General features: G+C 45.6%; 3 protein-coding genes and 17 non-coding genes across 23 annotated transcripts; 2 read left to right on the top strand and 18 right to left on the bottom strand.

Moving 5' to 3' along the window:
* Positions 1–10,614: 10,614 nt before the first annotated feature.
* On the top strand, positions 10,615–48,251 carry kdm6ba (lysine (K)-specific demethylase 6B, a). 3 transcript variants are annotated; one of them, XM_056300143.1, is made up of 23 exons: positions 10,615–10,901; positions 22,727–22,816; positions 24,929–25,057; positions 25,907–26,030; positions 26,404–26,499; positions 26,836–27,130; positions 27,714–27,791; positions 28,058–28,225; positions 28,593–28,775; positions 30,312–30,878; positions 31,318–35,135; positions 35,470–35,596; positions 36,615–36,720; positions 36,969–37,174; positions 37,302–37,414; positions 37,519–37,587; positions 38,444–38,592; positions 39,595–39,709; positions 42,875–43,062; positions 43,455–43,596; positions 43,950–44,076; positions 44,730–44,900; positions 46,527–48,251. In XM_056300143.1, exons 4-23 carry the CDS (start codon positions 25,912–25,914, stop codon positions 46,548–46,550), a joined length of 6,861 nt encoding a protein of 2,286 aa, XP_056156118.1. In that variant the 5' UTR covers positions 10,615–10,901; positions 22,727–22,816; positions 24,929–25,057; positions 25,907–25,911; the 3' UTR covers positions 46,551–48,251. The 3 variants fall into 3 exon arrangements, with proteins under 3 accessions (XP_056156118.1, XP_056156119.1, XP_056156120.1); XM_056300144.1 differs by lacking the exon at positions 22,727–22,816; XM_056300145.1 differs by lacking the exon at positions 27,714–27,791.
* A 4,239-nt stretch (positions 48,252–52,490) lies between these two features.
* tmem88b (transmembrane protein 88 b) lies at positions 52,491–62,361 on the top strand. The gene is made up of 3 exons (XM_056300629.1): positions 52,491–52,935; positions 55,718–56,128; positions 61,766–62,361. Exons 2-3 carry the CDS (start codon positions 55,724–55,726, stop codon positions 62,051–62,053), a joined length of 693 nt encoding a protein of 230 aa, XP_056156604.1. The 5' UTR covers positions 52,491–52,935; positions 55,718–55,723; the 3' UTR covers positions 62,054–62,361.
* A 3,171-nt stretch (positions 62,362–65,532) lies between these two features.
* LOC130131040 (U1 spliceosomal RNA) lies at positions 65,533–65,696 on the bottom strand. The gene has a single exon (XR_008812211.1). It is a non-coding gene; the product is annotated as a U1 spliceosomal RNA (small nuclear RNA).
* A 3,051-nt stretch (positions 65,697–68,747) lies between these two features.
* Positions 68,748–68,911, bottom strand: LOC130131043 (U1 spliceosomal RNA). Its single transcript, XR_008812214.1, has one exon. It is a non-coding gene; the product is annotated as a U1 spliceosomal RNA (small nuclear RNA).
* Positions 68,912–70,462: 1,551 nt separating this feature from the next.
* LOC130131185 (small nucleolar RNA U3) lies at positions 70,463–70,677 on the bottom strand. Its single transcript, XR_008812345.1, has one exon. It is a non-coding gene; the product is annotated as a small nucleolar RNA U3 (small nucleolar RNA).
* A 1,053-nt stretch (positions 70,678–71,730) lies between these two features.
* On the bottom strand, positions 71,731–71,894 carry LOC130131039 (U1 spliceosomal RNA). Its single transcript, XR_008812210.1, has one exon. It is a non-coding gene; the product is annotated as a U1 spliceosomal RNA (small nuclear RNA).
* Positions 71,895–72,768: 874 nt separating this feature from the next.
* Positions 72,769–72,932, bottom strand: LOC130131038 (U1 spliceosomal RNA). The gene has a single exon (XR_008812209.1). It is a non-coding gene; the product is annotated as a U1 spliceosomal RNA (small nuclear RNA).
* A 1,294-nt stretch (positions 72,933–74,226) lies between these two features.
* LOC130131184 (small nucleolar RNA U3) lies at positions 74,227–74,441 on the bottom strand. The gene has a single exon (XR_008812344.1). It is a non-coding gene; the product is annotated as a small nucleolar RNA U3 (small nucleolar RNA).
* Positions 74,442–76,120: 1,679 nt separating this feature from the next.
* LOC130131037 (U1 spliceosomal RNA) lies at positions 76,121–76,284 on the bottom strand. The gene has a single exon (XR_008812208.1). It is a non-coding gene; the product is annotated as a U1 spliceosomal RNA (small nuclear RNA).
* Positions 76,285–84,064: 7,780 nt separating this feature from the next.
* LOC130131036 (U1 spliceosomal RNA) lies at positions 84,065–84,228 on the bottom strand. The gene has a single exon (XR_008812207.1). It is a non-coding gene; the product is annotated as a U1 spliceosomal RNA (small nuclear RNA).
* Positions 84,229–90,401: 6,173 nt separating this feature from the next.
* On the bottom strand, positions 90,402–90,565 carry LOC130131035 (U1 spliceosomal RNA). The gene has a single exon (XR_008812206.1). It is a non-coding gene; the product is annotated as a U1 spliceosomal RNA (small nuclear RNA).
* Positions 90,566–91,396: 831 nt separating this feature from the next.
* On the bottom strand, positions 91,397–91,611 carry LOC130131182 (small nucleolar RNA U3). Its single transcript, XR_008812342.1, has one exon. It is a non-coding gene; the product is annotated as a small nucleolar RNA U3 (small nucleolar RNA).
* Positions 91,612–92,280: 669 nt separating this feature from the next.
* LOC130131042 (U1 spliceosomal RNA) lies at positions 92,281–92,444 on the bottom strand. Its single transcript, XR_008812213.1, has one exon. It is a non-coding gene; the product is annotated as a U1 spliceosomal RNA (small nuclear RNA).
* Positions 92,445–109,441: 16,997 nt separating this feature from the next.
* LOC130131033 (U1 spliceosomal RNA) lies at positions 109,442–109,605 on the bottom strand. Its single transcript, XR_008812205.1, has one exon. It is a non-coding gene; the product is annotated as a U1 spliceosomal RNA (small nuclear RNA).
* Positions 109,606–114,104: 4,499 nt separating this feature from the next.
* Positions 114,105–114,268, bottom strand: LOC130131032 (U1 spliceosomal RNA). The gene has a single exon (XR_008812204.1). It is a non-coding gene; the product is annotated as a U1 spliceosomal RNA (small nuclear RNA).
* Positions 114,269–118,939: 4,671 nt separating this feature from the next.
* Positions 118,940–119,103, bottom strand: LOC130131031 (U1 spliceosomal RNA). Its single transcript, XR_008812203.1, has one exon. It is a non-coding gene; the product is annotated as a U1 spliceosomal RNA (small nuclear RNA).
* Positions 119,104–121,368: 2,265 nt separating this feature from the next.
* LOC130131041 (U1 spliceosomal RNA) lies at positions 121,369–121,532 on the bottom strand. The gene has a single exon (XR_008812212.1). It is a non-coding gene; the product is annotated as a U1 spliceosomal RNA (small nuclear RNA).
* Positions 121,533–122,375: 843 nt separating this feature from the next.
* On the bottom strand, positions 122,376–122,539 carry LOC130131030 (U1 spliceosomal RNA). Its single transcript, XR_008812202.1, has one exon. It is a non-coding gene; the product is annotated as a U1 spliceosomal RNA (small nuclear RNA).
* A 6,822-nt stretch (positions 122,540–129,361) lies between these two features.
* On the bottom strand, positions 129,362–129,528 carry LOC130131172 (U1 spliceosomal RNA). The gene has a single exon (XR_008812335.1). It is a non-coding gene; the product is annotated as a U1 spliceosomal RNA (small nuclear RNA).
* A 1,614-nt stretch (positions 129,529–131,142) lies between these two features.
* slc3a2a (solute carrier family 3 member 2a) lies at positions 131,143–139,959 on the bottom strand. 2 transcript variants are annotated; one of them, XM_056300021.1, is made up of 11 exons: positions 139,811–139,959; positions 137,811–138,028; positions 137,335–137,522; positions 135,860–136,033; positions 135,226–135,320; positions 134,873–135,009; positions 134,130–134,239; positions 133,571–133,767; positions 133,271–133,345; positions 132,887–133,100; positions 131,143–132,580 (listed from the first exon to the last, which is right to left on the bottom strand). In XM_056300021.1, the coding sequence occupies exons 2-11, from the start codon at positions 138,005–138,007 to the stop codon at positions 132,441–132,443; spliced, it is 1,527 nt and encodes a 508-aa protein (XP_056155996.1). In that variant the 5' UTR covers positions 138,008–138,028; positions 139,811–139,959; the 3' UTR covers positions 131,143–132,440. The 2 variants fall into 2 exon arrangements, with proteins under 2 accessions (XP_056155996.1, XP_056155997.1); XM_056300022.1 differs by having other exon boundaries at positions 137,811–138,025; positions 139,811–139,913.
* Between the last annotated feature and the right edge of the window lie 2,619 nt (positions 139,960–142,578).

Below are 142,578 nucleotides of genomic sequence, written 5' to 3'. Positions count from 1 at the left end.
CACTTCTGCCAGTCTGTACAGTGCTGCCAGTCTGCACACTGCTGCCAGTCAGTACACTGCTGTCAGTCTGCACACTTCTGCCAGTCTGCACACTTCTGCCAGTCTGCACACTGCTGTCAGTCTGCACACTGCTGTCAGTCTGCACACTGCTGCCAGTCTGCACACTGCTGTCAGTCTGCACACTGCTGTCAGTCTGCACACTTCTGCCAGTCTGTACACTTCTGCCAGTCTGTACAGTGCTGTCAGTCTGCACACTGCTGCCAGTCTGCACACTGCTGCCAGTCTGCACACTGCTGTCAGTCTGCACACTTCTGCCAGTCTGTACAGTGCTGTCAGTCTGCACACTGCTGCCAGTCTGCACACTGCTGCCAGTCTGCACACTGCTGTCAGTCTGCACACTTCTGCCAGTCTGTACAGTGCTGCCAGTCTGCAGCCCATGTTATCAGCTGTATGACAGCACTGCTGTGAAAAGCAACACAGGTGTCAAATTAGCAGCCTTGGAAAGAGAGACACAAAGGGAGGGACAGAGAGAGAGAGAGAGAGAGAGACAAAAGAGGGACAGAGAGAGAGAGAGAGAGAGACAAAAGAGGGACAGAGAGAGAGACAAAGAAATGGAGATGGACAGAGAGCGTGTGTGTATGTTTGATGTTTGTCGTTGCTTCAAGTGTGTGCACAGCATTGTATTTTCATGTCTGCATAGTTGTGTTAACTTTATATCTTGTCTTTTATGTGTTTGTGTGTGTGTGTGTGTGTGTGTATGTGTGAGGGGTTCTGTGTCGTGTATAGTGTACATATACAGTACACTATAATATCAATATATGGACCCGTGTGTGTGTGTGTGTGTTTTACTTGGTGGTCTTGCATGTTTGTTTAACAGATTTGTGTGTCTGTGTTCTACATGCTTGAGTGTGTATTTCAACTGAGTGTTTTCGGGTGATAATGGTTCAACACACACACACACACACACAGTCGTGTTTCACTATCCTTGTGCGGACCCCTCATTGACTACATTCATTTCGTAGCCCTTAACCCTAACGTTTCCCACGCAAACTACATGCCTTACCCTAACCTTAACCCTTGCCCTAACCTTACCCTAACCCTAACCCAACCCTAACCCTTACCCTTAACCTAACCCTAACCTTACCCTTAACCTAACCTTAACCCTTACCCTAACCCTTAACCTAACCCTTAACCTAACCCTAACCCTAACCCTTAACCCAACCCTAACCCTTAACCTAACCCTAACCCTAATTCTAACCGTGATCCTAAAACCAACTCCTAACCCTAAAATAGATCCTTTTCCTTGTGTGGACCTCTGAAATGTCTGCACAAGGATAGCTAAACATGTACACACACACACACACACACACACACACACACACACACGGGTCCATGCACTCTTGTACGCATGACACAGGACCCCCCCCCCACACACACACACACACAGTGAGACACAGACCTGCATCAACACAACACAACACCACACAGCAGCTGGTGTAAGGCAAGTCACATGCTGCTGTGCTGTCACAAGACCATAGAAACTGCATTGTGTCTTCTTTGTCATTCCTTAAACCTTCATACTCTTTCCTCCATTCTCTCCCCTCCATAAACCTCCCCCCTCTGTCTTCTCTCCCCTCAAAATTCTCTCCTCTCTCCCCCTCAATATTCTCTCCTCTCTCCCCCTCTGTCTTCTCTCCCCTCAAAATTCTCTCCTCTCTCCCCCTCAATATTCTCTCCTCTCTCCCCCTCTGTCTTCTCTCCCCCTCCTTAAAGTTCTCACCCCCTCCCCTCGTCTTCTTCTTCTTCCTGTGCTCTCAATCTTTCGTTGAGTCTTCCCTGGTGTTTCTTTCCACCCTTTATCATCTTGCTCAAGGCCCACTCCTCTCCTCTCACGTTCCTCCTCTTCCTGCTCCGCATACCACACACACACACACACACACACACACACACACACACACACGTGGACCCCTGTACCACTATCTCCTGTGCTCTTCACCACTCAGCATATTTTTAATCTACCCATCTACTCTCTCTCTCTCTCTCTCTCTCTCTCTCTCTCTCTTGTGAATAATTTTTAATGTCAAAAGAGGACGCTCCCACTGTTTAACCGTTACAAACAAGATAAAAGACTACAGCAATCATTTCTCATATCTCTTCCACTCTTTCTCAACCCTGTCTCTCCCTCCCTTCATCTCTCACTCTGTCTCTCTACCTTCATCTCTCACTGTCTCTCTACCTTCATCTCTCACTGTCTCTCTACCTTCATCTCTCACTCTGTCTCTACCTTCATCTCTCACTGTCTCTCTACCTTCATCTCTCATTGTCTCTCTACCTTCATCTCTCACTGTCTCTCTACCTTCATCTCTCACTCTGTCTCTACCTTCATCTCTCACTCTGTCTCTCTACCTTCATCTCTCACTGTCTCTCTACCTTCATCTCTCACTGTCTCTCTACCTTCATCTCTCACTCTGTCTCTACCTTCATCTCACTCTGTTTCTCTACCTTCATCTCTCACTCTGTCTCTCTACCTTCATCTCTCACTGTCTCTCTACCTTCATCTCTCACTCTGTCTCTACCCTCATCTCACTCTGTTTCTCTACCTTCATCTCTCACTGTCTCTCTACCTTCATCTCTCACTCTGTCTCTACCTTCATCTCTCACTCTGTCTCTACCTTCATCTCTCACTCTGTCTCTACCTTCATCTCACTCTGTTTCTCTACCTTCATCTCTCACTGTCTCTCTACCTTCATCTCTCACTCTGTCTCTACCTTCATCTCTCACTCTGTCTCCCTGCCTTCATCTCTCACTCTGTCTCTCTACCTTCATCTCTCACTGTCTCTCTACCTTCATCTCTCACTGTCTCTCTACCTTCATCTCTTACTGTCTCTCTACCTTCATCTCTCACTGTCTCTCTACCTTCATCTCTCACTCTGTCTCTCTACCTTCATCTCTCACTCTGTCTCTCTACCTTCATCTCTCACTGTCTCTCTACCTTCATCTCACACTCTGTCTCTCTACCTTCATCTCTCACTCTGTCTCTCTACCTTCATCTCTCACTGTCTCTCTACCTTCATCTCTCACTGTCTCTCTACTTCATCTCACTCTGTCTCTCTACCTTTATCTCTTCACTCTGTCTCTCTACCTTCATCTCTCACTGTCTCGCTACCTTCATCTCTCACTCTGTCTCTCTACCTTTATCTCTCACTCTGTCTCTCTACCTTCATCTCTCACTGTCTCGCTACCTTCATCTCACTCTGTCTCTCTACCTTCATCTCTCACTCTCTACCTTCGTCTCTCACTCTCTCTACCTTCATCTCACTCTGTCTCTCTACCTTCATCTCTCACTCTCTACCTTCATCTCTCACTCTCTCTACCTTCATCTCACTCTGTCTCTCTACCTTCATCTCTCACTCTGTCTCTACCTTCATCTTTCACTCTGTCTCTACCTTTATCTCATACTCGTGTCTCTCTCTCTCTCTCTCCATCCCTTCATATCTCTCTCTCCCTTCATCTGTGTTTCTCTCCCTCTCTCTTCTGCCTTTCTGTCCTTCCCTTCATATCTCTCTCTCACTCTCTCTCTCCCTTCATCCCTCTCCCTCACTCTGTCTCTATCCTGTCTGTCTCTCTCTCCTTACCTTCATATCTCTCTCTGTCTCTCTCCCTGTATCTCCCTCACTCTGTCTCTCTCTTCTGTCTGTCTCTCTCGCTCTCCTTCCCTTCATATCTCTCAGTCTGTCTCTGTCTCGATGTCTTTATCTCTGCCCCCTCTCTCCTTGTGGGCTGATATTGATCAAGGTCAAATGATTATGCCGCGGCTCCTGACATTTATTCAATCCGTCTGCGGTAGAATACCTCACTCTCGCAGAACACAACCTCCAGCACACCCCTCACTTAAGGTGGCACCGCTCAGTTCACGGCCTCACCCGGAAACACAAGTGGTCCACCTTTACAGTGGGAGCCCACCGGGCCGTCCATACCAGCTGTGGCCCTTTAGGGGGTCTGAACTTTAACCCCTGAGTTCAAAGGTGGCGAGCCTTTACCACCAGTCTGCAAGATCAATACAGGCTCAGCCAGCTATACCTGCCGTTTATTGACACAACTGTTACACTCATGTACGTGCACTCACTCACAAACACACACACACACACACACACACACATGTGCACATACTGCCTTCGGCGCTGTGTGGTGTTTTGTCACGGCGCTGTGTGGATGTCCAACAGACAAGCGTGTGTAGCGGTGTTTCTGTGGCCTCTTAGCCAGTATATGAGAGAGGGAGAGGCAGATGAGAAAAGGATGGTGCGAAAGAAAGGTGGAGACAGACAGAGGAGGAACGACAGGATGAGAGGGGATGGGAACAAGAGGGTCCACCGACCCGGAGGTTCCCAGCCTTACCCGGGGACCCGAGTGGACAGGTTAGGAAAAGGTGAACGCCCCTCGTCCTCTGCAGACTAAAGGTCACACAGATGTGGTTTTCAGAGAGAGAGGAGGAGGTGGGGGGGGGGGGGTTTAGAGGTGAAGAGTGGGGAGGAGGGAGGAGAAGAAGAGCTGACATTTAGGTGCTAACCAGTGTCAACCACAACCATTTCAGAAAAGGGCATGCATCCTTTGTGTGTTGCTCCGTCTCTCTGCAACCTCCTCCATATTTATGAGTTGCATGTGTTGCTGATATCTGCTCACATGCCTGCTCCACTTAGAGGCACTGCAGCTTGTGTGTGTGTGTGTGTGTGTGTGTGTGTGTGTGTGTGTGTGTGTGTGTGTGTGTGTGTGCGCGTGCGCGTGCGCGTGCACGTGCGAGGAGGTGTACCAAAGTGACACCTGTTCTCAGTCACGTGGTCCGGCAGTGACACCATGACTCACTCTGAAGAGGCGACACATGAGGAACACACACACAAACGCACAAACGCACAGATGGCCACAGCACTAGTCCAGGCCCTGCTGTGCATTTTGGACACACACACACACACACACACACACACACACAGATTGGGATTTCATGCAGCACATCAGGTGACATGTTTGCAGCATCACAGGTGGATGGTTGCGTGAGTGAGCTGGAGGTAGTTGTGTTAGCCGTGTTGTCAGCCTGGTGGCGTGTGGGTCTTTTTAAACCGGACTTGAGAAGTGTACCGATGGACTGGTGACCGCTGCTTAACCCCAGCGTGGAATGTAAGAAACGTGCTCGCCCTGGTCTTGACCACAGGCCGCAGTAGGACGCAGCCTCTGTCCGTCCTACCAACTCAAAGAAATAACGACTTGTCTTCACGCGGAGATACAGCCGATTAATATTTTCCAATTCCTTCATTTCTTTGTGTTGTTGTGGCACAGCTGCTGGACCGTATTGCCACAGGAAGTGCCTGGCCTGACACTTAACTGGTGTGATGTGTGTTTGTGTGGATGGGAAGCTTTGATAGAAGAGAGTAGCATGTTTGAACGTTGGTCCTGTCTTCACCTTGTTTTGTTTTGTTTGGTGACAAGTGATGTTTAAGTGGAAGACCTTCAGCTGTTTCCAGGTCGTCTCCTCTCGCAAGCTGACCTTGTTTGACCCACACAGTGACCCCTGTCCCTCTCTCGTTATGTTTCAGGATATCAGAGGTGTCATGGTGGCCCACTGAGACAAAAACACCACGTCACCCACACACACCAGGTCAGTCTGTTACAGTACACCTCCCTCTCTCTCTCTCTCTCTCTCTCTCTCTCTCTCTGTCTTTCTCTGTCTCTCTGTCTGTCTCTCTGTGTCCGTCTGTCTGTCTCTCTCTCTGTGTCTGTCTGTCTCTCTCCCTCTCTCATTCTCTGTCTGTCTCTCCCTCTCTCTGTGTGTGTGTGTGTGTGTGTGTCTCTCTCTCTCTTTGTGTGTGTGTCTCTGTGTCTCTCCCTCTGTCTTGCTCTCTCACGCTCTTTGTCGCTTTCTCTCTCTGTCTGTCTGTCTCTCTCTCTCTCTCTCTCTCTCTCTCTCTCTCTCTCTGTCTGTCTCATCATTTATTTTCTATCACACATATACACAGTACATTACAGAGCATAGAGTGTCAGCATGCACACATTCACTGTAAATGATGTAACACACACACACACACACACACCACACAGAGACCTGTGTATGTGTGCGTGTGTGTGCGTGTGTGTTGAGTGAAGTCCAGTAGAAGATTGTAGAGGTGGTGAAGCAGCGGCTCTCTGAAGAGGGTGAGTAAGAGAGAAGTGGGAGGTAGAGAAAAGGGAGAGGGTTGAGAAACCCACATTCATTAGAGTGAGATTGGAGGTTGTGAAATGAAGGGTGTGAGTGGACCGCCGCTCCTTTCGCATTCGTCCGCACACGCACTTAGCCGTGTGTGTGTGTCTGTGTGTCTGTGTGTGTGATGTGTCACCCTGTTTAATGCTTAGTCAGACATGCTGGACATGCAGTAGTAGTACTGGCTCTGAGTCAGGTTAACTTTAACTCTACGCTCGCCACCTTCACACCGCAGGAGGACACAGTCAGTCGTCCACGTGTAGCCGAGCCTGAGTCACAGACAGGCGGTCTTCAGAGCCTGACCTTCAGTCCCTCCCAGCACAGCCTACGCTCCAGTGTCTCCCTTATGGGATGGCGAGCGTGTTAAACACGACTTGAGGGCCGGCCTCGTCGGAGCTGGAAAGCGCTGTGATGTTTTCAAGAGGCTGGGCTCTCTATCGCCCCCTCTCCCCACGCAGACGGCGGAGGAGAAGCCCTCATTATCAGGGACGTAGCCGCCCTCCTCCCAGCTAAATGAGTACTGTATGTGGGCGTGCTAAGCCAGCACGTCTCCCGGTCTGTGTGTCAGTCTGTCGGCCGGCCTGTGTGGCTCGTGCAGTCTTTCTGTGACCCGTGTGTGGGTTGTGTGTGTGTGTGTGTGTGTGCGGCGATGATTATTATGTCTGTCGATGTCTCAGTGTACCCAGAAGGCTGACTCACATTGTGCCACATGTGCATGCCCACACACACACACACACATCCACAAAACAGAGGTGGAGAAGTAACATCCACACCACTGGCACATTGACCTACAACTCAGACACACACACTTGCAAGCACCAACACACACATGCTGACTGTCTCTCTCTCTCGGCCCTGTGGAGACTCTGCTTCATAAGCATTATGAACTGTTTATTTTTTGAACGTGTAACCCATACTTAACTCTGTGTGTGTGTGTGTGTGTGTGTGTGTGTGTGTGTGTGTGTGTGTGTGTGTGTGTGTGTGTTTGCTCGGCTGGTATGAGTGGAATTCTTTGGGCCTCTACCCATCAGAGAGCTGCTATATATAAATCTGGGGTGTGAGAACTGATCTTAGTGCTCCAGCTTCACTTTTGCCCCACTGCTTTTCTATTTTCAATCACTTAATTACACACACACACACACACACACACACACACACACGCACACACACACACACAGATACGCACGCACCTCCCCCCTTCCGTAGAGATATGCACACATAATCCCTTATGGATATGCTTGAGAACCTAACCCGCCACCCAAATTGTCCCTTCCTGCCACACACACAATTACAGACACCAGACCACCTTCTTTCATAGGGAAGGACAAATGGCAGCAGAACTCATTGGGGAAACATATACTTCATATTCCAACTCACACACACACACACACACACACACACACACACACACACACACACACCGTCCTCCAGCTGTTCCCCTCATTGATGTATTGTGTTAAAATTGTGCGTGTGTGTGTGTGTGCACGAGTGTGTGTGTGTGGTATCATAACGTCCCACCCTGGCCACATCAATCAGCCAGCTTCTTCCTGTACATTTCACAAACCTAATGAGTCCCACCACACACTCACAGAACAGCCTCTCTCCCTCCCTGTCCTCTGTCTGTCTCTCTCTCCCTCCCTCTCCTTTTCTCTCTCTCTCCCGCTCTCTCTCTTTTTCTGTCTGCCTCTCTCTGTCTCCTTTTCTCTGTCTCTCTGTCTTTCTTTCTGTCTGCCTCTCTCTCTCCTTTTCTCTCTGTCTCTCTGTCTCTCTCTCTCCCTCTCTCTCTGTCTCTTTCTTTGTCTGCCTCTCTCTCCTCTCTCTCATCAATCAATCAAGCGCAAATGCCCATTAGTACCTGTACACGTGATATGTAATACACAGACCTGTTATGCAGAAGCAGTTAAAAACCCTGTGGCTGTTCATACCTTCATGTTTTTCGTGACTTAGAAAAAATTTAGACCCCCCCCCCCTTTTCTCCCCTACTGTACCCAGCCAATTACCTCACTCTTCCGAGCCGTCCCGGTCGCTGCTCCACCCCCTCTGCCGATCCGGGGAGGGCAGCAGACTACCACATGTCTCCTCCGATACATGTGGCGTCGCCAGCCGCTTCTTTTCACCTGACAGTGAGGAGTTTCCCCAGGGGGACGTAGCGCGTGGGAGGATCACGACCAGAGGAGGCGCTAGTGCAGTGACCAGGACACATCCGGCTTCCCACCCGCAGACACGGCCAGTTGTGTCTGTAGGGACGCCCGACAATTGAGAATTTTTGATTTTGTTTTATCCTCAACCCTCTCATCACGGCATGACACCATTACACACTCTTGTTATAGCAGAACCAGCCAACAATATATGTCTGTGTCTCTCATAATGTCACACACACAAATGTACACACACGTACACAGTTCCAACACACACAATATATTCTCTATAAGCTCCTTTTTCGCTAGCGGGCATAATGAAACATGGCATGTAAAAATGTGTAACAATGTCATGCTGTGGGTACAGTTTGAGATTATAACGCAGTACAATAACGCTCATTGTTGCCAAGGAAAACCAATTTCTTGGCCCAGCACAGAAAACATAGCTGACTTTATACACAACAGAGTGAGAAATGCAAAATAAAGTTATGTGCAGAAGTTGACAATACTTTGCTCTGACATTATAGACCAGTTTTTTTGTTTTTGTTGTTGTTGTTTTTTGCATACAGAGTCAAACAAAGTAAATATAATGGATACCATGCACATCAGTGAGTGGCAAATAAAAAAGCGATCATAAATGTACGGTGTTGGATGTGTTGGGTAATGGGTCAGAGTCCGGTGGGTCACTTCTCAGTGTGTCTCAGGTGAGAGTGAAGCTAACAAGTTGCTTTTTGGAATTGACTCTCACGGCCAGTTCAGCTGTACACAACATGGTCACTACATTTGCTCCTTTTCACCCCTTTTCTGTGCACGCAAGCGTCATCAGCGTGCACATCTCCGCTTTAATCCGACCAACATTGTCCCTTACAAAGGTTCCCCTGCATGGGCTTACGCACACACACACCCGCAAATGCAAAAACACACACATAGACTAAGTCTTTACAGGCACATGCCTTCTAGCATCATAAAGGGTCCTACTATACTGCCCTCCATTCTTCATTTAGAGAGCAGCACAAAACACGTTATTGAACATTGATTCTCATTTTACAATAGACACTGTACAAGGCCTTGTTGCTGAAGTACATACCATTCACTACAATGCGGGTCTAAGTCTAGCTGATGCTAATGTGTGCAACTTGCAAGGTAGCAAAAGATACACAATTAATAGTAAGTAACCAAGTTAGAGGCCTGGACAGTGAGCGATACTGACTCTGTGTGTGTGTGTGTGTGTGTGTGTGTGTGTGTGTGTGTGTGTGTGTGAGAGAGAGATTTTGTCATCAAAATCATCTATAGCACACACTCGAGTCCTCCTGGGTGGGCTAATTTTGCCTCCTATTGTCCCGCTGAAGCGGTGCTTCTAAATGTATAAACTGTGTGTGTGTTAATGTGATATGCAGTCGGTTCTGTCAAACTGGCTATATGGCATTTCACAGAGTGCAGGATGAGTACTTTGTAACGGTAAACTTGAAACAAAATGAATGTGTTTGGCCCAAGAGAGAACAGCGGTGTACTATGTAATGCAAGCAGACCCGTAGCTTATATTTACTCGTTCGTTGTTTAGCTGTTGTAAAACGATTAAAAGTCACAGCAAGATCTTCATTGAGTGTATAACCCCCCCGTTCATATTGTTCATAGGCATAAGTGGCGTTTGTTTTGGTGATAAGTGGTCATAAATAAGCCATTAGGGGGGGTTGTTGCTCGGCCTTTTAAGGGCTCCCGGTATGTTGTGGCGTCAGTAAAACCCGGTTGAATGAACAGCCGGTGCTTCACACGGTGCCGCCGCCAGCCGCCAGGGGCCGGGGAGAAGCGCCAGCGGCCGGGGAGAAGCGCCAGGAGCGGGCCGCCGCGTCAGGGCTCACGCGCTTCCTCGTCAGAAAATAGCCCTCCGGGCGGAAACGCGCTCTTATGGTTGAGCGAGCGCAGCCGTGGTCACGAGTCCGCCGGTTAAAAAAAAGAAATAAAAGAAAAGAAAAGAAAAGAAGGACGGAGGCTGAGAAGCCGGCTCCGGTACCGGGGCGGCGTGACTGTGTGTGTGTGTGTGTGGGGTGGACTCGGTGCCAGTTTGCGCTGTCAGGGAATTCCGGGGCCGTGGGATGACGTCAGTACGCGTTTGCGTGTAGGCTTGCGTCGGTGCGTGACTGTCCCTTTAAAACACGCTGCTGCGTGTGTGTGTGGGGGGGGGGAGGAGGAGGTCGCTTTAAAGAGAGAGAGAGAGAGAGGAAAAAAAAAAAAAGAAAGGCAAAGAAAAAGCCGAAAAGGGGGCCGACGAGAGCCGCGCAACTGCTCCGCTCCACCGGTCGCCGTCGGGAGACGCGTTGGACTCTCCGCGGTCGTCAGCGTGACATAAACGGTTACGGGCGGTTGGAGAGGACGCGGGTGAGACGGGCTTGAAAGCGCCGCTGAATCCTGCCGGCTGCCGAGGGACTTTAATCCGCCGACGGAGCTCCGGACTCGGCGGACGCCGCCTCCGCGGCAGGCGGGTCGGGTCAAGTCGCCGTCGTCTCCTTCGGGGACTCCCGAGGGGGTCTCCCGCCACGGTGAGTGAGGACCCGCTTCTCCGCGACACGGCTCGAGCCCCAACACTTTTGAGTGACGGATGCCGGGTTGCGCTCGAGCCTGCCGGAGACGCGCTCTACAACGTTCGGCGTCCGCGTTTTCAGAAGTAGCCTTCGCCTCGTTAGTGAAGCACGCTTTTACTTTTGGGTTTTTGTTTGTTTTGGTTTTTTTTTTTGTTCGCTCACATTTGCGACCGAGAACATGAAGCCGGTCTGGGGGGTGGGGTGGGGTGGGGGGGTTGTGGGGGGGGGGGGCAGCCGGTCTTTTTGACTCGGAGCGTGGTAAGTTGATCTCGCTCGCCCGGTGTTGATCTGGTCCTCAGTGACGGGGTGTCCGGCCGGGGGGGCTCGCGACACCCCCCCCCTCTCTCACGCCTGCCGGCGATCAAAACGAGGATCCGGTTCATTAGAAAGCCCCCATCAGCGTCTCCGATGTGTTGAGGTGGGGGAATTTCGAGGTGCATTTTCATAACCGCAGCGGGAACTTAATTCTATATGGCAGATATCTATCAGCTCGGTGGATTGGGGGGGGGGGTTGTGGGGGGGGGCAGAGAGAGAGAGATAACTTCACTGCTGTAATGGTTTTTATGCGGGGTGGTGGAAGTAATATCGGCACATAGGCAGCCCATGTGTGTATGTAGGTATGTAGGTGGGTGTGTATGTATGTGGGTAGGTGGGTGTGCATGTATGTATGTAATATGTAGGTGGGTCCCGTGGGATAAACCAGTAAAGGGGAAAGCAAAGGTAGCGGGTCAGGACGGCGTGAGGAGAGAAATCTGCTTGTGTAAGGAGATCTCACGCCATTGTGCGTACAAGAGTGGGGAGCGGGGGGTGGGCAGCGGCATTTAGGTCGGCAGCCTTATAAAGCGAATGGATGGCCCGTGGTCGCTCCTTACGCACACAAAGGGCCGAACTGAAAGGAAGTGATTTGCATCGCTCTACCTCCCTCTGTTTGGGGGAGGGGTGGCGTCGCGGTGCCGTCTCCTCGGTTGGTCTTTTCTGCTCAGTGCGCCTGTGCGCTTTCCAAGCAAGGTGAAAAAAAAATCCGCCCCCGATCTTCTGTGGCCACCGACAGCTACGTCACCGACCGGGAGGGTTACCCCCTCGGCCGTTCCAGGTGACCCAACGCGGTCCTCTGTGCACGGAGGCGGGCACAAATGTTTTCTTTTTCTCCTCCTTACAAGTTTTCGGCGGAGCCATTCATTTTATGGCCCCCAGTAAACAACCGAGGTAGTAAGAAAGAGCGGAGTGTGCTGGCATGGGGTCGGGGAAACCCCTTTGAACGTCCGCTTCCGATCAATCAAATCGATTGACGTGGAAACTAGTGGCGTGTTTGTGTCCCCGTTTGAAGCCGAGGGTTGTAAAGGGGAGGCCGGGCAACTGTCGAGGAGCCGTCCGTCCGTCCTGTCGTCTGTTCCAAGGTCCGAACCCCGGCGGTCTGAGCGGTCGGTCGGTAACCGCTGCCTCGCTCCCCCCCCCCCGCGCCCCGCCCCCTTTGGTCCCGTGATGCGTGCGCGCGCGCGCGCGTGCGCGCGTGAATGAACAATCGCCGCCCATTCTACTATGTGTGATGACGAACACGTCGCCATATTAAAAGCGACTCTCAAACCGCAGGAGTTCAGGTCAAAAATAGACGTGCTAACTCAGGGCGTCAGAGACTGTTTGATAGTGACTCACGCTGCCTCACGTTGAGTAACTGACTGACCCAGATAGGCAAGCTGTAGTATTGTCAGATGTTTCCAACAAGGTTCGTGTCCTGAGCCGTCTTGTCTCGCTTTAAGTCTGACACAAGGATGGGTTTAAGCTGCACGTTAGCGGATGGGTTTAGGGGGACTAAGGTGTGTGTGTGGGGGGGTATTTGGTTGGCATGGGAAATGGGTCAATAGACCCGTTTAAACTGCTTAGTCACTTAAACACTAATCGTTGACAGTAATGAAACAGGACGTGTGTGTGTGTGTGTGTGTGTGTGTGTGTGTGTGTGTGTGTGTGTGTGTGTGTGTGTGTGTGTGTGTGTGTGTGTGTGTGTGTGTGTACTGGTGATGTGAAATTCTGATACCATTTTCAGTTTTCATGCCTCAGCTTTTTCCTTTTTCTTTTTTTTTTGCATTTATAAGGAAACACACAATCGTGTGTAAGTCTGAGAGGGGAAGTGATTTTTATCGGATGAAACCGTCGTTACCGTCTTTCCAGTAAAGGGCGTCGCAGCTTCTCCGTGGGTGAAGAAAGAGAGCGTGAGGGACAGGGATGGAGAGAAGTGGCATGAAAGAAGTGTAGTACATCTGCTCTGCCAACAAGTTTTTTTTTTCTCACCCCACAAAAACATTCCCAACAGGTCAGGTGTTAAAACACAAGTTTCGGGGCATCCCGGTGTCTCACCCAGCTGACACAACCATGTAGTCGCAAGCTAGAAATGCTCAAACATCTGCACATATCTGGGGGCGTATAACTGGAGTGCAGTTGCGCTTTTCTAGATGCAACAACCACACCAAGTGCGTTATAATTAAAATGTAATGCATTGTTACTGACCTGTGCACAGGTATGGACTAGAGCACAAAAACCCAGGGTATGCATCCACTCTCTGTGTTGTAGTGTTTTGTCTTTGGTACTGTGTTGTGTCTGTGTGTGTGTGCATCGTGTCAGCTCCTCTGTCCCCACCACTGTTTTGGTTTTATTTTGATGTGTTACTACCAGATGTCTTTCTTTATACACAACCAGCCAGCACACAGAGCCATAGTCACAACTGGCATGCTGTTGAGACTTTGGGGGGGTGTATGGTGGTGTCTCTGCAAGCCTCCGTCACCTAGAAAACCCTTCTGTGTGTCACTCTGCAGAGATGTTCATGTTTACCTCTGCTGAAGCACGGCCTGCAGACCCTGAGCACAAGACACTCGCTCCCCAATCGGCCCCACCACCTTTATTGTACGTCTTCCATGCACATAGCAGATTTTGTACATACAATGCTATGCGGAGCCTTTTACATGTCAACAAGTAAAAGAAAATATCAAAATATTTGTAGAATAACTGCAATATAGAAACTTTTTTTTTTAAAAAGATGTGGGGAAAAAGTATTTGTTTCACCCATTCTTACCATATTTTCATTGTACTGTCAATTTCCTGTGAAACAACAAGGATTCCTATTAGTTTGAACGGATGGAAACTAGTCAAGAAATGCAAAGTTGTTTCTTGTCAGTGCCACAAAAGAGAGGGGGAAATGATTCATTTCATAACACTACAGTTAATTGTAAGACGGGGTTGTGTGGTTTGCCAACAGTGTCACCTTGAGGTGTCTCGTTTCCATTTTATAACTTTTTTTCCCTCCTATATGGATGCTAATGCTGCATGCCGGTGCTTTAGCATGTGAGCAGTAGCATTGGGGGGTGGGGGGGTGAGAGCTCAGTCAACCCAGTGTGGAATTCCACCATGTGGTGTGAGGCCGCCAGCTGCTCACCCAAAATATGGGGTGGGGCCCCAAAACCGAGCGCAGGTCTGCAACTACCAGGTCAGCTGATGTAGAGAAAACGGTTTTTAACTTTTTTTTTTCTGAAACAGTTGCATCATACTCGGTGATGTACAGTAAGATAGAAATATAATTTGGGACCTCGAGTAATTCTTGGCCGTGACATTACAGGGCGTGTAGACAGTTGGTCCGGCGGTACACTGTCAAAGAAGTTTCTAGTTTTTGATGCTTTCAAGGCCCGGGATGAAAGACTGATAGTAACGACTCGGGTCTCTAGATAGTGACTTTGCTGCAGCCCATGGTAGAGCTTTAAAATTATGCTTATTGGATCAGAACTACAATTACTGATTAGGCTTGCATTTAAGATGAGACAAATTTCATCCGTGCAAGAAAAAGTGTGTTGTGCAGGACCAGTCAGACTCAAAAAGAGTGCAACAACAGTACACTGCAGCAGTACAACGACTGCTTGTGTGGCACATGTAGCTTTCATTGGACAGGACAGTAGCAACAAACAGAAAGTTCAGGGTAAGGAGGGAATGGGAGGGAGGCATGCAGAAATGGTCCCAAGCATTTGAGCTCAGGATGCCACTATCAAGCCTGGGCCAATATGTCTACCAGCTTTAGCCAACCACACTCCACAAAAATGGCACGCTGTGTGTTGCAATGGTGCAAAACACAATATATTTACACATTGCACAAAGTTTAATTATCATTCAGCGTACTGTGATACCTTTCGATAATAGATTCTTCCCTCAGTCGTACGTAAACCATATATATATTTATATTACTCTTACATTTATTACGTCTTAACTGCCAAAATGATCAATACATCAAGTCAAACTCCTGGTTTGTGAAAGTGTACTCGTCACATACATTCTGCCTCTAATTCTTTCGGCTTGTTCCTTGTTTCCCAGGGGCCACCTCAGCGGGTTTGATAGTTTCCTGTGAGGGCACAGCACCGACGGCGGTCATTGTTAAGCCAGGCCTCGACCCGACCCGGTATGGCCTTGTCAGTCTGCGTAACGGCAAATAAATTAACTGATTCTAAAACTGCCGAGGCGTAGATTTTGGACTAGGTGGGTTTAATCTCATTTCACCAGGCGTGATGGAGAGGGAGAGGGGGCTGGAGTGGGGGCAGCAACGAGCTAAACAAAGAGCGTCGTATTACGTTATAACAAGCCGGAGGAGCGTCGGCCAGAACGGCAGTAGATGGTGGTATGCCGTCACTTGCGAGAGCTGGCTGTGTTTGGTAATCGTTTGTCTGTGTGACGGCGTGAGCGAAAGAAAAGGGAGAGTTTTCCTCCTGAGTCAGTTTTCTTCCTGTTGTTTTTTTTGGCCTCGTGCCACCGGTGATGCTATCAGGAGGTGTACAAACCTACGAGTGTGAGGTGACGCACAAACACTCTTGGAAAGAGTTTTTTTTGTTTCCCGCTTTGGTTTTACTCCTGTTAACCAGATGATTACTCCCCCCTACACACACACACACACACACACACACACACACACACGTTAGACGTCTGTCTCCAGCTGATGATGGGTAATGCTGGCAGATTGGTGAGGAAGAGGAGGAAGATGGCATGCGAGGTCAACCTGCCCTGTGTTTCTGTAAACAACCTGATTGGAGGAGGGCTCTTACAAACTGTGCTCTGAATTTGTCACCCTCATCTTTACCTACTCCCTCTGAAACCCCCCCCCCCGTCTCTCTGTCCATGTCCTCTCCCTCCCCAGCTTAACAACAGTTGAGGATGCAGCCGGTTCCCCAGCAACTGTTGCTGAGGGAACCGTCTCTTATTATTTTTCTTTTCTGTTGTGTTGCAGTTGAGTGTGTGCGTGTGTCTGGGAGGTAGAATACAGACATATATAAAGAGGGAGAGAGAAGGAGTTTTGATTTTCAGTTTGTGGCGATGTTAAGGCATGTTGTTTTCATCTGCAAAGCTGCTGGCTTGTGAAAGCCATGATACGGGAAAACAAAAAAGAGAGCGACTTGGGGGTTTTGATGTAATTGAAAAGTGGAAAGTGAGAGTGACTGTAATCACAAGGGTGTCAGTTGTTGATTGGAAATGGACACATGAGACACACACACACACACACACACGTCTGATCCAAACGTGCACAGTAATTCTGCCTGTTGGGAAATGAAATTTGTCACATCTGCTCGAAAGTCAACTTCTGTGAAAGGCAAATTGGGGAGTACAAGTGAGTAGGAAAAATAACTTGCTCAACACTCACACACGCTCTCTCTCTCTCTCGCTGTCATCCGTTCATCATCCATTTGTCATTCGTTCCCTGACTTTACCATAATCAAGAGAAAGTGGAGAAAATGCGTTTCTCTTAGCGTGGTTGCTCATGGCGCAGCGTGGTTGTTCACTTAGTTGACTATCTTGTTGTTGTTGTTGTTGTTGTTGAAGGCCTCCATGAGGGATGGGCTAACACACGCGGCTCTCTCACAAGATGACTGCATGTCTCAGGTGGACCTCACGAGGTCCAGGCGAAACCGGCCCAGAAGTTTTTGTACTGGGTCACTCTCACTTTTGCAAATTCAGCAGCACTTTCCCGTGTCAATGTGACCTCTTTTTCTTTCTTTTTTACACTTTCACCACAGTCACATGTGCCCCCCACCCAATTCTCATGGCTCACGTGTAAAATTCATATCTGTTCCACAGGAAGCCCCCAGCCTCCTCTCTGTCTCTGTCTCTCACACACACACACCCACACCCCTTGGGGAGGCCTACTTCCTTTGACTCTGACACCAGCTTCCTGTCTTTTCTGAGCCAAGCCTCACTGTTCTCCTTCTAACGAAAGACATGAGTGCATCTGGGGTGTGTGTGCGTGTGGGTGGGGGGGGTGCAGATACACCGCACACACCCAGATGTGTGGTGTCAATCAAAGGCCCAGATGTCACTTTTCTGCACCACCCCCCCGCCCCTCGGTTTCTCCCTACAAAGACAAATGAAGGCTACAAGTTTCTTTTTGAAAGTACCTTAACCAGTAACGTAGAAATAGCTTCTTTTTTTAACCGCCTATCAAGTGCTTAAAGAATCTTGCAACCCGTTCTCCGTTATGGGACATCCAGTTTTGTTTTGAAACGCCAATCGGAGAAGCTCGCTGAACAGAATGACCCGCAGACTTGTCGAAGTGCCCACCGTCAGACCGAACCACTGTTTGGTGTGCGTGGCTTGTGCCGGTTGCAGTTTATGGTATCCTGATGAACGGTTTCAGCCAGGTTTTTAGTGGTTCAGGCTTGTCCTCACAAATGTGTGGCCTCCAGCTGAATGCTTCTGTTGGAGGTAAAGGTTGAGTTTCAGTGCTGGTATCAGAGTCCTTCTTCACTTGCCAAGCAATTTACTTTGCATACTAGAAATATGCCTTGATGGGTCGCCCACTGTGAGGGGTAGAAACGGGGGGGGGGTCAAACAAATAACATAAACGGGTGAAGTCAAAAGTAATATTAAGGGTAGAAAATAATATGGTTGATAGTTTATGTACGTGAAGAATGCCAGACTTCCACGCAAATACGAGACAACATCAGCCAAACAGATTCTACATCTATACATGTTGACGCTGTGATATGTCGAGAAAGTACGAAATACCTACAAGGGGAAACACAACTGACCTCTGTTGACACACTTCACAGCCTCGGCCTCTGTTTTAGTCGGCTTTCTCCAAGTCCAGGCCCTCAAGTGTGGCGCAGATATATGTGAGAGACTAACTGGGAACAGATGGAGGAAAAACAAGTCGTGCTTTATCAGGCTGTTGTGTCTGGTCCAAATGCCACTGATGAACACTGACCGGCTACAGCAGGGTGAGGGGGCTGGGTCAGCCCTGTGTCCTCGCGTGGCTCGGATAGGAGGCGGTGTTGCTGAGAGAATTGAGAGGTGTGTGTATGTGTGTTGGCTGTATCTTTGTTTATTCCAGAGTGCAGATCTGTGTGGATATGGGGGGGGGGGGGGGCGGGCAGATCACAGAAAGTTGAATCCATTCATGTGGCCACAGTTTTTATTGAGAGAAATGTGTCATCACTCATCTAAGTGACTTCTTCAGTCTCAACTGACTGCAGGTATCCCCACCCTTATAAACGATACAGTGGCATAACGACTGAAAACCACGATTGGTTTCATATGCAAATTACCAACCGTTAACTAGAGTTACAATGGCCATTGTGTCCTGGTAACAGAGGATTGGAGAATGTTTGTTCACAGCATTGTAAGATGGTGACAGATGTACTCTTAACCCACCCCACCCCCCCACCCCGCCCAGTTCAGGGATGGTCGTTCCCTCTTCACAAAGACGGTCTCTTTGACTCCCCGTTAAAAGCCAGTGTTCCTCCTTATCAAGGATGTGCACATCCCCATCTTTGAAGGAGTGGCCACTGGTCTGTATATAGGTGTAGACTGTGGAGTGCTGGCCTGACGTGTCAGCTCTCCTGTGTGGTGCCATCCTCTTGGCCAGCGTCTGTTTGGTTTCCCGGATGTACAAGTCATGGCGAGCCTCCTGGCAAACGGCGTACACTATATTCAAGGCTGTGTTTTCGGTTTTTACCGATTCTCACCGAAAGATACGCAGATTTTTCACCCGGATTTTATGTTTCCATGGATCCAAAAGTTGTTCCTGTTCGTGTGAGGTTATGTAACAATGTCTTCTTGTGGCGAAATTTGGCACGCCGGATGGCTTTGAAAAATAAAAACTGAAAACACTGAGCCTTTGTGTCAGGGGACCCGAGGTCCTCAGGGTGGACCAACTTCTGGCACAGTTTGTTTTGGGGTTTGAAAGCGGCCGAGATGCGTGCGGCGTTTGGAAAATACGCGTCTCACCTGTTCTGACACTCCCGCCACATACGGAGTCATCACCGGTTCACCCTCAGGCAGCTGTTGTCCTGCTCTCTTCCACGGGCTGGTGCTCTGTTTGGGCGTCTTCCTGGCTTTGACAAACGCCCAGTTAGGACGTTTCATCACTCATCTAAGTGCCATCTTTAGTCTAAACTGAGTGAGTTGAGACTGAAGAGGTCACTTAGATGAGTGATGACACGTTTCTCTCAATAAACGTTGTGTCCAGATGAACTGATTCACCTTTCTTTTGATATTTTTACCTGGATTATTGCGCATGGATAAAGACAGCTTGGACCAGAGTGCACTAAGGGTGTCACACACACAGACACACACACACAAAGGGAGGCTGCCAACAAAACGGGGCGGGTGGACGCAGAGGCTGATGTATATTTGTGTGAGTGGTACTTCTGGTACTTCCTCCAGCAGTATTTTTTTTATCCCGACCCAGTTACATAACAGCTGAGAGAGCGAGATATCGCCCTCCTCTGCCAGAATACCAAGGCTACCGAGCCTTCTTTCTCTCAAACTGATAAGAAACCAGATAAACCAGAGGATGCAACAACAGATAAAGGAGAAGACTAAGACTACCATGACTCAATAAGACTCTTGAGTCACCTCCTCCACACACTACGCTTCACACCCCCCTCTCTGTGCGCTGGCCTCACTGTCATTCTTCCTGGAGTTTAGCGCTACCCCCCCCCCCCCCTCTCTCTCGGCAGTCTACTTCCATACTTCCAGGTTCGGTGTAGTTGTCTGGCCACAGACCAGGCGCGTGTGTGTGTGTGTGCACGTGCGAGATGAGGCGGCTTGTTGCTCATTTCTGTGAAGACAACGTCATCTTGGCATCTGTTGTCAACCTGTTTTTCTTTTCTTGGGTCAGTGAGTCACCTGAAATTATAGTGGACGTTTTCTATAAATGTGCCTGCCTGCCTTTTTAAACATCAGTGGCGTTAAAATGAAAGGAGAGAGAACTTCCTGTTTTGTGTTGTTGTTTGCTGGCAACAACAGACATGGCAGCGCCCATAGCCAAGTTCCCTTCTCGTTCGCTCCTCCCAGTTGGTGTCGGCGTAAGCGAGACAATAAATTGTGTAACTAAAAATGACGAGGGTGTAGACAGGAAGGGCCCTGTGATGTCTGGTGTAATGGGGATTTTGGTAATATAGGGCACACGGGCTGGGGGGGCTGCGAATAGGGGATTTCGGATAGAATTGTGAATTTAATGAGCTGTGTCATCCGTTCGGGGGAATAGAGACGAACATATCTTGCCACTGGCCTTAAACGGTAGTGTGACTGTTATGGACAAATCTACAGGGCTGTCCGGAGTCACCGTGAAGGAGATTATGCGCATGCTTGTTTTTACAGGGGCTTGTTTTCCACCCCAGATGTTAGCGGGCTATTCTGCAAATGTCTTCAGCTGACTCGTCTGCGGTTTCAGCGGCACAAAAAATCATCCACACACACCGAGCAATGTCTCTCACAACTATCTTGTTCTGTCTAGATGCTCGGGTTGTGCAGCTAACTGTCCCGATCACAAGAAACTCATTAAGCAAGTGAGAAAGAAAAACAAAAATCGAAAGCATAAAAACCAAGGCCTCTGGATTACATTCAGCAGGCTGTCAAAAACATAATTACTGGCAGCTGATATTTGCCTCTTTCAGTAGCTCACTATGGGAAGCTTGATACTTCCTTTTGTGCTACCAGCACAACTACACGAAGCTTGCCAGAAAGTGATTAATATTTGCATGACCTCATGTGCTGACTAGATCGGCATTTCTCCTGTAGTTGAGGTTTCGTGGGTTGATTCTTCTCCCTGGCCTTAAAAGCCCCGGCAGTCATCACATCCTGTTTAGCTAAGACACGACGCGCACGACACGCTTGATGTCACCGGCACAAATGACATCACAAGGGCCGAGAAATTCCCGCCGTCATCTCGTCGGGCGGCGATAAACACGCCCCCGGTCACCTGACCGTAAGCACGGTCCCAAGAGGCGGAATCAGAGGGCGGTTCGGGGTAAGCCCTTTTTTCGATGAGCTGGCGCTGACTCACGGGGGGGTTCCCCCAAAAGCTGAGATATAGTCTGTGTTATGCATACACACTCTCTCGCTCTCTCTACTCTCTCTCACATGCTGGCTCATAGGGCAGACAACCACATTTCATCACTTCTGTATCAGTTGATGGAACCCGAGCGCTAAGTAACTCTGCCTGCCGTTCACACACTATCCGGTTGCTGAGCACGTCTTTCTCACACCGTGTCGTTCGGGTTGCCATAAGCAATCTGATAGCCGGGTCAAGCTACGGGAATAGATAGACGGCTGTTTGGTCACAACAGACATAAACACACACCCTCTATAAATGTGGTAATTACAATCCCCACCGCCGTGTCCCCGTTTGCACTGTTGCCCCACTACATAGTGGGGCAACAATTTGTGTGTGTGTCTCTCTGTCTCTCTGCTGTTTGTCCTATATGTAACTTATATGTCCATTATGGTATTTCTTTCATGTCCCTTCCCTCTCACTTTATCAGCTTCTTTCTTTTTTTCCTCCTATGCTGCCATGCTCCGTCTTTCATTCCTCTCCCGGTCTCTCTTTTCATCCATCTGTTCCAAAGTTCCTGTTCATGTCCCCTTTTGTTTCTCTGTGCTCTCCCTTGGTCTCTCTCCGCTCGCTCTCTCTTCTCCCTCCATTTTCTCCCCTCTCTCCTCTGAGTCCCTTGCTTTATTTTTCCTGTGCCTTTCCTGTGCCACTGTTTCACGTGTGAGAGCTGACATAGTGTGACTGTTTCTTCCTGTGAGGATAGGGTATCTGCCTTGTTTACACAGCGACTCGACTGTTAAGCCACCACAGTTAGCTTTCACAATTTTGTGTGTGTGTATGTGTGGGCCAGGGAGAGGAGGAGAGACACACACCCCTACCCCTCCTCGCTCCCATTGTGTAAGAGTCCCCCTGCAGATTTAACCTTTGACCCCTTGGCCACCCTCTGGTTTTCCACATACAATCCCAGAACTATGCGTTTCACCTCTGAAAGCAGGAAGAGGGGGGCAGGGGGACAGGCAAGGATGCCTCCTACACCCCTCAGGAAAGTCCCTCCATGTGCAACATGCAGGAGAACTATCAGAATACGAAATACTTTATTCGATGTGCTTTGAAAAACCAGGTTCAGGATTCAAACCAAGAGGACTGTTTCTGGGGCCTCATGTTAAGTTCCCTCAGTCTTATAAATAATGTATATTGTATATAACCTGAATTTATAACAACTTAATCTGCGTAGCACATTTTGTACTGGAAGCTGTGATGCGATGTCCTTCAAGTGAGAACCAGTACAAAATAAACTGTACACAATTCCCATAATATGAAATACAGAGACAATATAAATACAAATGACACCCTGTTTGATTTCTGCACCATCACAGACTTGGTTAAAAGCCCTGGCTGTCGTATGAGTGCAGGATTGTGTGTTCAGGCTGATGTGATATTTGGCTGTTATGACAGCGTGACCTGAACATCTCTTGTCTCTGTGCTGCAGGGTTGAAGAGGCCCCTGAGAGATGACTGGCAGCCGATGCTGAGGCCTCTCTACACGACTGTGAATCAATAACTTGGTACTACTCTGAAAGGTACAGGCAGTTTGCGAATGTGTTCTTTTTTGTGTGTCTTTTTCAAACTATAAGAATCACAGAAAGTTGAGTCAGTTCATCTATTGAGAGAAACGTCATCACTCATCTAAGTGACCTCTTCGGTCTCAACTGACTGCAGGTATCCCCCACCCTTATAAACAATACAGTGGCATAACAACCCAAACCAACGATCGGTTTCATATGCAAATTGCCGTGACTGTTAACTAGAGTTACAGTGGCCATGAGTACTAGTCACGGGGGACTGTGAATGTAAGAATGGTTCTCCCTAAAAGGTAAGCTTTGTATGTGTGTACGTCCCGTGTCTGCGTGGGTTTCCTCCCACAGTCCAAAGACACGTGGGTCAGGTGAATTGGCCGCACTTAATTGTCCCTAGGTGTGAATGTGTGTGTCGGCCCTGTGAGCGGCCTGTCCAGGGTGTCTCCCCGCCTGCCGCCCAGTGACTGCTGGGATGATGGATGGATGGATGTGTGTGGGTGTGAGTGTTAGAGAGAGAGAGAGAGAGAGAGAGACAGGGAGAGTGGTGTTGCACTGCATATTTGTCTCCCCCGCAAGTTTAAAGCAACGGAGTGCTTGAAATATGCCCTCCATGGCTTTAAATAGAGAGAAAGAGAGAGAGAGATCCATAGTGAGTGGGAAAGAGAGAGGAACAAGTGAGAGGAGGGCCTGTGAGCTAACGGCTAATTTAGGAACACTGATGGTGGAGGGCTGTGTTGCGCTAGATGGGATATCACATCCTGTGTGTGTGTGTTCATATTGTGTTCTCCTCAGGTTTAGACTGGGTTTTCTTTTGTGCTTAGGTCTTTTCTTTGTCTTTTGAAACAGACTTTTTGTTCATCTGACACCTGTGTGTGTGTGTGTGTGTTTGTGTTTCAGGTGCTTAGGAAAGGGGGAAAAGGGTGGGTTCTGTCAGGTTCTTTCATGCCTCCCCTTCCCTGCTCCTTTGTGTCTCTCTGTGGTGTGTGTGGGCGTTTAATATGGCACTGTTCCTGCTATCCACCCTCCCCCGCCCCCACTATCACCCCAACCCCCACTTACCCTCCTGTCCATCCTTCCCTGCTCCTCTCTCTCTCTAGCCCCATCCCTTCTCCTTAATCTATCCTTCCATCCTGTTCAGACCGTCTGTCACTCCGGCCCCCTCTCCCTCTCCATCACGCCTGGCGAAATGAGATTAAACCCAGTGTATCCAGAGCCACTCGCACACACACGAGACATGCACGCCGTGTACACATATGCAGACGCACACCCTCGGCAAGACCGTAGTGAACAAACATCCGTGCTACATATACATTCACAGACACAGCACACACCTTCTTGCATGCACATTCACAGCACACAAAGCGGCCGCACAGCTTGCACACTTGGCAGTGCTTACACACACACACACACACACACACACTTACCTTTGGCAGATGTCCCAGGCCTCTCTCAGCCTCTCCCTCTGTCTCTTGTTATCAGGAGACTCGTGGTAAGGATTACAGTAACCTCAGCTCTGTCCTCCTATAGGTGAGCTCCCCACTGAGCCATCTGGGCCCGGCCAATAATCCTACTCCCCAACAGGCTGGCCCACTGCTGCCCTCTACTGGATAGCAAACAAATCAGCTACACATCAGACCCAGAGCATCCAGCTACACATAAAAACACTCAGCTGCGACTTAGAACGGAATTGTGTTTTCCCAGATCGTCAGTTAATGGGAAATGAATGTCCTCACTAGTATGAAGGAAGGACAAAAGGACCGTATGGAGTAGAGGACTGGACCTAAATACAGCAAGGGTTTTTCATTTGTTGACCAGTTGACCATCGCTCTCTCTCTGTCTCTCTCTCACACCAACTAGCCCATATAACAGCGGTACCACCAACATTTATTGACCTTTCTACATTGATGTCTCGCACAGTCCCCTACGATCGCATCATCTCTCGCTCTCTCTCTTTGAGCAGCTGTCATGTCTCACACTCTCATGTCTCTCCCTTTCACATTGAGGCTGTCCTTCATGTTTCTCTTGTCATCTCTACCTTAAAAATCTCTGTTTAATACCTCGCTCTCGCTCGTAGTTGCCGTCTTATTTAATCTCTCTCTCTCTTTCTCTCTGCAGCTGACTGGCTTTGTGATTCCTTGGTGCTGAAGACAGAGGAGTCGGACAGTGTAGGAAGTCAGTCAAACAGTGTTGGAGTGAGGCCTTCTCTGTGCTACAGTGGAGGGCTTCACAGACGCAGCTAGTCTGGTGAGTAGGAGCTCTTTCACCCCCTCTGTCTGTCTGTCTTTCTCCGTCTCTCGTGTTCATGATGCATGTGCTGGGTCTCTGAAAGAGTGTGGTTTAAAGAATGAGGCACACATCAACCAAACAGAATGAATAACCATTGGCTCCCCCAAAAAAACTTGTCATTAAATTAAAAGAAACAAATAGTACTTTGTAAAGGACAACGGGTAACTGATAATGATAACTTTTCAAAAATCTCGATTCTCTGTTAGAGATGGTAAATGATGATACACAGGTTTTGGTTTATTCTAAACAGGGATAGCTTGCATTATGGAATAAAACTCTTTTGGTACACAGCTGCTGTCACAGATATTCTTCTGTACTGTTTTTAAATTCCTAATTTATGGCGTCCAGGTAGCGTGGCAGTCTCTTCTGTTGCCTACCAACACGGGGATCGCCAGTTCAAATCCTTGTATTACTATACAAATAAAATTGAGTTGATCTGGTTGGGCATTCCTACAGACACAATTGGCCGTGTCTGTGGGTGGGAAGCCGGATGTGGATATTCTGCACTAGCACCTCCTTTGGTCAGTTGGGGCAGTCTGCAGCCCTCCCTGGATCAGCAGAGGGGGTGGAGCAGCGACCGGGACGGCTGGAAGAGTGGAGTAATTGGCCAAGTACAATTGGGGAGAAAAAAGGGGGAAAAGCCACTGTGGTTTAAAAAAAAACAAAAACAAACAAACTCTTCTTGCCATCTACTTGTGTGTATTGTGTGAAAGGGTGAAAGGGAGAGAAGCATATGGGGATACCTCCATTTCCCTGGCATCTGTATGTCACACTCCTCCCATTTACCATATGATTGTCATTCCCCAGGCTGGATGCATCACGCAGTAGAGCAGTTCGGCGGCCGCAACACACGGGATTCCTTCCCTCTGGACGGGCTCAACCGGGGACCATGGGCTCCTGTGGGCGGCCGTGCCTGGCCACCACCTGCCAGGTCTGTCGCCATGACATCACCACACACACACCTGGTGCAACAGAAGCTCTACTATACTGTACTGCCCTGCAGGAAAAATCATGTTAGTGTGATTTGGAAAAATTCTGCACTCTCAACCAGTGGTACTCAAACTCCAGTCCTCAGTCCTCCCCAGTGTTGCTGTTTTATTAGTTTTCCAGGTATTCCAGTCATCCAGTCAGGAGTCTTTAAAACTGGTGAACATAATAAACTACCTGGAAGACTGGAAAACCAGCAGTACCTTGGGCCTCAAAGACCAGAGTTGGTCTAAACTTGTGATTTTCTGGTGTGAATATGTCATCTGACTGTGTGTTTTGTGTGTGTCCATATGTCTACTCTCACACTGCTCCTCCAGGTGTTCACCCGGAATGAACCAACACCAGGTCCTTCCCCATCTACCTCCTGGTCCTATGGGCGGACTGAACCATTCCAGTAAATTCTTCAATAATGTGTGAGTATCACACACATGAAATGTCTGTCCCTTCAAAATGTAGAGCAGGATTCAAATATGTATGAACAATGTGGTAGAAATGCACCTGATGTTTGACTTTTCTTGGGCAACATCTATTTTTTATTTTTTTTAAAGATGGCTGTTTTGGGCCATGGCTGGTATTTTGCCTTTGTTGCATTAGGGAGCACCAAGTACCAGAGGATAGGGTAGAGAGAGAGGACAAAATGCTACAGTGGTCTTAGGTTGGATTTGAGCCATAGATGTCATGCTGAATACACACTTTACTAGATGAGCCGCCGTCCGTTTAAATCTTTGAATCTTTCTCTGACTGTCCAGGTCCATGCTGGTGCGAGGAAGCGAGAAGCAGGATCTCCCCCAGGTCACACTATCAGGTTTGCAGAGGGAGCAGCAGAGGCCTCCTCTTCATCCCCCTCCTCACCACCAACATCCTCCACCTCCCCACAGAGCGTGGGAGCAGCTGTACGAGTGCCACCTTCCTCTGCAGGGACATGCACCACCACTGCCCCTCCCCAGTGAACACGCACTCCGTCTCCATAATGGTGGTTATGCTGACGGTGGACCTCCCATCAACCCCCACCTGCCTCCTGGAAGGCAAAACCAACTGCTCAAGGTGAGGGGGGGATCCAGTCACCATCGCTGTGTTCACATTTGTGCAGAGCAAATTTTGAATAAACTTCTTAAAAAAGGTCTAAGGGATTAAAACTGACCCGTGTGCGTCCCCTTTCACTGGTTTTAAGCCATTAAACCTGCAGAATGCTAAAAAAAAAAAAAAAAAAACTGCCATCAAAAATATTCCAAAAGAACGGAAGGACTGACAAATTTAACCTGTCATCAGAATAATTCTGAAACTCCATTTTTAGCATTCCCCATCACATAATCCAGTGATGATAAACCATCTGCCATCAGGGGCAATGAGTCGGTTTTCTTCCCAACCCAACATTACACCATCTGATTTGCCTAATAACCAGACAGTGGTTGGCATATGATTCAGTATCACCGGTACACTTTTCTACCTTAACTTGGTGTTAAAAACCTTTCTGCGAGCTTCAGTGCTGAGACAGTTCCAGCGGAGAGTCAGACCGATGAGCTGCAGAACTCTGTGAATAACTGGCTTAGTCACAACAGGAAAATGTTCCCGTCATTCACTGTGTGTCTGTTCTTTCCTCATCTCCATTGTTGCTTGTCTGGTGAAGTTCGGGGGTCCTCAGGAGCAGCACGTCTCCCGGGCTCCTCCATCGCTGGGGGAGGAAATGTGGGCTCAGGTGCAGCAGGTAGGAGCTAGCTAATTGGCTACGGCTGTGTTTCATCACTCATACGAACACACACAATCCTATCCTGACTGTCATTTATGCCATGGCTGTCAGGATAAAAGGCATACACCTGCCATCTACACCTGTCTCACTTCGATTTTACTGACTTTTTCAGTGAGAAAATGGTCATTTACTACCCTTTTTACATTTATAGCTTTTTATCTTGACAACAAATGTTTTGCACCTGTTCAAATTTTTAACTGTCCACCATTTTCTGTTAACAACAGAGGGGCTACCCGGGGAAGATGCTTGGGGGACAACTGAAGAGACCAGCGCCTCCATTGGGAGAGCACTCTGTTATCCAGCACACTCCTCCACCCTCCCTGCATCCTTCCTCCCGCCCAGGGTCTGAGGACTGCCCCAGCCCAAGCAAGCGGAAAAAGAGCTCAGATCAGGTAGGAGCCAGGCACGGGTGTTCTTTTTTCTGTCTGTCCTGTGAACACATGGGAGTGTAGAAATCGCCAACCCAAAGCCCCTGCCCTTCCCCTAACCTGGGCCTATCAACACATGTGCATCCATACATGCACTTGTACCCTGTCTTACACAGGGTTTGTATTCATCCTTTCCACAAACAGACATGCTCTCTAGGTCCGTATGCTTCTTTCATTTTTTTTCTGTTACTGGCTTTAATTAAATACCTGCGACCCTTGGCCTCCATTTCAGATGTTCTGCGAAACTCTTCAGTAAATGTTTGTGGTTCATTCCTGACGATCAGATCTTTCACTGATTAAGTCATGTTGTACACCCCCGTCCCACCTCCAGGCACCCCATCCAGGGCTTCAGCGTTTTTCCGGTCCGGGCCAGTCTCTGCCCCTCCAGCAGCAGCAGTCCTCGGGACACTACCCCCCTCCCAAATCAGCTCTCTGGAACCCTCTTCATAAGGCCAGCCAGCCCTGGCAGCCCCCGCCCATTGAACGCAAGAACCCACCGCCATCTGAGTTTCAGGTCCGAACAGTAAGGCTGTCTTGAAAATCATAGCATGCAGTGGAAGGGTGAGAGGGTGGGAAGATGGATGTGCGGTCGGGGTGTGGGACTGTAGGTGTGTTTCATATAGATCTGGGAAGATGTTCTGTGTCTATGTACTGTCACTAATGCTTTGTTCACATCCTGAAAAGAAGCTCAATAAAATATTTAAAAAGTAAAGTAAAAAACTTAGTACCTGCATTTGAAATTTCAGAGGAAGATTGGAAAGCAGCTGGTGCTAAAGCTCATACTAAGTCTAGAAATACATGCCTTAAACTAGTATAAATGGTTAATGCGGACATATGTGACACAGGTGGAATTCAATGGGTACAACAAAAACATACCAGACATATGCGGGGCGTCCGGGTTGCATAGCAGGCTATTCCATTGCCTACCAACACAGGGATCCCCGGTTCGAATCCCCGTGTTACCTCCAGCTTGGTCGGGCATCCCTACAGACACAATTGGCCATGTCTGCGGGTGGCAAGCCGAATGTGGGCATGTGTCCTGGTCACTGCACCAGCGCCTCCTCTGGTCGGTCTGTTCGGGGGGACTGGGGGGAATAGCGTGATCCTCCCATGTGCTGTGTCCCTCTTGCAAAACTCCTCACTGTCAGGTGAAAAGAAGCGGCTGGTGACTCCACATGTATCGAAGTCTTGCAGCAACAGCCCATGTCCCCAATGAGTAGAATAAAGCCATAAAAACTCATTTGCTTTATTGACTGAACCCAATTGTTGAGTATATTGGTATCCTGATGAATTAGCTAGATCAGAACCTTTATATGATCCACGTGGGGAAATTGTTTCAGAAACATAAAGATAATTAGAAACAGTCAAAAATAGAAAAAGTAAAAATGAGTAAAGTTGAATAAGCAATAAACCATGTCTTTATGTGGCAGCACAGCGGCTCAGTGGTTAGCACTGTTTTCTCACAGCTAGAAGGTCCTGGGTTCGAACCCCAGGCCGTCCCCGGTCCTTTCTGTGTGGAGTTTGTATGTTCTCCCCGTGTCTGTGTGGGTTTCCTCCGGGTGCTCCGGTTTCCTCCCACCATCAAAAAGACATGCACGTTAGGGTTAATACTCCTGCCTGTGCCCCTGAGCAAGGCAATGGAAAGAGGAGCTGGAGTTGGTCCCCGGGAGCTGCAGCTACCTGCTGCTCCTATAAATAGGATGGATTAAATGCAGAGGAAAAATCTCATTGTAACCTGTACAATGACGAAATAAAATGGCTTTCTTCTTCTTTCTTTATGCATGCTCTTAGGTGTAATCCCACTCTTGTCTGATTCAACTTTCTGTGAAGCAATACACCAGTCAAAAAAATCTATCTTTATGCTTATTTAATTTTTTACTGTCTTAGCAGCAGTGTGAACAACAATAGGGCAAAGTTTTAATTCTTTTTAATTTTCTGCCCGTTATTCCTTGTTGGTTTTATCATATTCAGGTCTATGGGGCATTTCACATTGCATTAATCATTCCTGTTGCACATCCTTATTTTTATTTTTCTCTCTGTCTCCTGATAGGAAACCAACAAACATGGTGTGGGCAGTTACATCCACAAGTTCCCCCCTCCCTCCTCCACCCCTTCAACCCTCTCTCCACCACCAACCTCGTCTTCCGGGACCTACAACCAGGGATGTGGTGCCCCGACACCCCAGAAGGCAGCATTCCAACCTCAGGCTGTAAACCAGCAGCCCCCTCCTCCTTCCACATACCCCCACCTCAGCTCCAAACTGGCTCTAGCCCCACCCCGCCAAGCCCTGGAGCCCCGTGGTCTTCATCCCCAGAGAGGCCCTCTTGCATCAGGCCGCAATGGAACCCAAGAGCCCTCTCATCCTCCATCTACCCCAACCAGGGGGGATAGAGTCCAATGCCCACACCCCCAGTCTTCACCAGCAAACTCCTCTGCTACCAGCAGCAGCAGTGTGCCTTACAGCCACTTCCAGCCTCACCCAGGGCTGGGGCACCATGGCCCTCCTCCTCCTCCTGCACCTCCCCAGTCTGCCAGCACCACCGCAGTACCTCAGCAACAGCAAAGTGGGTCCCAGGAAGCCTGGAGATACCAGAACAGGCCTAGCGGTCATTCCCTGGTAAGTCCAATACATAACTACCTCACCTGATTTTATTTACACAGGTGTCTTTTTATCTCTTTAGGAGCATTTTAGCCTATGGAGTTTTGTTTGATTATTTTAATCATGCTGTTATTTCATCACTATGTTCTACCTAATTTGCACCCCTTACAAAGATATTTGTTTCCTTAATCCCTTTACTCCCATGCGCAACTAGGATGTAGATACTCTTAGGTTCATATTCTTTTCTAGATTTTCTTAAAATTTTGGTTTCCTAAATAATGTTGGGTTATTTTCCTTTTTAATGTAAGCAAGTCAAATTTCCTTTATGTGCAAACAGTTGGCAAACAACACAAGATTTGGCTTATGGTGGCAGGTTTATTTATTACTAATTGTGAAATCAATGAAGTTGAATTGTCATTTGACCAACCTTTAACCACCTGTTTCCGTCTCTTTGCAGGAGGCAGGAATCTACAGGTCTCAAGGGCTGCTACCTCAGGGCCAGCAGAGCCACAATCAGGTTATGGAGGGTCGGACTCCAGTTACCCTCCAGCACCATCACCAAGTCAGCCCACCTTTGGCCCCCACCAACCCCACCCGCACTCCTGTCATCACCCCCAACCCTCCTGTCACCCAAGCCTCCTGTTCAATCAACAGCTATGCCAGCAACACGTCAAGCACTGCAAGTATGGCTACGGTCTCTACTGTGACAACAGCACCGTCTGCTGGCTGCTCAGTGAATAACATCATGAGTGGCAGTAACACAAACACCTGGCAGAGAGGAAGAGAGCCAGTCCCCCAGACCTCCACCAGCACCAACAACAACACACCGTCTCAACTGAATGTCCTGCTGCAGGCGGGCTATCAGTCAGGCAGAGCTGGCAGTTCCAACCCCCTGGACCAGCATGCACGCACCAGCCCTCATGCCCGGCCCGTACAGGGTAAAACGACATGCTACAGTCAGTCTGAGAACGAGTGCATTCCTGCCTCTTCCTCCTCCTCCTTGTTCTCCTCAGGACATCAGAGGGTAGGGGAGAGTGTGATTACAAGCAGGATTTCCAACCCCCTCCCTAAAATGACCTCATCCAGTGCATACTGCCCTGTGGGTCGTACAGCAAGTCATACCAAGTCTCGGCCACCTGGCCCCGCTCTTTCCTCCAGATCTCTACAGCAGCCTGGCTCTTCCTCCACCCAGACCTGCTCCCCCCCTGAGCCCCAGATGCCTCCACTGGCCCCGGCCTCCGTCTCCCAGTCCATCGAAGAGGCTCTGGATAAACTGGATGCTGAATTAGAGGGCCACATGCAGGCTGAAGAGAGGAGGAGGAGGGATAGAGAGGAGGAACAGAGGAAAATGAGAGAGGAGGAGAGGAGGCGGAGGAGAGAATGGGAGAAGCAGCAGGAGGAGAAAAGGAAGAAAGAGTTGGAGAAAAGAGAGGAGGAGAGGAGGAAGAGGGAACTGGAGAGGCAAGAGGAAGAGAGGAGGAGGAGAGAATTAGAGAGGCAAGAAGAAGAGAGATGGAGGAGAGAACTAGAGAGGCAAGAGGAAGAAAGGAGGAGGCGAGAACTAGAGAGGCAAGAGGATGAGAGGAGGAGGAGAGAGCTAGAGAGGCAAGAGGAGGAAAGGAGGAGACGAGAACTGGAGAGGCAGCAGGAAGAGCGGAGGAGGAGAGAATTGGAACATCAGGAGGAGGAGAGGAGGAGGAGAGAATTGGAACGGCAGGAGGAAGAAAAGCGAAGACAAAGAGAGCGGGAGAGGAGGCGAAAAGAATTGGAAAAGCAAGAGGAGGAGAGGAAGAGGAGGGAATTGGAGAGGCATGAAGAAGAGAAGAGGAGAGAGTGGGAGAGGAAGGAGAGAGAGAAAAAGAGGAAGATGATGGAACATAAGCGGGAGGAAGAGGTAATTAGCACTAAAGGCAAAGAACAAACCGCTTTTGAAAGTCTGGAGAGGCTGCTCTCGGGAAACTGTTCTCCCACACCACCACCTCCTCGTCTCTCCTCTGTCACCATGGCAACTTCAGGGCCACCACCTCCTCGTAATACCCAGGCATCACCCCCTTACCCCTGGCTTAGTCGCAGTGGCACACCCACCTGTCTGCCCACAGGCCAGACCTCCAATACCCCTCTGGAGAGGCTACGACCTCCTCCTCTCACCCCTCAGACGGAGTACGCCAGAGAGAAGCAGAGGCAGAGGGAGATGTGGAACAGTAACAATGGCAGCACAGCACTCAGCCCTCCATCCACACACAATACCTCAGGGATGAACCAGCCGGCTTACCCCAGCAACAAGCCCCCCACCATGCAGGCTGCACCCAGCCCATCCAAAGACTCCACCAGGGAGAGAGACAGCAGGAGCCAGCAGCAAGCCGCTGGATGTCAACGTTCTCTGCCTGCTGCCACACTCAGAGAGCCTCCAAAATTGTACCAAGCATTTCCCAGAGAGCCACCCGGAGCCCCGTCGTCCACCAGCTCTGGCAGAGATCTCCTCCACAAGCGAATGCCCAATGGAGGGCTTGGCAGCCTGGGTAGCAGCACCAGCAGCTGCAGCGGGGATTCCGATAGTGCCCAGTTTGAGGAGGAGCCCTCTGAGTTGTCCACACTGCTTCCTGATGGTCTGGCTAACATAATGGCCATGCTAGATGAGTCCATCAAAAAGGAGGAGGAGATGTACAGCAACGAGAAGACAGCATCTAGAGGTGTCCTCGACAATTTTACTCCTACAGTCCCGCCTGTCAAAAACTACCTGTGCGCTCCAGACCTTATTCCTGCACCCAAGCACCAGCCAAACCAGGAAGAGTTTGGATCCAATCCGCATGCAAGTCCTCCTGTATTAAGTCGCCAAGGCTCCCTGGCGTCACCTTGCAGCCGTACCTCCTCCCTCAATGAGGAAGAGGATGACTGCCTCAAAGCTTCGCTGAGTGTTCCCGTAAACCCTAAACAGTCATTGGATGTGGGAATAGCAGCCTCTAACACAAACTATCGCCACAGTGACTTGGCAAAGCTTTATGGACTCCCTGAGGCGGCTAAAAGTGAGGCAGATGAGGAGGATGATGAAGAGGAGTCTGAGACACCATCTTGTTCGCCACCACCCCAGAGACCGCACCTCCACCAGACGGGGGTGAACAGCATGTTCAAGTCTCTGGCAACAGTCCTAGAAAGCCAGAAGTACGCCTACCGGGGCGGGCCTTTTGGAAGACCCCCACCCTCCGCTCTGGTGGGAGTTAAATATTCCTCTTCTCTCTCACTGGGTCCAGACATCTGCCGCCAGCAGCAAGGCACATCGCCAACCTCAGATTCCAACAATCATCCAGGTTTCAGTCCGGTGGCCCCCCAACTCAAGTCATCCCCTTCTTTAATTGTGGAAAACAAGACTGCAAAGGTGGAAGAGGCAGAAATCTGGAGGAATAGCCAAGAGACAACAGAGAGGAAGGATAACTTTTTCAAGGATGAGAGTGTTCCCTCCATCGTACCTGTTAAGATAGAGGTGAAGGAGGAGAAACAACTAAGTACCATCTCAGAGTCTTCTCTGGCTGAGCTGGGCAGGAGTTGCGAGGTCATGCTGAGTCGGCAGTCTATTCCCAACAAGACATCACATGACAAACCTAGCAGCCACAGCAAACACGAGGACAAACACAAACCAGAGAGAGAGAAGGAACGAAATAGAGAAAGGGAGAGAGAGAGAAACAGGGAGAAAGAGAAGAAGAGGAAACATGGCCACAGTCACAGCAGCAGTGATGGCAAGAAACATGAGGACAGAAAAGAGAGGAAAAAAAAGCACAGAGACAAAAAGGAGGAGACTACCTTCTCTTCATTATCATTATCATCTTCCTCTTCCCATTCTGGCTCCAGCCACAAGCGGCACAAGGATGGCAAGAGCCACAAAGTAAAGAAGGACCGCAGAATCCTTGGTGATCTCGACCTCCAGGAGGTTCGTGAGAAAAATCGGACTCATTTTGACTCTGACAAAAAGAAACGTAAAGAGGTATCCGAAGCCACCACCAGTGAGGGCGAACTTGCTGAGTGGACCTCTAGAAGTTCTGGGGAAAGATCCTGTGGTGGCACAAAAGAGACAGAAACATTCAGTTCCTCGCTAGGCTCTGCAGACTTCCTAAAGCTCAAGGCACTGTCAGACGGGCCGCCCAAAGAGCTGAAGATTCGTTTAATCAAAGTGGAGAGTGGGGACAGAGAAACGTTTATTGCCTCAGAGGTGGAGGAGAAGAGGATTCCTCTGGAAGAGATTGGCATCAAGAACACAGCCAGTGAAATCATCAGAGCCTGCAAGTGAGTAGTATGGAGTTGGGAAAATGGAAGTTAGAAATGTCCTTTGGGTTTTTTTTTTTGTTTGTTTGTTTTTTAGAAAAATAATGTATTACCATCATAATGTATTCCCCAATTTTAATTCCAGAATAATTTTTGCTTGTTTACAAATACTAGTTTTGGCCTTTAATTTAAGGTAAATGCTTATGGTTGTTTGAATATACTGACATGTACCTTCATAAAATACCACATTAAAATAACTAGAGAGCAGGAAAGAGATAATCATTTACCTATTGTGATACATTACATTTGTATGGCAGTTCATGTCAACATGCTGTCTCTGTGTTTTCTTTCTTAGGGGTGCGAGGGTCAAAGAGAAGTTCAAAGAATCCTACCTACTCCCTGCCTTCTCTGTCAAACCCAATATGAACCCAGAGGGACCTATCCCCAGGGAGAAGCTCAACCCTCCAACACCCAGCATCTATGTGAGTCACCGAGAAACAATAAAATCCATTTTGTGAGTTCATTAACTGGCAAGCAAATTTCAAACAATCTGAATGTGAGTAAAGAGAGATGGCATCAAAAATATGGCAAATCCAAACAATGAGCTGAACATTAATTAAAAGTGTATACCTGGGTATTGATTCTTAGTGCGATTGGCAGTACGAAAAGTCCTCTCACATTAAATGGAGTCATTTGATTCATACTGTTAAAATAAAAAATATTTCTTTATATCGCTTTAAAGCTAGAATGCAGAACTTTTACATATAAATGAATCTGTGACAATCAAGCCTATCACTGCCAGGTAAATCCCTGTATTTCACAGTACACCAGAGTTTTAAATCTGGTGTCTGGGGCGACATTCCCATGCTGGCACACCGGAAGTGATGTGTAGTTATGCATTTTACATCAACCAGCAATGATTGCTTTACCAGGGTTGAACTTCTGTGTGACAAAAACATTCGTATACCTCTGACTGGCTTGCCGTCAGGGCTTTCTGCCAGAAAGCTTCAGGGCTTGGAAGCAATGGCGGAAAAACCTAAGAAGTGTCCAAGAAAAGTTTCTGATGCTCCAGAGAAAAAAAGAAACCCGGCGTTCAGAGGAAGGATTACAATTAAAAAAAAAAAAAAAGATTGACGGCAAAGACAAAAACTGAGATCCATTGATGCGTTGAAAGACGTAAATGCTCTCACTGCCAGAAGGGGGAGACATAACTTACACATTGCAGGTCGAAACTCAATTAGTGATTCAGCAGAACCCTGAGATGCATCTGCTGCTCTCTTGTGGTGATTTTATTATACATGAAATCAAACGGTGCATCTCCTGCTGGGTTATAGGGCTCCAACATCATAGCATGCCTGTAATTTCGTTAACGTCATGTTGTTTTATAGTTTTTCAGTAATGTGAATCAAGCAAAATGTCCTGGTAAACACTGGAATACCTGTAAGTACTGCACACATAAATACATCTAACACAATGTACATGTTTTCTTTTCCTCTGTAGTTGGAGAGCAAGAGGGATGCTTTCTCCCCTGTGCTGCTGCAGTTTTGTACGGATCCTAAGAACCCCGTCACGGTCATCAGGGGTTTGGCTGGATCTCTGCGGCTCAGTAAGTTAACTCCTGCATAGTATGAGCAGTAGATACAGTCTTTGCTCATCATGTAGTCTGGTAGTCAATCAATTTGGGTGAAAACGGGAAAGTAAATATGTATGTATGTTGCCATCCAGCCTCAACTCATGTTTAATGGGCTGTATTTAACAGTGACAGAGCAATGAATATGACTGCAAAGGTAACACAAGAGGGAAAGGCCATAGCTGTTGAAAATGCTTCTTCAGGAGTTATCTTTATCTCCTCAGACCTGGGCCTGTTTTCCACTAAGTCACTTGTGGACGCTAACGCGGAGCAAGCAGTGGAGGTGAGGACCCAGGTGCAGCAGCCTGCTGATGAGAACTGGGACGCTAGTGGGACAGGCCAGACATGGCCCTGTGAGAGCAGTCGATCCCATACCACTATTGCGAAGTATGCCCAGTACCAGGCCTCCAGCTTCCAGGAGAGCCTGCAGGTAAAAGACACAGGACACAGAACTACAACTACTATTGTTACTGCTTCCACTGCATTGTCACTTATACTTTTATTACTATCTCCGCTGTTACTGCTACTAATACTGTGCTGCAATTTTGTGTCCTCAGGAGGAGAAAGACAGTGATGAGGAAGATGAAGATGAAGATGAGAAAGATAAAGAAAAGAAGCCGTCCAGCATTTCTGAGACACCCAGCAAGGAAAGCTCAAAGGAGGGCAGCTGGTAAGAACTTGCGAAACAAGCAAAATTGCTGTTAAATTTGAATTTAGCAGAATTTCAAGTGTTTGGCCATATTTTGGTAATGCTCATCTGTCCCTCCCCCCCAGTGGTGAGCAGAAACCAGTGGGAAAAATCATCAAATTTGGGACCAACATTGACCTTTCAGATCCCAAGAGGTAAATGACTGTATAAGACCCTCAGACCTTAGCGTTCCCTTAGGAAAACATAGTGCTCTCTCTCTCTCTAATTATGGCAGCTCAGACTATTTGTTACCTTTGTATGTCACTGCTTCCCAGTTTTCATATCTCAACAGCCCACCATTATCATGACAAACACTCCTCTGCTGATATCCATGCATGTGTGTCATGCTTTGGATGCTAATTCCTATACACTACTGTGGTTGATAGCTAAATATAGAGTAAACATAGTTTGGTTTAAATTAAACTTGCAGTTGTCATTACCTTTGCCTCTGTTTGATTCAAAGCAATAATAAACTTTAATACTGCCGTGCTACTTTTGTCAAGATGAAAACATGTTGAATGAATATGAAAACATGATGATAGAAGTGATTGTCCTCAGGATAAATTCAACCAAAAACGAGATACATGATGCGGCAGCTTGAGGGAGAAAACGTGTGCTTTTTCTGATGTCTAGGGGGAAAATGCACATTACAATCAATCCCCTCTGAATTGCCAAGGTAGTATGGGGACATCAAAGATGTGAGACCCATATGACGTAGCAGGCACAAGTGGGGTCCAGCGTGTTAGATAATAAAACGTGAAGTGAGTTGAAATGTGACACGCAGTTGTTGGCCAACTAAACTCTGGGTAGACTTGTGAGAGGTTGGGGTGAGATGTTCTACAACACTACCACCTTCAGTCTAACCAACACCACCCTCACTGTCTGCTACATTTACACCTCTTTTTGATCCTTTTCCTAAATGTAAGTGTTGGAGACAGGCTTAAAAATGAGAGCTTACCTGTTCTTTTAATATACTGTCTGAGCATGACCCATAACACTTTTCCTCCTCAGATGGAAGCCCCAGTTACAGGAGCTGCAGAAGCTGCCGGCCTTCATGCGCGTAGCGTCCAGCGGTAACATGTTGAGCCATGTGGGCCACACCATCTTGGGCATGAACACTGTCCAGCTGTACATGAAGGTCCCTGGAAGCCGCACACCTGGTAAGAAGCACTGGCAGAAGAGTTACATCTTAGGACCGTTAACTCGCCAATGTTGTAACAGGTGATTAATGAGGGACACTGGAGAGTAGTCACCGCACAGTAAGAGGGTCCTAGGTTTGATCCCAGCCCAAGACATACGTGTCGGGTGAATTGGAGAGTCTAAATTGCCCATAGCTGTGACTGTGTGTGTAGTAGGGGTTTCACAGAATAGTCGACTAGTCATCTATCAAAACCAGTAGTCAGCACTGTGCATAGTCATAGACTCATCATTCATCTGTTGGTTTTAGCACGTTGCAGTAATAAAGCAGTGGCAATGCATCTACAGCAGATATGCAGCTGGGGGCGCTGTGGTTCCAATATAGATTTGTTTGAGTTAAAGTAAACGATCATATTCTGTGTTATTACGGGTCCTGACCTTTGGTGGCTTGAACAAAGTGCTTGTTTATAAATGCACAATGACACATGCATTGAAACATGTCTAAATAAATCTGTAAATAGTTATTAATAAGCATTGCTTTAGCTATAAATATTCACTATCATCCCCTTTTATTCAATTATCTTACTAATAGAGTTACAATATTAACAGCACAGCTTTGTAGTGGTGTCTTTGTGGTCTTCTTATCAGTCTTATCAACCAATTCCTATCAATCAATTAAACTTTACCTATTTAGCACATTTCGAATTTAAAAATGAAAAAAAAAGCAACACATTGCATTTCCCATGAGACCAAGGGCACACATTATCCATATACAAAGACAAAGGGAGAGGGTTGAATATGGGCCCTGGGCAGGCTACGTGCATATTTAAACATGCTTCCATATGAGTGTATTGATGGGCAATATTGGAACAAGATCTGAAACATTGTTTGTGTAAGAAAGGAGTGAATGACTGCATGTATACATAAGTGTTTACTGGTAGGGGGTTAATGCATGTGTCCAACATGATAAGGTCAAGTGTACTGTACATTGTTCATGACTAATTCTAATATCCTCTCCTATCCAGGTCACCAGGAAAACAATAACTTCTGCTCAGTGAACATCAACATTGGCCCCGGGGATTGTGAGTGGTTCTCTGTGCACGAGGACTACTGGCAAGCCATTAACGACTTCTGTGAAAAGTAAGTGTGCAGCAACTAAGTTCAAATCTGAAAACACAGGCTGATCATTTTCACACAAATATGTAATTATTTCATCAACATTTTAGGGATTTAGCTGATGTAGAGTGGCTAATCCATATAATTTTCAGCTAGCAGATCACTCATCATCAGATTCAGAATCTCATGTTTGTAAATGTAGTATTTACCATGGAAAAAAACTGACTTGGCTGGTTTCTTACTGGGTTACTTAAACACACAAAATTCTGAAATTTATAGTGTGAAACACACAATTTTGGTTTTCTATCTTAATGAAATGACTGAAAAGCACTTGATTTATTTAGGAAACCTTGTATGAGATGGTATGAAAGGTTCACAATAGCGGAAGAAATACTTTATTTCTATAAAATATAAGATGAAAAAAAGCAGAAGTACGTGTATATCTATAATATGGTATGACAAGTTTACAGTAAGCAACCTTGATCATCATCAAGATAAAGCCATGGATGGCAGCCTCGGTACAGCACTCGCTAGTACTTCTTGTTTTGTTTATTCTCGGTGTGCCCAGTTACGCAGACTCGGTTACTTTCACTAGAGGAGAACTGCTTAACACCAGGCAGTTAATTCCAGATAGTCTTTCCACCAGTTTTCACCAGCCGGGAAAGTTTTTAGAGATCTTAGTTGGAGGAACAGCTGCTCTCTGTGAGATATGGAGGCAATGCAGAGGGAGGAAGTGGGCTGGTGCGCTGGTGAGGCTCCGACAGTGGGGATTTCAATCTGCACTCCCAGCGATTCACCTGGCGAATCTCCGCTCCATGCCCAACAAAATGGATGAGCTGCTTCTCCTCAACGGGACCAACAAGGACTTTGCACACTCTGCTGCCTTTTGTTTCACTGAAACCTGGCTCAGCGAATCCACCCGAGAGTGGAGAGGCCTGTAAGACATCACAAACTACAGAAGACCATCCCCCAGTGCTGAGGCAAACAAAGACCTGGCTGATGACCTGAATGTCTTCTATTGCAGGTTTTCACACCCCTCACTCACTCCAGCCCAACGACAACAGCCCCCATCACACCTCTGGCAATCCCCCTACTCTACCCCCCTGATACTCAGGCTGCACTCGAGATATGTGTAGAGAATGTGAGCTAGCATTTCCAGAGAAAGAAGACCAGGAACACACCGGGTCCAGACAATGTTTCCCCATCCCGTTTTAAAGCCTGTGCTGACATACTGGCTCCAATCTTAACGGAAATTTTCAACAGATCCCTGCCTCAAATGCTCCACCATCATCCCGGTCCCAAAGAAACCCTCCATCACAGGACTGGATGACTACAGGCCTTTCGCTCTGACATCTGTGGTTATGAAGTCTTTCGAACGACTGGTGTTTGCCCACCTGAAGAACTTCACAAGACATCTGCTGGACCCCCTGCAGTTTGGCTACCAGGCAAACAGGTCAGTGGCTGATGCAGTCAGCATGGCACTGCACTATATCCTGAAACACCTTGACTGCCCAGCGACATATGCAAGGATCTTGTTTGTGGACTTCAGCTCGGCATTCAACACCATCATTTCAGAAATCCTCTCCTCAAAACTCTCAGAGCTCACTGTATCCCCTACCATCTGTCAGTGGATCACCAGCTTCCTGACAGGCAAGAAACAGCAGGTGAGGCTGGGGGAAGTCACTTCTGGTATATGGATAGTCAGCACTAGTGCTCCAAAGGGATGTGTGGGATTGATGTGTCCTCTCCCCACTGCTCTCCTCCCTCTACACCAACAACTGCACCTCCAAGGACCCAGCTGTTAAACTCCTGAAGTTTGCAGAGAACACTATGGTCATCGGACTCATCCAGGATGGCGATGAGTATACATATCGGCGGGAGGTTGAGCAGCTGGTGCTCTGGTGCAGTCAGAACAACTTGGAGCTGAACATGATCAAAATTGTGGAGATGACAGTGGACTTTAGGAGACAACCCTCAACTCTGCTCCCCCTCACAATATCCAACAGCCCTGTGTCAACAGTGGAGACCTTCAAGTTTCTGGGAACTACCATTTCCTGGAGTGGGAGACCAACATCAACTCCATCCTCAAAAAGGCCCAGCAGAGGATCTTTCTGTAGCAATTGAGGAAATTTCATCTGCCAGAGGAGCTGTTGAGCCAGTTCTGCACCGCAGTCATTGACTCTGTTCTGTGCACATCCATCACGGTCTGGTTCGGAGCAGCAACAAAACAGGATAGGAACAGACTGCAGCGAACAGTAAGGACAACAGAAAAAAAATCAGTGGCGCTCCCCTGCCCACCCTGCAGGACTTGTATACCTCTAGAGCAGGGATGGGCAACATCATAAAAAGAACCAGAAAGGACCGGTGTGGATGCAGATCTTTGTTCCAGCCAAGCAGTTGCTAAGGACCTGGATTTGTAGACTCAAGTGTGTAACTGTTTGGTTGGAAAAAAGACCTGCACCCACACCGGCCCTTTCTGGATCACGTTGCCCATCTCTGCTCTAGAGCCCAGAAATGGGCTCACACCCCACACCCATGGCACGGTCTTGTTTGAACTCCTGCCCTCTGGCAAGCGCTACACAGCAATGTGCACTAAAACCACCAGACATAGGAACATTTCTCTCATGAACACTTAGCAGCATGGTGCAGGAATAACTGCTTATTATGTAAATTTGACACTTTGTAAATTGCCCCCCTCCTGTCTTGCCTACATATCTATGATGTGCAATACAAATGCACAATTGTAAATAAACATACAACTGCTGTAGACGGGCTACAAATTATTGCTTTAATTGTTGTGGTTGTACCTAGGTATATAATATAGTATGTAGTTGTGAGGAAGATAGTAGGTGAACATATAGTGTATACAGGCATAGGCTGACCTTTTGCGCATGCATGCTTGCCTTCTGTTTGTTATTCCATTTATTTCTTGGGTTTTTCTTTTTTTGTGTGTGTGTGATGCATGCAAGTGCTAGAAGCTGCTGTGAACCGGAGTCAAATTCCTCATGTGCATAGGCACACTTGGCCAATAACGTTGATTCTGATTCTGTAGTAAGGAAGGTGATGATCCAGGCCTCAGTGACCTGAACTCAGAAGTCACTTTTCGGGTTCATGTTATAATCTGTGGTGTTTTCGTCTTAAAATATTTCTAGAGTGTCAACATTCATCTCCATCTTTCTTTCTGCTCAGGCATGGTGTGGATTACCTGACGGGGTCCTGGTGGCCGGTTCTTGAAGATCTCTACAACGCCAACATACCTGTATACCGCTTCATCCAGAGGCCGGGAGACCTGGTGTGGATCAACGGTGGAACCGTTCACTGGGTCCAGGCTGTCGGATGGTGCAATAACATTGCCTGGAATGTTGGACCGCTCAATGGTACGCAGTACATCAACTACGCAGCAATAATCTTTTTACTTTCCCCTTTTCCAAACCAAATACCAAGTGAACAGTATTTAACTTGGCTACAATAAAAAGTCATCTATACACATACCCAGTAGAACTATAATTTGTTTTGTTTTTATCATTCACTTGCTCTTGTTAACAATCATATATGATATTCTATTGATACTTTTGGCAAGGTATTTTATCTTGGTAATGTTAGATACTGCTAACCTGTCCATTATTCAAGTGAGATCCCCTTTTTTGGATAATGATTGACAATAGAGGCTATCCAGGTATACGCCAGGTGGAGTTAACAGTGACCCCTAATCCAACATGTACATGATGACGCTTGTTGAAATTTGCATTGGTGCTGTACATCTGTCCAGCCTACCAGTACCAGCTTGCCCTGGAGAGGTTTGAGTGGAACGAGGTGAAGAAGGTCAAATCCATCGTTCCCATGATCCATGTCTCCTGGAACGTGGCACGCACTGTCAAGGTCACAGATCCTGACACTTACAAGTTGATCAAGTGAGTATTGGATGACCAATGGATTAAAAAAAAAACCCACTCAAATCATAATGCTGTGTAATGGAGAGACCTAAACAAGCGTGTTTCAGAATTTTATTACCCTATTAGCCTTTAACTTTGCATGCATTTAGGCCTTTATGCCTCCCCTTAGACAGACCCCTCCGCAGCATTTTAATTAAGGCCAATTCCATTTTTCAGTGAAATTATGGAAGATCTACCACAGAACCATCAAACATTAAAACCAAAAATGTATCCTCGATCTCAGATCATTTGATGTTGGTTTCAGCTCTGAATTACTGAGTCAGGTTTAAACCTCTGTTAGCTACATCATCTTGATGTCTATCCCCCTTCAGGTACTGCCTGCTGCAGTCAATCAAACATATCCAGATCCTACGGGACCAGCTGGTGGCTTCTGGGAAGAAGATCTCCTACCAGAGCCGTGTCAAAGACGAGCCGGCCTATTACTGCAACGAGTGTGATGTAAGTCTCTGTTCCCCGTTACCTTTCTCCCTCTTAATTTAAAGTTGCTTTATTGGCACAAAATACATCTTTGTATAAATATTGCCAAAGTATATTCAGCGAACCACATAGATATATCAGTAAGTCATCACAGTAATTCTTGTCTGTCTTCCCCTGGCCTGTCGCAGTCTCCTTTCTCTCCCCTCAAAAACTATATATATATATCTCAACGGTAGGAAAAGTGCTCAACATATAAGGAGCAAAATAATCCAGTGATTTTATGGCATGAAACAGGCTTGTACTGTCTCAAAGAATTTACTTGAATCACTGGATTATATATATATTCCGCTCCTCATTTGTTGAGCACTTTTATCAACACCACTGACAGTTTCCGAAGAGAAAAAAAAACCCACTAAGAAATGACCGTAATGATTTTGTGGGCTTTAAAGATCAAGTAAAATCTAGAAAAGAAAATCAAGAATTTTTGCTCAAACATATAGTATAGTTGCAATATTTAACAAAAATATTTTTTCTCAGTCTCACTACTTGCCAAATTTACTCTGCAACTCAACCTGCTTTCTCCAATTTACTCCTCTATTTGCCCCTTTTTTCCCACCACTCTAAAAGAGCAGCAGCTAAGCAGATTGTTTTCTTTCATTAACTGTCTCCCCCAGGTGGAAGTGTTCGACCTGCTGTTTGTGACCAGTGAGAGCAGCAGCAGGAAGATGTACGTGGTGCACTGTGAAGACTGCGCCCGCCTGCGCAGCCCCAGCCTGACCAATGTGGTGGTGCTGGAGCAGTACCGCATGGAGGAGCTCATGAACGTATTCGACACCTTTAGCCTGGTGAGGACAGATGGACAAAAACGTTGCTTTGAAACATTTTGACTCCCCCCCCCTGAACCAACACAGCTCCATCATACACCATCAGTGGACACATTTTCATCAAGAGATGCAATATAATGATGATTATATCAATACATAAATTGTATTTATATAGCACTTTTTAAAACAGTTGAAAGGTCCTTCAACAATAGGATAAAATACACACACACATACATAGACAAAAATGAAAGCACATGAGCAAAGTAAACAAAACTAAAGGTTAACCTATAGAAAAAGAGTTTTCAGAGGCCGTTTAGGAGCTACAGCTGCAAAAGCACGGTAACCTTTGGATTTAAAATAAGAACAACTCTACCAGGCCGTGCACACAATTTGTAACATTTTAAAGTAAATTCTGGGCTTTACTCGAACTGGGGTGATCTGGAACCGACTACTCGTTTTTGTTAACAGCCTAGCCGCTGCATTTTGCATGGAAAGAAGGTGAGCAAGAGCGCGCTGCGTAATGAGGGAGTTACGGTAGTCTAAGCCAAGTTTTTGGCAGATAGTGTAGGTCTGGTTTTTGCAGTATTTCTAAACTGAAAGAAACTAGACTGAATGAGCTTAGTAATATGAGGTTCAGCATTTAAATGTTGGTCAAAAAGAATACCGAGATTCTTAGGGGCAGTCTTGATGTTGCTAGCAAAGTATAGTCAAGTCAGTTTATTTTGTATAGCTCAATATCACAAATTAGTAAAAAAGTCACTGATTACAAGGACCTCAGTTTTGTCAGAATTGAGATGGAGGACATCCGATTTGTAACAGAAGCTAGGCAGGCATGAAGGGTGGTAAGGGTATCGAGGTTATTAGGTTTAGCTGAGTTTTTCTGCTTTTGTAGTAGTTTGAATGGAATAAAGTGCTTTATTCACAAATTATAAACTTGCATATGATGTGTCCAAACTCACTAAATCACAATTTGTTATACTGTAAAATTTGTTCACCATGAGGTGCCCCCCCTCAAAAATTTCCACAATGCATTGCTTTGCCTCTTCTCCACTCTGCTTGTGCACTGTCAAATACTGCATGACGGGACGACAAGAAGCCGCAAAATGACAATTCAGTAGTCCAAAATCTCCATCTATCACTCCCTATAGAGTACCCTATTGAGTGTCTCATGAAGGGAGGAGTGACTATGTGAATGAGGAAATGGTTGCATAGACATTGCTTGCCGGAAACTATAAGGTCAAAAAGTCGCTCTCTGCAATGTTTTTTTTTTTTCCTCTGTACTGTATTTCCAGTTAGCTTTTGCAATTACCATCCTAGAAACTCTCAAAAAAGGCCGGCATGGTGGCGCAGTGGTTAGCACGATCACCTCACAGCAACAAAGTCCTGGGTTCGAACCCCGGGGTTGTCCAACCTTGGGGGGTCATCCTCTGTGTGGAGTTTGCATGTTCTCCCCATGTCTGTGGGTTTCCTCCCACAGTCCAAAGACATGTAGGTCGGGTGAATCGGCCATACTAAATTGGCCCTGTGATGGACTGGCGGCCTGTCCAGGGTGTCTTCCAGTGTTCCATGACCCTAATTAGGATAAGCGGCTTGGAATAAATGTAACTACAGACTATGTTTTAGTGATGGTCTCTCTTCTCTCGCCAGGCTACGTCCTCCAGCTCGCGGTGACAGAGCTCCTCTCCGATGTCATCTCAGCCATAACCAAAACTCCTGCCAGCCAGGACAAAGAGACACCATTCACTTTGGGTTTCAGCGTTCCCGTCATTATTTAAGTTTTTTTTTTTGCTACTACTACTACTACTACTGCTAATACTTGCCGAAACAGCCAACTGAAAACCAGTTTACTCATCATCACTGTTTACAGAAATACCTAGCAGCCAATAAAACGCCAGTTTACTCTCAGATGGTGCTCTGGACCGGTTAACCCGGCTACGGTGAACTTGAATCAGCGGGGAGTGGGTCAGGCTGTTGGTGCTGCTGTTGAACAAACTATGGAGTGAGGGAACTGATGGCTTCAATGGCGCGTTTTGTTTTTTGTTTTGTCAGTACCGTGTTGAATACTGAGATTTGTACATGCCGTTTGGAAGTTCTTGTGGGGTGCTTTTTTGTTCTAAATAATTTATTGTTTTTTTTCTAAACTAGATCAGCCTAGATATATACCACATTGGCCTTGTCACTTGTATTTAGAAAAGAGAGAAAATGAAAAATACTAATAATAGAGATATGAACATTTTTCTAAAGCATTAAGAATTTAAAAAAATACAATTGTTTGGAATGCTTCAAAACATACGGGTTTAAAAGACTTAAGTTTGGGACTTTTGGGTTTGTTTTTGTTTGTTTTTTAATCTTTGTACATTTTAAGGTTCTGTTTTTTTTTTAGTGGCTAAATCTTTCATTTCGAAGAAAGGTTTTAGTCGTCACAACCTTTAAAAACATCAGGTCTCCTCGGTTCATTACTCCCTTTTCCACATGTTCTTTCTCTTCAGAAAAAAGAAAACAGATCATCTGGTGTTTATTGTGTACCATACCTCTGATTTTGTTCCATTATGCAGATTTAGTATGCCCTGGATTCTTTTGCATTGTACATTTATTTTAAATTTAAAATGTTTCTATTTATTGGATGTCAGTGTTCTCCCTTATTTTGATGGGGTTGTACAAGTTTGAGAGGCTTTCTTTGAAAAAAAAAGGAAAAAAAAGGCGAGTGATTGCTCCGTATGAACTGAAACGTGGGGGTATGTCTCTCCACACGGGGGCTACTGTTTTTGTTTTGTTTTTTGGGAGAGGGGGAGGTATTTCTGGCGCTTGCCTCGTGACTCCTTCCCTTTCCTTCTGGTATATATTAAATGATGTCTTTATCTTGAATATAACACCACCTTTCCTGTAGACGCTAGACACACCGCTCACGTAGATAAGTCCACTAATGGAACGCCGTCTTTGTGTGCTCATTACAGAGAGAGAGAGAGGGAAAAAAGCAAAACTACATTTTCCAAAGTCTCTTGAGAAATTGTAATTTTGTTTTTGTTTTTTTGTTATGGATTTTCATTCCGTAGGAGGCTTTTTAGATGAGAATTGAATGATTTTATGATATTTGTTGAATATAACGGGATAGATGGTGCTAAATGTTCTTTTTGAACTGTTTTTTTTTCTGTTGGTCTTCTTAAAATGAGATTTCTATTTTTCCTGTTGCAATATATCTCTCCCTTTTTCCTTCTCTTTGTGGTCATTTATTTATAACTGCACTGTTTAGAGAATCCACACAAACATTTGCATACACACACACACACACCAAACTGAGCCAGACATGTCTTAAACACTTTGTGAATTTGTGTGACATTACTATGACTATTAATAATAAACGCTTTTTGATAAACCGAGAACTGAGCCGTTTCTTTCCCTCTACTTAATTCACATGCAGTTTACTTATATCAGAAGGATCATGATTTAAATTTAGCCCAGCACATCCGGGTGGCATAGCCATCTACCAACATGGGGATCGCTGGTTCGAATCCCCATGTTACCTCCGGCTTGGTCGGGCGTCCCTACAGATACAATTGGCCGTGTCTGTGGGTGGGACGTGGGTACGTGTTCTGGGGCCTCATGTATCCCATATGGGATTTTTTAGCCCTGAAGTTTGTCTCAGAGACCAGCGTAGAACCTGGGTAACCCCTGAATTTAGACGCCGACTGGCTAACACTGTGATTGCTCATTGCAAGAGGTAAACAATAGATTTTAGGAAGAAGGAATCACAAATAACCATCACGCTTTGCTGCTGACTGTAAGACAATCTTGAGGACTAAAAAATTCCATGGGTGTGTAAGAACAAATTTGCCCACAGTAACGATTGATACACGAGGCCCCTGGTCACTGCATGTGGTAGCCTGCAGCGACCAGGACGGCTCGGAAGAGTAGGGTAGCCCAAGACAATTGGGGGGGACCCCAAAAAAAGAATATATATATATATGTATAGAGCCCAGCACCCATGTTGCATCCCATCCTGTCTCTTCACCATTTCACCTGTCCAGCCACATCAGAAAAGCTTTATAAAGGATACTGTGATGTTTATCCGGCATCATTAAATTGATCCGAAACACGAGCAATAATAAACTGCGGCCTTACAACTTAAGAAACACTCATGGAAATGTCGGAACTGGTTTCTAGAAAAGGGGGCAGACATGTAAACAGCATATTCAGTTTACCAAGTGACAAGGTCGCCGTATCCTCAGGTCAAGACAGACGCCATGAGTTCAGGCAAGGGACAGAGCGTTAACTGAACATCGGAGGAAATCCTGCTTCCAGCCCACACAGGAAGACCCACTACCACCCTTCATCCACACAAGCATACGCACACTGCAGTCAGGTGATGATGAAGGGACAAAGAGGTTGTTCCATTCGCATATACAGACACACCACCTCCACTCAGCTCATCACGTTGTAATCACAACAGAAAACAACCCTCTGAAGTTTGATTAGGCCTCCGCTGCCGCGGCCAACATCACCCTCTCCAGGATAAGAAGTTTTCCTATGGCGCAACGTGAAAACATGCTTTAGCTCAACTTCCTCTTCCTGCCACCTTAACACGGCCAACCTGCAGTTAGAGAACTGGATTCTATCAGCTCAACTCAGAAAAGAAAACGCCGGTCAGCTTCTCAGTTGACTGCAATCATGGGAAAAAGTTTCCGTCAGATTCAGTCTTGTTGCTCCTTATCTAGGTACCAACAAATCGAGTCAATGAGTTACTACCATGAAATTCTGTTCCTGACAGATCTACGAACAACTGGATAAACCCCAAAACATATAGAAACAGCATTTAGCCAGGTCAACTCGTGCATGCTGTTATAATATGTTATAATATGCATGTTAGCACAATTCTCTGTTGCGGTTTTCTTTTAAAGGCCAGTGATGTGGGTTGCCAGGTATTCAGCGTCCGTATCAGTGTATGATCCTAATAATATCCAAATGAGTCCAACCACACTTCTGGTTGCATCTCCTAAAAATCACATCCGCTGGTTTCCCTCAAAATTCCCCTCCTCTCTACCCTTGCCTTCACCCGTGCGTCTCTCTTATTGCGTAACCACAAAACGCTGTAAAGCTTAAACATTCATATCTCTGTACAGTTTAGATAAAATGTAATTCAGTGCTCCATCACATCACACCATCCACTCCCCTTTGGGGAATTTACAAATTTCTGCCCACGGGGCAGAAAACTGGGATGAGATGAGAGTAATTACTGAACACTCTGATCTTCTCTTATCGGCGAACCCCACCCCCCACCCCATGCTCCATTCATCTTACCCCCCCCCCCACTTCTGATCCTCACTTTTACTCCCCCTGTGTCGCCCTTTTATTATAACCAAACAGATAAACAGCACAGAATGACGTCCCTCGCTCGCTGTAGCCAGTCTTTGCATCTCTTCTGAAAGATAAGGTTTGCTTAGTCCGGCTCATCTTTTAGATTTCTCCGCAAAACTCACCTTCCTGTCATTCTTACCTTTTATTGCATTATAGAATGAATCTGTTTCCTCTTCTGATTTTTTTATTCTCTTTCAATCCCTAGGGCTGTTGAACCCCCTCCTCCCTTTTTTTTCTCCCCAATTGTATCCAGCCAATTACCCCACTCTTCTGAGCCTTCCTGGTCACTGCTCCACCCCCTCTGCCGATCCAGGGAGGGCTGCAGACTACCACATGCCTCCTCCGCTACATGTGGTGTCACCAGCCGCTTCTTTTCACCTGACTGAAGAGTTTCACCAGGGGGGATGTGGCACGTGGGAGAATCGCAAATTCCCCCTCAGCCCCCCCCCCCCCAAAAAAGGCACCCTGACTGACCAGAGGAGGCGCAAGTGCAGCGACCAGGACACATATCCACATCCGGTTTCCCACCTGCAGACACGGCCAATGGTGTCTGTAAGGACGCCCCACCAAGCCGGAGGTAACACAGGGATTTGAACTGGGATCCCCGTGTTGATAGGCAACAGAACGGACTACGCTACCCGGACGCCCCAGGGCTGGGACTTTAATTATTTTACCCTTTTATGTTTTAGTTTTTGAATAGTGCAATATGAATTATTTCTACAGCACATGGTGTGTGTAACTCGTCTTACTCATGATGGGGGTTTTGACCTCTCAGTCCGTATCTGGGCACACACACACACACACACACACACCACTGACACCTATGGGCAATTTAGAGATTCCAATTTACCTAACATACATATGTCCCTGGACTGTGGCAAGAAACCCAAGCAAACATGGAGGGGAACATGCAGTTGGGCTTGAATAAAACCCAGGACCCTCTTGCTGCAAGGCCACCAAGCTAACCACAAAATGCACCAAATCCTGTGTAACGGTAACTATAAAGAATGTCAATCCATCCATTATCCAAACCGCTTATCCTACACAGAGTCATGGGGATGCTGGAGCCTATCCCAGCAGTCATTGGGTGGCAGGCAAGGGACACCCTGGACAGGCCGCCAGTCCATCACAGGGCCCACACACACACACACACTTTAGTACACCTGATTCACCTGACTTACATGTCTCTGGACTGTGGGAGGAAACCAGAACACCCGGAGAAAACACACGCAGACACAGGGAGAACATGCTAACTCCACACAGAGGACGACCCCAAGGTTGGACTACCCTGGGGCTCGAACCCAGGACCTTCTTGCTGCGAGGCGACCGTGCTCCCCACTGGGCCACCGTGCTGCCGGTAAATGTAAAGAACGTAAGACACCAAATCACCGATTGTGCACTTTTTCTATAAATATTTGCTCAATGATAACATAAAACCCAATGACTTAGCCTAATCGAACAGTCCTAAACCTGAAACATGGCACTTTGCATGGTATGGATTAAAGCTGGGGTTTTCTGTGAAATCCTTAAGAAAGACAAAAAAAAATCAACAAAAACGTTAACCTGATCACTTGACTTTAAGCACTGACCCTGCTGATGTTTCCTTGAGGAAAACAATCGCTGAGAAAATGTTTTGCAGCCGACGCTGCCCTCTGCCCAGTCCTGAGGAGAAGGTCACTTCCCTGCACAGATCGCAAAAGATTTAAATAAACTGAACCGTGTGTAGCCAACAATCTCACCATGGCAGAGGCTGACTGACAAACTGAAACATCGAACATGTCAGAGGATGTGCTCAGAGACAGTCGAGCGGTCATGACCTCGTTCTGGGCAGCCTCTACCAGCCTCCTTTTGGAAGAAAAAAAAATTACAGCAGCCTTTTACATACTTCTGCAGATTAATATCTTTAGCGTAACCTCTACCTCACCGACCATTTAAATAAACACACAGCTTCGTCTCGTCCCCTCCCTCCCCTCCTCTTATTGGGCCCCCTCTCCACAGGCGCTCTGCTCCCCTGAACCTCCTGATGGTTCTCCTCATTAAGACACACAACTCCAAACCCCCATGTAATGGGAGGGGGGGTGTGTGTGTGAAGAGGGTGGGGTTACAACATGTAAAGTTGAGCATTGTGGGCGAAGTTGGGTGGTATAGTGAGGGGCGGTTGGGGGAGGGGGAGTGAGAGTGAGAGATATTCCCAAGAGAGACTCTCAAATCACAAGGGGGAGGAGGGGGAGTGCAAAAAAAGAGGGCAAGGCAGGCAAACCGACAGAAGGGGTTTAGAAATCTCTGTGCTGCACCTTCACTTTACATCTGCTAGAACTGAGGCAGGGGGGAAAAAATTCCAGACGGGGACTTAATCAGCTCCACTGACAACTCCAGATAGCGGAGAGAAGAACCAGCGGGACTCCAGAGCCCCAGGAATCCAAACACACCACTAGTCACAGATAAGGCAGCAAGAGGGGAGCCCCTCAAAATCGGTCCGACAGCCCTCTCAACTTCCACTTCGCCCAAGGAAAGGAGCAGCAGGCTAACCCTGATCTGAGGAGAGGACTCTTGACACTAGGAAGAAAACTAAGATTTCACTGAGAAGGGGTCTTCTGTTGGGGGGATTGACAGGACTCGAGCATTACTTTGGAGTTTCTGACAGTTAACCAGCACCAAACTGGAGGAGGAACAGCAAGTGGTCAACTGGGCCCCCCACCATAATGTAAGTAGAACAGCATTCACACAGCTCAGGCACATTTAAACGGCATTTCAACAGCCACAACCTCCTCACACCAAGTGGAGCAAGTCCGGGGCCATTTGAAGTCTTTTCACATCGAGTATAAACATTTGCTGACACACAAACGGGGTGTGAGAAACACGGACTACATTTAGGTAGTTGCATTGTTTAAAACAATAGTGACAGAATAATGGACACCCCCCCCCAAAAAAAAAAATCAATGAGGCGAAGCACGATAATGACCCAGACTAGTTGTGGATCCTATGACAATAAGCACATGTGACAGCAAAAGTTTAAAATCTATAGAAATCTATAGATAAGGTGCAGCGCCACGCCTACGTGTGATCATGTGGTAGCACCATTAACTTTGTCCCACGGCACATTCTCACAAAAGTCCAGTTTTCAGGACACACAATGATGTGACGTGTTATTCGAAGAACTGCTATTCAAAGAATAATAAGAACAGTGAGCAAAATGGGTGGAGCACCCAGATGGAGGTTTTTTTTTTCCTTCCCAGAAAGGAGCACAATGAGTCACCTCACATGTAAACATCACACACACACACACACACACACACACACACACACACACACACACACACACACACACACACACACACACACACACACACACACACACACACACACACACACCTTCCTGCCAGCCATTCCTGCACGACCTTCCACCTGAACAGAAGCACTTCAGACAACAATAGGGGAGAGATGTGGGGGAAAAAACAACGCCAAGTCACCAAGGAGAGTGTTCAGAATGGACGTCTTCCGCCGGTTATTCTGACCCTATGTCTTAAGTGCTCTGTGGTGTGGACAGTACAGCATGTAACGGTCATCCTCATCTGACTCTCGAGTGTTTGTCGATAAGTGACTTCATCTATTGAGCACTTTAAACAAATTTGCACCAAAGCGCTACATAATGAACGGGAAGGGCAGTCTGACACACATAAAACCGCACACTGACACGTGTAGCCTGAATGGTTGACTTGCAATACGCCACAAGTGCAGCTCCTGGATCTGCATGACTGAATAAGTAACTGGCCGGTTATCTGTGACGGAGTGGCCAACAGGAGCTGGGTGAGAGGATGAGGAGTCCTGCCTAGCGGGTTCCATCGCCGTGGCATTCCTGCCAGTCGACCCGGGTCTATTGTTTGGCGATGCTCCCGGGCTGGTAGAGGGCAACACTGTCTCTTGACCCTCGGGAAGTGGATTCATCCTGTACCCAAGACTGTCATAACAATGCTGAAAGATAGACGAGCGGTCGTATCTCGAGTATCTGCCGTTGGCTTAAGTTTCAACCAAACCAGGACAAACACAACCCTGCCGTTTCTCCCCCTCAGCCTTCCTATTATCAAAACAGGGGGGACTACCAGCTCTCTTTTTTACAATGAATAAAATTAGGGCGTCCGGGTAGCGTAGCGGCCTATTCCGTTGCCTACCAACACAGGGATCGGTGGTTCGAATCTGTGTTGCCTCTGGCTTGGTCAGGCGTCCCTACAGACACAATTGGCCATGTCTGCGGGTCGGAAGTCAGATGTGGGAATGTGTCCTGGTCACTGCACTAGCACCTCCTCTGGTCGGTCAAGGCACCTGTTCAGGGATGAGGGTGAACTGGGGGGGGGGGGGGGAATAGTGTGATCCTCCCATGCGCTACATCCCCCTGGCAAAACTCCTCAGTGTCAGGTGAAAAGATCCACATGTATCGGAGGAGGCATGTGGTAGTCTGCAGCCCCCCCCCCCGGATCGGCAGAAGGGGTGGAGCAGCGACCGGGACAGCTTGGAGGAGTGCGGTAACTGGCCGGATGCAATATACAATTGGGGAGAAGGGGGGGGGGATTTTTTAAAATTAAGGCCTGGCTCAGGGGTACATGGGGGAATAATAACACATCACATCCACATTTATATGAACATTTACAAATTTACACCCAAAACCAATATAACGCCTGACCACTTTTCCTCTCCACCGAGGGTAAACTGTACAAACCTTGTCATGACGTCACACAAAACATCGATTTGCTGGGAATGTAAACACAAAGTGAAGAAAGATCTACTTACAATATCAGCCCTCCTCTACACAGCCACACAAACGTGTGCAGTCCACACCCAAACACTACACAAACACACTTTGATCCCCATCACGCTTCATCTTTCTGAGTACACGCTCGTAATTAGGGGCCCCTCTTCCTTTGCACCAATCATCTTGCAGATAATCCTTCCCTGATAGACGGGCATTCACACGAATCCGGCTTCACGTTTGTATAAGATAAGACCTATAACCTCTTGGTGAACCCACAACCACCAGACCTTTGAAGACTGATGGAACCCAATTATGATCGAGGGCACATTGCAAAACCCCACGGAAAGAGACAAATCTGCTTGTCCATTCTCTCACTCGAAAAAGTTGAACGTTAGAGGCATTTAATCTTTAACAACTTATTGCTATAGTATCATTTTGTTTTCATTTGTGCTTTAGTTTGGTTCTTTCTTGTTTGTTCATTTTGCTTTTTATTCTGTTGGAAAAACACTAACTTTTGTTTTAAATCACTACACAATGCAAAAAATAAATAGCAATGACTCATCCTCATTTTATGAGGCAAACTCCTTGAACAGATGTTATATTTCCATTATCCCTTCAAACACAGCTACACTGCCTCACATTAACTTTTTTTTCTCTGATTGAATGGTGGCAATAATTCCATTAAACAGTCAACTTCCCTCTCTCACCCCATCACCCCCTCCTCTCCCCCTCCCTCTAGTTCACAATGAGTATGAGCGGTACTCTTGAGAAGGGGGCCCACCATCAGGCCTTGGACCTATCTGAGGAGCTCCCCCCTCATCACCAACACCTCCACCCCAACCACCAGCAACAGCTCGCCCACCACTCAAATTCCCTGGCCTCGACTGCTGCCATGAGCAGCGGGGGCAGAGAGACACCCTCGCGGGTGGTTGTGCCGCCACCCTACTCTGCAGCAGACAGTGCGGGCGGAGGCAGCGAGGCCCCCCTGGAGTTACGCGGGTCCCTGGACTGCTGGGCCTGCTCTGTGCTGGTGACGGCCCAGAATCTGGTCATCGCTGCGATTAACGCTTGTGTGGCCGGGCTGGTGTTCGGAACCATTCTGACACCCGCTATTGTCATGGTGATGTTCGGCTTCCTCTGTCACTCCACGGTAAGAAGGGGAATGGAGTGGATGTACAATGTCTGGTATAACTTTTAAGCCCTTCGTTCAGCTACCTGAGCATTTTGTTTTTCTCACAAATCCCTTCTTCACATGCAAACATAATCACACATGGGAGCAGCCCTGTAAATCCATGTTCCTGAGTTGTAACGCGATTTACTGGCATACTGAATGCCTTGCTCAAGGGTTTTTTGAGAGGATTACCATCGAATAATAATCTCTGCCATTCTCTGCTCAGATGACTCCACTCTCATATGGTAGAGTTTGATTGGTGATAAATTAACACACTTTTCAGTAAAAACAAAAAGGTACAAAATCAAAGATTATTCTCATTTACTTTATCTTACTGACCGTTGGTCATGCCTAGAACAATGTATTTTCTAATCTGCTATTCAAACATCTACATTGTCGTACGCCAGTAGCAAGCAAGAGTGCAATTGCAGGTGGGACATAAATCTGTCTGATTAAGACTAATGTTACGGACTACCTGGGTCTAGGGGTTAAGCATGCAATACTAGTCCTAACCTGGAGTGTGTAGAAAAGATGAAAAAGAGGGCAGAAACAGAGAGAAGGACTGATCTCCAAGACTAGAGAAACAGCAGGGAGGTGGGCTAGCTTACCGAGGTAGCAGGCTAGCAGTTAGCAGGTCCCTCCGACAAGGCCTCGGATTTCAGCTCCCGAAAGCGACGGACTCCGTCTTGGTAGGCTCGTTCAGTTTAGGTTGACGGTGCTGAGCTGGAAAGGCGTAAACTCGCAGCGTCCTGGACAGCGTGTTCAAAATGGCGTATCCCGAGGCCGCCATTAATTATCTCCGGGGGACGCGCCCGCGCCTCGCGCTGACGTCATTTTATAAACACTGCTTAACCACGCCTCCAATCGTTGCTCAACGAAAACCCGTCCGAGTATGTAAGAAAAGGAAGCGGGGGAAAAGGCAAATATAACCCCCATCACTTCTAACACTAATACGCATTATATACCAAAGCTTTCCGCCTTTTTGTGTTGGTAACCTAAAAAAAAGAATGGATACAATAAATCTGACAGTCGAAATGGGAACTGTACCTTTAAAACGCAATTGGCAACGTCATCAGACAGCGCCTTGTATTCTTTGAGTTGAGCAGCGACTCTTGTTTATTTTGCCTCTCGGCGCAGGAGTGACGCGTGGCCTCTACATGTAGTCCGTGTGTGTCTCACCGCCGGGCTTGGTGAGGCTGATGTGAGGAACAGCCATAAACGACAAGCGCCAGTGAAAATCCCGTGAATCCGCGTGGTTTGGGGTTTTTGACTCGTCTTCCTCTTAAACCAAGAAACACGGACTAAACCGTCACAACTGCCCTACAAAATCGTGCTGTTTGTCCTGCGTTGGACCGTCTACGATTTTAACTTTACCAACACTGGCCAGCCTCCCTGGACAAATGTATTGCAGCCGACTCAAGGGGGCAGCCGGGAACCGAACCCGTGTCTCCCGCACCACGGACGACTACGCTAACCAGTCGACTAAAGGGTCCGACCCCCTAGCTGACGACTAGCGAGTCTAGGTATCCAACACAGTCTCGCTCCCAACTCTTCACATACGGACGCTTGGTCAGGACCAGTGGCGCCCCCAAGGGGTGGCCATGGCCACCCTGATACTATCCCTGGCCTCCCCGCTGGCCCCCCTAGCCACGAGTTGCATATGCAGAATATGCTTCTGATTATGCATAATATGCTTCTATCTGATATTTTACATTAGGTGCTGTTCATTTAAATCAATAATGTATATTTTTCTCAACTCTCATATTGACAGTTTTCCACTAGGCTATGCAGTATACTACAACAGCATCATAGAATTCCCGAAATTCAGTCATGGCTTTTGATTTTGGTGTGCCACCCCAAGATTTTCAGTGGCCCCATTTGCCCCCCCCCCCCATGAAAAATGTCTGGGGGCGCCACTGGTCAGGACTCCTCTTCGTCACTTGGCAACGCTCTGGGTCCCCCTTTAGGCAACTGTCAACGTGGAGGGCAGTTGTGTTATGTGGTCTCGCCCCACATCTGCCAGCAGACAAGGGACTGGGATCACACACAGCACTTTGCTTGCATGTGCTCATAGGCACACAAAAAACACACAATCATCACATGTTAATGAACTACCCGCGCACGTTACAGTACCGAGCCAGGCTGCTAAGTTCTGCGTCCTGACAGGCCACACAGGGCAAAATCAACAAATCTTTAGTGAGCCATCGAACTGTCAGAAGGTAAGGAACACTGAAATATAGTGTTACTAAAACACCGAGAGGGTTAAAATGTAATCCTGCTGGAATTTCTGATGTAGTCTTTAATCTTTTGTAGGATAAAGAATTAACCTTTTATCAGTTTTGGCAGGGAGCAAGTGTGCCTCGCAGTGGCACAGTGTGGGCACATGATTTTTAGTTACAGAAAATAAATATACACACACACACACACACACACACACACACACACACACACACACACACACACACACACACACACATTTTCCTAGACAAATGCTGGACCACAACGCAGCTATATCAACACCATACATATCCGAACAGCAAGTCGTCATCTCATAACTCATCCACAAGTTCTGGAAAGCCTTCGTCTGGAGGTTCTGGGTGGAGTTTGTCTCAGCGATAAGCGGAGAGATAATCTGATAAGTCTGAGGTTGCTTCAGATGTGGAGGAGGAGGAGAGTGAATTGGGGTGGACGAAGGGTCACAGGGCTCCTGGGAATCTGACGCCAATGCTTACAACTTTGAAGGGAGCTTACAGCTTTGGTAGCTAGTTGAGGATTAGCGAGCACATATCCCAGGAATATGTAACAATAAAGAATATGAACATAACATACACATACAAAACGTCAGTCAAACACTCGGTCAAACACTTTCTCTAACACCCCCACCCCCCTCTCTCAAACATACACACAGAGTTTGCTAGCTGGCTGGCAGAAAACATCTGAGGTATATACAGAATGTGAACATAAACACAGAAAATATGACGAGAGCAACTGAAGATGTAGCCTAACACATGAACATTTGTACTCTCTCCCACTTGAAAACACACACACACACACCCCCACCCACCCACCCAAACCACCCATTTGACCTCTTATCCCTGTGTCCATCAGTAAGTCCTTATGGTTCAGAGACTTTGAATAAGGCACCAAGCACATTTCTGCAAATCACCATCTTAATGACCAGAAAGACCAGAATTCTCTGTTCTGACTCCCACCCAATTAGACCTCATGTGACACCATCTTAGACAGGATTAACTGTGACTTGAAGGGTAGAAGAGAGAGTGAGAGCGAGAGAGAGATGAGGAAAAAAAGCACAGAATAGTGCTGGGGTCAAGAAGGCCACATTTATCCCATTCTCTTCTATTCAGTAAAATATGGAAAAGATGTGAGACTGTCATTCGATCCCGGTGTCCCACTGTGAAATTAGAAGGATTGCAAAGGTGCTATGATCATCTAAAAAACCGTCATGCAAAACCAAAAACCAGGATCCTGTTTGAACACTCTGAAAGGGAGGTCTCACCGAGGGAATAAAAACAAAGCCACACTTGGATGAGTATTTGAGAGTCCATACTGCCTCCTCAACTCTTGTTCCCAATTTTTCCTCTCCTCTCTGTGCCTGCAGCCATAACTCACCCACTCCCCCTGCCTCTGTCCTCCATGTTTCCCTCCCTCCCTCCCCCGAGCAGCTCTTATTTTTTGGCCGGGGTGCAGCTGTTAACATCATGTTCAGAGAGAAGTAAGGAGCGAGGGAAGCCTCCTCTCAGAGGAGCCCCTCCAGAGGCCCTGGGCTTCAACCTAACCCTTAATAGTGACCGGTGGCAGGAGAAGGATTTTTAGGATTGTTTATTAATTTAAGAGACAAAAATTTTGGGACTTTTGGGCGTCCGGGTAGCGTAGCGGTCTGTTTCGTTGCCCACCAACACGGGGATCGCTGGTTCGAATCCCCGTGTTACTTCCGGCTTGGTCGGGCGTCCCTACAGACACAATTGGCCGTGTTTTGTGGGCGGGAAGCTGGATGTGGGTATGTGTCCTGTTCAGGGGGGAACTGGGGGGAGTAGCGGGATCCTCCCACGCGCTACATCCCCCTGGCGAAACTCCTCACTGTCAGGTGAAAAGAAGCGGCTGGCGACTTCACATGTATGGGAGGAGGCATGTGGTAGTCTGCAGCCCTCCCTGGGTCGGCGGAGGGGGGTGGAGCAGCGACCCGGACAGCTCAGAAGAGTGGGGCAACTGGGAGGATACAACTGGGGAGAAAAAGGGGGAGAAAATCCACAAAAAAAACTTTTGACTTTGGTGGCTGGAAAATAAACATTCAACCTGCCCCTTTTCCATCGTCTGCTGCCTACCCCATCCATCCTCACACCTTGTGCCCCCCACCCCCCACCCCACCGTGGTCCCCCTCGCTCCCACACTCCTTTACTCCCTGTACCGTTTTTACCACACCGGGTAGACAAGGATGACTCAACCAGTGGTGTTCCCTCTCCAACTCGCCACACCCAGCAAACTCCAGTTTGTACCCCTACCCCCCTTTGAGGGGTACCAACGGGGGGAAATGCTGGGAGGGGGGGGGCACTTTTGTGTTTTAGGGGTTTCTTTTTGGTTTACTGGGGACTGGGTGCATGAATTCTTCGCGAACACTGGGTTATGACTCTTCCCAAGAGATGTGTGTGTGTGTGTCTGTGTGTGTGTGTGTGTGTGTGTGTGTGTAATACAACTAGCTCACCTCAGACACACATTCCATGCTGAACACGTCATCTCCCGTCCTTATCCTGGCCTTCCTTTCTGCTGCTCACACCAGTATTAAGATGGATCATCTTCCATATGGGAAAATCCAGCTCGGCTCAGAAATACACAGTCAGGACGATGTCATCCAGAGAGCTGCTTCTGCCTGGTCTGCACAACATTTCCATCCACTTCAAAATTCAGTTTCGGGGCTGTGAAAAACAAAACGAAAAAAAAAAAGACAAAAGTCGAAAGGAGTTGTGAGGATAAAGTGCTCAAAAACAACCTCAAACAAACGCTTTACTAGCACAAAAAGACCCCATCTACAAAAACAAAACAACAAAACAATCCAGCAGGATTGTGCAGGACATCATAAACAATGAATTTGTCTTTTATTTTGAATACGTCACGTTTTCTTGACTCAACAATATTTTGACCATTCTTTGTTGTCTACAATTCCCTCCTTTTTTTGTGTGCTCTGGTTTCAGGCACTGCCAGAAGTGTGTGTGTGGTGTGACTGAAGTGTGTGTGTGTGTGTGTGTGGGGGGGGGGGGGGGGGGTGTCCAGGGAGCGAAAGGTGCAGCGACCAGGACACATACCCCCATCCGGCTTCCCACCCACGGGCACGCCCAGTTGTGTCTGTAGGGTCGCTCGACCAATCCGGAGGTAACGCGGGGATTCGAACCGGCGATCCCCGTGTTGGTGGGCAACGGAATAGACCGCTTCGCTACCCGGACGCCCTGATTTTTACAATTGTTATAACCTATCATTGATCTTCTTCTTTGTTTCAATCCTTTTACTTTTGTATGTCTTTACTTTACGGATGAAATGTGCGATGGAAATCTAGTTTGGTCGGTTGACTTACCAACACGCTCGCCTCCCCCCACGTCTCACCAGGTTCGCCCCCATGGGACGTCCCCCTACTGCTCAGACCTGCTGACTGACGGCGGGTGTGTGGCTCTGCTGGTGGTGGGCTTCCTCCTGGTCACTCCCCTGCTGGTTTTGGCTCTGGCCGCCTACTGCCGGCTGGCACGCCACCTGCAGCTGGGCCTCTGCTTCATCCCTTACAGCCGGGCCGTCTACAAGAACCTCCCTGCCACCCAGCACCGCGGCCTGGCCACCGGATGCTGCGGCGGTCGCGCCCGGAAGGACAGCGGCAAGGGAAAGGGAAAGGTTTGGGTGTGAGATGCAGAGGGGGTGAGAAAGGGCGAGAGAGAGAGGGATGAATTGGTGTCCGGGGGATCTCGTGTAAATGGAAGTTAGAGGAAAGGATGGGGGGTAGGAGACGGGAGCTGGCTTTGTGTGCGAGTGTGTGATTAGGCCTATAAACGACCGCGAATGGAGGGACGAGGAATATTACAAGCAGAAGAGGAAGGAGGGGATAACATGAAAACCATCACTGCAACTAAACTAACTCTCATGACCTCACAAGGACCGCCTTCGCAACCGACCTTCTGATTTGGTTGGTAGTAAGTGTATGTGTGTGGCATGGAAGGGGGAAGGGGGAAGGGGAAAGGGGGGGGGTAGCTGGAAATGGAGCCAAAACTTTGAGTTTCCACATTAATCGCGGGTAAGCCACTGAAAATGCCAAGGATAACACAAAGGAGCCATATGCAAAACAGGACCTTCATCTCAGACACACATCTCCATGGGGGGGGGGGGGGGTATACACGCCCAAGGGTTGCATAATGATTATGAAGCTGAGTGCTCGAAAGTATAACACATCAATCTGAGAATCGCCGAGATCAGCTGAGCTGTCGAAAGTCAACTGTTTGAGGCGCATCGTCGCTACAGAAACACCGGAAATGACGTTTCTGGACAATAAACAAGGTCATGCAAGGTTTAGATGTCGTAAAGAGACTAAACACCATTGTATTTTGTCACATAGTTGCATAGTGTAGTTTCATATCCTGCTTTGTCGCACACAGCCTGTGACTGCAACCTCTTTTATATTTTCTTGTTCTTTTACAAATAAATGTTTTTCGGAAACTACTTTGCCTCCGTACATTTTGTTATTTGGTCTCTCAACGTGTACTCCGCGTTGGCCGTGGAGGTGGCAGGGGAGGGTGTTGTGACGTCTTCCTCTGGTGAAAGCTGTGTAGACTGGCCTCGGCGGCTACACGGTTACCAGCGCACACGCAGCCAGGACACAACACACGCCTCACGCGCACACACACGCGCGTCAGCACGCTCAGGTGATCAGAACCACAAATGGCCCTCAGCCATCATCTGACAGCCCGCCTAGAGGGATTCCCAGGCTTCAGTAAGCCCCCCCCCCACCCGTCAACCATGGGGGGACAAGAGACCCCGTCACACTCGTCCCTTGAATGGAGAAGAGGTGATGTGAGAGAAGTCATGAAGGCCTAATCCAGTGGTTTAGGAGAGATTATATTTCATTGTAGGGGGGATTTTTTTTAATTTACTGGTGGTTGTGATGACCGGATTAACCCGCTAGGGGCAGAAATGTGCTATGGGCGCCTACAGATCTGACCGATTGTTGACCCTTACTCATTGCGCATGTACCCCCTCCCCTCCAAGTACCCACTGAGAGAGAAGGCCAAACAGACGTGAGCGATCGGGGCCGGTCACGTGCACCAAGAACATTTTGCAGAGGCGGGGCTCGCCTGTTCGAATCCCCGTGTTACCTCCGGCTTGGTCGGCCGTCCCTACAGACACACTTGGCCGTGTCTGCGGGTGGGAAACCGGATGTGGGTATGTGTCCTGGTCGCTGCACTAGCGCCTCCTCTGGACGGTCGGGGTGCCTGTTCGGGGGAGGGGGGGGATAGCGTGATCCTCCCACGCGCTACGCCCCCCTGGTGAAACTCCTCACTGTCAGGTGAAAGGAAGCTGCTGGTGACTCCACATGTATGGGAGGAGGCATGTGGTAGTCTGCAGAGGGGGTGGAGCAGCGACCGGGACAACTCGGAAAACGGGGTAATTGGCCAAGTACAATTAGGGAGAAAAGGGAGAAATAAAATGTGACAGAGTTTTTCAGCAAGGAGTAAAGGGTGGGCAAAGGGTGCCACGGGGACGCCCCGGAAGGCACAGCAGTTGCCCACTCTGCCCAGCACCTAGTCCAGCCCTGACGGTTACAGATAATACACGACGACCGCGAGGACAGACACCATGTGGTAAGTTGGCGCCACCGCGTGGTCAGATAATGCAAGTACGTAAGTTCATAGAATTATGATTAATAGAAAACACCAACCACGTTGGGCATTCGTTGAATAAAACGTTTTGTGGTTTGTTTTTGCAGCACAGACGCTTTAGAGTTTTGACGGGTGTACTGGCGCTGCTGAAGAGAAAAGGTTCACCATGTACGGCCACGAAACAGCGTTTGGACTGCTCAGAATACTCCCTTCTCTTGGACGCAGTCGTCCGTTTTTCTCCACGTCTGCTTGGGGCATTATAACACGTGTGTCAGTCACACGATTCCACTAAACACGGCCTCTCCTTCACTCCTCCTTTGGTGACTAAAGGCTGAGCGAGGGAGAGGCGACCTGTGGCGCAGGGGGGCGCCGTACCCGAGTGCATCATGTGTCTCCAAAGTTACTGGACGGGAAGGCCGCTGTAAGTTCACCTTCCGTGGTTCACGTCTGCAGCCGTTTCCATCGCGATAAGTGAGGCAACGGGTGTTAACGCATAACGCATGGATGCATCTTCAAACCAAGCCTTGCAGACTGCTGACATCAGCTGGATGTATGATGTATGTTAGATAGATGTATGATGTATGTTAGATAGATGTATGATAGATATATGTATTATGTATGTTAGATATATGTATTATGTATGTTACATATATGTATTATGTATGTTAGATAGATGTATTGTTATATATGTATGATGTATGTTAGATAGATGTATGATGTATGTTAGATAGATGTATGATGTATGTTAGATAGATGTTAGATAGATGTATGATGTATGTTAGATAGATGTATGATGTATGTTAGATAGATGTATTGTTATATATGTATGATGTATGTTAGATAGATGTACTATGTTAGATAGATGTATGATGTATGTTAGATAGATGTTAGATAGATGTATGACGTGTTAGATAGATGTATGATAGATAGATGTATGATGTATGTTAGATGTATGATGTATATTAGATAGACGTATTATGTATGTTAGATATATGTATTATGTATGTTAGATAGATGTATTATGTATGTTAGATAGATGTATTATATATGTTAGATGTATTGTGTATGTTAGATAGATGTATGATGTATGTTAGATAGATGTATTATGTATGTTAGATAGATGTATGATGTATGTTAGATATATGTATTATGTATGTTAGATAGATGTATTATGTATGTCAGATGTTGCCAACTTTCCGATTTTAAAATCAGCCATTTACTGTGATCATTTATTGTAATAAATCTTGAAACCACCGGAGAGTGCTGCTGGAACAACACAATCCCATGTGTATTCGCATAAGCAAATGCTATGTAGTTCACTCGCTATGCTAATTATTTCATAACCAAACCAAGGACACTAAAAAGAACTTTACATATCAGTTGTCAAAGATTGTTGTCATCAAAACAGAAAGTCTCAAAAAAGATAGGGTATAACAAACGTAGTGACCACGTGATAACCTGATGGGACTTAAACTTAAGTTCTATAAATACTAAGATTTATCTTGAACATGCGATCAGGGGAGAGCGCGAACGCAGTCCCCCACTACCAGAAATTATGCAGTCGAGATTCCCACATTTGGGGAATTCGCAGGGGTCAGCACAACCGGAGTGCAATGGTCAAGCCTCGCCCTGGGTGAACCACCTTCTTGATCATGGTATCTCCCCTGCCAGGTAAGTATGAATTCTAGCCCTCACACACACCATCCTATTCTCACACACATCTATCTGGATCACGGTGCCAACACGTCAACGGCGACTCCGTATTACTGCCGACGCACGATCCCAGTTATCCTCACAGTTATACGTCCTGTTTACAAGTTCGCTTTATAGACAATGTCAGAATTATTTGCTTCTTTGTATTTCTTTGCATTTCCCATCATGCATCGCTGTATTGAATGAGACGACTGTTATCCGGAGAGGGGTTCTGTCTGTGCCAAGTAAACCCTGATCCGCCCACAGGTCTTCTTCTTCTCTCCGTTTACTGGCGGATCGCATACGACTTTAAGTTACATACCGCCACCTACTGTACAACAGGGTGTAACTTCACGTCATTTTACCCTATTCCTTAAATCATCAACCTTGTGTCACTTAAGGCAGTGTTTCTCAACCGGGGGTCCGCGGACCCCTAGTGGTCCGTGGTGTAATTGCAAGGGGTCCGTGAAAATAAATTATCTTTAAAAAAAAGATCCTATGACATTTATAGAAATAGGATTATTTTACTCAAATGTGACTGAGACCTTTATCTACCTAAACTATAAAGGGTAACAGCACTTTTTTCTCTAATTACATCTGTTTCACAAGTGTAATTTATTGTATTTTAATAAGAGATCTCGCTCCCGTTTGCATTGTTAAAAGTTACTGCATAAACATTCTGTTCTGAAAGTTACTGAATACATATTCTGTTTTGTTACATATATCTGAAAGTTACTGAATACATATTCTGTTTTGTTACATATATCTGAAAGTTACTGCATAAGAATTCTGTTTTAACTATATCTAAGTTACAACTGAAAGCTCTTATTTTTGCCCCAAAGAGTGAATAAATGCTATAATGCAATTTAAAATGCAGTTTCTACTGTTTCTATCAAATTGCAACCCCCCTCCCCCAAGATCAGGTGGAGGGGTCCTCAGGGTAGATCAAAAATACGCAGGGGGTCCAGGACCCCAAAAAGGTTGAGAACCACTGACTTAAGGGGTTCTGTCTGCGTCAAGTAAACCCTGATCCACCCACATTTAGCATCGCCTGTGAAAGTATTGCAGCAGTCTGGGATGAGGTTCAGTCTGTCTGTGGAGCCTGTAGATCCAAGACCAAATTGAGACAATTGAAAAAAACAAGTTAATTTCCATTTCAGTTCACAAAGACGAAGTAACGTGAAATTAAAAAGCAGCTTTGCGATAAAATAAATATTTGGCAGGTCACGCGGTTAAAATAATGATATATTATTCTAAACTAGTTTAAGATTGCCAGCATGTTTGATGTCTCACTTGTGCTGACACGTTGAGGTTGTTTTTCTTTTAAGTTGTTTTTCTCTGGTGTTAATGGGGGTTTGTTTGGATGCCCACAGCTAAGGGACCCTCTATAAACTACAGAAGAAGGGACAATATGAAAAGGGGGAGGCAACATTGAAAAGCCATTACTTACACAAAACTCTCCTTTGCCTGGCGGTGGTCTTTCCGTTTCTTGGCTTGCTTTGTTAGTAATCGCTAGTAATATATCCAACTCATTATATGATGAGAAAAAGAGAAAAGGTACACCAGATACAGACACAAAACAACGTCTGTATTGCTCAGAATACTCCTTTCTCTTGTACACAGTCACTTGTTTTCTCCATTTCTGTATGTATTGGTTAGTGCTGCAGTGTGTGGGACAAAAGGGCTGTGATAACTGTGTTTCACTTCACTTCAGTTAGTTAAATGACTCAAGTGTTTCAATACAGACAGATGTTAAAATCAGATCATGTGTAACCTGTCTTCAATTCTTAACTTTTCCATGACTAGGTCCAATTACAAAATTCATGTATTTACAACACAGTCTCTCAAATATACAATTAGTGACACATATGAATATAAACATATATGTAAAGAAGACATAGTAAAATAAAGAATATAAAATGTAAACAATAAAACATAAGAGTAAAAGTATATTTGCACAATAAAATCATGGTGTCAAGCTCAACTTGAATTGAATGCCAGCAAGAAAAGGTAGGTCTTTAACCAATATTTAAAAGTCTCTAGGGTCTGACTGAGTCTCTAGGGTCTGACTGAGCAGATCTTATGTGTCTCTAGGGTCTCTAGGGTCTGACTGAGCAGATCTTATGTGTACTGGTAAGTTGTTGCAGAGATCAGGGGCAGCCACTGCAAAGGCTCTGTCGCCCCTATTCTTAAGCCTGGATCTGGGAACATGTAAGAGCATCTGGTTTGTTGACCTGAGTGCTCTGACTGGTGAATGATGATGTATTAGCTCAGATAAATAAGATGGTGCCGGCTCAATTAAACACTTAAAAACAAGTATAAATCTTGTTGTAGTTAATGACACCGTTACAACAGAAATTAGTGGTGCATTCTGCATTGTCAGCACTGACGCCAAATGAGGAAGAAGAGGAAGCAGCAACTCTGTTTCAGCTGGTGAGCAGGTCTTGTAGGATAAACTTGCAAAAGATTTTTCCCAACTGATGCCCCAACATCACCGGCTAAGACCCCAAGTTCAACCATGTTTGTTTGTTTGTGTTTTTGGCATTCTTCACTTTTTCCTCATTTCCTTTTTTTTGGTTTTCAGTTTGACAATCAGAACATTATATAGTGAATAACAATTATATAAAAACACGGCAAACATTTTCCACCCTGTATTACCTTTTCCTCTTTTTGGTCTCTTCTTTTTGTGCAATTTGGAGCGGTTGAACACCACTGCAGTTTCCACAATAGCCAAGATTTAAGGAAGTTGAACCTAAACAGACACTACTAAGCATGGCAACTTTGACTGCAAGTGGATGAAATCTAATTAGTGAGGGAAATGAATTGACTTTCTTTATCTGCTAAAAGATTCCCTTACTTTTGCCCCCATAGCAACCCATGCTGCGGTTGGTGTTATGCTGCCCTCTTGTGGCGCACTGAATTCTTCAATCCACTAATGGGTCCCCAACTAAACTGAACAGCTAAAGCAACGCCGACAAAAGACGCACATACACAATCCGATTATACAAGAACATAAATACTATCTTAAACATGACTATCAGGGGAGAGCGCGAACGCAATCCCCCACTACCAGAAATTATGCGGTCGAGATTCCCACATTTGGGGAATTCGCAGGGGTCAGCACAACCGGAGTGCAATGGTCAAGCCTCGCCCTGGGTGAACCACCTTCTTGATCATGGTATCTCCCCTGCCAGGTAAGTATGAATACCAGCGCTCACACACACCACCCTATTCTCACACACATCTATCTGGATCACGGTGCCAACACGTCAACGGTGACTCCGTATTACTGCCGACGCACCATCCCAGTTATCCTCACAGTTATACGTCCTGTTTACAAGTTCGCTTCACAGACAATGTCAGAATTATTTGCTTCCTTGTATTTCTTTGCATTTCCCATCACACAACGCTGTATTGAATGAGACGACTGTTATCCGGAGAGGGGTTCCTGATCCTTTCATTGGAAAATACAATCTGGTTTGTACTAATAAACAATACAACGCAGTAATCAAGGCAATTCCACAAGCAATGATTATTTGAATCAAAGGCATTGACTTATTCTGTGGTTATTCCACCAATGCATACTTTAGTCATAGTTGGATGTAGTTTTTTAGATAAAAAAATGCAATAATAAATGATTAAGGGACTAATCTCACCCCAAGTTCAACCATGTTTGTTTGTTTGTGTTTTTGGCATTCTTCACTTTTTCCTCATTTTCTTTTTTTCTTTTGGTTTTCAGTTTGAAAATCGGAACATTATACAGTGAATAACAATTATATAAAACACAGCAAACATTTTCCACCCTGTTTTACCTCCCCTCGCCCCATCCCTATCAACTGATTACAGATTACTTTTTCCTCATTTTGGTCTCTTCTTTTTGTGCAATTTGGAGCGGTTGAACACCACTGCAGTTTCCACAATAGCCATAGATGTCAGGAAGTTGAACCTAAACAGACACTACTAAGCATGGCAACTTTGACTGCAAGTGGATGAAATCTAATCAGTGAGGGAAATGAATTGATTTCCCTTATCTGCTCAAAGTATCCTTTACTTTTGCCTCCACAGCAACCCGTGCTGCGGTTGGTATTATGCTGCCCTCTTGTGGTGCACTGAATTCTTCAATCCACTAATGGGTCCCCAACTAAACTGAAGAGCTAAAGCAACGCCGACAAACGACGTATTTAAATATATTTCACACGATAATTCAATAACTGTATTACTGAGGTCCCAAGTCTCCGTGTTCCCGCCCCTCCGCTTTGTTTATTCTGACGTCATAAACATGCACTGCTCACACGTGTACGACCGCAAGTTTGTTTTCAGCCACTTTTTAAACGTCTCATTGAGCTGCAAGACAATGGTGCCGATTTTTCTTACTGTTTGTGTGAACAGTAGCATTAAAACAGTAAAGAAAAAGATATCCCCCCCCCCTTTAGGCAATGCAAATAAACTGGACCTGACTTTTGGGGCTGTGTCCACGGTCGAAAGGGATTCCTTGTTTCTCTTTACAAACCCCAAACACCTCAAGACAGTATCGAAAATTTGGGTATTTAGTTTAATGAGATGCAAGGGTGTTTACTCACACTATTAAAGGAGATTATATGGCAAATCTGATAGCAGCAACATGTAGACTATTAATGTGCAACACTGCGAATTAATGTAATACATTCCACAGCATACAGTTAGACGAAATATCGAATTAAATACATCACACAACAATTCGCTAATATTTATCATTATACATGAGATAAGAGCTACCACTCTGAACGCACACCTTCCCTCGATGCCCCAGTATAGGAGCACTGAACGGTCATCAATAGCACAGAACACGTGATATAATCACTTCTCTGTACTCGCTTCGCGCTCAGAAAGGAGCACCGCAACTCGTCATCGTGGCTGGCGGGACTCACACTTTAGAAACACATTTCTCAAGTTAGGAACTATAGAAATGATCCCTGAAAGTATTGTCTTAACACAACCAGCGCATCAACCCTGTACTAGAGCCCGGGACCCTGGATTCGGTATCATGGTTGTTTCACCACTGCCTGGCTTTACGTTACAAACTGATAATCACAATCACCACAGCAAAGTACGATCAGCCAATTGGTGGAGAGAAATACCAGCACGTGGTGGACACGCGTATGCTTAATTTACAAACTAGGATTCGATTAATTATTGACACAAATGTTTATAACCCATCTTTGACATGAAAGCATCAATAGCATACAAATGTACAAAGCACAGCATAGTTTTGACAGGTATCAGTACAACCTTTACCTCAATGAAGACAAATAAGGTTTTTTAAAGATTACTCTTTCAATAGCCAAAGAAATGGAAACGGATGATCCGCTGTGGCGACCCCTAACGGGAGCAGCCGAAAGTAGAAGTAGTAGACTCTTTCAATAGCCACAATGCTTTGCTAGTGGTACTAGTACTCCTCCTCAGTTGTCCATTGGTTGCTGTGCTGTCTGGCATCGTGGCTCCCACGTGTGAGGTTTCATGTAACAACCATCGTCTAAAACATCTCTTAGTTGAAACGTTTGTGCGACCAGTTCAACACGTAGACCCTGACACGTTGCGTTTGACACAAAAGTTGTTTTTCTTTGGGGTTAATGGTGGATTTGTTTGGCTGCGCGCAGCTAAGGGACCGTCTGTAAACTACAGAGGTAGGGACAGTGTGAGAAAAGGGGAAGGCAAACTTGAAGCGCCATGACCTACACATCTCTCCTGGATTAATAGACGGCGTTCTTTCCTGTTCTTGGCTTGCTTCGTTAGTAATTTGTAGTAAGTCATCCAATTCACAAAACGTTTGTTTAGCTCAGAATATTCCCTTATTTGATAGTCATCTACTTTATCAATATTGATTCGCTGCATTAAAGCACGTGCTTAAAACAACAATTTCCAATACACACGCGGTCTATGACGTTGTATAGCAGTTAGATAATTATATTAGCCTTGTATTCCAACACCGGATATGCATGTAATATAACTGTCGGAAAATACATTTCATCTTGAACATGATATCAGGGGAGAGCGCGAACGCAGTCCCCCACTACCAGAAATTATGCAGTCGAGATTCCCACATTTGGGGAATTCGCAGGGGTCAGCACAACCGGAGTGCAATGGTCAAGCCTCGCCCTGGGTGAACCACCTTCTTGATCATGGTATCTCCCCTGCCAGGTAAGTATGAATTCTAGCCCTCACACACACCACCCTATTCTCACACACATCTATCTGGATCACGGTGCCACCACGTCAACGGCGACTCCGTATTACTGCCGACGCACGATCCCAGTTATCCTCACAGTTATACGTCCTGTTTACAAGCTCGCTTTTTAGAGGCTCTGTCGCCTCTATTCTTAAGCCTGGATCTGGGAACATGTAAGAGCAACTGGTTTGTTGACCTGAGTGCTCTGACTGATGAATGATGATGTATTAGCTCAGATAAATAAGATGGTGCCAGCTCAATTAAAGACTTGAAAACAAGTATAAATCTTGTTGTAGTTAATGACACTGTAGTTTACTACACCAAAGGCAACAAATATTCTGCTTACAAAATTTGCCGTTACCGTTTGCCGGTCAGATAACGCAAGTACGTAAGTTCATATAATAAGGATTAATATAAAACCAGCCACCGGAGCAGTAATTCATTGAATAAACTTTTTTCTTTTTTGCAGCATAGATGCTCTAAATTTTTGGCGGAGATAGTAGTGGTGTGGCTATCTCGACTTATTGAGGCCAATAAGAATTTATATGCAAGGGTATCATTAAGTCTTTGCCCAAACCATTACGGCTGAGCATTTTAACAGTATCGTTTAATAGTATTCAGCAAATCAGCCTCAACTGAAGCTTGTGAAAATCTCGCTATGCTAATTATTTCATAACCAAACCAAGGACACTAAAAAGAACTTTACATGTCAGTTGTCAAAGATTGTTGTCATCATAACAGAAAGTCTCAAACAAGATGGGGAATGACAAACGTAATGACCACATAATAACCTAATGGGATTTAAACTTAAATTCTATAACACATAATACTAAGATTTATCTTGAACATGTGATCAGGGGAGAGCGCGAACGCAGTCCCCCACTACCAGAAATTATGCAGTCGAGATTCCCACATTTGGGGAATTCGCAGGGGTCAGCACAACCGGAGTGCAATGGTCAAGCCTCGCCCTGGGTGAACCACCTTCTTGATCATGGTATCTCCCCTGCCAGGTAAGTATGAATTCTAGCCCTCACACACACCACCCTATTCTCACACACATCTATCTGGATCACGGTGCCACCACGTCAACGGCGACTCCGTATTACTGCCGACGCACGATCCCAGTTATCCTCACAGTTATACGTCCTGTCTACAAGTTCGCTTTATAGACAATGTCAGAATTATTTGCTTCTTTGTATTTCTTTGCATTTCCCATCACGCAACGCTGTATTGAATGAGACGACTGTTACCCGGAGAGGGGTTCTGTCTGTGCCAAGTAAACCCTGATCCGCCCACAGGTCTTCTTCTTCTCTCCGTTTACTGGCGGATCGCATACGACTTTAAGTTACATACCGCCACCTACTGTACAACAGGGTGTAACATCACGTCATTTTACCCTATTCCTTAAATCATCAACCTTGTGTCACTTAAGGCAGTGTTTCTCAACCGGGGGTCCGCGGACCCCTAGTGGTCCGTGGTGTAATTGCAAGGGGTCCGTGAAAATAAAATATCTTTAAAAAAAAGATCCTATGACATTTATAGAAATAGGATTATTTTACTCAAATGTGACTGAGACCTTTATCTACCTAAACTATAAAGGGTAACGGCACTTTTTTCTCTAATTACATCTGTTTCACAAGTGTAATTTATTGTATTTTAATAAGAGATCTCGCTCCCGTTTGCATTGTTAAAAGTTACTGCATAAACATTCTGTTCTGAAAGTTACTGAATACATATTCTGTTTTGTTACATATATCTGAAAGTAAAAAAAAGGAAAATACAATCTGGTTTGTACTAATAAACAATACAACGCAGTAATCAAGGCAATTCCACAAGCAATGATTATTTGAATCAAAGGCATTCACTTATTCTGTGGTTATTCCACCAATGCCTACTTTAGTCATAGATGGATGTAGTTTTTTAGATAAAAAAAATGCAATAATAAATGTTTGACTAATCTCACCTCAATTTGTTTCTCTTCACCCTTGAAGAGGAAATTTTTGTTCAAAGAATACACCAGAAATGTTATAATTAAGATAAGAACCAGTTACGAAAGGGATTTGTTGTTTCCCTTTACAAACCCCCTACATTTCAGGTGAGTATCGAAAATCTGAGTGTGTAGAGTTTAATGAGATGCACGGTGTTTACTCACCCTATTAGGTCAGATAATATGGCATATCCGATTACAGCAACATGTAAGTTAATAGGCATCACAGCGAAATAATATTTAACATTAGCTTAGATGAAATATCGAACCAGACGCAATACACAGTATTTTACTAGTATATATTATTTCACATGTGATAAGGGCTACCACTCTGAACGCACTCCTTCCCTCGATGATCCAATAAAGGAGCACTGAACGGTCATCAATAGCACAGAGCACGTGATATAATCACTTCCCTGTACTCGCTTCGCGCTCAGAAAGGAGCACCGCAACTCGTCATCGTGGCTGGCGGGACTCACACTTTAGAAACACATTTCTCAAGTTAGGAACTATAGAAATGATCCCTGAAAGTATAGTCTTAACACGATCAGAGCATCAACCCTGTACTAGAGCCCGGGGCCCTGGATTCGGTATCATGGTTGTTTCACCACTGCCTGGCTTTACGTTACAAACTGATAATCACAATCACCACAGCAAAGTAAGATCAGTCAATTGGTGGTGAGAAATACCAGCACGTGGTGGACACGCGTACCCTTAATTTACAAAATAGGGTTCGATTAATTATTGACACAAATGTTTATAACCCATCTTTGACATGAAAGCATCAATAGCATACAAATGTACAAAGCACAGCATAGTTTTGACAGGTATCAGAACAATTTTTACCTCAATGAAGACAAATAAGGTTTTTTAAAGATTACTCTTTCGATACCCACAATGCTTTGCTAGTGGTACTAGTACTCCTCCTCAGTTGTCCATTGGTTGCTGTGCTGTCTGGCATCGTGGTTCCTACGTGTGATGTTTCATGCTAACAACCGTCGTCTAAAACATCTTAGTTGAAACGTTTGTGCGACCAGTTCAGGACGTAGACCCTGACACGTTGCGTTTGACACAAAAGTTGTTTTTCTTTGGCGTTAATGGTGGATTTGTTTGGCTGCGCGCAGCTAAGGGACCGTCTGTAAACTACAGAGGTAGGGACAGTGTGAGAAAAGGGGAAGGCAAACTTGAAATACCATGACCTACACAAATCTCTCCCGGATTAATAGAAAGTCAATGCCCGAATGTGTTCTTTCCTGTTCTTGGCTTGCTTTGTTAGCAATTTGTAGTAATACATCCAATTCACAGAACGTTTGTTTAGCTCAGAATACTCCCTTATTTTATACAGTCATCTGCTTTCTCAATATTCATTCGAGGCATTAGAGGCACATGCAACCAAATGCAGTACACACATGGTCTATTGTGAAGTGTATTGACCGGAAAATTATGTTCTAATAAACGTTTAATGACTAATCTCACCCTGGATTCGGTATCATGGTTGTTTCACTACTGCCTGGCTTTACGTTACAAACTGATAATCACAATCACCACAGCAAAGTAAGACCAGCCAATTGGTGGTGAGAAATACCAGCACGTGGTGGACACGCGTATGCTTAATTTACAAAATATTTTCGTGCTAACAACCATCGTCTAAAACATCTTTTAGTTGAAACGTTTGTGCGACCAGTTCAACACGTAGACCCTGACACGTTGCGTTTTACACAAAAGTTGTTTTTCTTTGGGGTTAATGGTGGATTTGTTTGGCTGCGCGCAGCTAAGGGACCGTCTGTAAACTACAGAGGTAGGGACAATGTGAGAAAAGGGGAAGGCAGACATGAAGTGCCATGACCTACACATCTCTCCTGGATTAATAGAAAGTCAACGCCCGACGGTGTTCTTTACTGGTCTTGGCTTGCTTTGGTAGTAATCACTAGTAATACATCCAATTCACAAACCAACGGCTGTTTTACTCAGTATACTAATCTGATTGGTACACAGTCTGCTTTCTCCAATTTAGCTCGCGGCATTTTGAACGTGCTTAAAGCACCTAAATCCGAAAGACACGCTTCTACTATATGACCTTGTAACACACGATAATGGGTTGCATGCAAACAATCTGACTACAGCAGTTAAGCTAAAGGTCTGATGGTCATTCTATAGCTCTTGAACTCTAGCAGGCACTCAAAATTTGCTAAATCTAAAGTTGTCGTTGACATGAAGATCAGGGGAGAGCGCGAACGCAGTCCCCCACTACCAGAAATTATGCAGTCGAGATTCCCACATTTGGGGAATTCGCAGGGGTCAGCACAACCGGAGTGCAATGGTCAAGCCTCGCCCTGGGTGAACCACCTTCTTGATCATGGTATCTCCCCTGCCAGGTAAGTATGAATTCGAGCCCTCACACACACCACCCTATTCTCACACACATCTATCTGGATCACGGTGCCACCACGTCAACGGCGACTCCGTATTACTGCCGACGCACGATCCCAGTTATCCTCACAGTTATACGTCCTGTCTACAAGTTCGCTTTATAGACAATGTCAGAATTATTTGCTTCCTTGTATTTCTTTGCATTTCCCATCATGCAACGCTGTATTGAATGAGACGACTGTTATCCGGAGAGGGGTTCTGTCTGTGCCAAGTAAACCCTGATCCGCCCACAGGTCTTCTTCTTCTGTCCGTTTACTGGCGGATCGCAAACAACTTTAAGTTACATACCGCCACCTACTGTACAAACAGGGTGTAACGTCACGTCATTTTACCCTATTCCTTAAATCATCAACCTTGTGTCACTTAAGGGGTTCTGTCTGCGTCAAGTAAACCCTGATCCACCCACATTTAGCATCGCCTGTGAAAGTATTGCAGCAGTCTGGGATGAGGTTCAGTCTGGCTGTGGAGCCTGTAGATCCAAGATCAAATTGAGACAATTGAAAAAAACAAGTTAATTTCCATTTCCGTTCACAAAGACGAAGTAACGTGAAACTAGAAAAATGCTTTTCCACAGAAAAAGCGTGTGAATGCTGAGCTGCTGAAAGAAATCGCGAAAGCATGGCTGAAAATGGATAAATAGGAAAAGTCAGAAAGTCACTAGCCTACCTGAAATACCTGGAAACTGAAATGTGAAGTGGCTGAATATTTTAAAAATTCTAAAGGTATAAAAAACTGAAAAATTTGCCATAATGTGCTAAATACATAAATAGTTTGATTGTTGAATGGTTTCTGTAGTTTAAAGTATGAAAAAGTGGAAGTGGTGCAAAGATTTCAAAGTGCTCCCAGTCCCATTACAAACACACACAACAAGGCTGTAACAAAACTTGCAAGCATTTGCAGCAATGGTTTATGTATGAAAAAAGGTTTGAATAGTCTGAAATATGTGACCCCCGCTGGTAAAAGAGTCCCCAAGTAGGTCTAGGGTCAGTGAACTGAAAAACCTGACCTGAACATTATTCTTCTAAAAGAAGAAAAAAGAGCTACAGTACATCAGAAGAAATGGTCTTTATTTGTTATGAGAGGAGGGGTAGAATGAGAGGAGAGGTAGAATGAGAGGAGGAATGGTAGATTGAGAGGAGGAGGGGTAGAATGAGAGGAGGGGTTGAATGAGAGGAGGGGTAGTGATGAAGACAAAGAGTGACGAAGAGGAAGGGTAGTGATGAAGAGGAAGGGCAGTGATGAAAATGAAGAGTAGCGATGAAGAGGAAGGGTAGTGATGAAGATGAAGAGTAGTGATGAAGAGGAAGGGTAGGAAGGGGGTAAGAAGGTCGTAGGAAGATAGGATAGCAGGGAGGTTGTAGGAAGGTTGTAGAAAGGAAGGTAGGAAGGAAGGTAAGGTTGTAGGAAGGTTGTAGGAAGGAAGGTAGGAAGCAAGGTAGGAAGGAAGGAAGGTAGGAAGATTGTAGGAAGGTAGGAAGGCAGGAAGGTTGTGGGAAGGAAGGTAGGAAGGAAGGTAAGAAGGTTGTAGGAAGGAAGGTAGTAAGGTTGTAGGAAGGTAGGAAAGACGGTAGGAAGCAAGATAGGAAGGTTGTAGGAAGGAAGGAAGGTAGGTAGGAAGGAAGGTAGGAAGATTGTAGGAAGGTAGGAAGGCAGGAAGGTTGTGGGAAGAAAGGTAGGAAGGAAGGTAAGAAGGTTGTAGGAAGGAAGGAAGGTAAGAAGGTTGTAGGAAGGAAGGAAGGTAAGAAGGTTGTAGGAAGGAAGGTAGTAAAGTTGTAGGAAGGTAGGAAAGACAGTAGGAAGCAAGGTAAGAAGGTTGTAGGAAGGAAGGAAGGTAGGTAGGTAGGGAGGAAGAGCAGTTAAGAAGTGGCAGAAGCTGATCAAATCTACCAGGTGTTGAGAGTTGACAGTAATTAGGCTGGCAGTTGAGTTTCAAATTGATATGTGACGTCACAATAGGACTGCACATTCTAACAGGCAAAGTGTATGACAGAATTGAACTGTTTAAGCTTTAAATGGGGTTTCTAGCTCAAAAAATGAAGGAGATACAATTCAAAGGTGATGAGGGTTTCAACCTTTCCCCATAGACTTCCATTGTTTTGAAAAAGTAGAAAAGCTTAATGTCTAAAAGTATAAAAGATTTCAAAAAACCGAAATGAGAGCCTTAATGGTCTTAAAGAGATGAACATTTTGATACCTGAATGGTTTCAGTGGCTAAAAGTATGAAGGAGTAAAAGAGGTGGAAAGGTTGCAAAAGTCCCCCATTGACTCCCATTCAAAAAATGGCTGAAAAAAGTTGAATATTTCAAAAAGTTCAAAAGGTATGAAAAATCTGAAAGGGGCGCACTAATGTCCTTAATGAGTTGAACATTTTGATAGTTCAATGGTTTCAGTAGCTAAACGTATGAAGGAGCTACAAAGTGTCAAAAAATGGGCGGAAGAAAAATAGATAAATAAAGAACTGCAAAGCAATAGTGTTATAGTGTTATATTGCACATTCGGGCTTTGCGATAAAAAATTTGCAAGTCATGTGGTTAAAATAATGGTATATTATTATAAATCAGCTTACGATTGTCAGCATGTTTGATGTCTCGCTTGTGCTGACACGTTGAGTTAAAAAAAAAAGTTTTTTTTCTCTGGTGTTAATGGGGATTTGTATGGATGTCCGCAGTTAAGGGACCATCTGTAAACTACAGAGGAAGGGACAATCTGAAAAGGGGGAGGCAAAATTGAAACGCCATTGTAGCACTGTAGACGCTGACAGTTGACTAGGACCAGTTCTAGGTTCGTAGGAGCAGTTTATAACTGGCATCAAGTGATTGCAGACCGCAGACCAGGGGATAAAGTTTGAACTGCCGGCTTGTTTTTATATAAAGAATTGTAAACATAGACAGAGAAACATACACAATTATACAATAACACAATGAGAATGGATAAATTCATTGAAACCTCTTGTTTTATGATTTAACCCTTATTAAACCACTATTTTGAGTTTCAGATATTTTAGATAGATATTTTAGTTCTAATTTAGGATCCTTTTAATTCTAGTTTGAAGTTATCTCTTGTTTGAGTTGACAAATTCTGTTAACTTGTTTTATGTTCTATTTTGTTCCATTAGGCCTTTAAGTTTCAGTTCTAATTTCCATTAACCTAAGTTACTTAACCAGTAAATCAGAATGCCAAAAGTAACACACAATTGCATTACCCCATGAACAGTATAAATGAGTAATAAACTCAGCCGATACTGCAATTAACAATACAATATCAGATCAACAATCAAAATCAATATTCAATGTAGGCTATAATCCGTCCTTCTTGGAAAGGCCGTTGTTGGTCCACTGAGTCAAACTGTGTTTTACAGAAACAAACTGGAAATATCAGTCCTACCACAATCCAGGTGCTCGAGTCTGTAGGCTGCTGTCCTGAGAATGAGCTGTCTGCAGCCGCAGACAGACCACGTGGACCCAGCAGGTCTCCTATGGGTGGCTCGCCATCTTGTTTCCAACTTGGGGTATGAAACACCAAGCGCGAGCTTCCCAATCCACCAAAAAAAAAAAAACCCTGGCCTGCGTTATAACAGGCACATCACACATGCAAAGACATTAGTTTACATGTCTCTCAATAAAGTAATCAAAAGGAAACAACGGAAGTACCGATTGACATAGTCAATCTACCCACCGCTGAAACGTGACGCAGTTTAATCTCCTATGCTAGTGCACGATGCTACTACAGCCTGGCTGCATGCAGCTAGCTGTGACGCAGGTCAGTTTCTGTGCTAATACACCAGGCTGCTGCAGCCTGACTGGAAGTAGCTAGCTTATCAACTCGGTTTGCACGAAAGACAAACGTAGCTCCTCAATAATCTTTACACAAAACATGATCTACAACATAAAACTGAGCTACTTATAGCTTTACCTAGCCTATGCACACAGACATTGAAAACGGAAAACTTTGGCTAGTTAGCAACTGACTCACCAAGTCCTGGATGATACTCGGACACAACACAAAACCCAGGGTCCGGTGGATGATTAAACCAAACAAAATAGTCAATTTGGATGAAGAGAGAAACAATTGTAGCTCACTGCTATTTCAAAGTAGAATCTTTTATCTTCAGCTCACGTTCTAGTGGCTTCTCTCAAGCGTTTGCCTGGCGTTGTGAAACCTCGCTGGTTCTGGAACTTTCTCTCTCTCGAGCAAGGCAGCTGATTGGCTAATCAGCACTGCCCGCGCTGCATTTTAAGAAATAGCAATCTGAACCAACAATATGAATGTGAATTTGTTGATAACATGAATTACTTGTCTACTGTTTACTATCTATTTGAAAAATGAATAATTGTTCATTTATTTATTTATTTTTTTGATTCAACTGTAATTATATGTAGGTTATTTTAACCTGGGTTACACCCTCCCCTCTTAACTCTATGCAAGTCCCTATGCATAGTGTACATAGACTATACTATCTCGGGTTCAGGTAGGGGTGTAAGTCTTGGCTCTAGAAGTGAATCAGTAATAGCTATCTGTACTCAATCTTTGCAGTAGGGATTGGATGACAGCTACTAAGGAGTTTCCTAGCTCAGGATAGGTCAACCTTTTTGTCCTTTCTCTTTGTCTTGAGGATTTCCTCACTGCACAGTGGGTTTCACTTTCACCATGTGTGTCATACATTTCCACAGACACATAATCACTACATCCCTCTGTGGCGTTTTCATTCTGAATTGCAGGTACAGCTTCAGCATTGGCTGTAAGTGTTTCAGTTTCAGTTTCTTCCACAGGTTCGTCCGATAGATGTTCCGGTAAGTTCTCCTGTTGAGGTAGGTCTTCCTCTTGAGGTGTGTCACCTGTAAGTGTCGATTCCTCCTTGGGTGAGTACTCGCTTTCCACAGTTGTTGCATTCTCAGGTGTGTTTTCCTCAGATTTCTATGGAGCTCTATCAGAATTGGGCTGCTCCCTTGGAGACATCCTTATGTCAGATTCCTGAGAGGACCCTGTGATTTCCACGACTGGAATTTGACAGGGGTATAACGGATAGTCATCCTCTTCATCAGAGTTACACTCTGACTCTTGCTCCTCAGGATCAGGGTCTGGATGTTGACGCGTACTCGGCCTTCGAGGTTTGTTTGACACAGCAGGAGGTTCCTCTTCAAAAGTTGGTAGGAATCCACACGGCAACACAAAGTCTCTGTGCAGAGTTCTGAGGGGACCATCTTTGTTTTCTGGCCTGACTGTGTAAACTGGAAGTTCACCTTTCCGACTGACAACAACATGCACAACTGCTTCCCATTTGTCAGCCAGTTTATGTTTTCCTCTTAGGCGCACGTTTCTCACTAATACGCGGTCACCAACCTCTAAGGTGGATTCAGTGATATGTCTGTCAAACCTCTTTTTGTTCCGTTCACCGGCTTTGGCAGCATTTGCAGTAGCTAGGGAGTAGCTCTCTTGAAGATGGGTTTTTAGGGCTTGAACATACTGGGAATGAGATCTTTTGATGGCTGTGTTTCGTGGAACATTGAAAGCAAGATCAATAGGCAACCGGGGCTGGCGCCCAAACATCAGCTCGTACGGCGTGAAACCTGTTGTCTCGTGTTTTGTACAGTTATATGCGTGTAACAACGGCTTCAAATAAACTCGCCAGTGATTTTTGTCTTTGTTTTCGAGAGTACCACGCATACTAAGGAGCGTACGGTTGAACCTTTCCACAGGGTTTGCCCTTGGATGGTACGGAGTCGTTCTCACTTTGTGGATACCTGCAAGATCACAGCTCTTTGATCGTCCTTGACTCGAAATCTGCCCCTTGGTCACTATGAAGTTTTTCAGGAATGCCACAATGTACTAGAAAGTTTTCCCAGAGGCATTTGGCTACTGTTGTAGCTTTCTGATTAGGAGTGGGAATTGCGACTGCATACTTAATAAAGAAGTCAGTGATCACAAGGACATTTTTTGTATTACTTCGGTCTGGCTCTATTGACAAGAAGTCTATACAGATTAACTCTAGAGGTCTAGTAACCTGTATGTTTACTAGAGGGGCTGCCTTCGCTGGCAGTGCCTTTCTACGAACACAACGGCTACAACTCTTGATCTTTCTCTCTATATCAGTGGCTATTCTAGGCCACAAGAATTTGGCTCGTGTGAGGTCAAGTGTCCGCTCAATACCTAAATGACCCATGTCGTCGTGAAGGCTTCACATGACCATGTCTCTCAACTCTTCTGGCAGGACTAGTTGATAGTGAGTTTCCTCACTCACTTGCCTCTTCCTGTAGAGAATACCATTCTGCATCTGGAATTTGTTTAGGTCTCGCAGAAGGATGGGACGCTCTGGCAGTTCTCTCCTCAGAGATCGAGGACGGGTGTTCCCAGTTACTAATTGACAAATTACTTCACAGATGGCGGGATCGGCTCTCTGCTTTTGTCTCAACTCCTCCTTTGATATGCTAGGAATCACAGGGAACCCGTCATATTGACATCTTTGACATGAAAGCATCTATAGCATACAAATGTACAAAGCACAGCATAGTTTTGACAGGTACAATCTTTACCTCAATTAAGACAAATAAGGTTTTTTAAAGATTATTCTTTCGATACCCACAATGGTTTTCTAGCGGCGTACTCCTCCTCAGTTGTCCATTGGTTGCTGTGCTGTCTGGCATCGTGGCTCCTACGTGTGAGGTTTCATGCCCACAGCCATCGTCTAAAACATCTCTTAGTTGACAAGTTTGTGCGATCAGTTCAACACGTATACCCTGACACGTTGCGTTTTACACAAAAGTTGTTTTTCTTTGGGGTTAATGGGGGAAAAAAGACCATCTGTAAACTACAGAGGTAGGGACACTATGACAAAAGGGGAAGGCAAACTTGAAGTGCCATGACCTACACAAATCTCTCCTGGATTAAAAGAAAGTCAATGCCTGACGGTGTTCTTTCCTGTTCTTGACTTGCTTTGGTAATAATTTGTAGTAATACATCCAATTCACAAAACGTTTGTTAGCTCATAATACTACGCTGTTTTATACAGTCATCTGCTTCCTCAATTTTTATTTGCGGGATTAGAGCACGTGCTTAAGGCACCCAATTTCAGTACACACATAGTCTATAGTGATGGGACAATTATGTTCTTGTCCTATATTTCAACGCCAGAAATACATTTATTTTCGTGCTAACAACCATCGTCTAAAACATCTTTTAGTTGAAACGTTTGTGCGACCAGTTCAACACGTAGACCCTGACACGTTGCGTTTGACACAAAAGTTGTTTTTCTTTGGGGTTAATGGTGGATTTGTTTGGCTGCGCGCAGCTAAGGGACCGTCTGTAAACTACAGAGGTAGGGACAATGTGAGAAAAGGGGAAGGCAGACATGAAGTGCCATGACCTACACATCTCTCCTGGATTAATAGAAAGTCAATGCCCGACGGTGTTCTTTACTGGTCTTGGCTTGCTTTGGTAGTAATCACTAGCAATACATCCAATTCACAAACCAACGGTTGTTTTACTCAGAATACTAATCTGATTGGTACACAGTCTGCTTTCTCCAATTTGGCTCGCGGCATTTTGAACGTGCTTAAAGCACCTAAATCCGAAAGACACGCTTCTACTATATGACCTTGTAACACACGATAATGGGTTGCATGCAAACAATCTGACCACAGCAGTAAAGCTAAAGGTCTGATGGTCATTCTATAGCTCTTGAACTCTAGCAGGCACTCAAAATTTGCTAAATCTAAAGTTGTCGTTAACATGAAGATCAGGGGAGAGCGCGAACGCAGTCCCCCACTACCAGAAATTATGCAGTCGAGATTCCCACATTTGGGGAATTCGCAGGGGTCAGCACAACCGGAGTGCAATGGTCAAGCCTCGCCCTGGGTGAACCACCTTCTTGATCATGGTATCTCCCCTGCCAGGTAAGTATGAATTCTAGTCCTCACACACACCACCCTATTCTCACACACATCTATCTGTATCACGGTTCCACCACGTCAACGGCGACTCCGTATTACTGCCGACGCACGATCCCAGTTATCCTCACAGTTATACGTCCTGTCTACAAGTTCGCTTTATAGACAATGTCAGAATTATTTGCTTCCTTGTATTTCTTTGCATTTCCCATCACGCAACGCTGTATTGAATGAGACGACTGTTATCCGGAGAGGGGTTCTGTCTTTGCCAAGTAAACCCTGATCCGCCCACAGGTCTTCTTCTTCTGTCCGTTTACTGGCGGATCGCAAACAACTTTAAGTTACATACCGCCACCTACTGTACAACAGGGTGCAACGTCACGTCATTTTACCCTATTCCTTAAATCATCAACCTTGTGTCACTTAAGGGGTTCTGTCTGCGTCAAGTAAACCCTGATCCACCCACATTTAGCATCGCCTGTGAAAGTATTGCAGCAGTCTGGGATGAGGTTCAGTCTGGCTGTGGAGCCTGTAGATCCAAGATCAAATTGAGACAATTGAAAAAAACAAGTTAATTTCCATTTCCGTTCACAAAGACGAAGTAACGTGAAACTAGAAAAATGCTTTTCCACAGAAAAAGCGTGTGAATGCTGAGCTGCTGAAAGAAATCGCGAAAGCATGGCTGAAAATGGATAAATAGGAAAAGTCAGAAAGTCACTAGCCTACCTGAAATACCTGGAAACTGAAATGTGAAGTGGCTGAATATTTTAAAAATTCTAAAGGTATAAAAAACTGAAAAATTTGCCATAATGTGCTAAATACATAAATAGTTTGATTGTTGAATGGTTTCTGTAGTTTAAAGTATGAAAAAGTGGAAGTGGTGCAAAGATTTCAAAGTGCTCCCAGTCCCATTACAAACACACACAACAAGGCTGTAACAAAACTTGCAAGCATTTGCAGCAATGGTTTATGTATGAAAAAAGGTTTGAATAGTCTGAAATATGTGACCCCCGCTGGTAAAAGAGTCCCCAAGTAGGTCTAGGGTCAGTGAACTGAAAAACCTGACCTGAACATTATTCTTCTAAAAGAAGAAAAAAGAGCTACAGTACATCAGAAGAAATGGTCTTTATTTGTTATGAGAGGAGGGGTAGAATGAGAGGAGAGGTAGAATGAGAGGAGGAATGGTAGATTGAGAGGAGGAGGGGTAGAATGAGAGGAGGGGTTGAATGAGAGGAGGGGTAGTGATGAAGACAAAGAGTGACGAAGAGGAAGGGTAGTGATGAAGAGGAAGGGCAGTGATGAAAATGAAGAGTGGCGATGAAGAGGAAGGGTAGTGATGAAGATGAAGAGTAGTGATGAAGAGGAAGGGTAGGAAGGGGGTAAGAAGGTCGTAGGAAGATAGGATAGCAGGGAGGTTGTAGGAAGGTTGTAGAAAGGAAGGTAGGAAGGAAGGTAAGGTTGTAGGAAGGTTGTAGGAAGGAAGGTAGGAAGCAAGGTAGGAAGGAAGGAAGGTAGGAAGATTGTAGGAAGGTAGGAAGGCAGGAAGGTTGTGGGAAGGAAGGTAGGAAGGAAGGTAAGAAGGTTGTAGGAAGGAAGGTAGTAAGGTTGTAGGAAGGTAGGAAAGACGGTAGGAAGCAAGATAGGAAGGTTGTAGGAAGGAAGGAAGGTAGGTAGGAAGGAAGGTAGGAAGATTGTAGGAAGGTAGGAAGGCAGGAAGGTTGTAGGAAGGAAGGAAGGTAAGAAGGTTGTAGGAAGGAAGGAAGGTAAGAAGGTTGTAGGAAGGAAGGAAGGTAAGAAGGTTGTAGGAAGGAAGGAAGGTAAGAAGGTTGTAGGAAGGAAGGTAGGAAAGTTGTAGGAAGGTAGGAAAGACAGTAGGAAGCAAGGTAAGAAGGTTGTAGGAAGGAAGGTAGGTAGGTAGGTAGGGAGGAAGAGCAGTTAAGAAGTGGCAGAAGCTGATCAAATCTACCAGGTGTTGAGAGTTGACAGTAATTAGGCTGGCAGTTGAGTTTCAAATTGATATGTGACGTCACAATAGGACTGCACATTCTAACAGGCAAAGTGTATGACAGAATTGAACTGTTTAAGCTTTAAATGGGGTTTCTAGCTCAAAAAATGAAGGAGATACAATTCAAAGGTGATGAGGGTTTCAACCTTTCCCCATAGACTTCCATTGTTTTGAAAAAGTAGAAAAGCTTAATGTCTAAAAGTATAAAAGATTTCAAAAAACCGAAATGAGAGCCTTAATGGTCTTAAAGAGATGAACATTTTGATACCTGAATGGTTTCAGTGGCTAAAAGTATGAAGGAGTAAAAGAGGTGGAAAGGTTGCAAAAGTCCCCCATTGACTCCCATTCAAAAAATGGCTGAAAAAAGTTGAATATTTCAAAAAGTTCAAAAGGTATGAAAAATCTGAAAGGGGCGCACTAATGTCCTTAATGAGTTGAACATTTTGATAGTTCAATGGTTTCAGTAGCTAAACGTATGAAGGAGCTACAAAGTGTCAAAAAATGGGCGGAAGAAAAATAGATAAATAAAGAACTGCAAAGCAATAGTGTTATAGTGTTATATTGCACATTCGGGCTTTACGATAAAAAATTTGCAAGTCATGTGGTTAAAATAATGGTATATTATTATAAATCAGCTTACGATTGTCAGCATGTTTGATGTCTCGCTTGTGCTGACACGTTGAGTTAAAAAAAAAAGTTTTTTTTCTCTGGTGTTAATGGGGATTTGTATGGATGTCCGCAGTTAAGGGACCATCTGTAAACTACAGAGGAAGGGACAATCTGAAAAGGGGGAGGCAAAATTGAAACGCCATTGTAGCACTGTAGACGCTGACAGTTGACTAGGACCAGTTCTAGGTTCGTAGGAGCAGTTTATAACTGGCATCAAGTGATTGCAGACCAGGGGATAAAGTTTGAACTGCCGGCTTGTTTTTATATAAAGAATTGTAAACATAGACAGAGAAACATACACAATTATACAATAACACAATGAGAATGGATAAATTCATTGAAACCTCTTGTTTTATGATTTAACCCTTATTAAACCACTATTTTGAGTTTCAGATATTTTAGATAGATATTTTAGTTCTAATTTAGGATCCTTTTAATTCTAGTTTGAAGTTATCTCTTGTTTGAGTTGACAAATTCTGTTAACTTGTTTTATGTTCTATTTTGTTCCATTAGGCCTTTAAGTTTCAGTTCTAATTTCCATTAACCTAAGTTACTTAACCAGTAAATCAGAATGCCAAAAGTAACACACAATTGCATTACCCCATGAACAGTATAAATGAGTAATAAACTCAGCCGATACTGCAATTAACAATACAATATCAGATCAACAATCAAAATCAATATTCAATGTAGGCTATAATCCGTCCTTCTTGGAAAGGCCGTTGTTGGTCCACTGAGTCAAACTGTGTTTTACAGAAACAAACTGGAAATATCAGTCCTACCACAATCCAGGTGCTCGAGTCTGTAGGCTGCTGTCCTGAGAATGAGCTGTCTGCAGCCGCAGACAGACCACGTGGACCCAGCAGGTCTCCTATGGGTGGCTCGCCATCTTGTTTCCAATTTGGGGTATGAAACACCAAGCGCGAGCTTCCCAATCCACCAAAAAAAAAAACCCTGGCCTGCGTTATAACAGGCACATCACACATGCAAAGACATTAGTTTACATGTCTCTCAATAAAGTAATCAAAAGGAAACAACGGAAGTACCGATTGACATAGTCAATCTACCCACCGCTGAAACGTGACGCAGTTTAATCTCCTATGCTAGTGCACGATGCTACTACAGCCTGGCTGCATGCAGCTAGCTGTGACGCAGGTCAGTTTTCTGTGCTAATACACCAGGCTGCTGCAGCCTGACTGGAAGTAGCTAGCTTATCAACTCGGTTTGCACGAAAGAAAAACGTAGCTCCTCAATAATCTTTACACAAAACATGATCTACAACATAAAACTGAGCTACTTATAGCTTTACCTAGCCTATGCACACAGACATTGAAAACGGAAAACTTTGGCTAGTTAGCAATGGACTCACCAAGTCCTGGATGATACTCGAACACAATACAAAACCCAGTGTCCGGTGGATGATTAAACCAAACAAAATAGTCAATTTGGATGAAGAGAGAAACAATTGTAGCTCACTGCTATTTCAAAATAGAATCTTTTATCTTCAGCTCACGTTCTAGTGGCTTCTCTCAAGCGTTTGCCTGGCGTTGTGAAACCTCGCTGGTTCTGGAACTTTCTCTCTCTCTCGAGCAAGGCAGCTGATTGGCTAATCAGCACTGCCCGCGCTGCATTTTAAGAAATAGCAATCTGAACCAACAATATGAATGTGAATTTGTTGATAACATGAATTACTTATCTACTGCTTACTATTTATTTGAAAAATGAATAATTGTTCATTTATTTATTTATTTAGTTGATTCAACTGTAATTATATGTAGGTTATTTTAACCTGGGTTACACCCTCCCCTCTTAACTCTATGCAAGTCCCTATGCATAGTGTACATAGACTATACTATCTCGGGTTCAGGTAGGGGTGTAAGTCTTGGCTCTAGAAGTGAATCAGTAATAGCTATCTGTACTCAATCTTTGCAGTAGGGATTGGATGACAGCTACTAAGGGGTTTCCTAGCTCAGGATAGGTCAACCTTTTTGTCCTTTCTCTTTGTCTCGAGGATTTCCTCACTGCACAGTGGGTTTCACTTTCACCATGTGTGTCATCCACTTCCACAGACACATAATCACTACATCCCTCTGTGGCGTTTTCATTCTGAATTGCAGGTACAGCTTCAGCATTGGCTGTAAGTGTTTCAGTTTCAGTTTCTTCCACAGGTTCGTCCGATAGATGTTCCGGTAAGTTCTCCTGTTGAGGTAGGTCTTCCTCTTGAGGTGTGTCACCTGTAAGTGTCGATTCCTCCTTGGGTGAGTACTCGCTTTCCACAGTTGTTGCATTCTCAGGTGTGTTTTCCTCAGATTTCTATGGAGCTCTATCAGAATTGGGCTGCTCCCTTGGAGACATCCTTATGTCAGATTCCTGAGTGGACCTTGTGATTTCCACGACTGGAATTTGACAGGGGTATAACGGATAGTCATCCTCTTCATCAGAGTTACACTCTGGCTCTTGCTCCTAAGGATTAGGGTCTGGATGTTGACGCGTACTCGGCCTTCGAGGTTTGTTTGACACAGCAGGAGGTTCCTCTTCAAAAGTTGGTAGGAATCCACACGGCAACACAAAGTCTCTGTGCAGAGTTCTGAGGGGACCATCTTTGTTTTCTGGCCTGACTGTGTAAACTGGAAGATCACCTTTCCGACTGACAACAACATGCATACCTGCTTCCCATTTGTCAGCCAGTTTATGTTTTCCTCTTAGGCGCACTTTTCTCACTAATACGCGGTCACCAACCTCTAAGGTGGATTCAGTGATATGTCTGTCAAACCTCTTTTTGTTCCGTTCACCGGCTTTGGCAGCATTTGCAGTAGCTAGGGAGTAGCTCTGTTGAAGACGGGTTTTCAGGGCTTAGGGAAATACCAGCACGTGGTGGACACGCGTATGCTTAATTTACAAACTAGGATTCGATTAATTATTGACACAAATGTTTATAACCCATCTTTGACATGAAAGCATCAATAGCATACAAATGTACAAAGCACAGCATAGTTTTGACAGGTATCAGTACAACCTTTACCTCAATGAAGACAAATAAGGTTTTTTAAAGATTACTCTTTCGATACCCACAATGCTTTGCTAGTGGTACTAGTACTCCTCCTCAGTTGTCCATTGGTTACTGTGCTGTCTGGCATCGTGGCTCCTACGTGTGAGGTTTCGTGCTAACAACCATCGTCTAAAACATCTTTTAGTTGAAACTACACAAATCTCTCCCAGATTAATAGAAAGTCAATGCCCGACGGTGTTCTTTCCTGTTCTTGGCTTGCTTTGTTAGTAATTTGTAGTAATACATCCAATTCACAGAACGTTTGTTTAGCTCAGAATACTCCCTTATATTATACAGACATCTGCTTTCTCAATATACTTTCGAGGCATTACCAAATGCAGTACACACGTGATCTATTGTGAAGTGTAGTGACCGGAAAATTATGTTCTGGTCCAAAACTCCAACGCCATTAATATAAGTAATGAGACAATCAGATAAGTACATTTAATCTTTAACATGAATATCAGGGGAGAGCGCGAACGCAGTCCCCCACTACCAGAAATTATGCAGTCGAGATTCCCACATTTGGGGAATTCGCAGGGGTCAGCACAACCGGAGTGCAATGGTCAAGCCTCGCCCTGGGTGAACCACCTTCTTGATCATGGTATCTCCCCTGCCAGGTAAGTATGAATTCTAGTCCTCACACACACCACCCTATTCTCACACACATCTATCTGGATCACGGTGTCACCACGTCAACGGTGACTCCGTATTACTGCCGACGCACCATCCCAGTTATCCTCACAGTTATACGTCCTGTTTACAAGTTCGCTTTATAGACAATGTCAGAATTATTTGCTTCCTTGTATTTCTTTGCATTTCCCATCACGCAACGCTGTATTGAATGAGACGACTGTTATCCGGAGAGGGGTTCTGTCTGTGCCAAGTAAACCGTGATCCTATCATTGGAAAATACAATCTGGTTTGTACTAATAAACAATACAACGCAGTAATCAAGGCAATTCCACAAGCAATGATTATTTGAATCAAAGGCATTCACTTATTCTGTGGTTATTCCGCCAATGCCTACTTTAGTCATAGATGGATGTAGTTTTTTAGATAAAAAAATGCAATAATAAACGTTTAAGGACTAATCTCACCTCAATTTGTTTCTCTTCACCCTTGAAGAGGAAATTTTTTGTTCAAAGAACACACCAGAAATGTTATAATTAAGATAAGAACCAGTTACGAAAGGGATTTGTTGTTTCCCTTTACAAACCCCCTACATTTCAGGTGAGTATCGAAAATCTGAGTGTTTAGTTTAATGAGATGCAGGATGTTTACTCACGCTATTAGGTCAGATATTATGGCGTATCTGATTACAGCAACATGTAAGTTAATATGCAACACTGCGAAATAAATACAATGCATTTAACAACATTAGCTTAGACGAAATATTGAACTAGACACATTGCATAGTAATTTACTTGTATTTATTATTTCACATGTGATAAAAGCTACCACTCTGAACGCACTCCTTCCTTCGATGCTCCAGTAGAGGAGCACTGAACGGTCATCAATAGCACAGAGCACGTGATATAATCACTTCTCTGTACTCGCTTCGCGCTCAGAAAGGAGCACCGCAACTCGTCATCGTGGCTGGCGGGACTCACACTTTAGAAACACATTTCTCAAGTTAGGAACTATAGAAATGATCCCTGAAAGTATAGTCTTAACACAACCAGCACATCAACCCTGTACTAGAGCCCGGAGCCCTGGATTCGGTATCATGGTTGTTTCACCACTGCCTGGCTTTACGTTACAAACTGATAATCACAATCACCACAGCAAAGTAAGATCAGCCAATTGGTGGTGAGAAATACCAGCACGTGGTGGACACGCGTACCCTTAATTTACAAAGTAGGGTTCGATTAATTATTGACACAAATGTTTATAACCCATCTTTGACATGAAGCATCAATAGCATACAAATGTCCAAAGCACAGCATAGTTTTGACAGGTATCAGTACAACCTTTACCTCGATGAAGACAAATAAGGTTTTTTTAAAGATGACTCTTTCGATACCCATGACCTACACATCTCTCATGGATTAATAGAAAGTCAATGCCCGACGGTGTTCTTTCCTGTTCTTGGCTTGCTTTGGTAGTAATCGCTTGTAATACATTTCTCCAATTTGACTCGCGGCATTTTGAACGTGCTTAAAGCACCCAAATCCGACAGACACGCTTCTCCTATATGACCTTGTAACACACGATAATGGGTTACATGCAAACAATTTGACTACAGCAGTAAAGCTAAAGGTCTGATGAGCATTCTATGCGTCTTAAACTCTTGCAGTCGGTCAGATTTTGTTGATCTAATTTTGTCGTTGACATGAATATCAGGGGAGAGCGCGAACGCAGTCCCCCACTACCAGAAATTATGCAGTCGAGATTCCCACATTTGGGGAATTCGCAGGGGTCAGCACAACCGGAGTGCAATGGTCAAGCCTCGCCCTGGGTGAACCACCTTCTTGATCATAGTATCTCCCCTGCCAGGTAAGTATGAATTCGAGCCCTCACACACACCACCCTATTCTCACACACATCTATCTGTATCACGGTGCCAACACGTCAACGGCGACTCCGTATTACTGCCGACGCACGATCCCAGTTATCCTCACAGTTATACGTCCTGTCTACAAGTTCGCTTTATAGACAATGTCAGAATTATTTGCTTCTTTGTATTTCTTTGTATTTCCCATCATGCAACGCTGTATTGAATGAGACGACTGTTATCCGGAGAGGGGTTCTGTCTGTGCCAAATAGACCCTGATCCGCCCACAGGTCTTCTTCTTCTCTCCGGTTACTGGCGGATCGCAAACAACTTTAAGTTGCATACCGCCACCTACTGTGCAACAGGGTGTAACGTCACGTCATTTTACCCTATTTCTTAAATCATCAACCTTGTGTCACTTAAGGGGTTCTGTCTGCGTCAAGTAAACCCTGATCCACCCACATTTAGCATCGCCTGTGAAAGTCTGTGAAAGTATTGCAGCAGTCTGGGATGAGGTTCAGTCTGGCTGTGGAGCCTGTAGATCCAAGATCAAACTGAGACGATTGAAAAAAACAAGTTCATTTCCATTTCAGTTCACAAAGACGAAGTAACGTGAAACTAAAAAGCAGCTTACTTACATGTCGATGTAAGCAGCCTGAACATCAATGTGAGACGATAGCAGCCTACTTGACCTTTTAAATGTAAGAAGAAGAAGAGGGGGAAAAACACACCGAAGTGTCGGTAACAGTAAAACAGATGCTATGGAAGACGTGAGAATAAAAACGGACTGCCAAAATTCGTTTGCTCTCCAGTTAAAGTTGCTCTACTCTGATTGGCTGTTCATTTATTAAGCGGCATCCGATTCGCCTTGCTGACAGCGTGTGGAGACTGTGGTAAAGGGTTTTATATTGCACATTCGGGCTCTGCATTAACCCATGAACACGTTTTTTTTTAAGTTGTTTTTCTTTGGGGTTAATGGGGATTTGTTTGGCTGCTGTTAAGAAACATGTTAATGCGTTCTCAGTTGATCTACAAGTAGGCTAATACTGTACTAATGTTTTATATGTTAAGCGAATATGTGCAGTATTATAATTGTGCCACTGTGAGGCGCTAAGGCGCTGGGTATAGATGACGCATGCTTGCGTCATTACGTTCGTTATATAGGAGACGCGCGCCATGTGATGACTCAGTTCAGATGGGTGTACAGCTCGCTGATAAATACGCCAGGCTTGGCTAAATGTTTCCTCATCTCCACCGTCCATCGTTTCTCCGAATGCAACGTTAGCTGCAACAGTATTATAACGTAACAGGTTATTAGCCCAGGAGTCGTTCAGAAGAAACGTTTGTTGTTTTCCACCGTTTAGAAAGTCGCAACGAACCGCGTGCTAACGGGTTGCTAGCTAGCAAGAAGAGCAAGCTAGCACCATGGACCAACGAAGAACAAGCAGGTTGCCTCGGCTGACGTTCGACGGCGATGAGACTAAGTATGAGCTTTGGGAGACTGAAATGTTGGGACATTTTCATTTATTAGGGCTAAAGGACACGGTCCTGGGAGAACCGAGAACTGAGGCCGAGATAGCGACAGACGCAAAGAAAAATATCGACGCATATGCCGATGTAACCCCCATGATTTTAGCTGCCCTAGAAAGAGTTAATGCATGTCCCTGCATGTTCCGGCAGTCCCCTGTAGAGGGCGCGAGCAGCCTGTCCAAATGGAAAATTACCAGGCCTTGTCAGATCAGAACGAGAGTGACGGATTGACTGCAGACCTTTCTTGAGCTGCAGACGAATGAACAAAAGCCCAGTTTGCCTTATAACCCATTTCCAGAGTCTTACATAAGTGGCGAGCCAGCCAAGGAGGATTTGTGCAAAAAATATTATTATTATTATTTTGCCGGCCTGATATTTAATTTTTTTAAATTTTCTTTCTACATTGACCAGTGAAGCCGTACCATCATGAATATTGAACAACAGTACGGAGTAGAAAGCCGTGTTGGTACTGAGTATAAAAGAAGCAGACACAGATGAACGAATCATTTGATTTGGTAGCGTAATTGGAGCTGTAGCTTAAGTGGTAAGAGTGAGGGAAATAGGACAAGAGGGTGATAGCTAAGTTATTCTTGAGTTTCAGTCTGAAGAAACTGTCACTAACTTCCCCAGAGATTTACCCAGTGTGGTAGACCCAGAAGTGATGTGGCGCATATAGATCGCATAGATAAAATAGCTCAGGCCACTAGCAGTACTCCTGTTACAACCAAGGCGAAACTCCTTGACCTTAGTGACAGTTCTGACTCTGGTGACACAGATGACACAAACTCTGACGATAGCAGAACCCTCTAATCCAGAACCCACCCAGAAAACTAGTTAATGCTGGGCCTATCCCCTCTTCAATTACCCCCAAAATCCAGAAAGTGACAAAACCAAAGAAACTAGCTCCAACACACGTTCCCAGAGCACTGAGTGCTGACATTCTGAACCCACCTGATATCCAACGCATAGTTGTTGAGCATGTAATCAAGAACGATGGGTCCCTCGTCCCATGCCAGGGGTCCAAATGGTTACGGTCCTTCTCAGGAAGGGGGCCCTGGTGAAGCAGACTACGAGACATGGTGCCTTCATGTGGCGCTCCAAGATGACCCTCCTCTTGACACACAATGCCGGAAGATACTGGAAAGTCTGTTGCCACCTGCCTCAGACATTGTGAAACAGCTTGGCTCATACTCATCCCCACGGGAGTATGTCAAAGAACTGTGCTTCCTGCTCGGAATCAAAAAGACAAGAGCAACTCCTTATCATCCACGCGGGAATCCTGTGGAGAGATTTAACAGGACCCTTCTGGAGATGTTAGGAAAACTTGAAGAGGAAGACAAGGTGAAGTGGAGAGATTTTGTGCAGCCATTGGTTCACGCATATAATTGCACCAAAAACGACACAACTGGATACTCTTGATACCAGTTGATGTTCGGGAGACAACCAAGCCTGCCACTCGATCTCATCTTCGGGTTGAACCCGGAGGGAAACAGCAAAGTGTCACGCTCCGACTTTGTGAAAAAACTCAGGGAAACCCTGCAAGAAAGCTACACGCTTGCTACAGAATGTAGTGCCAAGAATGCTCAGCAGAATAAAGTGAGGTATGACAACAAAGTCAGAGAATCAGCCTTGGAGACTGGAGACCGTGTCCTAGTGAGGAACGTCGGGATCCGCGGGAAGCATAAGATTGCCGACCGCTGGAGTCAAACCATCTACACGGTTGTAAAGCGGATCAAGGACTCCCCGGTTTACGTTGTCTTGCCAGAGAACTCAGAAGGGCCTGAGCGGGTGTTGCATCGAGACTTGCTCTTGCCTTGCGGGTTCCTGCCGTCCACTGCTGAAGAAGTGGAACTCCATCAGCGGAAGCCCCGCAAAGATATCCCTCAGCACGAGCCAGCTGTCGAAGTAGATTATGGTCCTCCTGACCATGAGCAGATGCTCGAGAATGAAGATGATGCTGACTATTACTTTCCCCAATCCCAGGCTTTGCGGGATGCAGTCATTATTGAGATAGAGCATGGTCAGACATATGAAGAGGAGCAAGAGAAGTTCAACTCAGGAAGACGATCCACAGACCCAGAAGAGCAAGGAGAGGAGGAAGTCCAATGGGAGGTTGGACGTAGCCAAGAGAGCGAAGAAGCTGAACCAAGACAGGAAGTGTCCTCACTTAATCCCGATGCTCCGATATTCCAATCTCGAGACGTTCAAATGGATGGTATCCTGGAAATAAACCAAGTACAGTACTTACCTGTGGATCAAGTTGTAGGAGTTGAAGCTGAGGATATCCGAAGCGAGACACAGGACACAAGCCAGGATGATCAGTCTGTAGAGGAAAACACAAAGGATCAGGAATCGGAAACAACAGAGGAATCGGAGGACGACAAAATGCTTCATCCCAGAGAAGGCGATGACCCTGCCCAAGATGAACAGATGGAGCTCAGGAGGTCCTCCAGACAGAGAACAGCCCCTAAAAATTGACTTACCCTACTCTAGGGAACCCCCTAGTCTTAGTCACGCAGTCCATCTTAAAAGGCTTAGTCCAAGCATTCTCCCAAGCCCTTGACTTTGACACTACTCCTTATATAAGTCAGTTAGAACCTATGTCCTCAGATATAGTTTAGCTTGTAGTTTACCATATGCAAGGATGCATAATGATTCAGGAGGGGAGGATGTAACCCCCATGATTTTAGCTGCCCTAGAAAGAGTTAATGCATGTCCCTGCATGTTCCAGCAGTCCCCTGTAGAGGGCGCTAGAAACCTGTCCAAATGGAAAATTACCAGGCCTTGTCAGATCAGATCGAGAGTGACAAATTGACTGCAGACCTTTCTTGAGCTGCAGACGAATGAACAAAAGCCCAGTTTGCTTTATAACCCATTTCCAGAGTCTTACACCGAGTTGATTTTACTGTTAGATGACAAAAGCCTCTCGTTAATTATGAGGGATGCGGCCAACGATGGAAGAAGAGCCCTGAACATATTGAGAGAGTATTATGCCGGGAAGGGAAACCCCCGGATAATCAACTTTTACACCATGCTAATGTAACGGGGGCAGTCCTATGCTGTTCTCTGCTGGTCAGCCTGCTGCACGCCCGTCACTTCCATCATCAGCTCTGCGTTGTGTTCTATTTTCGGTGGGGTCCCAGGTGTTATGGGGGGCCCTCAGTCTCTCATCATCATCGTCATCATCATAATCAAGGAAGGAGGGGGGACACACAGGACTCTATTTGGCTCACCTTGCCATTTATTTTGGTTTCAAACCCTTCGACAACCGTCCAGTCCTCCAGCGGGAGCGGTGTTTCTTACGGACGTGGGGGTCGAAGTTCAACCACTGCCCGGACTCCACTCGTGTGCGTTAGAAGTAGAAACCGTCCACGGGACTCCGATGTAAGAAAGGATAAACAAGTATTTTATCCCACAGCTTGCAGTATCTTCTTACAGGGATACTCAAGGTTACGTTCTCCTCAACCCGCAAAACTGTCCCACGGTAAGAAACACGCGTGGCTCGGCTCGATTGCTGCTTGAGACTCCTCCCACAAAACAAAAATGGCCTCTCCCGCGTTCCGTCTTCCGTGTACCCATAAGACCTCTCTCTTAAAACGACAGTACACGTATATGACGGTCGTTGTAAAACACATAAAAGTAAATAATGATATAAAATAAAATGTAGTAAACACAAATAACAGCACACAGACAGGATTTGGTGATATTTCATACTCAAACAAAATAAAATAAAAACATTAATTTTAACCTGGTTACATTCACCCCTCCTGAAATTCACCAACATCCTGACAGCAGGATAAAAAGAGAAAGAGGAAAGGAAAAGCCCATCACTGACTACTGGCACAAGTGAAAAGAAGGACCTAGTCCTCCAGTCAACTTAGGAGCTACCTCGGTTACGAGGTCCAGAAAATAATGAGGTTGATCAAGTCTCAGAATTCCCTTAGATCAATGTGACGCCTGATACGCCACACCATGCACTTGGCCCAAAACAACCCTGTCTGATAGACACCTAATAACTCACATTAAACTAGTTTGAATGACTCCAACCTCCATCAAAGTTCAAACCCTCACACTCCGTAGAAATGGCATCTGAGCCATAGATTCTATTAACCTGTTCACTGACCTCACCACCCTCCCTGTGCGTGTCCTAACCCGACCATCGCTCTCTACTTGTGCGTGAGACAGTGCGAGCTGCAACATCTGTATCGAGTGAGGGTGGTGCCCCTGTGTGCGAATCAGTGTGAGATATAACACCTACATCGAGTGAGTGTGATGCCTCTATGTGTGGTGCATGTGTGTTGTGTGGTGCGTGTGTGTTGGGTGGAGACTGAGCAGTGGCCCCCACAGGACTGACTACCAGACTAGACGGAATGAACTCTTCCGCTTCTGCCCACTCAGATCTAGGTGAGTCTCCAAGTGATGAGACTGCTAGCCCCACTGCATCCCCTGAGATCGTCAGGCCATCTGCACTGTCCTCCTCATTGGACCCTGCGCAGTCAAGCAACTGACTGGTTGTACTGGACTCCTCACCCTGATCTAACTCAGGGAGGGGCAAGAAGTTGACCTCCAACAAACGGTTCCTGTGCACCACCCTGGTGTGCCCCTCTGCATCCTGAATCTTGTAGACGTGGATATTGGGGTTGACACCGACAACCGTGTACACTCCGTTCTCCCATTTGTCAGCCAACTTTCTCTTCCCTCGCTCACTCTGGTTCGCAACCAAAACACGATCCCCGACAGACAGGACAGTGCCCTTGGCATGTCTGTTGTACTGTCGCGCCTGATGCTGCTGCTCAGCCGTGGAGTGCTTCTGAGCGATCTCCATTGCACTCCTTAGACAGGAAAGCAGAGACTGAGCATAAGAGTCATAATCAACAACGTGAGGGTCATGCAAAACCTGCCTGAACATAACATCCACCGGCAGTCTTGGGACACGCCCATACATCAGGAAGAAAGGCGCGTAACCCGTGGTCTCGTGAACAGTGGCATTGTACGCGAGCGTGAGAGAATGGATCTGCTGAGGCCACTGTTGCTTCTGCTGAAGCGGAAGGGAACGGAGCATATTCCCCATCGTGCGATTAAACCGCTCTGTCCCGCCATTACCCATAGGATGGTAGGCCGTCGTGTGGGACTTCGCTACACCCGCCAACCTGAGAAGCTCTGCAATCAGGTTGCTCTCAAAGTTTGTGCCCTGGTCAGAATGTATTCTCTCCGGAAACCCGTAAACACAGAATACATGATCCCAGAGTTTCTTGGCGACCTGCTTCGCTGTCTGATTGGCGCAGGGGAATGCGTGAGCAAGCTTAGTGAAGTGGTCAGTAACCACTAGGACGTCGACCGACCGCTGCTTACTGTCCTCAGCGGACCAGAAATCCATACACACAAGCTGCATCGGTGCGGAGGTTTTAATGCTCTCCAGGGGCGCGCAAGCAGCTGGCTCTGGGGTCTTCCCAAACACACATCTCCGACAGCATCTGACATATGCTCTGATATCCCTCTCCATGTCAGGCCAATAAAAACGCTGCCTTGCAAGAGAGAGAGTACGGTCCTGGCCCTGATGACCAGCGTGATCGTGGATGCCAGACAGTGCCTTGTCTTTCAGACTCAGAGGTAAAACATACTGAGACCTCCTCTGCTTGGACACTGGGTCCTTTGTCACCCTGTACAAGACACCATCATTGACTTCCAACTTCTCCCACTGTTTCAGCAGCCTGAGGACCTTCTGGTCAGCACCATGCCTCTCACGCCTCGATGGCCGCTTCCGAACAGCGACAAAGGGCAACACCTTGGAGATGCAGGGGTCCTGCTCCTGACTCAACCTGAGCTCCTCGGTGGATAACATTGGCAGTGTATCCTGACCACCCGACAGATGCTGAACGTGCTGGACCAAACTGAGTGCTGTGAATACTGATGCATCAGGCCAGTCACATTTGGCTTGACAAAGAGCCCTGACCTCAGCTGCATCACAAGCAAACCCAGATCGCGCACTACTCAGTGTTTGGGACTGGCAACTGAGTCTGAAAACATCCTGCACAGAGTCCCCCTCAACCCCGTCGGCTTCCTGAACAAGGGCCGGGTAGGGCTCCCTAAGTAGCCTCTGACTGACGGGCTTGGAAAAAGGGTCGCGACTCAATGCATCCGCCACCACGTTTTTCTTCCCTGGCAGGTGTTTGAGATCGAAGGTGTAAGACGCCAACTTAGACACCCAGCGGATCTCACACGCGTCAAGCTTCGGCTTCGTTAGGAGATAAGTCAGCGGATTATTATCTGTCCAAACGGTGAAGCTTTGACCCTTCAGCCAGTGGCTGAACTTTTCACAAACACTCCACTTCAGCGCCATGAACTCCAGTCTATGAGCTGGATACTTCCGCTGTGAGGCACTGAGGGACTTGCTTGCAAAACCAACAGGTCTGGCCTTGGACTCTCCTCGGGGCACTTGAGACAGCACCGCGCCGAGTCCGTCCAAAGACGCATCGACCGACAAAATGAAAGGCACCTCAAAGTCTGGATGGGCGAGCACCACACACTCCAGTAACATCGTCTTCAACAGATCAAATGCTTCCCCACATTCCACCGTCCAGTCTGCGGAGGTAAGCTTACGGAAGCTGCCATGGGGCTTCTTATCCTTAGCCGACCTCCCCCTCCTCTTTTGTCCAGCTGTAAGGGCGAACAGGGGCTTAGCCACGGAGGAGCAGTTCGGGAGGAAATGCTGGTAGTAAAATACCATACCAAGGAAAGATTTGATCCTACGAACAGAAGGCGTGCACCCATCACCTTCCATGAGATCCTGCACTGTCATGTTGGAGATGACCTCTACTTTGGAGGGATCGACAGACACACCTCCGCCATCAACCACGTGGCCCAAAAACCGCACCCGCTTCTGCAGCAGATGACACTTCTTCGGAGCCAGTTTCAAGTTGTTCTCCCTCAACCTCTGAAACACAGTGCGGAGCCTCGACAGAGCCTCAACCTCTGACGGCGCGAAGACAAGAAGATCATCAAGATAGCACAAAAGCTTCGTGAAGTTCAGATCCCCAAAGATCCCAATCATCATTCTCATGAAGGCTGCAGGGCTATTACAAAGGCCCTGTGGCATGCGATTGTATTCATGCAACCCAAGGGGAGTCGTGAAAGCAGTGTACTTCTTGTCATCTTCATGCATTGGGATGTTGAAGAAGCCAGAGGTGAGGTCCATCGTACTAAAGAGGCAGTTACCACCCAGCGCGGCAAGACAGTCCGACTGGTGTGGCAAGGGATGAGCGTCTTTCAAGGTCCGAGCATTCAGCCATCTGAAATCAGTGCAGATCCGAAGCCCGCCATCCTTCTTCCATACCATAACCAGCGGTGAAGCGTATGCGCTCGAGGACTTCCGGATAATCCCTTTCTCCTCCATATCAGTGAGAACCTGTCTCAACTTCTGATAGTGGGCTGGGGGAACCCTCCTGTAGGGCAAGCGAAAGGGGCGCTCATCCACCAGATGGATGCGATGTGTGTATCCTGTGACCTCGCCACAGTCCAGAGAGTCCCTGGAGAAGATGTCATGGTACTCGGTGAGCAGCTGAGTGAGCTGGGACTTGCATGCCTCACTAACCTGACAGGAGCTGAGGTCAATGTCACTGAGTCCGAGCTCTGACAAACTCCTAGCCGGCTGGACAGGGGGACAGGCACTATCTGTGGCGTTGGACTCATGCCTCCCTGCAACTGATTGCAGTCCCTGGAAAACATTAAAGTCCTCAATCGCCAAGCATGGAAACACATCAGCCAACTTGCAGTTCCTTTTCAGTGTGATGGCTTTGTCAGATGGATTGACAACAGTCATGGGTACCCACCTATCACCCCAGAGCGGTGTGACAAGTCGACCTACGAGGACACTGCGTGGCATGGCCTTGGAGTCTGTCGGCTCCACAACAACAGTGCTTCCAGCTGACATAGGCACCTTAGCAGGAAGTCTGCCCCAGACTAAGTGCTCGTGCCTCGGTAAGAGTGTCACGGCCTGGGTGAGCTTAACAGTACCTATCTTCTCAGGAACTGCACCACCCCTCCAGCGCTCTACATTCGTGAACATGGACAAGAACTGTTCAACGTCAGGACTAGACGGATGTTCCTGTCTGGACGCGATGTCCCAGTACTCAGTACCACTCTTGAGTACATGGGCCACATGTTTAATGACGTTTGTGCCGACTATCAGATCATCATGCTGACCGGGCACGACCAGAGTGGGTATGACAAAGGAAACACCATAAAGCTGCATGTTGAGGTCATAAAAACCATCAGGCCTAGTCTCCAGACCACCGCAGCCAATCAAGACAATGTTCTCTTCAGGCTGCTGCTTCTCAGGTAAAACACCCCCAGAGCGGAGCTTCTCTACTGCATTTTCACTGATACTGCATGACATAGAGCCAGTATCCAACATGCCATTAAGCTGCACACTCTGGTTGATAAGAACAGGAGCATAGAACAAGTCACTGAAAGCCTGAATCCTCTGTGTCGCCTGAATGACCATACGCGAACCCTGAGGTGCTTTGGCACACTTGTCTTCATACAAGTGAGCCAGGTCGGAGACATCAGTGAGGGATACATCTACATTACCCACACCATCCCTCTCTAGGTGTGGGTTTAGTAGTTTAACGGACGAGACTGACGACCAGCTCTTCCACCAGGCTGAGAACGGAGCTGGTTGGGCGGCTGAGGGTGAGGACAGTCCCTCTTCCAATGACCAGGAGACAAACAGTTTATACATCGGTTCTCCCGGCTGTAGTGGGAAAATGTGGAGTGATCCGGAGACTTACAAACCCTGCACAACCTCTGCGGTGCGTCTGACACCTGCCCTGCGGCGCTAGCTGGCGGTTGAGTCTGCGTCGGTGTCCGGACTGCAGCGCTAACTGGAACCTGAGTCTGCATTTTGACCAAACGGTCTAGCAAGCTCACCAAACTCCTCATATAATCATCACCGCCAGAGACAGGTGCAGGAGACGGTGTAGGAGACCTTGCACAAAATGGTATAGGAGATGACGCATGAGCCGGGACGGGAGATAGCACCACCGGCACGGTCGTGTTCAAGTCGGGAGCCATGTCGACTACAGGGACATGAACCTGTGAATGGAACCTACGCTCTACCGCGCCTGCTTCACGTTGTCCACCTGCAGCAACACGGGACTTCCTCTCCAGCATGTGCTCATCAAGCCTCTCCTGGATCTCGCTAGCAGACCATTTCCCTGCGGACTTGAACTTAAAAACATTGGCAAGAGACTGATCTGGACAGTGTTTGATAAACATCATGCTTACCTCGTGGCTTGGCTCTTCAATACTACGGCCCTGCCACTTCAAGCATTCGTCAGCCACCTCCACTGTCTTATTAAGCCTAATCCAATACTCCATAGCGTCCTCACCTGGCTTGGGCAGCGTACTGTAAAAGTCCGCCAGGGGCATGCTCGAGTATGTGAAGTCACTAAAGTGTTGCTTCAGTACATCAAAAATAATGTGGGGGTTCGCTATGTGGTCGACAGATGTGTTGCGCAGCTTTATCCTCACCACGTCCCCTGCTTTCCCCATAAGCTTAGCTAGAATCTCATGTGACTGCTCACTAACTGGAATGGCTCGCTTCCTCAAATACAAAGTCATAAGGCTCTCCCACTCATGAACTGTAAACTTATCAGAGCTATCGCCCCTGAAAATAGGAGGCTCCCTAGCGTCTGTCTGCATTACTACTCTAACACTAGGAGCTGTCTCCGAACACGGTTCAGCAGACCTAGCACTGTCTGTGTGTGTGTTTCTAAGCATTTGTGTTTCCTGCAGCTTAGCAGTGATTGACTCTCCTATCTTCTCTGCTAACCGAGTAATGAGCATGGCTAACTCACCCACTGGCTGCTCGCTGTTACCCAGCACAGCCCCTTCGCTGATAACTGGCCTGGCCCATTCTACGTAGCGTGTGGAGGTGAACTGAGGAGTGCCAAATGTGGTCGGGTCTCTAGGTCCTGGTGCTCTGGTGTCTGGTTCCCCGCCCTCTAAGAGCTGCCCGAAACTCCTACCTACACCTAGCCGTAAACCCCCACCCACATCTAACTGGTACCCCCTCTCCATAGCACACTGGCGATCCAAAAGATCCTGATCAGCAATGTTACCCCCACCTACGTACGAACCACCCTCTGCCATGTTCCTACCTCTAACACTCAGATAAAATAAAAAATAAAATAAAAAAGTGAAAAGCTCAATTCATTTAAATAATTGAATCTAGAAATCACTAAGAGATTGAAACAATCACACACAATCAACAAATTCACCAATAGATTAATCACATATGCACATATCCAGTAGTTTAGATCAATAGATTATTCACACGAGTCCTTCAATCACATCAACATTAACCTTTTTTTCCTTTTTTTTTTCGTGTGTTTTTCTTCCTTCAGTATATACAAATGTCCTGTTCACAAGCCCAGTCCATGGTAACCACAGCTATGACTGTTCAGTGTCCACACAGCTCAACTCCAGTCCACTGTAACATGAGTGTACAGTCTATAGAAATACCTGAGGACGTCTGGGGCTTGATGACGACAGCAGCCTCCCGCGGCGAGCAACTGATGTCACTCTCAGAATCCAGGAGGGTCACGGCACCAATGTAACGGGGGCAGTCCTATGCTGTTCTCTGCTGGTCAGCCTGCTGCACGCCCGTCACTTCCATCATCAGCTCTGCGTTGTGTTCTATTTTCGGTGGGGTCCCAGGTGTTATGGGGGGCCCTCAGTCTCTCATCATCATCGTCATCATCATAATCAAGGAAGGAGGGGGGACACACAGGACTCTATTTGGCTCACCTTGCCATTTATTTTGGTTTCAAACCCTTCGACAACCGTCCAGTCCTCCAGCGGGAGCGGTGTTTCTTACGGACGTGGGGGTCGAAGTTCAACCACTGCCCGGACTCCACTCGTGTGCGTTAGAAGTAGAAACCGTCCACGGGACTCCGATGTAAGAAAGGATAAACAAGTATTTTATCCCACAGCTTGCAGTATCTTCTTACAGGGATACTCAAGGTTACGTTCTCCTCAACCCGCAAAACTGTCCCACGGTAAGAAACACGCGTGGCTCGGCTCGATTGCTGCTTGAGACTCCTCCCACAAAACAAAAATGGCCTCTCCCGCGTTCCGTCTTCCGTGTACCCATAAGACCTCTCTCTTAAAACGACAGTACACGTATATGACGGTCGTTGTAAAACACATAAAAGTAAATAATGACATAAAATAAAATGTAGTAAACACAAATAACAGCACACAGACAGGATTTGGTGATATTTCATACTCAAACAAAATAAAATAAAAACATTAATTTTAACCTGGTTACACTAACATCGCTTCAGAAGGCGAACGACGAAAGTGTAATGGACTACATCATCAGAACAGAAACCGCCATCACAGCACTGCGGAACGCGGGTGAGACGTTAGGAGATGGCCTACTAGTAGCTATGGTCTTAAAGGGACTGCCTGAGGGGTTTAAGCCATTCGCAATACATGTGGCACATACGGATGATAATGTAAACTACTAATAAGACACGTTAGCCCCTAGCAAAGGTTCTGACCCTTTAGCCGAGCGGTTAGTGATGTCGCCTTGTGGTGCAGTACACGCCGTATCGAATCCCGCACCGGGCAAGAAAATAACCGGTTACAATAATATCACGTTTGCAGAATTCAAGACTAAACTGCGAAGTTTTGAAGAAACGGAGAAGATAAAGGCAGCTGAGTCGAGCGACAGTGTGATGAAGACTCAAGGTAAAAGCGGACGGCGGCCCGCCAAGACAAACGCACGTGACCGGAACAAAGAAGACACAGAGATGGTGCGCTTCAAGTGTGGCACCAAAGGCCACCGAGCGAAAGGATGTCGACAGAAGACGTGGTGTAGTCATTGCAGAAGTGACACACACAAAGACGCCACTTGTAGGCGCAAGGACAAGAACAGTAAGGACAAACAGGATGGCGCGAGTAAAGTCTCAGAAGACGGCGACGCTGACTTCGCCTTCAAGATGAGAGACGGAGAGACCGGTACCCAGCGGCAGCCGGCGCGCAGCATCCAGGAGAGGGGCCTGATGGTGGACACGGAGGCCACCTCCCATATCATCACGGACATAATCAAGTTCAAGAACTTCGACAGCGCGTTCAGGCTAGAAACGCACACTGTGGAGTTGGCAGATGGCACCCGGTGCAGCGGGGTCGCCCAGCAAAGGGGAAATGCAGAGGTTTCCCTGATCGACAGCAGAGGACAGCGACACAAAGCGACGCTGAGAGACGCTTTATTCATACCATCATATCCCCAGAACATTTTCTCAGTGAAGGCAGCGACTAGCAGTGGGGCCACGGTCATCTTCAAAGAGGGGAAAGACGGCATGATAACCAGAGACGGTGCCAGATTTGACATTCATGTATATGGCAAGCTGTATTATTTGCATACTGAAGGTGAGTCTAATGACAAGTGTAACGCATGTCACGACATACAGATGTGGCATGAGATATTAGGCCACTGTAACTATGATGATGTTCTAAAGTTGCAGAATGTGGTTGAGGGTTTGCAGATCAAGGGCAAGACAGGTAGGCCCGAACAAGAGTATGACGTATGTATACAAGGAAATTTTGCCCAAACCAGAAATAGAGACCCTGATACAAGAGCAAAGGCTCCCTTACAGATGGTACACACAGACCTTGCAGGTCCTGTAGCCACAGAGTCAATAGATGGTTACAAATATGTGCAGTCGTTCACTGATGACTACTCGAGCGCAGTGTTCGTATATTTTCTGAAGAAGAAAAGCGACACAGTACAGGCTACGGAAAAGTTCCTAGCAGATGTAGCCCCTTACGGGAAAGTGAGGTGCTTCAGATCCGACAACGGAACAGAGTTTACGTGCAGTGATTTCCAAACACTGTTGAGGAAAAATAAGATCAGACATGAAACGTCAGCTCCGTATTCCCCACACCGGAACGGTACCGCAGAGAGGGGCTGGCGTATTCTTTTTGAGATGGGTAGGTGCATGATAGTTGAGAGCCAGCTACCAAAGCAGATATGGCACTACGCAGTCCAAACAGCAGCCATGGTACGTAACAGATGCTTTAACAGGCGTACGGGGCAGACCCCTTACCAGCTGCTGACAGACAAGAAGCCTAATGTATCTAAAATGCAGAAGTTTGGGTCTGTATGCTCCACGTACAAACAGGACAAGGGAAAACTTGATTCCAGGTGTGACCAGGGGCGTTTTGTGGGTTATGACAAGAACAGCCCGGCGTATTTGGTCTATCATCCAGATACAAACAAAGTACGAAAACACAGGCTAGTGAAGTTGGTGAGCAAGGCAGCTGTGGAGAAACAGACACAGACAGGTGAGCCAGACCCAAGTGATGACTATGACAGTGTGAGACAGCCTAGGACTAGTGAGACCACGCAGGAAGTCAATAGCAGTACAGAGAATGCTCAAGAGCCAAGTGTACGGCGTCGAAGTACACATAGTGATTGTCCAGGTGCAGTGACAAGGTCTAATGACAGACACCAAACACAAGAGAGTGTTTGTTTGGAACTCGAGAGTAGGAGGTATCCAACTAGAGACAGGAGGAAACCGAGTCGCTTAGAGGACTTCGTAACTGAAGAAAGTGATAGTGATGGGGTTCATACTACGGTAGACTACTGCTACAGAGCGGTATGTGGCGTTCCACAGACGTTTGGGGAGGCTATGGGGTCAGCTAACTCAAAAGAGTGGGTAAAAGCCATGGATGAGGAGATCCAGTCGTTAAACGAGAACAGAACGTTTATCCTGACAACCCTGCCAAAAGGCAAGAAAACAGTGGGGGGGTAGATGGGTTTACTCTATCAAGAGTGATGTAGATGGAAGAGACAAGTACAAAGCACGGTTTGTGGCCAAGGGTTACAGCCAGAGAATGGTGATAGACTATGGGGAAACTTTTTCACCCACGGCAAACCTGACGAGTGGAAGAGTGGTGCTACAGAAAGCAGCACAGGAGAACCTACTCCTGCTTCAGATGGATGTGAAAACGGCGTACTTGCACGCTCCGATAGATTATGAGATCTACATCAATCCACCAGAGGGTTATGAAGAGAAGGGTGATGGTCTAGTGTATAAGCTAGAGAAATCGCTTTATGGTCTAAAACAATTCGGGCGAAATTGGAATAGGATTTTGCACGATTGTCTAACTGAGAAGGGGTTCACACAAAACCCATCCGACCACTGTGTTTATGCCAAAAACCCCGTAAACAGACAACGGGTGTAAGCATGTGGACATAAAGTACCACTTTATTAGACCTACTGTAAACGAGGGGAGAGTAACTTTGATGTATTGTTCTACTGAAGAAATGGTTGCTGATATAATGACAAAACCTGTAACTAAGCAGAAACTGAAGAAGTTTGCATGTGTTATTTTTTGGAGTTTGAAATGTGTGAAGACAAAGGTCCACATTCTGTATTGTTGTTTGTTTTTGCTTAGATTACAGCAACCTGAGTACAAGTGGGGGTGTTAAGAAACATGTTAATGTGTCCTCAGTTGATCTACAAGTAGGCTAATACTGTACTACTGTTTTATATGTTAAGTGAATATGAGCAGTATTATGATTGTGCCACTGTGAGGCGCTAAGGCGCTGGGTACGTTCGTTATATAGGAGACGCGCGCCATGTGATGACTCAGTTCAGATGGGTGTACAGCTCGCTAATAAATACGCCAGGCTTGGCTAAATGTTTCCTCATCTCCACCACCCATCGTTACTCCGAATGCAACGTTAGCTGCAAGTGTTATAACGTAACAGCTGCCAGCAGCTAAGGGACCATCTGTAAACTACAGAGGAAGGGACACTATGAAAAGGGAGAGGCAATATTGAAAAGCCATTACCTACACAAAACTCTCCTGGATTAAAAGAAAGTCAATGCCTGACGGTGTTCTTTCCTGTTCTTGGTTTGTTTTATAGTAGTCTCTTGCAATACATCCAATTCACGAAACGTTTAATTTGCTAAGAATACTACCTTGTTTAGAACACAATCATCTGCTTTCTTAATACACGCGACATTACACAACGTGGATGAAAATAAGTTGTACATAAATATACATTTTCGTTGGAGGTGAATAATCGCTATAATAAAATTTTATAAAATCTACTCAACAATGAATTATTGTAAAAGAATAATATACGAACGTATGAGACTTTAAAGAGTGGAATTGCAGGAAAGTGAAACTCTTGCAAATGGTTGAACTACGAAGCGCAACGCTTTAATTCACACTTTTATTCTTCAACAGTTCTTTCCTGTTCTTGATTTACTTTATAGTAGTCTCTTGCAATACGTCCAATTCACGAAACATGTTTGATTTGCTCAGAATACTCCCTTATACTTGTGCCCTTATACCACGAACTTAAAGCACCCAATTCCAGCATAAACTGTATATATCTACATTCGAGTGGATTATTAGCAGTCTCCAAAACATACTTATTGTTCAACACGTGATCAGGGGAGAGCGCGAACGCAGTCCCCCACTACCAGAAATTATGCAGTCGAGATTCCCACATTTGGGGAATTCGCAGGGGTCAGCACAACCGGAGTGCAATGGTCAAGCCTCGCCCTGGGTGAACCACCTTCTTGATCATGGTATCTCCCCTGCCAGGTAAGTATGAATTCTAGTCCTCACACACACCACCCTATTCTCACACACATCTTTCTGTATCACGGTGCCACCACGTCAACGGCGACTCCGTATTACTGCCGACGCACGATCCCAGTTATCCTCACAGTTATACGTCCTGTTTACAAGCTCGCTTTTTATACAGTTTAGCAATTATTTGCTGTCTTCTATTTATTTAATTTCCCATCATGCAATGCTGTATTGAATGAGACGATAGGTCCTGTTATCGTTAACCCCCCTTGAAAGAGCTAATGGTGCTATGATTGGTTGAGCGTGAATACTGTCGTCATACCGAGGAGACCCTCCGTCTCTTCTGTGTGTGTGTGTGTGTGTGTGTGTGTGTGTGTGTGTGTGTGTGTGTGTGTGTGTGTGTGTGTGTGTGAGAGAGAGAGCGAGAGAGACCCTAACGGCTAACGTTAGCTATCGTTTCAGTTGACAATGTATATAAATGGTGCATATCCCCAAACAAATGTGCATTTAATGACATTACCAGAAGCCAACTGATGCAGAGTGAGCCCGGACAGGTCCCCACTCTACCCAGTACGTAGTCCAGCCTTGATGATTACAAACAATACACAATGAGTGCGAGTAGAGAAACAAGTTAAAATTGCGGGCCGACAGGACAGACACGATGTAGTACATTGGCGCCTCCAAGTGGTCAGATAATGCAAGTACGTAAATTATGATTAATATAAAATCAATCACTGGAGCAGTAAATCGTTGACTAAAAGGTTTTCTCTTTTTCTTTTTGTTTACTGGTGTTGCTATCTCGACTTTTTAAGGCCAATAAGAATTTATATGCAAGGGTATCATTAATAGGAGTCAGCAGCTTTCAGGCTCTTCTAAGAAAGCTCGTTGTGTTACTTTCTATGGGGTGGTGGGGTTTGAGTTGTGTTTAGCCAGAGATTTTAGTTTAGTTTACGTACAAACTTGTGAAAGTTATTTCGTTTACATGTAGTTAAATTGTAACATTGTTTGAATTGTTAGTTACATAAGTGAAACTGAGTATTGATAATAATAATGATATTTATTTCAGTTCGGATGTATGTGATTTCTGTGTGCTTGATAAGGACTTTTATTGCGAAATTCCATTGTTGAGAAACGCGTGCATCCGGGGTCTCAGTTGGGGAGTTGCTGTGATTGGGTGGTTTACGTACTGGTGGTGACGTCAAATCAAATCAAATCAATTTTATTTGTATAGCCCAATATCACAAATTACAAATTTGCCTCAGTGGGCTTAACAGCAACAGCAACACAACATCCTGTCCTTAGACCCTCTCATCGGATAAACTACCCTAAAAAACCCTTTAAAAGGGAGAAAAAAATAGGAGGAAACCTCAGGGAGAGCAACAGAGGAGGGATCTCTCTCCCAAGATGGACAGCGTGCAATGCATGTTGTGTTCACACAATTTACACAATACAACATTGAAAGAGGATAACAGAATTATAATGGACATAAAATTTATGAAGAACATGATGCCAAGCAGTGTCCACGTGCCAACGGAGCAGTCCAGGACCCAAGCCACGCGACCAGCATCATCATGTAATAAGAAAAACTTAAGTGGAAGGGCAGGCAGCAGCCAAATGGCGGCCACCATCACCACGGAGACCTGGGCGGAGAACCGACTGCACATGCATGCAAGAGAGACTCACATGACACCATTCAAACACAGAAAAGGAGAAAGGAGAAGACATCATTCAGAGAGAGAGAAAAGACATGTTAGAGAAGAGAACAGTTTGCAATAGTCATTAGCCATAATCAATTAAGTCATCAATTCGTCATAATCTATACTCTAATGTAATCTATACTCGATAATCTCGTCGGCAGAAGAGTGGTTGGTAAATTCATTGAGTCAGAAAACCAACCCGTCATCCAGTACAGGTTGTGAAGCACTCAAATTAAAGGCAACTAATTATAAGCTAAGGCAAAAAGATGAGTTTTAAGTTTGGATTTAAAAGACTCAACAGACTCTGATTGTCTGATGGTAGCAGGCAGTTTATTCCACAAAAATGGAGCCTGATAGGAAAAGGCCCTGCCACCAGCTGACTTCTTTTTAACTTTGGGTACACACAGGAGCCCTGTATTTTGAGAACAAAGTGCTCGAGATGGCATGTAAGGTTTAAGGAGGTCAGACAGGTAGGATGGGGCAAGTCCATTTAGGATTTTATAAGTCAGCAGAAGCACCTTGTATTCTGATCTAACATGGATAGGAAGCCAATGAAGGGAGGCAAGAATTGGTGTAAAATGGTCAAATTTCCTAGTTTTAGTTAGGATTCTAGCAGCAGCATTCTGAACCATCTGAAGACCTTTAGTACTAGACTGTGACAGACCCGAGAACAGAACATTACAGTAATCAAGTCTGGATGAAACAAATGCGTGTATTAGAATCTCTGCGTCAGCCATGGAGAGAAAAGACCGAATTTTAGATACGTTACGTAAATGAAAAAAGGCAGTCTTGGTGATTTCTTTAATGTGCCTATCAAAGGAAAGGCTGGGATCAAACGTAACACCAAGATTTTTGGCTGCCACACTTTGTGAAACCACAGAGTTGTCGATTGTTATCGTTACTTGATCAAATTGGTGTCTGTGTCTAGCAGGGCCAATGACCAGCATCTCGGTTTTATCTGGATTTAAAAGCAGAAAGTTAAGTGACATCCAGTTTTTCACAGTAGCCAAGCAGGCCTCTAAGTTAGTGATTTGAGTATGATCATCAGCCCTTATAGGCACATACAGCTGAGTATCATCAGCATAGCAATGGAAATTTAGTCCATAACTGCGTATAATTTGGCCAAGAGGCGTAATGTAAAGAGAGAAAAGTAGAGGGCCAAGTACTGAGCCCTGTGGCAAACCACGTTTAATGTCAGAAAATGTTGATATAATATTATTATAGCAGACACAATGTGTTCTTCCAGATAAGTAGGACTTGAGCCAAGAGAGAGCTAAGCCAGAGACACCAAAATTACAATTTAATCTATGCAAAAGTATACAGTGATCAATGGTGTCTAAGGCTGCACTGAGGTCCAGTAGTGGAAGCGCAGAAGTGGAATCAGAGTCGATCGCCAGTAGAAGATCATTTACCACTCTGGTCAGAGCAGTTTCAGTGGAGTGGCAGGGCCTGAAAGCCGACTGAAAAGGTTCATATAGATCGTTTTCTTTTATATGGGTCAAAAGTTGTTGATACACAACTCTCTCTAGTACTTTAGAGAAGAATGGAAGATTAGAGACTGGCCGATAGTTATTAAGAGACCCTGGATCAAGGTGTGGTTTCTTAAGTAGAGGTTTAACCACAGCTGTTGTGGTTAAACCTCTACTTAAGAAAGTTAATACACCTTCAGAGCGGGGATTCTTTAGTATGACTGGATGAGAGGGCGGCCTGGTGAGTGATTGCGAGAGTGAGTGAGTTATATTGTGTGTTAGCTTTGAGTTGAGGGGTATTTGAATGATGTGTGTTTGTATTTTGTGTGTTTTTCTTTTCAAGGTTGGTAACCTGTTGGTTGAAATAAAGAAATGTTCGACGTCCTGTTCATCCTCGCCTCAGCTGCGGGGCTTGTTTGAGAGTTGGCAGCACACTCTTGTATACGTTTATTTGCCGGCTCCGTGACTCTGATAATGTAATCATCAAGAGTTTAACTAATCTAAGATTCAGTGCCACACGCTCCCAGTCCCGGCAGTGGGACGACTGGTATAGCTGCCTTATAAGACACCGATTTGTTCCGTTTATGTTATTTATTGTGTTTACTCTGTATATAGTCTAGGGTTTGTCTTTTACCTATTTGTCTTTATCTGTTATGGAACTGAATTGAATTAACTCTTTACCCAAAGCATTACAGCTGAGCATTTTGATAGTATTGTTTCTATTTGTAGTATTCTGTAAATCAGCCTCAATGTAAGTGGTGTGTTAACCTCGTTATACTAGTTGTTTATGTAACCAGGTTGCGGGGACTAAAATCAATACAAATTGAATAATTAACAAAGACTGTACTCAACCGAGCAGTTGGAGTCTCAAGTAGCACGAATAATACACGAACGTGGCAGACTTAAATACTTCATTTTCAATTTTAGGAAACATCAACGACAGACAAATTTTAAAAGGCAATGCTCACTCCGATTTATATGACCAGGGTGCAACATCACGTCATTTCACCCTATTTCTTAAATCATCAACCTTGTGTCACTTAAGGGGTTATGTCTGCGTCAAGTAAACCCTGATCCGCCCACATTTGGCATCGCCCTGTGAAAGTCTGAAAGTTCTTTCCTGTTCTTGGCTTACTTTATAGTAGTCTCTTGCAATACATCCAATCCACGAAACATGTTTTATTTGCTCAGAATACTCCCTTGTCTTGTACACAGTCATCCGCTCTCAATTTATGCTTGTGCCCTTATACCACGAACTTGAAGCACCCAAATCCAGCATAAACTGTATATATATCTTACATTCTAGTGGCTTATCAACAATCGCCAAAACATACTTATTGTTCAACACGTGATCAGGGGAGAGCGCGAACGCAGTCCCCCACTACCAGAAATTATGCAGTCGAGATTCCCACATTTGGGGAATTCGCAGGGGTCAGCACAACCGGAGTGCAATGGTCAAGCCTCGCCCTGGGTGAACCACCTTCTTGATCATGGTATCTCCCCTGCCAGGTAAGTATGAATTCTAGTCCTCACACACACCACCCTATTCTCACACACATCTATCTGGATCACGGTGCCACCACGTCAACGGCGACTCCGTATTACTGCCGACGCACGATCCCAATTATCCTCACAGTTATACGTCCTGTCTACAAGTTCGCTTTATAGACAATGTCAGAATTATTTGCTTCTTTGTATTTCTTTGCATTTCCCATCACGCAACGCTGTATTGAATGAGACGACTGTTATCCGGAGATGGGTTCTGTCTGTGCCAAGTAAACCCTGATCCGCCCACATTTAGCATCGCCTGTGAAAGTATGACAGTAGTCTGGGATGAGGTTCAGTCTGCCATGCACTACACTTAAATGACAGTTCTGTGTATTCACAGTGCACACTGTACAATATGTTGTCCAAAATGAATTATGTTATACAGGAAAAGTTGTTATAGTTCTTCTCGCTCCCTCTTCTGTGATAAAGCGTGTACTGGAGGCCAGGGAACCGCTGCACACATTCACATATACATTGATGAAGCGGGTTTCAATCTGGCAAAAGGTAGAAGACGTGCAGGGAATCGCATTGGTCAGAGAGCAGCCATTGATGTCCCAGGCCAACGAGGAGGGAATATTACTATGCGTGCAGCCATCTCAGAAAACGGCGTCCTCCCTCATCCATATCCCCCGTCTTGGTCCATACAACACACAACATCTGCTGACTTTTTTTAGACACTCTTTACAGGGACATAATCCCTGAGAATGAGAGGGGTCTAACTGGAGACCATCTGAACATGTATGTTGTTGTTTGGGAGAATGTGCGTTTTCACCACTCCGATGTGATCAGACAGTGGTTTGCAGCACATGACAGGATGCTGGTGGAATATCTCCCTCCCTACTCACCGTTCCTAAATCCAATAGAGGAGTTTTTCTCTCCCTGGAGGTGGAAGGTATATGACCAGCATCCACACACCCAAATGGCCCTGCTAGCGGCCGTGGAGGCAGCATGTGATGACATCACAGCAGAGTCCTGCAGAGGGTGGATTCGCCACTCGAGGAGAAACTTTCCTCGCTGCACTGCAAGAGATGATATTCGCTGTGATGTAGATGAAACTATGTGGCCAGACAGAGAGGAAAGTCTGGATGTGCATGAATGATTTACAGTACTGTGTATGTTGTATGTTCAGTTTCAATATGAGCTGCAATATTGTTTACAGTTGTGCACAGCTCTACCCAAAGGGAGTTTATGTTTGTTGTAAATAAAGGTGTATTTTTTCTTTTGCACAATGCTGTGAACAAATTAGAATTGCAAAGAGCATATGTAGTAAAAATGTGAAACATACATATTCGGCGTCTTGTACTCAGTTACCTCACTAAATACAGTAATGTGTAACTTTACTGTAGTTTTCAAATGGCTGTGTAAATAGTATATAGTGCTGTCTTGAGCATTTTCAGGTAGTGTCACCGAGATCTGACTTTTTTGCATTGGAAAACATTTACAGAGTAAACTGTCATAATGAAAACGGGACATGAAAACGACCGCCACCGGTACTGTTAACCAGCAGGGTGTCGGTGGAAACTATGCTACTGTTGGGCGAAGGAGAAGGAGAGGGGGAAAGCATGTCCAGAGGCAGCTAGAGAGGAGGAAGGGTAAGAGTATGGAGGTGAGAGTTGGAACTTTGAATGTTGGCACTATGACTGGTAAAGGGAGAGAGCTGGCTGACATGATGGAAAGAAGAAAGGTAGGCATACTGTGTGTGCAAGAGACCAGGGGGAAGGGGAGTAAGGCCAGGAGTATCGGAGGTGGGTTCAAACTCTTCTACCACGGTGTGAATGGGAGGAGTGATGGGGTAGGGGTAATCCTGAAGGAAGAGTATGTCAAGAGCGTGCTGGAGGTGAAGAGAGTGTCAGACAGAGTGATGAGTATGAAGCTGGAAATTGAAGGTTTATTGCTGAATGTTATCAGCGCATATGCCCCGCAAGTTGGGTGTGAGATGGATGAAAAAGAAGAATTCTGGAGTGAGTTGGACGACATGGTGGAGAGGGTACCCAAGGAGGAGAGAGTGGTGATTGGAGCGGACTTCGATGGACATGTTGGTGAAGGGAACAGAGGTGATGAGGAGGTGATGGGAAGGTATGGAGTCAAGAAGAGAAATGTGGATGGACAGATGGTGGTGGATTTTGCGAAAAGGATGGAAATTGCTGTGGTGAATACATATTTCAAGAAGAGGGAGGAACACAGGGTGACGTACAAGAGTGGAGGAAAGTGCACACAGGTGGACTATATCTTATGTAAAAGGCGCCATCTAAAAGGGATTGGAGACTGCAAGGTGGTGACAGGGGAGAACGTAGCTAGGCAGCATCGGATGGTGGTCTGTAGGATGACTTTGGAGACCAAGAAGAGGAAGCGAGTGAAGACACAGCCGAAGATGAAATGGTGGAAGTTGAAGAAGGAAGACTGTTGTGTGGAGTTCAGGCAGGAGTTAAGACAGGCACTGGGTGGTAGTGAAGAGTTGCCAGATGGCTGGAAAACCACTGCAGAAATAGTGAGGGAGACAGCTAGGAAGGTACTTGGTGTGTCATCAGGACAGAGGAAGGAAGACGAGGAGACTTGGTGGTGGAATGAGGAAGTACAGCAAATCATACAGAGGAAAAGGTTGGCAAAGAAGAAGTGGGATAGTAAGAGAGATGAAGAAAGTAGACAGGAGTACAAGGAGATGCAGAGTAAAGCAAAGAGGGAGGTGGCAAAGGCAAAGGAAAAGGCGTATGGTGAGTTGTATGACAGATTAGACACTAAGGAAGGAGAAAAGGACTTGTGCCGATTGGCTAGACAGAGGGACCAAGCTGCAAAGGATGTGCGGCAAGTTAGGGCGATCAAGGATAGAGATGGAAATGTGCTGACAAGCGAGGAGAGTGTGCTAAGAAGGTGGAAGGAGTATATTGAGGCACTGATGAATGAAGAAAATGAGAGAGAGAGAAGGTTGGATGATGTAGGGATAGTGAATCAGGAAGTTCAGCAGATTAGCAAGGAGGAAGTGAGGGCAGCTATGAAGAGGATGAAGAGTGGAAAGGCAGTTGGTCCTGATGACATACCTGTGGAGGCATGGAGATGTTTAGGAGAGATGGCAGTGGAGTTTTTAACTAGATTGTTTAACACAATCTTGGAAAGTGAGAGGATGCCTGAGGAGTGGAGAAGAAGCATACTGGTACCGATTTTCAAGAACAAGGGCGATGTGCAGAACTGTAGCAACTACAGAGGTATAAAGGTGATCAGCCACAACATGAAGATTTGGGAAAGAGTAATAGAAGCTAGGTTAAGAGGAGAGGGGAGGATCAGCGAGCAGCAGTATGGGTTCATGCCACGAAAGAGCACCACAGATGTGATGTTTGCTTTGAGAATGTTGATTGAGAAGTATAGAGAAGGCCAGAAAGAGTTGCATTGTGTCTTTGTAGATTTAGAGAAAGCTTATGACAGAGTGCCGAGAGAGGAGGTGTGGTATTGTATGAGGAAGTCAGGAGTTGCAGAGAAGTATGTAGGAGTGGTGCAGGATACGTATGAGGGAAGTGTGACAATGGTGAGGTGTGCGGTTGGAATGACAGAGGGGTTCAAGGTGGAGGTGGCATTACATCGAGGATCAGCTCGTCCATGGAGGAGTCTCCATGGACGATGATGTTCGCAGATGACATTGTGATCTGTAGCGAGAATAGGGTGCAGGTTGAGGAGAGCCTGGAGAGGTGGAGGTATGCACTGGAGAGAAGAGGAATGAAAGTCAGTAGGAGCAAGACGGAATACCTATGCGTGAATGAGAGAGAGGACAGTGGAATGGTCAGGATGCAAGGAGTGGAGGTGACAAAGGCATTTGAGTTTAAATACTTGGGGTCAACTGCCCAAAGTAACGGGGAGTGCAGTAGAGAGGTGAAAAAGAGAGTGCAGGCAGGTTGGAGTGGGTGGAGAAGTGTGTCAGGAGTGATTTGCGACAGAAGGGTACCAGCAAGAGTTAAAGGGAAAGTTTACAAGATGGTTGTGAGACCAGCTATGTTATATGGTTTGGAGACAGTGGCACTGACGAAAAGACAGGAGGCGGAGCTGGAGGTGGCAGAGTTGAAGATGCTAAGATTTTCACTGGGAGTGATGAAGGAGGACAGGATTAGGAACGATTATATTAGAGGGACCGCTCAGGTTGGACGGTTTGGCGACAAAGCAAGAGAGGCAAGATTGAGATGGTTTGGACAGGTGTGGAGGAGAGATGCTGAGTATATTGGGAGAAGGATGCTGAATATGGAGCTGCCAGGGAAGAGAAGAGGAAGGCCAAAGAGGAGGTTTATGGATGTGGTGAGGGAAGACATGCAGGTGGCTGGTGTGACGGGAAGACGCAGAAGACAGGAAGAAATGGAAACGGATGATCCGCTTTGGCGCCCCCTAACGGCAGCAGCCGAAAGATGTAGTAGTAGCCTCAGTGAAAGTGGTGTGTAAATCTAGTTATACTAATTGTTTATAACCAAGTCGCGGGGATTAACAAAGGATGTACTCAACCGAGTAGTTGGAGTCTCAATGTGTTCTATAACACGGATAATACAAGGACATAACAAATTTCAAAAACTTCAATTCCAGATTAATGTAACATCAATGAAGAGCAGAACTACCAATTATAGCGCTATCTACAATTTTTATGACTAGTTTATTGTTCAACATGAGATCAGGGGAGAGCGCGAACGCAGTCCCCCACTACCAGAAATTATGCAGTCGAGATTCCCACATTTGGGGAATTCGCAGGGGTCAGCACAACCGGAGTGCAATGGTCAAGCCTCGCCCTGGGTGAACCACCTTCTTGATCATGGTATCTCCCCTGCCAGGTAAGTATGAATTCTAGCTCTCACACACACCACCCTATTCTCACACACATCTATCTGGATCACGGTGCCACCACGTCAACGGCGACTCCGTATTACTGCCGACGCACGATCCCAATTATCCTCACAGTTATACGTCCTGTTTACAAGTTCGCTTTTTATACAGTTTAGCAATTATTTGCTGTCTTCTATTTATTTAATTTCCCATCATGCAATGCTGTATTGAATGAGACGATAGGTCCTGTTATCGTTAACCCCCCTTGAAAGATCTAATTAATATTCGTCTGTCTGTGCTATGATTGGTTGAGCGTGAATACTGTCGTCATCCCGAAGAGACCCTCCGTCTCTTCTGTGTGTGTGTGTGTGTGTGTGTGTGTGTGTGTGTGTGTGTGTGTCAGTGTTGTAGTACTCGAGTCCAGGACTCGGACTCGAGTCCGACTCGAGTCCTGATTTTCATGACTCGTGACTCGACTTGGACTTGAGCACTGATGACTCGGACTTGGACTCGGACTCGCGAATTTACTGCATTCGGACTCGGAAGTTGGAGACCCGGACTCTGACTTTTTAATTGATAGACTGTTTTTGTTAGATTTTTTTTTAAATAATAGGCCCTATTAAAATATATTGATAGCTATATTAATACTGTAACATTATTCAGTTTCGTGTAAGGGCAGGCACGTGTGTTCCACCTACATGCGGATTCACGTGGCGTGCATACCGTCGTGTTCAGTAGCGCGAAGATGCCTAAAGAGACGTCCCGAGTTGTGCGCTTTGCTTACACAGATTTTACAACAAATTCCAGCAAGATCACTGCTAGATGTTCGATATGTAAACGAACTATTGAGGAGAAGACCGGGACAACCTCAAACTTCTGAAATAGGGTGAAACATCTGTCAAGGATGCACCCAGAAAAGTAAGTGATATGCAGTCAGTTGATGATATGGTTGGTGATCAGTTACCGTTAGCTAGCTAGCTAGCTAGCTACGGTAACAATAGCCTCTGAAGTAACTCAACCACTGGTCCAAGATGTTGGGTCAGGTCGTGTGGCGGGTATATCATATCACTAGAACCGTTGGGTTGGGTGGTGTGGCGGGTATATCATATCACTAGAACCAAGTGAGATTGTATAGGTAAGTTCAGTAACGTTACTGTTAGCATGCTAATGCAGCATTGCACAGAAAAGTCACAGTACGGTTCGCTTTCGGCACGAGCGTGCCATTCATCTCACTAATGATGAGTTGGTAAGTAACACGCAGCGTCTTCGTGTTATAGGGAGATTAAAACTGATTTTTCTTATTTATCATTTAGCTAATTACCAAGTAGCATGCACTTAACGGAAAAAACACACCACTCTGAACTACCGTGTTAGCATTAATCTTAACTAGCAATAACAAATCCGCACATGGCAGGTCTCCGCCATGAATATTCTCCACGTGCGGAGAAGGAAGGAGTCTAGCCTATATGCATCCACACATAATGTTGATAAAATGTGCACAACTTTACAATGCAAATAAAAATAATTGTAGGCTATTACTCGCTAAATGGACTAATTGAAGAAAGCTAATGTGGATGCCGCCACTGGTTTTGTTTAATGTAGACCTTTTTTATTTGTATGTCAGATCTTTGACTGTGCCCGAGTGGCTCACTGGAGCCATCTTGGAACTCGACTCAGACTCAACCCTGATGACTCGGACTCGGGTAATAGGGACTCGACACGGATTCGACTCGACTCTTCTTTGGTGACTCGGACTCGAGGTTTAGTGACTCGACTACAACACTGGTGTGTGTGTGTGTGTGTGTGAGAGAGAGAGAGAGAGAGAGAGAGAGAGAGAGAGAGAGAGAGAGAGAGAGAGAGAGAGAGAGAGAGAGAGAGAGAGAGAGAGAGAGAGAGAGAGAGAGAGAGAGAGAGAGAGAGAGAGAGAGAGAGAGACCCTAACGTTAGCTATCATTTCAGTTGACAGTGTATATAAATGGTGCATATCCCCAAACAAATGCGCATTTAATGACATTACCAGAAGCCAGCTGATGCAGAGTGAGCCCGGGCAGGTTCCCACTCTACCCAGTATGTAGTCCAGCCTTGATGATTACAAACAATACGGAGAAACAAGTTAAAATTGCGGGCCGACAGGACAGACACGATATAGTAAATTGGCGCCTCCAAGTGGTCAGATAATGCAAGTACGTAAATTATGATTAATATAAAATCAATCAACTCGAAGTTCCAATGACAACGCTAAATTCATTTTGAGAGATGCATTTATCTTTATACATGTGATCAGGGGAGAGCGCGAACGCAGTCCCCCACTACCAGAAATTATGCAGTCGAGATTCCCACATTTGGGGAATTCGCAGGGGTCAGCACAACCAGAGTGCAATGGTCAAGCCTCGCCCTGGGTGAACCACCTTCTTGATCATGGTATCTCCCCTGCCAGGTAAGTATGAATTCTAGTCCTCACACACACCACCCTATTCTCACACACATCTATCTGGATCACGGTGCCACCACGTCAACGGCGACTCCGTATTACTGCCGACGCACGATCCCAGTTATCCTCACAGTTATACGTCCTGTTTACAAGTTCGCTTTTTATACAGTTTAGCAATTATTTGCTGTCTTCTATTTATTTAATTTCCCCTCATGTAATGCTGTATTGAATGAGACGATAGACCCTGTTTATCGTTAACCCCCCTTGAAAGATCTAATTAATATTCGGCCGTCTGTGCTATGATTGGTTGAGCGTGAATACTGTCGTCATACCGAAGAGACCCTCCGTCTCTTCTGTGTGTGTGTGTGTGTGTGTGTGTGAGCGAGAGAGAGACCCTAACGGCTAACGTTAGCTATCATTTCAGTTGACAATGTATATAAATGGTGCATTTCCCCAAACAAATGTGCATTTAATGACATTACCAGAAGCCAACTGATGCAGAGTGAGCCCGGGCAGGTCCCCACTCTACCCAGTACGTAGTCCAGCCTTGATGATTACAAACAATACACAATGAGTGCGGGCAGAGAAACGAGTTAAAATTGCGGGCCGACACGACAGACATGATGTAGTAAATTGGCGCCTCCAAGTGGTCAGATAATGCAAGTACGTAAATTACGATTGATATAAAATCAATGACTGGAGCAGTAAATCGTTGACTAAAAGGCTTTGTTTTTTTGGTAGCGTAGGTGCTTTACATTTTTGACGGGTATGTGAGGTAAAGAACCAGCGAAATCTTGATATACCAACGACAACGCGACATACGTCTTAGTAAATACATTTATCATTAAACACGTGATCAGGGGAGAGCGCGAACGCAGTCCCCCACTACCAGAAATTATGCAGTCGAGATTCCCACATTTGGGGAATTCGCAGGGGTCAGCACAACCGGAGTGCAATGGTCAAGCCTCGCCCTGGGTGAACCACCTTCTTGATCATGGTATCTCCCCTGCCAGGTAAGTATGAATTCTAGCTCTCACACACACCACCCTATTCTCACACACATCTATCTGGATCACGGTGCCACCACGTCAACGGCGACTCCGTATTACTGCCGACGCACGATCCCAGTTATCCTCACAGTTATACGTCCTGTTTACAAGCTCGCTTTATAGACAATGGCAGAATTAATTTCTTCCTTGTATTTCTTTACATTTCCCATCGTGCAACGCTGTATTGAATGGCACGGCCGCCGGAGGCGTCATTATGAAACCCACAGCTTTTCTGGGCAAGACACGCCCTGTGTAGCGTCCAGGCGCTAGGATTCCAGGAAGACCCGCCCCTACTCTGCCTCTGATTAGCTAACCTTACACGTAACTCCGCCCTAACCCTAACCAACCCAACCAACGGAGGCAACGAGTCCTGGCCAATCAGAGGGAGAGTGCCCAGAAAAGCAGTGGGCGGTTCTGTGTGCGTCATGTAAACCCTGCTCCGCCCACAGTTCTTCTTCTTTTCTCGGTTTACTGGCGGATCACAAACAACTTTATGGTGCATACCGCCACGTACTGTACAAGAGTGTGTAACAACACGTCATTTTACCCTATTTCTTATATCATCAAGCTTGTGTCGCTTAAGGGGTTCTGTCCTCGTCAAGTAAACCCTGATCCGCCCACATTTAGCATCGCCCGTGAAAGTATTGCAGCAGTCTGGGATGAGGTTCAGTCTGCCTGTGAAGCCTGTAGATCCAAGACCAAACTGAGACAATTGAAAAAAAAAAGTAGAATGTTTTTTTTTTAATTTTAAGAAGAAATTGCACAATGATTCAAGAAAGATAAAAGAAGATCATATGCTCATATGATCATAAAACCCGACCTCCTAGAAAATAAACTTACAAAATCATATAAGAGGGCCGCAGAGGTCGCCGAAAGAGAAGTAATGATGACAGACAGACACAGATGAAAACAACGGTGACGGCGCACCTCTAAACACAGATGAAAACATAACAGTGACGCGCACCTCTAAACACAGATGAAAACATAACAGTGACGCGCACCTCTAAACACAGATGAAAACATAACAGTGACGCGCACCTCTAAACACAGATGAAAACATAACGGTGATGGCGCACCTCTAAACACAGATGAAAACATAACGGTGACTGCGAGCCTCTAAACACAGATGAAAACATAACAGTGACGCGCACCTCTAAACACAGATGAAAACATAACAGTGACGCGCACCTCTAAACACAGATGAAAACATAACAGTGACGCGCACCTCTAAACACAGATGAAAACATAACGGTGATTACGCACCGCTAAACACAGATGAAAACAATGGTGACGGCGCACCTCTAAACACAGATGAAAACATAACGGTGATGGCGCACCTCTAAACACAGATGAAAACATAACGGTGATTACGCACCGCTAAACACAGATGAAAACATAACGGTGATGGCGCACCTCTAAACACAGATGAAAACATAACGGTGATTACGCACCGCTAAACACAGATGAAAACAATGGTGACGGCGCACCTCTAAACACAGATGAAAACATAACGGTGACGGCGCACCTCTAAACACAGATGAAAACATAACGGTGACGGCGCACCTCTAAACACAGATGAAAACATAACGGTGACAGCGCACCTCTAAACACAGATGAAAACAATGGTGACAGCGCGCCTCTAAACACAGATGAAAACATAACGGTGACAGTGTAGCACTGTAGATGTTGACAGTTGACTAGGACCAGTTCTAGGTTCGTCGGAGCAGTTTATAACTGGTGTAACCCAGCCAGAAATAATGGGTTAAAGAAAAAGAAACTTATTTAAAAACTATATAAGTTATAAATATTAATTTGTTTGAAGTTCATGTTTTATCTTATTTCATATTATAGTTATGATTTATTACTTGGTTAAAATCGGTTACCTCTATCGGCTCCATTCTTACCTCCCTCGATTGATCGGGTCTAGGATAGAGGGCGTGTCTGTGGGAATAGAGAAGGGCGGGGCAGTGACATAGGAGACGAGGGCGTGGACGCTGTGAGCAGCTTATCAAGCGATAGTTGCTTCGCAACGTGTGTGAGCTTGGTAAGAGAATAAAAAGAAACATTGAGCGATAAAAACATAACACTTTTCAAGTGGCTAATTGACTGAATCGGTTTTACAGCACGAGCCACGGGCTGTGAAGAGTGCCCTTTTAACGAGGTTATCGCATCCCACGTGTCTTGGTAAGCTAGCCTAGCAATCGGGCTATTCGGCTAATTGCCGTACGCTAGCAATAAGGCTGTTAATGTAGCATTGTGTTGCTAGTATGCTAATGTTATACATCCTGATGTGAAATGTTTGTAAATTGTTCATGTATATTAAATATATGCAGTAGAACTAAATAATTCCAGTATTTGGGATTAATTTAGAATATATTTTAGAATCTAATATTTCACCAATGTCATACACTCAGCATTATTTTGAATGTTGATCGTTGAATGTTGTACAGCATAGATAAGATAAAGTTAAGAAACTGAACCTGTGTTATATGTACAGGTCAGGTTTTGTTGTTATGATCGGAATCCTGAGAAGTCATTTGAGAGCTGATAGATGGCGAGCCACCAGAGTGGCAGTAAGAAGCGGATCTGAACCTCTGCAGGATAACTCTACTTACCATCCAGTGTGGCAAGTTGTACCAGTCACCCAGACTGGTATAGACCACCGGAACACTTCCGGGTACCTTGACAACAGGACGCCAGGAGAGGGGGATAGAAAACCCAAGCCGCCAAGCCGCACTGTATTAGATACGCAGCCTAGCCGTAGCTACGATGCCCAAAAGTTGCTGTGTGGTGGACTGTACTGTTAACAAGAAAAACAACCCAAATATTCGTTTTTTTGTATTGCCTAAAAGGCAGAAGGAGGGAGAAAAACGATTGAAATGGCTCCAGGCGATCAGAAGGAAAGACGAGGATGGACAACTTTGGGATCCTGACAGCAGACATGTTTACGTCTGGAGTCTGCTCTTCATCACTGGTAATGTTAGCTAGTTTAACTAGTAGCTAATAATAGGTTACGTCTATTCTCCATTTTATAATCACCAACATGTCAAGTTAGAATGCCAATAGATCAGTGGGCCCAGATGGGAAAACGAATTTAGTCAGTGTAATAGGCTAGCTACATTGAACGAGATGTAGCCGAGCTAGCTAGGCTACAACCTGCATAATGTTAGCTACACTGTAGTCTCCCTCGCCACACTCCCTTCAGCTACACTGTAGCAGCTAGATGTGAAACTCAGTTGCGGGGTAGGTTGATTCATCTCCCTCTTCCCCCTTCCCTTGCCTTCCCTCCTCCACTCATATTTTCTAAGACCCGCTCTGGCCCCTCCCTCACCTCCCTGGAACAGTTTGGTCTGGCGCAGGTTGAGCCAGTGGCTGTATGGAATTCCACAGTTAGCTACACCTGTCTGAATGGGATCACATTCTTCAAACCCATATGTATTTTTATCCATTAAAAATCATAAAATGGTCCCTCCCCCCTGAATATTTGGTCACATGCTCAATTTTGTTTATCTTTCCTAGAAACAAGGGGTAACTACCCCAGTCTCCCTTACCCAGTTAAAATGCAAACATTGTTATCACATTATTATTGTCATCCTTATTGAGTAGTATATCATGCATCATTTTATGCAGTCATGTGTAATACAGTAAAAAGTAATAACTGAATAAAATGCAAACATTTGTTGAAAATGTAAATATATATCGGTTCTTGTCCGCAGCAGCCAACGTAGCGACACAGTTAGCCATTTAAACCGTGTTCAAACTTGCCGGCTTCTATCCCCCTCTAGCTCCCCCCGCTCGAACGGTCGAACGCGGAAGTGCAGTGGTCTATCCTTTGAACAAAACCCCAGAGTGCACTCTGACAATTAACTCTGACTAGTCATTGACTCATTGAAGTGTAGAAAATCACACTTCAGGGCTATTTCTTTATTTTAAGGGCCCAGTTTATTATTTTCATTGAATTGTAAATTGTATTTGTATTTTCCAGCACACTAAAGGTGCAGTTCAGATTAATTTGTGTGTGTGTGTGGTTATTACACTCTGCCTTTAGCTCCTCCCGAACCTAAAGCATTGCGCATCCCAAGAGTGGGTTACACTAGCATCAAATGCTTGCAGACCACAGACCAGGGAATAAAGTTTGAACTGCCGGCTTGTTTTTATATAAAGAATTGTAAACATAGACAGAGAAACATACACAATTACACAATAACACAGTGAGAATGGATAAATTCCTTGAAACCTCTTGTTTTATGATCTAACACTTATTAAATCACTATTTTGAGTTTCAGATATTTTAGATAGATATTTTAGTTCTAATGTAGGATCCTTTAAATTCTAGTTTGAAGTTATCTCTTGTTTGAGATGACAAATTATGTTTATTTGTTCTATTTTGTTCCATTAGGACTTTAAGTTTCAGTTCTAATTTCCATTAACCCAAGTTACTTAACCAGTAAATCAGAATGCCAAAAGTAACACACAATTGCATTACCCCATATAAATGTGTAATAAACTCAGCCGCTACTGCAATTAACAATACAATATCAGATCAACAATCAAAATCAATAATCAATGTAGGCTATAATCAGTCCTTCTTGGAAAGGCCGTTGTTGCTCCACTGAGTCCAACTGCGTTTTACAGTAACAAACTGGAAATTTCAGTCCTACGGCAATCCAGGTGCTCGACTCTGTAGGCTGCTGTCCTGAGAATGAGCTGTCTGCAGCCGCAGACAGACCACGTGGACCCAGCAGGTCTCCTATGGGTGGCTCGCCATCTTGTTTCCAGCTTGGGGTATGAAACACCAAGCGCGATCTTCCCAATCCAAAAAAAAACCTGGCCTGCATTATAACAGGCACATCACACATGCAAAGACATTAGTTTACATGTCTCTCAATAAAATAATCAAAAGGAAACAACAGAAGTACCGATTGACATAGTCAATCTACCCACCGCTGAAACGTGAGGCAGTTTAATCTCCTATGCTAGTGCACGATGCAGCCAGGCCTGTGACGCAGGTCCGTTACTGCGCTAATACACCAGCGTAGCTCCTCAACAATCTTTACACAAATTATGATCTGCGACATAAAACTGAGCTACTTGTAGCTTTACCTAGCCTATGCACACAGACATTGAAAACGGAAAAGTTCGGCTAGTTAGCAACTGACTCACCAAGTCCTGCACGACACCCGGACACAACACAAAACCCAGGACGACCGGACCAACGAAATTCTCAACTTGGACGACGAAAGAAACAACGGTAGCTCGCTGCTATTTCAAAGCAGAATCCTTCGTCTCTCGTCCCGGCGGCTCCTCTCAAGCGCCTGCGTGGCGTTCTGGAACCTCGCTACTTCTGGAACCTCGCTACTTCTGGGACGTCCTCGCTCTCGAGCAAGGCAGCTGATTGGCTAATCAGCACTGCACGCGCCGCGTTCTATAAGAAAGAGCTATCTGAACCCAACGACATGAATATGAATTTATTGGTACCATGAATTACTCATCCACGGTGTACTATTTATTTGCAAAATTTATAATTACGATTGTTTATTTATTTATTTATCGTGATTCAACTGTAATTATATGTAGGTTATTTTAACCTGGGTTATCTTCACCTGGGTTACACCAGCGCACCAACACGTATATAAGGACCGCATATTGACAAGTCACATAAATAATGAACAAGTTCTACTTGCGTCATCGGCGCACTCTCCCGGCTTCTCCGCTGTGCGAAGTCGTCCATTAAACCATACATGTGGCGACAGAATAGCGCCAAAAAGAATAGCGCCCGAACGCATGGGTTTGTCGCGCGAGTTCTTTTTTGCACTATTCTGTCGCCATACTCAGGCCCCCCGGCCTAGCCTTGGCACCTGCCCTGGCCCCCGGGCCCCCGCCTCCATACCCATTCAGCGCAGCCGTTTTGGCCGCCTGGTCCGCCCCCCCGAGATGTTGACTGTTTCACTGAGTTCTTTTGTGTTGCATTACTGTTTTGCATATGGTGAATTCTGTGGGGGGGGGGGGGGGGGCTGTGGTGCTATACAGTTGAGGGTAGATTCACCAGGGGCTGCTGCTGCTCCTTTGAGGCAGACGTTCGGAGAGCCTCACGTAGGCACTGCTTAGATCTCTCCTCATCCCTGCACTCCCACAACTTCCCATTAAGACATGCGCTGATGAAAGAATACAAAACATACCGGTGAGAAACACAGGCAAATATCTAGGTGTAATCATAAAGAGAGACCAGAACCTCAGAGCACAAGGACGTTTTAATCCTTTGATCAAGACAATAGAGCAGAGACTCAATCTCTGGCTTCAGATGGATTTATCCATTTCTGGAGGATCTTTGCTAACAAAGGTAAAGGGTTTGTCTAGACTTACTTATAATGCCCAAGCAATGGATGTACCCAAGGATTACTGTAGTAAAATAGCCAAAATTTTATTTACTTTTATTTGGAAGAATAAACCTCGCCTAATTAAAAAAGAGCGTGTTGATGAATAAACCAGGCTCTGGTGGTTTCAATGCATTAGATTTCTCTACTTGAAATGTGACCTTTAAGATAAACTGGATCAAAGCCCATCTCAAGAATCCGTCCTCAGTCTGGAATTTTATACCCTCCTATGTTTTTAATTCTGTTGGTGGTCTACCCTTCTTGTTAAGATGCAACTATGATATTTCCAAGATTCCACTGAAACTTTCAACTTTTCATAAACAAATGCTCTTAGGTTGAGGAGCCAAAACACAAGAATTTTAACTCTCTTGCACTTAAAGATGTAAAGGATCTTGAATCTCTTGAATCTTGACATGAAAACAGGGGAGAGCGCGAATGCAGTCCCCCACTACCAGAAATTATGCAGTCGAGATTCCCACACTTGGGGAATTCGCAGGGGTCAGCACAACCCGAGTGCAGTGGTCAAACCTCGCCCTGGGTGAACCACCTGCTTGATCATGGGGATCATGACAGAATAAGGGATGTGTTAAAAAACACAACACAAGGTTTGGCACATTTAAGGGTTCCAACCCAAATAGAGATGTTCAAAGGTGTATGTTGTTGGTGTTCTCATGTTTTATGACACAATGTGTCTTAACTATTTATGTTGTGCATATATCCATCCTTTCCTGTGTTCAGATGGGCACTCTAAAGAAAGAGGACCGTCCTCCCGTTGTCAAGGAGTCTTCCTCCCCACCCACAGACTCCTTCCAGATTCAGATAGGCGATGTGCTGTGTGACACCTCCACCAACTATCTGGAGCAGGACTTTCTTGGGGAAAGTGGCTTTAGCAAGGTCACCAAGTATGCGTAGTCGCACGACAACAAAGCCGTGGCTGTAAACGAAGAAGGCCCCCAATATGATCAGCCTGGCAGAGCACGAGTTAACGCAGGAAACTGTTCATCCAAGTTTCTTTATCGAGCTATATTTCTAACTTGCTCTTAAAAGCGGTGTTTTTGCTGTCCGGATATATTCATCCATTATCCGAACCGCTTATCCTGCTCTCAGGGTTGTGGGGATGCCGGAGCCTATCCCAGCAGTCATTGGGCGGCAGGTGGGGGGACACCCTGGACAGGCCACCAGGCCATCACACAGGGCCGACATACACACACACACACACCTAGGGGCAATTTAGTACGGCCGATTCACCTGACCTACATGTCTTCGGACTGTGGGAGGAAACCGGAGCCCCCGGAGGAAACCCACGCAGACACGGGAGGAACATGCAAACTCCACACAGAAGACAACCAGGGACGACCCCCAAGGTCGGACAACCCCGGGGCTCGCATAGCGTGATCCTCCCACGCACTACGTCCGCCCGGTGAAACTCCTCACTGTCAGGTGAAAAGAAGTAGCTGGCACATGTGTCGGAGACACGTGGTAGTCCGCAGCCCTCCCCAGATCGGCAGAGGAGGCGGAGCAGTGACCGGGACGGCTCGGAAGAGTGGAGTAATCGGCCAGATACAATTGGGGAGAGAAAGGGAGAAAAGTCAAATAAGTAAATGTCTGCAGCCTTATCAATGATGTGATTATTGGTAAATACATAGGACTACTAAATGCTAAATGACTCTGAAATAGAAACTGAACGTGAATGTTTCCTGTCTTTTCAGTTGGCCCCAGCGTTTCAGCACCTGAAGGGCATGGGAATCATCCATGGTGATTTGAAACCTCTAAACATGGCGGTGGCGGATCACATACGGAGGCCTACCGAGGTAGAGGTGGGGAAATGTTTTTGTACTCTGGTGTATTGTATCGGTGGGCGACTGACAACACGAAGGAATCGTAGTTTTGCCGTGTACGAACATCTAGGGTCCTCCAGAAGACGGTACAAAACGAAGGCCTAAGGTTGGAGGATGTCAAAAATGGTTGTCCGTCTACCCGTTTCTCGCTATGGAAATGTGAAGCCCACCATGACTGTAACCGATTCAGGCCAACACCAATGAACCGACAGAATAGCACTGCTAAAATCTAGACTAAAACTAAGAAAGTGTGATCACATTACACCCCTCCTATAGCCTCCATAAACTGATCATTAACAGCAGTGAACATTCACACAAAGTACACTGAATGCCTCATAAGTTGTTCACAAAAGACAGTCACCGTTTATAAGAACCACAATTTTATTTTTATTTGTTTCCAATCCCATCCAGGTTACAGTCAGGACTTGATGCTGCGGGCCTTCGTGTTGTCTAGTTGCAGGTTTACTCCAACATGTTCTTTCCAGGTTACATGCATTTTAGTGCAAGAGAAAATTCTTTCCAAGTATAACGTTACTAGAACATTTTAAAACATTTTTAAAAGGATTTAAAAAAACAATGCCCAAACAAATAGGAATGGAATGTCTTAAGAAGCCACTGAAAAACTACAACAAAAAAACAAGAAAAGAGAGCAAACAAGTACCGAGATCATGAGTGCATGTCAGAAAACAAAGGTGCATCTTCTCATACAAAACATGTCTTCCCATTAAAACCTGGCTTTCACTGCCTCCAAAAGCTGAGCTCATTGTCAAGCTCACTCATAACGCAAATCAGTGGCGGCTGGCCAGTAGACATCAAGAGATGAAAATCTACTTAAACATGTTAAATATAATTTAGTTGCATAATGCAAATAATTATGAAATAAAAGTGTTTTCAGTCTGTGAGCGCCTGTCAGCAGCATTAAATATTGATTCAAATGGTATTTGGTTGATTTCTGTCTGAATACACATACTTCCTGGGTGAGGGGCGCCGGCCAAACGATACCTTATGTAAGCCCTCAAACTTTTGGTGAGTAGGTGACCTGAGGTTGCTGTCTAATTGCTTTCTTCATTTTTTCCAGGGGGTGCAGTTCTGTGTACCCCAGACGCTCCCACTTTTATTGGCAGCGAATTGGTATTGTTTTAATATAGTTGTTTTTTTTATCTAATGTGACTGGACAATTCTCGTGGCTGTCAATCATGTTCACACCCACCATGACACCCCGTCTCGACTGTCAACGACTGTCTACGAACCCTGATAAAATCTATAGGCTACATTGTCCTTTTTAATAACTCTGTGACTGTGTGGACATTAAAGCAGCTGTCAGGTGTACTGCACCAAGGTAAATTGTGCCCCCCCCCCAGAATTTTTTTTAAAGCAGCAGCCGCCACTGGCGCAAATATAACTGCATTTCCATCTGTTTCCATGTTACCCAGTTCATACCGGCCTGGATTTCCTTATCCTGCATGTAATTAGTCTTACCACTTTGCTTCATCTAAGTCCTGACTAAATAACCTAAAAAAAAATCTGCATTTGTGGCTGATAAAAAGTTCTAAATTTTTTGTAGTATCTTCGTTATTCTCAATCCAAGACTAGAAGTGAACTTGAATTAGAACATGTCAGAACTAGTCTTCTCCGGTCTGCTGAGTAGCTTGGCGTCCTCCTTAGGCAGCAAGGGGAAACTGTAGCAAAACTCCTTGACCGGGCCCCAGGGTGACTTTGTTCAGGTCTACCATGGAGTTCAATTTCAGTTCAGGATCAGTGGACAGTGTCACTTTGGCCTGCTTTGGTAGCTCCAACTGACCTAGAAAGGGGGAAGAGGGGGGTCACCGAGATGAATAGAGGCAAAAGCACTCTCAAAATAGCAGACAAGCAAAACACATGCCAACAGCTTTGAGTGTGACGAATCTCTACCTCGCAATATACCACTTGCTGTGCAAACTATAAGTTGTAATATGAGGGCTTATACACTGGATGTTGTCTGAATAACTGTACAACATAGATCATAACAGTCACTCCTGAAAAAACGAACCTAGAACAAGAAGCATAATTTCTCAACATCAACTAATCACTAACACACACACATACATACCCCAGCCCCACTTCTTACCTCTGGGTGTCAGTGTGAGAGTGGTGGGGGTGGTGGCCCAGTTGACTGCTGTAATGTATCGCTCACTCTGGTCCCACAGACGGAGGAAAGCGAGGGATGTTGCTGAGGACTGGAGGGGGTAGTAGTCTCCATGTAGGAGGGAGCGCTCTTTGCCCCGGAGCTCACTGAGAGTTTTGAACCATCTCCGACAGGCCACACGCTCCTTCCTCTCAGCCTGGGGGGTTGAGGAGGGTTATTAGCAAGTAGTTTGAGTCCCTCAGCATCTATGTAAACTAACTGTGGATACAGGATAGGTAAAAGGGTGGGGAGGGCAGCGTTCTGTTCTTCACAAACTGTCCCTCTAATTCATACAGACACAGGCACGCGCTCACACACGCTTCCTACCTCTGCCGTCTGATTCACTGCTTCCTCTGCTGTTTCTACCTCCGAGTCCCAAAGCATTGTGGGAGAACCTGAACCCTAATGGGAGGCAGAAAAAACAGGTTACTCACTCAGTCAATAAGATCATCCACAGCTTTATGACGCATTCCTGAATCTTAACATACCCACATATTCAAAGACAATCAAAGACTATTAATTCCACTCATTAAAAAAATAAAAAATAAAAAAAGAAGCCTCTTCTTAAGAAGAACACTTTCGAAAGTCTGACTTTTTTTTTTTTACTGTTGGTGCATCATCACTCACCTGTAGGCCGATCTCATCTCCGTATGTAAACACGGGGGTTCCAGGCATGGTCAAAAGCAGCAGCTGGTACAGCCTGACCAGGCCAGGAGTCGCCACCACTTTGGACAGGTGATCCCCTTTGGCAGCACCCAGACCCCAGCCCAGCTTGAACTGGCTGTTCTCCATAAGGGTGTCAATGGCCTTGGATCGTTCCATGCCTGGATCAATGGGAAATATAGAGAACGTTTCAATCAAATATTTAAAGTTATAAGTCTGTTTGTTTTGTTTTTTTGTGATGCTAGTCTAACTGGTGCTTGTGACATCTTAAAAACAGGTGTTGTGTGTTACTTTTGCTTAATCAAAACCGTAATGAGCAAATGTTAATTGCTGAACATTACAGACTGGGGGGGGGACTAAAAACAAAAATGTACTACTTAAAGTGACATAAAGTGACTCAAATACTAAACCCCCACCCCACCAGATTTCTGCATTCAAAGAACAACCAAAAGGAGCCAGGCCAGCTGAGGAAACCTGAACCATAAAATAGCACACGTTAACACCGAGGGGTATTTCAACTTGCCTCCAACGTTGGTGCGGAGCAGATCAGACAGGATGAGGTCCACACCAGAAGTATTCAGGAGCAAAGATACATTTAAGGCCGATATGCCCTCAACCACCCCTATCAGAGCTCTGAGAAGAACAGATGAGAAAGGAGCAGTCAGATCAGTCCAGTGGCAGAGGGAAAGAGAGGCAGCCATTACCTCCTATTGTGCACAATCACTTGCCTAAAACAAATTTTACACTCGCCTGCTCAAGCAGCCCTCTAATTGCCTTCACCTGAGCACAAGTACCACCTCCTAGGAGGTTAACATGGGTGACATCAGTAAAGAGTAGGTCTACGTATTTAAGAGGATCAATCTACGTAATGGCATGAAATGGCTTGTAATAAGCTGATGACAATTTTAGACCCAAAACCAAAATAGCAAGCTTTTCAACCAGTGAAATTAAAAAAAAAAAAAAAAAAAACAGAACTCCTTATTTCCTTAAATTGCCAAACTAACTTGGAATGACCTTCAAGGAGTCTACTTCTGAACTGCAAGTCAGTTCCTTGTCTTTCTGTGACTTGTCCACAAGGTGTCCCTTTAACATTATACAAAGTGTTATTCCCTCTTGAGCCCCAGGTCCTCAAAACCTCCTGCTGAGCTGGAATGCTTGTGATCTCAAATTTCCTTTCAGACACAATATTCCCCAGCCCCAACCCTGCAAAACACCTCTGTCAATGAAAATACTTGTTGAAGGACAAAAGTTGTTAACAGTAGTTACCTCTTCTTTTCATCATTTGTGCGGTTGCCCTGGATGGTGGCCTGAACCATTGACCATTCAGAGGAGGCGACGGCAGTTTGAAGATCGGGCACCTTGATGCCATCAACACCCACACCAAGCCAGTACTCAGCTGCATCCTGGGAGAAGAAAAAAAAGGTAAACAGGATCAAATACAGTTGGAATGGACATGTACAACTGAACAGACAAAAACTCGGGTGACAAAAAAAGCAGCATATTTATTGTCAAGTGCCATGATTGAGAAATACTTTTTCCAGGAATTCCCTACTCAAAACGCCACATTAGCACATTTTGAAACAACATCTTCTGTGTGGGTGTGCATATGTGCTTATTACCTTGAGCTGCTCCAGCACATCAGCCACAGCAGCATTGCTGAACCATTTCTCCTTCCCCAGATAGTTAGGAGTCATATCCAGGACCACTGAGATACCTGAGAGAAAAAAACAAGACTAGGTTAAAACCTAGTATATGGCTAGACATTTATTCAATGGCTGTTTTTGCATGACTACGTTTAAAAAGCGGCTGTTTTGACATCGGTAACGTGAACAGCTGATGATGTCATAGAAAACTGTTCACACCGGTTCCTTTTGAAAGAACAACAGCAAATGGGGGCACTCCATCACTCACTCAGGCACTCACTCACAGACAACCAACTGCACGTGTAGGGCTGGCCCCACTGTTGTGGTCCAGCCAAAAAGCAGGAAGTCAAGTCTTGATGGACATTACATACATTTCAATTGAACTATTTTTATGCTTCATTTTAATGTTGCAAATAGAATTAATTACTCTATTTCATTGGAGGGGGTCTTTAAACGGATAATGTGTCAGAATGGGAACAGCTCAAGTAAAAAAAAAACAACAACAACAAAAAAAGAAACAACTAAATAAACCAGAGGCTGACTTAAGTGACTCTTTTACACCCAAATTACATATCTCTGACATCATTAAAATACCTCTTAATCTGCCTACCCTTCTTGTGGGCCTTGTCCAGTAGGATGCGGAGGTCCTCCTTGGTTCCGTGGTTCGGGTCAATTTCTTTAAAGTGCAGGGAGTTTGGCTGCTCGGCCTGGACGGTGTGGAAAGGACCAAGAACCAGACCTTTTACCTTCAACTGGTTCACACTCTCCAGCTTTTTCTCAACACCTTTGGAAACGGAGGAGGGGAGGGGAGGGGGAACAGTTGTGAGAATTTCCAGACAAACTCAAAACGCTAAACTGAAATAAGTGTGTGAGTGATATAGCTGTTGGGTGGGGTGGACTGAAAAGAGCAGAACGTGTGATGACCACGGGACATGCAACGAGTGTGGAAGAGATGAGGGAGAACTAAAGATCACACTGTGTTCTTCTGCGAAAGTATTGACTCAAGGCAAGAACACGTGAATGGCCCCCTCCGCACCCTCTGTTGGCCATGTGAAGCTGCTGTACAAAGGGGTACTTCATGTGAAAACAACAGCGAGTCACGTGTGGTTTCTGGAATGCTGCCCATGGCCTGCTGGAAATCTGAGAACACCCTAAAGATCTGCTGTTTGCACTCAGCAAGCAGTTAGTCGCTGTGTGTGCGTGTGTGTGTATTTGTCCTTCTTCCCTGATCCTCTTAAAAACTTCAGGAGTCGACTAAATTTGCAATGAAATGGAAGTGTCACAAGCTAGTATAGATATGAAAAAGTGTTTTTTTTTTGTCATTCCAGCTCTATCCTTACGTTTACAATTAATGTCTACTTGAGTGTTATATCCACATAACTAAGCAATAAGTCTTGAGTTGGTTAACTCCAAGCCTCAGTTCTGTGTGAGACACAGAGATAAAGTGGTGACAGAGATAAAAAGATAAAGTGGTGACTCGTAGGTTTTGTGTCCTTTTAGACCTTGAGACACTGAGTCAGCCGAGTCAGCAATCTGCTATCTAACCAGCTGGAATAGACTGGGGAAAGGCAATGACAGGCGAGACTTCTTTATAAAAAGACAAATAAGAGTCAAACGTTCATTTTGCTTTTAGTTTTCTGAAGGTTTTTTTTTCTTTTTTTAAAATAAGGACAAAATTAATTCATTAAACAAAAGATAAGGCGGTTAAAGAAATGACCTCCATTGCAATTAAATGTCATGAAAGTGTTAAGTAACACATGATCCCTACCAAACTGATTCCAAGTATTGAGTATCTTGACCATTCCTTTACTTTGCTCTGACAGGCTTGTGTTAACCAAGATGTTTATTGGTATATCCTGTTAAACAAAGCATGAAACTTGCTTTGACCTGGTGTCTGGAACAACAAACTGTCCTACACCAATATGTCTGTCGAATAATATTTCAATGCATACCTGTGTTTATATACCTTTGCATGGCATATTTAATTTTGTCAAGAGAAGGCCGTGAGGTCTTCTCTTATTCTATATCAGCTATACTTTGTGTAAATGAGAAAGACACACACACACATTTAGACACACATTATACCTTTGATTCCATCAGAAGAGAAAGCCATCAGGTTAGAAATCTGGTAAAGGGGTCCCTCGTTCCACCAGCCCATCTCGGGAAGGGGTTTACAGCGAGGGGCCTGGACTATGATCACTATGGCTCCGGCCAGCATACCAATCCAGCCCAACCAAAACAGCACCAACAGGACCCAACGGAGTCGAACCCACCTGGACAGAGTAGGGGAGAGAGAAAGAATGATGACTGACTGACTCAGTTTCAATCACCTCCGTATCCAGTAGAAACTAGCATTCCCTAAACTTTGGTGCTCTTTCAACCACTTCACCTAAGAAGATGAAATATATTCTACACATGGTGGACAGTACAAATATAAGGGTTACATCACCAAGATGAAATTGGAGGTAAAAGGCATCAATTTAGGCATTTGGCCCTTCATAAACCTCTCACTCTCATTTTTCATTCATCCATCAGTCAATACATCATCTATCAATTCTTACCCTGGTGTTCCAGCAACCCTCATCAGCTCTTCCTTGGACAAGCCAGTGAACTTGACCTCGTCATCGGGAACCTTCAGTTTGACACTGCCGTTCTTCTCGCTGCCCGCCGCCGGTCCATCGCCCGTCATGGGCTGCTTCTCCGGGTCCATTTCATTCAGCTCCACGTCTTTCAGGTCAATCTCTGTGTCTTTACTCATGTTGGCTGTAGATTCAAGCTACTAGTTTTGAAAAAACAAAAAAACAAAACAGATTGGGGGTGGGAGGTTAGCATCACCCGTTTAAAACTCTGATTACCATTATTTCCCCTAGCCATGGAAGGAACCTTGGCTTCCTTAAAATGATCTCAGACAAGACATTTGATTAGATGACGGAGCAAAAGCTGATATATTCAAGTCAAAATTCAAAATCCACTTCTTTTTTTTTTTAGCCCACAAGAAATAAGCTGGACATACAATTTCAGTAAAACTTCTCTCTGGCAGTTTTTCCGACAAGGCGATTAGCTTCTCTTACGTTGAATCAGAATGGTGTTTACTGGCCACGTGGGTTAGCACACACATGGAATGTGTCTCTGGTCTCGTGACTCTCTCGGTGTACTACTTCAGTGGTTCTCAATCTTTTTGGGGTCCTGGACCCCCTGTGTATTTTTGATCTACCCTGAGGACCCCTCCACCTGATCTTGGGGGAGGGGGGTTGCAATTTGATAGAAACAGTAGAAACTGCATTTTAAATTGCATTATAGCATTTATTCACTCTTTGGGGCAAAAATAAGAGCTTTCAGTTGTAACTTAGATATAGTTCACAAAACAGAATTCTTATGCAGTAACTTTCAGATATATGTAACAAAACAGAATATGTATTCAGTAACTTTCAGATATATGTAACAACAGAATTTTTATGCAGTAACTTTTAACAATGCAAACGGGAGCGAGATCTCTTATTAAAATACAATAAATTACACTTGTGAAACAGATGTAATTAGAGAAAAAAGTCCTGTTACCCTTTATAGTTTAGGTAGATAAAGGTCTCAGTCACATTTGAGTAAAATAATCCTATTTCTATAAATGTCATAGGATCTTTTTTTTAAAGGCATTTTATTTTCACGGACCCCTTGCAACGGACCCCCGGTTGAGAAACACTGTAACTACTTCACATAGAATAACAACACTACAACACAACATTCTTCACATACACAAGGGTTGACTTATACAGGCGAAGTAAGAGGGGATAGAGCGCGACTGAAGATGCTGGTTGAGGCACTGAAGTAATAGACAATCTATCCTGAAATTATCTATTAGATTTGCCTTCCGCGACAGTGGGCGTCACGGAAAAACCAAAACGCACCAAATGTAGAGGTGACAGCTCATCACTCGGCGCTTCCCGGCATTAGCCTCGGCTAGCTCGGCTCGACGTATAAACTGACCCGGGAACAGCTGACCCACGCCGGCCGCCTGAAACTTCACACATCCTAACGCCGCGCCACTCATCGACACGTTCGGCCGACTTAACTAGCTAACTAGCTAACTCGGCAGCTAACGCTAAATAAATACAACGAACACAAGCAAAAGCTAGCTAACGACGACTAACGACGACCGACGGTTGGACGGCGACCGACAGCGCCGTCGAGCGACGACGCGCAGAAGCCCCCCCCCAAACTAGTTTCTTCTTTAGAAAACAACAACGAAGGACTAACAAAACAAAACACGGTTAATTCAAATAACAGATCTAACCGATGACGGGGAGATAACGCGGCGAAAATAAGCCCCCCGCGTTGACGAGATGATGAAACGGACCCCGTCCCTGACGTCACCCCGGCGCGCGAGGCGGCTGCGTCTCGAGAGGCTAATATACCGGTAATGGTGAGATCAGCGGGGGAAATAAAGTGAAACGCGCGTCGCTGCCAAGTTCTTCTTCGTTTATCGAAGCTTCGCCGAGCGGGTTTAAGTTTTTGGAAGAACGACCCCCCCCCCCCCCAGTCTCCCGAAGAGCAGAGATAGGCTTACCTGGCGAGGAAGAAGGCTTAGAATCCGAGCCGCGTTCTTGACAATAAGTGTATCTCCTCCTTCTCACACGCGCTATAATGGCATTGAGGATGACGGGGGGGGGGACTCCGGCTTTTATGCGGCCGTGGCGCTCCACCCACCGCCGAAGGAGCCCGTGCGCTCTCTCCCCCCCTCTCCCCCCCCTCCTTCCCAGAAAAGCCAAACAAGTCAAAACAACTCCCAAGAACACAACAACCACGAGTACCCCCCCCCAAAAAGACTCACCTAAGAAACCGATTCATCATTTAAAGTCTTGAAGTCCTATTCTGCTCTACGGTGGGTGTAATATTAAGGGCCCGTGTCCGTCTGCGCCCCCCCCCCGTCCCATACACGTGGTGTGCACGGGTGTACCCGCGCGCGAGTGCACGGATGTAAACGTGCTTATATGTTAAAAAAGGTAACTCCATATAGGAATGCAAACTTGTCTAGATTTCAAAGTTGCGGATTTCCCCGAGGATATCTACTTATCGAATGACGCTCGCGCACCCTAGAGCACGGTCCTAAGTCCGGCGCGTAATGGATTTCAGTTTAATTGTCTAGACCAGTGGTTCTCAACCTTTTTGGGGTCCTGGACCCCTTGCGTATTTTCGATCTACCCCGAGGACCCCTCCACCTGATCTTAGGGGAGGGGGGTTGCAATTTGATAGAAACAGTAGAAACTGCATTTTAAATTGCATTATAGCATTTATTCACTCTTTGGGGCAAAAATAAGAGCTTTCAGTTGTAACTTAGATATAGTTAACAAAACAGAATTCTTATGCAGTAACTTTCAGATATATGTAACAAAACAGAATATGTATTCAGTAACTTTCAGATATATGTAACAAAACAGAATATGTATTCAGTAACTTTCAGATATATGTAACAACCGAATTTTTATGCAGTAACTTTTAACAATGCAAACGGGAGCGATACCTCTTATTAAAATACAATAAATGACACTTGTGAAACAGATGTAATTAGAGAAAAAAGTCCTGTTACCCTTTATAGTTTAGCTAGATAAAGGTCTCAGTCACATTTGAGTAAAATAATCCTATTTCTATAAATGTCATAGGATCTTTTTGTTAAAGGTATTTTATTTTCACGGACCCCTTGCAATTACACCACGGACCCCCGGTTGAGAAACGCTGTCCTAGAGCACGGTCCTAAGTCCGGCGCATAATGGATTTCAGTTTAATTGTCTAGATGATAGCAGTTGCCGCCAGACAATAAAACCTTCATCGTCTCAACCTTTGGTCTAGTAAGCACAAAAGGCACAGAGTGTGATGAGTCAACTTGTGTTTTTTTTTTTTTTTGCTGTTGTGTCAAAATTGCACAAGGCTGCTTATTTCCCCGTTTGACATACTGCAAATGGCAGCCCAGCTTGAAAGTGAGACGACGATGAGAACCGAAAAGTTAGAAAATAACGAGTCGAGTCCATTTTATTTGTATAGCCCAGCGGCCCTGGAGATTAAAGTCTACGAGATTCAGCTTCCAAATAAGAAACGACATCCGGCTGGGATTTTGAATCTGAATCCCATCCATGAACATAAACCCCCTTTATAAACGATAAGAATCCTGCTGTGATTTCAACCCATCACGAACAGATTTACTCACATCGGGGCCTCCTGATGAGTCTGATTGTTCTCACCGTCACTGTTGTCCCGGTGATTAGTGGACGTTAAGCATCCATTGTCTTCATCAATCATCCCACTTCTTCACCACAGATTGCAGTAACAGCAGGCTTTGTTGCAAGGCATGTTGACCCAGGGGTTTCATCGCATGTTTGTCATTGTGTTTACACCCAAAATGCATTATCGGTGTTGTCGTTGGCTGACGGGATGATACTCATGATGATGATGAGAGGGAGGAATAGGAGGAGGGCCTTGAGTGGATCAAACGTCATCCTCGGAGAACACCCAAGCCGTGACCGTGCCCGTCGTCAGAGGGTCGTTCATCGTATCACTATGGCTTATAGGAGTCCTCACCTCCTCTATCCCGTAACCTCTCGAGAGGTCGCGGGGGCACCACTGTTGAATCTGCAACCAGTCCTCACCATCCATGTCCGTCCCCAACTGCCCTCTGTAAACTGGCAAAGTCCAGGCCTGTTTATAGGAGTAGCATTAACGGCAGGAAGAGCGAGGTCTCGAGAAAACACCATTTTCTTTCAAATTCGGGTGAAATTCGTCGTGTCTCGTAAGCGGAAAGCTGCTTGTAGAGTAACGTCTGAAATATCATCCTCTTGAATCTCGTAGAAAGAAGCTTGAAGATATATTGCTGATTTCATTTGAAAAATCCTGCCTATATAGAGGCCCAACAGAGGACTGACCGGATCAAATTAAATAACTGAGGGAAATAGCTGAGGATGTTTTCCTTTGCACAATTACGCCAGAAATATAACCTACTCCAAAGTGATTTTTTTTAATATATCTACAGATATGTGGTTTCTTGCACAGCAAAAGGGACACTGGCTTTAATTGCCAGCCCTCCCCGATGGAAAAGATACTTCTGGACCACAACAGAAGAGGTATTTTAGGGCGCAGATACAGGGTACTTAATCAATATGACAGAAGTAATCCGATATCCAGACTGGACGTGGCGTTTCTCTCACACTATACACGCCACCATATTCAGTCCTGTTTTCCCTTAAGGAGGACAACAGTGCCTTTAAAACGACATCACATGTGAGGAGGGGGGGGGTTGTAAAATTTGACCAAAATGAAGTTTTAACACGTTTTTCTTTGCCATGT

This window comes from Lampris incognitus, chromosome 20 (assembly GCF_029633865.1).
Source record: "Lampris incognitus isolate fLamInc1 chromosome 20, fLamInc1.hap2, whole genome shotgun sequence".
NCBI classification, from domain to species: domain Eukaryota; kingdom Metazoa; phylum Chordata; class Actinopteri; order Lampriformes; family Lampridae; genus Lampris; species Lampris incognitus.
Note: the sequence above shows the minus strand (reverse complement) of the source record. Positions and strands in the feature narration are given on the sequence as shown.

What these genes read in the sequence shown, in the direction of transcription:
- tmem88b (XM_056300629.1), top strand. Translation starts at nt 55,724, where the DNA reads ATGAGTATGAGCGGTACTCTTGAGAAGGGGGCCCACCATCAGGCCTTG. An exon ending in GCTTCCTCTGTCACTCCACG is followed by an intron (nt 56,129 to 61,765) that starts GTAAGAAGGGGA and finishes ACGTCTCACCAG; the next exon opens with GTTCGCCCCCATGGGACGTC.
- slc3a2a (XM_056300021.1), bottom strand. Translation starts at nt 138,007, where the DNA reads ATGAGTAAAGACACAGAGATTGACCTGAAAGACGTGGAGCTGAATGAA. An exon ending in GGACAAGGCCCACAAGAAGG is followed by an intron (nt 135,321 to 135,859) that starts GTAGGCAGATTA and finishes TTTTTCTCTCAG; the next exon opens with GTATCTCAGTGGTCCTGGAT. An exon ending in GCTCCGCACCAACGTTGGAG is followed by an intron (nt 133,768 to 134,129) that starts GCAAGTTGAAAT and finishes CCATTGATCCAG; the next exon opens with GCATGGAACGATCCAAGGCC.
- kdm6ba (XM_056300144.1), top strand. Translation starts at nt 25,912, where the DNA reads ATGCATCACGCAGTAGAGCAGTTCGGCGGCCGCAACACACGGGATTCC. An exon ending in GAATGTTGGACCGCTCAATG is followed by an intron (nt 43,063 to 43,454) that starts GTACGCAGTACA and finishes ACATCTGTCCAG; the next exon opens with CCTACCAGTACCAGCTTGCC. An exon ending in TATTCGACACCTTTAGCCTG is followed by an intron (nt 44,901 to 46,526) that starts GTGAGGACAGAT and finishes TTCTCTCGCCAG; the next exon opens with GCTACGTCCTCCAGCTCGCG.